This window comes from Mauremys mutica, chromosome 1, assembly GCF_020497125.1.
Source record: "Mauremys mutica isolate MM-2020 ecotype Southern chromosome 1, ASM2049712v1, whole genome shotgun sequence".
NCBI classification, from domain to species: Eukaryota; Metazoa; Chordata; order Testudines; family Geoemydidae; genus Mauremys; species Mauremys mutica.
The window spans coordinates 354569537-354693443 of record NC_059072.1 but is presented as its reverse complement, the minus strand read 5'-3'; the positions used below and the strand labels follow the sequence as shown (position 1 = coordinate 354693443).

Genomic DNA, 123907 nt, shown 5'->3' with positions numbered 1-123907 from the left:
AACCCCAAGTTTGTTGACCCTCCAGGCACACTGCAAGCCCCATCTGTTTTCAATTGCAGACTTATTTGCTGGACGTGATGGTGATCAGAGGAAAGGATGTTTATTGTGGGTGCAGATTTTATTGAGACATTTACTGGATTTTTAGATCAGTCCTTTAGCTAACCTTGGATCAATTTGTTATTTGCTACTTTAGCTAATGTGTTTCAGTTTTGTACTCTCAGAAGTCTGAGTGCATTTGATCAACCTATAAAAATAAACAAAAGGACAGGACATTGGGATGAATTCATCGCAACAAAGGAAAAATGGGTATTATTAATATTGTTCCACCATCTGTGTGTCTGGCAATTTCTAGAGTTGGAGTGCTGATTTAAAGGGCCAGCCAGACAAGCTGGCATCATAACCAGCTCATTCAAGATAAAGTATCAGCCAACATCAAGAAACACGAGGGCAGGCACCTCATCGATAATGGACATCGGCCTGGGAGACTTCAGAAAAACAGCAAGAGTGCGTGGCAGGGGGAAGGATGAGAAGCAAGGGCCATGACTGATGAGAAATATTAATCTTGACCATTAACGTGACTCCACCTGAGATCTGTGAGGATGGGTCTGATCAAGGAGTTAAAAATATGAAACAATTGCTCTTAGCTAAGATCTCAACTCTCAGCCAAAGACAAATAAAACTGCGATGAGGAGACCAGTTGTGCCGCCCTTACTCACAGTGATAGTGTCGTACTAAACAAGTATCAGAGTGGAAGCCATTTTAGTCTGTATCCACAAAAACAATGAGGAGTCCAGTGGCACCTTAAAGACTAACAGATTAATTTTATTTTTTAACCACAAAAGCTTATGCCCAAATAAATCTGTTAGTCTTTAAGGTGCCACCGAACTCCTCATTGTTTTTGTACTAAATGAGTTGTCATATTGAAACAAGTGGGACTCTGCGTAGTGAGGTACTAATCCAGAGACTCCATGATGTCTTCTAGGGACTCTGCAGTTGCTATTGATTTTACATGGAAGCTACTCAGATTCTATGGTGATGGGCAGTAGTGTAAAACCAGTAGTTAGCTAGATAATCAGCTTGAGTGAAGGTTATACAATTAGACCATAGTTAAGGCCAAACTTTCCTTACAGCGGATGCTGGAAACTTCTGGTGGAAAATGAAAGATCAGATTTAAAACCAAACAATTGGCCTGAAGACCAGCTAGGATTTTCACTACTAAGCCCCCTCCTGAATCGCCCCTCTGATATACGGCCTGTATTGCTATAGATCTCCAGAGGTGTGTGGAGGGTCTTCTATATTTTCAAGGAAAACCTAGCTATATAGAGATGCTTAACACTGTGAATCCATTAACTTATCAGTTATATCAAAGATGAATCAAGCTGTTTATGTTTGTATGCGGCACTCATACAGCACACATGCATCTGTTATATAATAAATATTATGTGAAGATACAATCTAGTATTGCAATAACTTTGCTTGATGACCTGTTTTGTTTTCTCTCTGTCTTTTGTAATAATGATCTTATTTAGTTCTATTTGATGTCTGTTTTTATAGAAGCTGTGATGGGGTGTGTGATGTTCCCCAGGTGTTATCTGGACCGGTGATCTGCTAGGTCACTCCAATCCTCAACTCTGGGAGCCAGCCTTACCCTGCTCTGCTGTGAGAACCCCCACTCTGGGATTGTTCATGCACAGCCTCTAGCATGTAAGCTGCTCCCAGCTACCTGAGTGAGCACTTTTGGCCAGCTGCTGCTTGGATCGTGCAACCGAATGACACTAGCCAATATCTCTGGTCCCAGACCCAACCCTAGGAACCTCTGTCTTGCAATTTCCAGTTATGCCCACTGAATGCTGCAAGCTTATATGAGTTCGTCAATTTAACAAAGAAATTGATATGTATCAGGCTTGTCTCTGACACACTTCAGACCAAACGCACTGCTCCAGGTAGAACAAACAAATTTATTAACTACAAAAGAGATTTTTGAGTGATTATAAGTCAAAGCACACCAAGTCAGATTTGGTCAAATCAAATAAAAGCAAAACACATTCTAAGCTGATCTTAACACTTTCAGTGCCCTTACAAACTTAGATGCTTTTCACCACAGGCTGGCTGGTTGCCCTTCAGCCAGGCTCTCCCCTTTGATCAGTGCTTCATTCGCTTGGTGGTGATGTCTGTAGATGGAAGTGGAAGAGAGGAAGAGCATGGCAAAGGTCTCTCTCTTTTATCATGTTCTTTCTTCCCTCTTGGCTTTGCCGCCCCCCTTCAAAGTCAGGTGAGCATTATCCCATCATAGTCCCAAACTGACCGAGGGAAGGGGGGTTGATTCACTTGAGAGTCCAAAAGCACCTTCGTTGCTGCCTAGGCCAGTGTCCTTTGTTCCTGTGAGGCTGGGCTGAGTTTGTCCCATACAGGCAAAAAAAATAAAAATTTAAGTACATCAGAAGCAGGAAGCCTGCTAAACAACCAGTGGGGCCACTGGACAATCGAGATGCTAAAGGAGCACTCAAGGACGATAAGGCCATTGAGGAGAAACTAAATGAATTCTTTGCATTGGTCTTCATAGCTGAGGATGTGAGGGAAATTCCCAAACCTGAGCCATTCTTTTTAGGTGACAAATCTGAGGAACTCTCTCAGATTGAGGTATCCTTAGGGGAGGTTTTGGAACAAATTGATAAACTAAACAGTAATAAATCACCAGGACCGAACTCAAATGTGGAGGAACTCATGAAGGAACTCAAATATGAAATTGCAGAACTAGTAACTGTCATCTGCAACCTATCATTTAAGTCAGCTTCTGTTACCAGATGAATAGAGAATAACTAATGTGAGGCCAATTTTTAAAAAGGGCTCCAGAGGTGATCCTGGCAATTACAGGCCAGTAAGCCTGACTTCAGTACTGGGAAAACTGGTTGAAACTATAGTACAGAACAAAATGGCCAGACACATAGATGAACATAATTTTTGGGTGAAAAGTCAACATGGTTTTTGGTAAAGGGATACTGGGATAGACAATCTGAACTTCCATGATGTTCTTTAAACAGTTGTGTTCATACACTTCTTTTCTTTTCCTGCTGTTTAACTCAAAACCAAAGAGAAACTGAAGCAGGGAGGAATGTCGACAATTAGAACCAATGAGGCCACCATCTTCAGGGGAAGTTCTGAGAGGCAGTTGGGCCCAGGGTTTTGCAGGTATTTATGTGCCTAACGGCCATTACAATCAAGAGGAGGATCTAGGCCTCAGTGTCTGTGCTGGATCAGGGTTTGTGTGTGAGAGACTATTGTACTGTGGGTCTCTAGTAAAGTCTCTGTTCTGTTTAATTCACCCTATCTGAGGTGCCTGGTTCTACAGCTGCCAGAATGGACCCAGCCATGGGGGAGTTAATAGGTCTTCCCTCCACCTTCCCCCTTTCCCAACTGAGAGATACTTTGGAAAAGGCCTCAAAGCTAGGTTGAGGGATCCCTAAAGAGCATGATGGGTGGGGGAAGGATCTACTTAGCCATGTGCTCAAGAAGAAAGATGAGCGAGCAGCCACCCAGAAGCGCCCAGGGAGTGGCCATTTCCACCAGGTAGCAGGAAGTGTGTGTGCCGGGGGTGAGGCGGGAGAGACGTACAGGCCACTTTCTCCTGCTCCACAGACAACAAGGTAAGGAGGGTTGTCCCAGGGCTTGTTGGTGGAGGGGGCTGAAGATATAAGGGTGCCCCTGTAGGGGGCTGAAAAACGTTAGTATGATGATAGCACCAGCTGAGATTGGCCACACTGTTCATACATACAGGGTATGTCTACACTGCAATTAGACATCTGCGGCTGGCATGTGCCAGCTGACTCAGGCTCAGACTAAGGGGTTGTTCGACTGAGGTGTAGATGCTCGGGCTACAGCCCCAGCTCTTGGACCCTCCCACCTGGCTCCAGCCTGAGCCCAAATGTCACTGGTTATAAGAACTGAGCTCCCATTAGGGCACCGGAATAAGCGGCCACCTTTTCAAGTGATCTCAGCACTTTAGGAAGCAGCAGCATCTTGGTGCTGATCCACATGGCTGAGTGGGTTGTGTCGAGGGTCACTTGGGCTCCTCTCACTTTTCACATGACATACCTTAGTCAAACCCACAGGGAAGTGAAACTGCCACTTACAGTACACACCCCCTGCTCCTCCACCCATAACCTTACTCTTACCACAACCACCGTACTCTACGGAGCACGCTCCATGACCTCAACTCTCACCCCCGGATGCAGCCCTTGACTAAATGATTTTTCCCTAGTAGCTGTGGATATTTGTAGTAGCCGTTGAATGTGTTGGGAGAGGGCAGTTTTATAAAGGGTTATGTGCAGGAGTGTGTTTCAGGAGGTGATGGAAAGTGGGCATCCATAGCGGTCAGAGTAAAGGTTAATCCACACTGGTTAACCACCTGCTCATAGGGAAAAGCAGGAGTTTATGCCCCATTTTAGACCAAACCTTAACTGGAGTCGCAACCAGGCACCTCCATAATACTGTATGTCCCATATATGGTTAACAACCCTTGGTCCTTCCTTTATTACCCGCCCGTATTCATGGCAACAGTGACATAAGTGCTGCAGTGTGACCTCACTATGCTGTGATTTGAACTCTGGTTCAGTTGGCCTCAGTGTCAGTTGCTTTTACTTTGACAGAAGGAGAGGCTGGGTTTTGTGCTGGCTAACGCTGATTTCAGATCCAAGATCTAATCTGTTACTGAGTGGAAAAAAGTAAGTGGGCTTTCTTACTCCCCATGGCTGTCCTGCCTCTGACAGAGACCCACTTCGCTTAAATTCTGTTTGAAAAGGGTCACCACATTAAATTTGTTTTTTTGGCCCAGAACCTCAAAGGTATTTAGGCACTTAACTGCCACTGAAATCCATGGAAGTTACGAGCCTAAATACCTTCGAGAATCTGGGCCTTTGTTCCATTTTATGTTTCTCTTGCTCTGGCATGAAAAGTGCCATCCTAACAGAATTCAGGAGGGAATCCAGCTGTCTGATCAAGGGCTACTTGTGCCCTACCTTTCTCTTACACTCAATTCTTTAGTTCAGCTATAAAAATTGTGGCAGATAGGGAATAACTCCAGAGCTGATATGGCTGCAGGTTAAGGTTATATTTCGTTAACCCAGCAGGGATTTCCAGAGATCACTGAGATCCCTAGAAAGACTTGTCCCCTCTGGGAGTCTCTTCTGCTGACCCCTCTCTGGGACCCTGTTCCAGGCCCTTGTCCCTGAAGTGGAGAATGAAAGGAAGTGGGTTCTGTTCCAGGCCTCCATTCATCTGAGGGTGTAGATGAGCTCCATATGCATAGACCCCAGAGGACACAATCAGGGGAGTCTCCCACTAACTTCAATGGGCTTGGATCAGGCCCAAATATAGGCACAATAAAAAGATGGCTGCTGCTGTCCCTGCAGCAGAGCATGGAAAGGAGAGACTCTTTGCTGTGGCATTATTTCCTCCAGGTGCAGAATGGACAGCAGGGGATTTCCACTTCAGTTCCTGGAGATTTAGGGAAGCTGATCCCCATTCTGTGGCCTCACCCTCACAGCTGGCATGAGAGGCAGCAATTGGGCTAGAGACATGGCCCTTAAAATCTGCCTTTGAGTTGATTCTCCATAATTCCCCATCTTGGATGAAGAATAACATTTCCTTCCCCCACTATGGCAGATCATTTTGGTTTTGCGCTGCCCATTCCAATATTTAAAATTTTCCAGGGTTAGGAAGGAATGAGGAGATACATATACATGCTCTTTAATTCTTTTGGGGGTGCAATTCTCCCCTGGGCTGAGGGTCAGCAAAAAGTCCTGTACCTCTTACATCCCACTTAAACTCAGAGCCTTGGAGAGTGCAATGAAATTTTGCAATGAATGTGAAGAGCTATAATTTTTCCTGCTGTCTCCCATGGAGCACAAGCATGTAGATTAAAATTTAAATCTTTGAGAGAGGATTTAAGTAATATTGGAGCACAATGTGATATTTTGAATACAGCTAAGCTTTGTGTTGCCCATTGGACTAAGAAGTATATTATGATATTGCTTGATGACCATCAAGCCGTAATCTTAGCTGTGTGAACTTCTGTCTCCATCTTTCTTCATAGCTCAACTATTGGAGGAAACCAGTGATTGTGAAATTAGTTAAGAGTCCCAACTTCTAAAGCAAGTAAACTTTAGGCTTAAAATGTGTTGGGTTTTATGGGCCAGATCTCCAGCTGGTATAAATGGACGGCTCCGTTGCCTTTAATGAAGTATTCAGATTTACAGCAGCTGTGGATGTGACTCAACAAATGTATTATTGAAATGAAACATGTATGCGATGGACAAATGTTCAATGTGGGGGTTTTTTGGAAGCACCATAACTGAATTTTGGGTTGGCAAATATTGTGATATTTATATATTTGTTTGGATTTTTAGGTGCTTTATAATTCCACTCTTGGTGGCGTCATTGTGTCAGATTAGTTTTCTCGCCTTTTTTCTCTTTACAAACATTGACTAAGTAACCTTCCTCATCCCTGGGAGGTACAGAAAGGTCAGTATCATCCCTTTTTTGTACATGGGGAAACTGAGGCACAGGGCGGGGAAGTGAGTTGCCCAGCTGTTATATCCTTGGGGCAGCCGGTGTAGGAAGCAATCACTTGAGGCCAGAGAGCAGACAGCTAACCAAAACCTCCATTTTATTTACAGATACAGAGAGCTCACTCAGCCGGTTGAAACCGGCTGAGCTATCCCTTAATAGTCTAACTCAGTTGCCATAGTAACAAAACCCATGACAACCAAATACACAACACCAGCATCACACAGTGAGTGAGTGGCAAAGCCAGGATGAGAAATCTATTTCTGGTTTCCAGTCCCATACTCAAACCATTAGACCACACTGCTTATCCTGTGCATGGTTTTCAGTACATTTATTGACTTTATTAAAACAACAAAGTTCCAAACGGAACCCCCAAACCTTCGCTCAAGTCCAGGCCCCTAAGCTGAGGCAGGACCAAGTAGGGTGTGATTCCCTGCTTGAGGAGACATCCCTGCGCTAGCTGTCATCAAGCTAGCGTGTTAAATAGCAGCGTGGCTGCAACAGCACAGGCAGTGGCTTGGGCTAGCCGCCGGAGTACGTACTCATAGGGTCTGGGTGGGGTTGTACTCGGGGTGGCTAGCCCCTCTCACCACTGTCCATGCCATCCTTGCTACAGTGCTATTTTAGCAAGCCAGTGTGAATACGTCTATGCGAGCTGGGAATCACACCCCCAGCTGCAAGTGTAGAGATACACTTGTTTGGAGGATTGGCAGGGGGTACAGGGTCCCAGGCCCAGATTCTCAGAGGTACTTAGGCTCCTAACTGCCATTGATTTCCATGGAAGTTAGGAAACTCCTTACCTTTGAGGATCTGGGCCTCAGTTCTCGGGCTCTGCTGTCTGTGGCTCACATTTTTAGCCAGAGGACGACGCATGCATTGTCACTAGCTTCAGCCTGGAAATTGTTCCACAGACAATAAGATTGACTGAAACGAAACTGGCCACCCTTCCTGACGTGCTGCAGAATGGACGTGCACAGCTTGCCAAGGGATGAGGACGACGACGCAGCTGCTGAGGGCACGTCCACCTTGGGAAGAGAGGAACATTCCAGTGGGAGCCAGCGTGAGCCACAGCTGGCTCGAGAAGATACTCAGGATGGCCCAGGCAGGGTCGTTCCTAAGCAGAGTGGGCCCATCCTGAGGTGTCTAAAGCGAATCTGCCAAAAAGCGAAGAAAGACAAGATGCGATATCTGCGAACTGTCACTACAGGTAAAAGGAAAGGCCCCGTTCGGAGGATGCACTAAGGGGTGGGAATGAAGGGAGGCAAACTCAGTCTCAACCCCCATGTGCTCAAAGATTTGCAGTGATCCGAAAGGCTCTTGGGTTTGTGTTCCACTTAGTGGAAACTGAGGATAAGGCGCAGAAAGTGGGGATGGGGGAAACATGGAAAAGTTGGAGGAGGGGAGAACAAATAGGTGTGGCCGCACAGCTTTGCTAGTGGGTGGACGGCGCTCTTCCATGGCTGAGTCTGCACACGGCTCGAGGGAAGCCCTCTGTTCTACACAGGGAGCAGAGATCACTGCTGGAGCTTGGTAAATAAATAATGAGCTAGCGGTAATCAGTCCCAGTACTAATCATCCCGGAATCTGCCAGAGACTGGAATGACAGGAGACGGGGTTCCTGAATCCAGACCAGCTTGGTAAATGCTGGATCTCCGTGAGGTCCTTCCATCCCCAGTGTGAACACAATACTTACAAGCCCTGGTATAAACACTAGACCCGGGTGACAGTCAGACCCCTTTATTTTTAAGGCTCTTCCAGCACTGGTGGAGGTGATGATGCCCCCAGAGCCTGTATTCCTCTGGGAATCTCTGCCTGCTGGAAGAGAAAGGGCAGTTTCTATTTTTTTTTCCGCTGCTTGGGGCGGCATAAACTCTGGAGCTGGCCCTGACATCAGGGCCCTGATCTTGGAGGGCCCACAGGCATTACTGTAATAAAAATCTTAAATAACAGCTAGCAACTTACATAGTTTTTAAATGAAAGCTTAGATGCTGCAGAACAAAAAGGCATTAGAAAAAAGAAGCCAATATGCCAGGCCACCGCCGCCCATCCCACGCTGAGCCCTGGTTTAGTCCAGTCTAATTTTAAATGTCTTTAGCCAACATTTCTCAAATGGTGGGTCTTGACCCCAGGTGATTACACAGAGCAATCAAGGGAGTCAGGAGGCACTGAAAATTGTATTATAAGCTAAAGCAAAAATAACCTTGTTCCCCCACTCCCTGCACACCCTTACCCTTCAGGGTCACATATTCTTGGCCAACCTCTCAAAACACACATGCAGGTGAATTCTGTAGGGCTATCGTTGTTAGCAACAACACATTTCTAACTCTTATAGTGAGTGTAAAGGCAAAAATCTTTGACTTTGAATAAGAAGTGGCCAACCTGAAAACCACAGACTTAAGCAATGGGGCTTCCACCGCTTCCCTTGGGAGGATGTTATCCTGGCTGTTCCACCCATCACGAGCTCCTAGCTGCTTTCCGATTCTGCTGATGGCACAAAGCAGGATATGTGAACTGAATCCTAATTGCAAGAGCATCAGCCAGTCCTATTCAGCCATATTTGGCTGGCTGATGTTCATGCTATCGGACAAATCTATTGTTTGATTGGCCCTATACAGTACAGTGAGTCCTGGTATTCCTTTGGGTCTGTGCTCATTCATGTCCAATTGGAGAGCACAAGATATTTATTGTGTAATGAATCAATAACATTTATCCAAGAAATAAAGGGAGTAGAGGATGTGACTGGAGTCAGGAGAACTATCTTCTATTCCCAGCTTTGCCAATGACCTGCTGTTTGACTGAGCCAGTCACTTCACCTCGCTGGGCTATGGTTTCTCCAGCCATAAAAATGGCGGTAATAATACCTGCCCACCTTTAAAACCCATTTGGAGATCCTCCACCGAAAAACTCCATAGAAGTGCAAAGGAGTCTCCTTCGGGGTCTCTCTTATTTTGTTTTTTTGTTTTTTTAAGGAATCCCCAATTTGATTCTGATTTTGATCACACCAATCTCTCTTGCTTTGAGAGTCAGTGGCTTATTTTACCAGCATCACAGTTTCCTTCAATTCTCCCCTGATCAAGCAGGATATAGATGTCTAGCCCTACTCAAAACAAACGGTGGGAATCAAACCAATCAAGCCAACAAGCAAAAGATAACCCTACCCAGAGCAGAGATATCTTACCCCAAAAAGGTAGACGTGCCAGTGACGCCAGGCTTTCCACTAGGAACTCGCTATTGCTCATTGATTTTAGCTGGAAGGAGCTCAGATACTACGGTGATGGGCAGCAGTATACAACCCCAAGTCAGACAGACCGTGTCCTTTCTTTGGTTTAAATGAACTGACTTTTGGGCACCAATCAGTCCACGAGTGACACCTCAGAGCACGTTCGTTCCCCTTTAACCAGCAATGGCAGTAATGTCTTTCTTTCTGTCATTCCTTCTTTCTTATTAGTCCCAGATATCTCGCGCATGGAGACTATTTGGGAGGCGGATGAAGGTGGACTTGAGCAGCATGGTTGTGCTATGGAGGGAGCCATGCTCTTGCTGGAATCATGGAGAAACACTGTTGACTACTTCAATAGTAACAAAGAGGTATAAACCTTCTCCATCTAATCTGTAAACTAGTGTCCCCTCACGCTGTCTGTCCCACCTGACCCAGCCTCGGACATCCCAGAAGGTTTAGCACATAGGGTCTGACTTCTCTTCAAACCCTTTGCCTACAGCACTCAACCTTTCTTCTTTCACTTACTCCAGACAATCAAACCTCTGGATGCTTTTCTCCCATTATACATATTAGATGCCTTCTCCAGATACATCCCACAAACTCCGTGGTGATCTCATGCCCCGTTTTTCGGTGGTATCCTTGATTTGCAGGGATTTCCCACCACTCTGTGCTAGCTTCAGTAGATTCTTGCCTGGCTGCTCCCCTGCCTCACACTATCTGTTGGACTCAAGGACCAGACATTTCCACCCAAGGTCTCCCCTGGCGACTGCTCCTCTCTCAGACCTTCACTGACAAAAGAAATGGGTCCAGCTTTGTCGCTTATACACGTGCCAAGGCTGAATCCCTACTCTGGCACGTCACGTGCAGAAGGTGGAGGCCTGCAAGGATTTAAAAAATCAATACTGGACACTCCAGGCTTGTATTACACTCCCAAGGTTATAGCTTCTCTCTGACCTTGGCTTGGTAAACGCTGCCACCACCCAAATGCAAAAAAAACCCTTGGACCCAGGAAGGAGCACTTGGGGAATTCCTCCCTGTGGGTACCCTCAAGCCCTTCATGCCCCCCACTCTCCGGGGAAGAGCTGAGAAAGAAAACAAAAGAAATCAGCTGTGGCCACCAGCTAATTAAACAATACGCACAAACTTCTTAGGACACCAGAAATCCAATCCTGTTCTTAAAAAAGGTAAATTTTATTAAAAACAAAAAGGAAGAAAATGCATCTGGAACTTAGGCTTTTTGCTAGATCTTCAAAGAAAACAATTACAAAAATTAAGCATCAAGATAGCTCTCTTGAGGTTCAGCTTAAAGGTTACAAGCAAAACAAAAGTATCTGGGGTTAGCACAGAGGAGACCCACAAGCCCAAATAAAGAAATAAACCTGATCACGTCTAGTTAAACATTCCCTGCCCAATGATTTTTCTCGGTATGGAAGATGAATTTTCATACCTGGTTCCAGCCTTACACAGCATTGCTGCTCCGTGTCCCATCTCCGAAGAACAGACACAGACAAAGAGAAGTTTTTTCCCCATTTTAACAATTTCTAGCCCTCCCATTGGATCTTTTGATCAGGTGCCCACTCCTTTTCCTTTATCTGGGGAACTCTGTTAACCCTTTACAGGTAAAGCAAGCAGAGAACAGCCGCCAAGAGGGACTTTATAGCTAACTGGCTGGCTGGGTGTTCATAAAAGGGAGCTCCCCCCCACCCTTCATTTATTACACATGGTCACACTACATCTGGCTACTTGTCCTACAGAAAACAGGCCCTGTGTGGAGTCCTCCACACGCAGTCCCACTGCTGTTCTGCTTGTTCTCCTTGATCCAACCCTTCTCTGAACAAGTAGCTCACACAGGCAGGTCCTACACAATCCATCATTCTGCTGGAAGCCATCAGAACCCTTCTTAGGCTGTCAACTCTTGGGAGCTGGGCCTGTGTCTTCCTTTGTTTGAAGACGGAGCCCAGTATATTGTAGGTGCTGCCCGGATACATCATCATCCTCAACTCACCTCGATTCCTGATCCTGCCTATGCAGGAAACAGTGTGATTTTAAGGGAAAGAGACTATTAATTGCTCTGCAACATCGTTAATTCATCTACCAGGTGTTCTGTGTGGAGGAGTTTTGAATGAAGGTAGAATAGTCTACCCAATAATGTTCTCTGTCTAAATCCTTTTCACCCTGATATATATTTTTTCTCATTTTGGTTTAGGATTTCATTATGAAAAAAAGTTTCTTAAGACTCTTGTCTGTTCTCAGCAAGAGCATCGACTGGCATAACATGCCTGACTTTTTTATTCACAAGATTGCATCTGACACTGCGGGAGCCATCGTGGTGAGTAAATAACATACACAGGGTCCGTGTTGTTGGTTGGAAAAGATTGATGAACTGTGGAGAATACTTAGCTGCTAAACCCATGGTAGGGTCCATGGAATCTGGAGAGTTGTAAAGAACTTTGTTGTATACACTGAAGCAATTATTTCAGTGTCTAAAACTGAGGTCAGTGCTGATTGACTGGGATTATTAGTGTGAATGGACAGAGAGAGGATGCTAGTTGGTGGGAAGTAGGAGATGAGTGGACAGAGATGGATGAGGAAATGAGTGAGTGAATTTGTGGCTGGGTAGAAACGGGTGAGATCCCTTTGGACAACAACACTGGCTGAGCAGCTTCATGACCTGGGAGCTCCTCAATCAGAAAGGAAGATCCTGGGTTTCGGCTGGGCTCCTTGTTACTTTTGGAATGTCTGATGTTCCTTTAGCTGGGGATTTATTGGAGACTCCGGAGGAGCCTGTGGCTAATTTAGCCTTTTTTGAGGCCTCCAGAGTTAGCTGTGATGCCAGGGCTTTGTATAACCTCCTCAATGAATGTGTGAGGGAGTAGGACTGACGCTGGGAGAACTTATGTCTCATTTACTATGTTTGCTCCTTTGTGACTTACAGGAGATGATTAAGAAAGAACCCCGGGACTCTCTCTCCAGCACCATACGGCTCCAGGCCATGGCCACCATTACTGACCTGAGGTAACGGGACTTCTCATTTAACTGCCCAGCTTTCACACCTGGCTTCTCACTCCGTGCTTGGTGGGACCAGAGTTGCCAATAGCAGTCCCTTACCTCGTGCCTTTTTCTCTTTAGATGCTGAGGACTCTTTGGGGAGGAGCTGGGGGTCTATTGCATGGCTGACTGATGATTTTCTGCCCAGTAACATTGTAATCCTCTGTATTCCACACGTGTATCAAAGCCAAGAGCCTCTGCAGATGTTTTGAGATGATTTTCTTTCTGAAGGTGTCAGCTGAATCATTTCCTTCACTCTTTTGTGTAGCGTTTCTGAGCCGGATTTACTATTCAGGTCACCTGTCTCTGCCCTCCCGTGCTTTTCCTGTATCCTGTTACTCTTTGCCAGGGTCTTAGTCTTCTACATTGTTCCTGTTCACATGATCTTGTTCTCTTGTATAGTCCAGATGTCTCTTAGTCTCACTCTCCTTCAGCATAACCCTCGGTTCATGTACTCACCACCTGATGCCTCCGTTACGCTTCAGCACCTCAAAGTCCAATCCAGGCTTCTTCCTTTTACCAGCAAAAAGAATGTGGTGAAGGCCATGGGCTCCCACCAGAGAAGGGTCCTGCTGAGAACATTCCTCAAGAGCGTGTTTTCCCTGCCGCTCCTAACGACGTTGCAGGCGCAAGGAGTAATCAGGGCTACAAGCGCCCAGTACACAAAGGTAACTCAAGAATGGCTGCCTGTTACTTACTTTGGGCCCATATGGGTGGTATGTGACTACACTGTCAGCGAAATTTCTCATGGAACGCCATTGTGGAGTATCATTTGGGGACTTTAGCCCTGGTGACGTGGCCCTGGTCATTCGTCCCATGCATACAGCAAGTAGCTGCCACATTCCCAATTATGAAAATGATCCGTCCGTTTTCAATTTACTAGGGAACTACTCGGGATCCCAGTCTGGGTGGTGAAGCTAGAATGAGGCCTGTTGAATGAGGAAAACGTACTTAGTGCTTGGCCCAGAAATGGGGCTGGCTATTGTTTGATCACTGACCAGGTATTTCTGGTGTGTGGCACAACAATCCCCTCCCACAGCTAGGTCCTCTTGCATGAAGGAGCTGAATAAAGTTGGAGTCCTGCTGCACTCGATACAGCCACATTTTCAGCCTGAACTTTATTTTGGTCCCTACTTTTGACCTGCAATTATTTGCAGTTACACCTTAGCTCAGGTGGGCACCTGAATTACCTGATTTCACACGTAAATCCAGTACTTTGGCATCGAAGTGATCAGCTTGACGGGTGAAAAGAACAGTAAGAGCAAAGCTGCGGCTACAAATTGTGGGTGTAAACATGGTGGCAAATCTTTAAACATCTGACCCGTACTGTCAGAGCTGCTAAAGCTTTCAGTGCCTGCACTTTTTAATTCTGAAAAGCCACATATGGCCCTAAAGTTGAGGGGAGAGAAATTACAGACACTGGACCGAATTCACTACCAAAGTCAATAGAATTTAGAACACTTAATTTGCCTCCCATCCTGCATGCTCACATGTGCTCTCTCTAACCAAATCATTGGAGTGAATAGTATCCAAGACCTAGAGGAGTAAAGGGCAAAGATAAGGTGATCTAGTTATTAAAGTGATATTTATTTCTAACGTTAAAAAAATCTCATTTCTTTGCATGATCTTTTCATGCTTTGCTGCATGTTATCTTCCCAAGGGAGGCATTGATGAATTAATTACATCAGGTTTTGGGGACGATTTGGAAGATTAATTATAAGAAAAGGGTAATTTATACTGCAGATGTCTTTCTGTTATCAGTTTCCTTTGGTTTGTAATGGAAATGAGGCAGGGATGTAAGGATGCATCTGGCTTTCTGGGTGATTGTCAAGAGCACAGCTTTGAATCACGTCAGGCCAATATCAGTTGAAACATGAGGCTAGTTTTCTCCAGATTCCTGAAGGATTCACTGCCCAGAACAAATCTAAATATGGTTTCTCTTGCGCTCATGGCACCCACATTATTAAATAAGTGAAGCAGCTAATTATTTAGCAGCTATTGTGTACAAGAAGTATGGGCCAGACCCTTAGCTGGTATGAATCAGTGTAGCTTCACGCCCGCTGATGGAGCTATGTCAATATGCACTCATTGAGGATCTGGCCTTATCTTTATAGACCTTGTCTTAGGACAAGGTCTGAACTATAAATTCTATTCATTTATGACTTGGAAGCCAGAAAGGACCATTAGATCATCTAACCCAGGGGTGGCCAACCTGAGCCTGAGAAGGAGCCAGAATTTACCAATGTACATTGCCGAAGAGCTACAGTAACGCGTCAGCAGCCCCCCATCAACTCCCCCACCCCACTCCCAGCACCTCCCACCCTCTGGCAGCCCCGCTGATCAGCACCTCCCCATCCCTCTCCATACCTCCCAATCAGCTGTTTTGTGGCGTGTGGGAGGCTCTGGGGGGGAGCAGCGATGGCACTGCAGGCTCAGGGGAGGGGGCAGGAAGGGGCAGAGTGGGGGCAGAGCCTGTGGCACAGCCAGGGGTTGAGCAGTGAGCAGCACCCCCGGGCACATTGGAAAGTTGGCGCCTGTAGCTCCAGTCCCGGAGTCGGTGCCTATACAAGGAGCCGCATATTAACTTCTGAAAAGCCGCATGTGGCTCCGGAGCCACAGGTTAGCCACCCCTGATTTAGCCTGATTTCTTGTATAATAACGGCCAAAGAATTTCACCCTGTGATTCTTGCCTCAAGCCCATAAGATAAATTATTTGTATAATCCACAGCTCAGTGGCACTTGAGCAAACGGTTCCCCCTCCTTTCAGGCTCTCTTCATTGGAACATTGCAGGCCCTCAATGAGATGCTCCAGAGTCTGATTGTAGAAATCCAGTTCCGTCTGAGCTAGAGAGGATCTTGCAGGTAAACAGGATCTGGAGATGCTGGTTGGAGGATGGTAAGGTAGGGAAGAGGTACAGGAAAATCTTGTTAAGAGCTTGTGAGGGAAAGGAGAGTTAAGGAAAGAACGGAGTGCCCCATCTCCACAGGGTTCTCCTGGGTGGAACCCTGTGTTCTGCTATTAGGGCATATGTGACAAGGTTCATGCAGCACGGGGGAGTCTTCTATTTCCATCGGTGAGGTCTGACAATCTCCTCCATTGTTACCCTCAGTTTCTCTCCTGTCTCCTGGTGGCCCTTGCATCACAGTGTCCTTTCCAAATGAGGACGTTATTCCCTTTACTGCCCACCATTGCCACTCCCGATGCAATTGCATGGGTCGCTGCCAGGACTCTAGTCCCCCGTGAGGGCTGGCACTTGGCCTCCACAGAACTCCCAGCTCCAGCTGTCCCACAGTGAGAGCCTGCAATGGGAACCAAGACTGCCGCTAACTGCAGAGCATGAGGGCTGGCCCAAAGTCTGCAGTCATGAAAGAATAGAAGTTTTCCTCCAGCTGCTCTTATTTTGCTGAATGAAATGCTGGATTGTGTGGCTTGTCCAGAGGAGACTTCCCTTCCTTACATAGGACCCAATCCTGCATCCATTAAGGGCTCGATCCAATGCTCATTGCAATCAAATGGGGGCCTTCCCGTTGACTTCAATGGGCACTGGATCGGTCCCTAGATCAATGTCAAAACTTTCATTGACTTCAGTGGGTGTGTGACTGGGCCCTTAGAGAGAAATGCCCTTTGCTTTCGTTCGAAGAGAAGAATTCCATGTGTATTTTGAGTCTGCACGAAGCAGGCGCAGCCTGTATCTGTAAGAGTGAGATGATTCAGCCAGAATAAAGATTATCCTTTGGGGATCACTGGTATACACCCTTTCCCCCTGTTATTTTTAACCTCGCTTGTTTTTCCTGCAGCTCATGGAGTCCTGGATGCAGTCCAGGGAAGATTGCCTGCGGGAGAGGGCTGTATGGAGCAGCTTACTGCTCCTAAACTTCGTGGCCACAGAAGTCAAACTGGATGTGAGTAACTCTTGACTTCTAGTGACCTGATTGCAAACTAGTCCTCCAGGGCACTCTCCCACGCCAGAGAAACTTCCTGCTTAGAAGTATGTTGGCGGGCCCCACAATGCAATGCTCCCCAGCAGGCAGGGGAAAAACCGATCTCCTGGCTCCTCCATCATCCTGACTGAGATGGGTTGGTGTCTGATACACTTGGAAAATAAATCCAGTGCCCTGGAGGAATAGGCCACCTCTTTCCAGTGCAGGAAAGACAGCTAACAAGGGCACAGGTATAATGGGTTTTTCTATGGTTGGATTTAATGAATTTCAGAGAGAAAAGAGATTTCAAAATCCTAGAGATTGAAGACATTTCATCCCCAGCTGGTTCCCTGTTTGCCTCCATTCCTCATCCTAGTACCATATGATAATTCCCTCTTGTGGAGCTGCAGGAAGAGGCCTCTCCATTCCAGCTCACCTCAGCCATTACAGATCATTGTGATCCTGATCTTGCTCCCACTGAAGTCTGTGGCAAAACTCCAGTGGACATCTGTGGTGCGGGACCGAGCCCTATAGTCTTCTTCTGGCTCCCAAGCCTCTTCTGAAGAGGGAGAGCTGAGGATCACGCCCCATTATAGACAGGGACGGTGTGGATATAGGTTCCTTGTCTAGGAGACACAGCCTGTTTTACCTGCAGTGGTAATGGATTCCTCCTCTCCTCTTTTGTACAATTAGGAAGCGTCTCCGTTCACCAGGCTCGGACACCTGGTTGCAGTGCTGGGGATCCGCTGTGGGGATCCCGTCAAGGCGGTCAGCTCAAAGGCAGCAGAGGGTGTTCATTACCTCGTCTCTATTGCGTGGCACCAAAAGAGTAAGAGAAGCACTGATGAGCATCTGAACCCCCCTTCTGGGAGCTAAATGCTAGAGGCTTTCTCAGGCAAAGCTCCCGTTCAGGATAGTGCCTGAGTAACGAGTAGAGCATCTGGCTCAATATTTATTCCTTACATTCCTTTGACCAGAGCACTGTTTTTTTGTGGATCTAGCAACAAGCGTCTGACAGCCATCCCTTAATTCTAGCCCGGACTTTCAAAGAAAGGAAAGGGGAGGGGGGAATACAGAGAAAGGCCACACACATTATCGCAAACTGAGACTGGTAGAGCTCATTCTGTCAGTGGGAATGGGAAGGGTCAGTGGGACATGATGATAGGGGATTAAACGCCATCAGACCAGTTAGATCAGTTTGAGATGCCTGTACCCCGAATGCCCCAGAACTGTGATGGCTGTTGGAAATCTGGATCCAAATTTGGGGCTTGATTCATGGCTGTGTTAATCCACTTCTATGCCACTGAAGTGTTTCGGCTAGATTCCAGTCTCCACTGGATAGAGCCACTTTACTCTGTAGGTCAAGGCCCTGATCCAGCACAACATGTACGCACATCTGTAACTTTCTTCAGGCGAAGAGTCCCACGGAAGTCCCTGGGATTATTCATCTGCTTAGAATAATGTACGTGCTTAAATGCTTTTCTGGATCAGAGCCAAGCAAAGGGCTTTGTCCAGTAAAGAGGGCTGGGAACAGAAGCCGGGAAGCAGAACGGAAAGTTAAGAGTGTTATTAACGTGTATTTCAGTTGCACAGTTGGACAGAAAGAACGTGGAATGCACTGAACAGAGGAACAAGGAATTTCTGGCTGCTTGGAGCCCCACTGTGGTTCACAACAGCCCCTCCAGGATCGCAGAGGTAATCACATCCTGGCAGGAATGGCCGTTCTACACTGGTGTCAGTACAATACGGTATCGCAGAGCTCCAAACTACTTCCTGTCCCTGGATCGCCCATCTCTATTGTGAATGGCTTACCTGGGAATTACAGCTCCTGCCCTTACCCGTGGCTAGAAATGACATGCTCAGGAAGAAACAAGATGGGTGAGGTCCAATTTTTTTATTGGATCAACTTCTGTGGGTGAAAGAGACAAACTTTTGAGACATACAGAGCTCTTCTTCAGACAGAGACAGAAGAGCTCTGCGTAGCTCAAAAGCTGGTCTCTCTCACCACCAGAAGTTGGTTCAATAAAAGATATATTACCTCCCCCACCTTGTGTCTCTAATATCCTGGGACTGACACGGCTACAACAGTGAAGACAAGACAACAAATGCTCTCTAGCAAGTAGTTCTCAACCTTTCCAGATTATTGTACCTCTTTCAGGAGATACTGATTTCAGTCCCAGGTGGTGGGGTTCAGTGGTAAGGTGGCCAGGTGCCTGGTTTTCAACCGGAAAATCCGATTGAAAAGGGGATCTGATAGTGTCCGGTCAGATCGACTGACTGGACACCAAAAGTCCAGTTACTGCGGGTTAGGGAGGTGGGGAGGTGCCAGGTCATCACCCGCGCCAGCCCCTGCTCAGCCGAGGTCACCTCCTACCCACATCATGCGGCTGCAGCTCCCAGCAGGCAAGTTGCTCCTGACCTGGGCGGGGAAGAAGGGAAGAGCAGTGAGCAACAGCAGGAGGGGAGAAGAGGCCCAAATGGGGGACACGGCTTCAGGGGGAAGAGGCGGGGCAGAAGAGATCCAGCGCTCCTGCACGAATGTCCAGTTTTTAAATATTACAAAGTGGGCGACCCTAGGCAGTGGGCTTGGCTTGGGCTTCAGCTTCTGCATGCATCTTAGATTTGCGGGGTTCCTGCTTGCCACCCCCTCATGGCGACCCTGCCCTTGTGACCCGCCCTAAACGCATCCCGTGACCCCCCTCTGGGGGTTGCGACCCCCAGATTGAGAAACACAGGTATAGTGTAAAGAGCAATATAAACAAGTCAGTGTCTGTATGAAATTTTAGTTTGTACTGACTTCGCTAGTGCTTTTTCTGTAGCCTGTTGTAAAACTAGGCAAACATCTAGGTGAGTTGATGTACCCCCGGAAGATCTCTGCATACCCCCAGGGGTACATGGATCCTTGGTTGTGAACCACTGCTCTAGCAGATGGGTTCCCAACCTGGGGGCCACAGCCACCCTGCTCTTTCCTTATTGCCAAATGGGACAGGGTCCTGGCAAGTTTGGAAGGGGACTCTGGGACAGGGCCGCCCAGAGGGGGGGGCAAGAGGGGCAATTTGCCCCAGGCCCCAAGCCCCACAGGGGCCCCCACCAGAGTTTTTCGGGGCCCCTGGAGCGGGGTCCCTCACTCGCTCCAGGGGGCCCGGAAAACTCTTGCGGGGCCGGGCACAGGAGCTTCTTCTGCTCCCGGTCTTCGCCAGCGGGGGGTCCTTCCGCTCCGGGGCGGAAGGACCCCCCTCTGGCGAACTACCGCCGAAGATGGAGCGGGACCCGCCGCCAAAGTTCAGCTGGGTCTTCAGCAGTAATTCGGTGGCGGGGGGCCCTTCCATTCCGGGACCCGCCGCCGAAGTGCCCCGAAGACCTGCGGCGGGGGCCCCCCTCCGCCAAATTACCGCCGAAGACCGGGCTGCACTTCGGCGGTGGGTCCGGCTTCGGTGGTAATTCGGCGGCGGGGGGGGGGCCCCACCGCGGGTCTTCGGGGCACTTTGGCTGCGGGTCCCGGAACGGAAGGGTCCCCTGCCACCGAAGACCCCGGGCCCCCGGAATCCTCTGGGCGTCCCTGCTCTGGGAGGGTCCTAGCATAGGAAAGGGAGTGTTTGGGATGTTGGGTGGTTAGAACTTTGGGTTGTTAGAAGCTGTGACAACGAGGTCTGTACTATATAGGCTTGATCCCAAACCCGTTGAAGCCAATGGAAGTCTTTCCACGGGTTTCAGTGGTCTTTGAATCAGGCTGCAAGCCAGGAAGTGTGGTGATGGTGTCGTAATCAGGACTTGGGTGCTGTATTTATGCTGGGAGGTGTTGTAGGAGGGTATCACATACAGTCTCAGTCAAAGACTGAGTACTGTAGCAGTCATTACTAATATTGCTCCAGGGATCCCGCAATTCCTGATCTTTCAATGGTGACCCTTGCACTTTGGATGCCTGACACCACTAAATACATATCCTGACGTGCACGGCAGCACTCTTAGGTTGGCCACTGTAATGGTTTAACTAGGTCTCTTGCCTCACTGTGAGTGATACGGTTTCGCAGCAGAAGCCTCATCAGCCACTGGGGCCCTGTAATAGAAAGAAGTAAAACAGAGTCCCTGAGAAGCTGGAGAGGACCTGCAACCCCCAGACAGGGCTTTCTCTGGGCTCCCAGTAGTTATCAGCCCCCCGTGGAACCAGGAAGAGGCCTTTTGTAAATTACACTTTTTCCTGTATGCTTCAGCTCTTTGGAGTCTATTTTAACCCAAGAGAGAGGACAGATTTCATTCTGACTGTTATGGATGGCCTGACGGATCACTGCAACAATAACTGCCAGCCCACCGCAGAGGGATTGCTGTCTGCCATGTTGAACAGTGGTGGGACGAAGGTGGAGAAGGTATGAGGCACTGCTGCTGAGAGGGACGGAAACTAGAATTCCCAGTGCTGGGAACAGTCATAAATTCAGAGAGTTTAAGGCCAGAAGGAACCATCAGATCTTCTAGTCTGATTCCTGTATATTGGAAAACATAATCCCAACTATACATACAAACGGAGGGGGGTCTAAATCAGCTGTTGCCACTCGAGGGTGGAGTCATCATGGACAGTTCTCTGAAAACAGCCACTCAGTGTGCAACGGCAGTGAAAAAGGCTACCAGAATGTTAGGAAGCATTAGGAAAGGGACCAATAATAAGACAGAAAATATCATATTGCCTCTGTATAAATCCATGGGACACCTACACGTAGAAATTCATGAATGGTGTGGAGAAAGTAAATAGGGAAGTTTTATTTATCCTTTCTCTCTCTCTCTCTCTCTCTCTCTCTCTCTCACACACACACACACACACACACACACACACACACACACACCCCTGGGTTAATACAAACCTAAGGAAATATTTCTTCACACAACACAACTCGTAACTTGTTGCCAGGGGATGTCATGAAGGCCAAAAGTATAACCAGGTTCAAAAAAGAATTAGAGAAGTTCCTGGAGGACAGGTCCATCGATGGCTATTAGCCAAGGTGGTCAGGGATGCAGCCCCATGCACAGGGTGTCCCTAAACCTTCTGATTGAAACTGGGACTGGATCACTCGATAAATTGCCCTGTTCTGTTCATTTCTTCTGAAGCATCTGGCACCGGCAGAAGACAGGATACTGGGCTAGATGGACAATTGGTCTGACCCACTATGGCCATTCTTATGTTACCCCTGTATTCTGCATAGACAGGACTCATCTCCTTTGAGCCATTGATATGTGGCCTTTGCAACAACATACCTTGTAAGGCTCTGAAACAAGCCCTGGCAATAATATAGGAAATTGTGACTTTTAGGCAAACCCTAGAGGCGAACCCTGATTCTCCAGGGATGCTGAGGTTCCCTCTTGCCCCAGCTGCAGGATGGGATGAGAGTCTTGTCCCATCTCATCTGGTTCCCTCTCTCTCAGGCAGCAGACCTTGTGGCTGGGGTTTGCAGCCGGTTGGATTCAGTCCCGCAGCCCAGCTCCAGGACACTGATGATGAAGTTAGTGGGTCTGCTGGCTGGCGAGGCAGAGCATCTGGACCCAGTGATCTCATGCCTTCTGGACCACTCCTTCCCGACAGACAGGTACTAAATGCCTCCACTCTTCAGGCCGCATGTGATCCTTTGAGGCCCTATATGAGAACTTCACCACTGAACACATTGTTCACTCTTACTAAGACAAGGTATAAAGCACTGACTGTTGAGGACTGAATCTCCGCCCTCTACATGGGGCAAATTACCTGCCCTCTCCTCCTGATGGCTCTTCTCTTTTCAGCCACAAACCACAAAGAGCGAAATCCACTTGTCAGAGATTCCTCTCCCCCATTCCCTGAATGTGTCTCCCCATGTGCAAGGCAGGAGCTCTCATTCCCAGTCCCTCTCTCCCGGCACCTGGTACTTGTTAGAGATCTGCCTGTGGGAGGGGTTTTCAAAAGCACAGTCCCCGCCCCCTACGGTCACTGCTCATGGGTCCTGGAGCAGGGGGTGGATTTAAGTATGTGTTCTTGAGTTCACTGTACCTTTGCTACTCTGGCTGGCAAGCACGGAGCTCGTTCCTCTGTTCTCCTTCATCTGAACGTACAGATAGTTATCCTAGGTGGAACGGTTGCTGTCTGAAGCACATTTGTGTTTGGGCAGGAAAAGCTGAGCGACAGTGATTACGCAAAGCTTGGTTTAATGATGGATGGTCCCAAGCGGTGAGTTCCCAAAACAATCCACAATTCAGAACTCCACTGAAACCCTCTCTCGCACAGTTGTTGACTGAGCACTGCGGAGATCTGAGCCACGCTGCTGCATTCCCCCTCCCTTTTGTTAAAAAAGGGAATTTAATGCTGGTGAAAGGTGCCCCGTTGACACCCTTGGACAATGAGGACCACAGCTGCAGCCCAGGACGTGACGATGCAAGCTTCCTCCGCACTGCTCCTAACAATACTCTGAGCTCATAGCTGGAGGGGCTGCCGTCTAGGCAAGAAAGGCTCATTCATGCCAGGCTCAGGCAAGAAAGGCTCCATGTCCCGTTCAATCCCTGAACCTACCAACAACGGCCAAGTGTGGTAGTTGACTATGTAACATGGACAGCGTGCACTGAGCACTGGTCCGAGACCCTTAGTTCATTTCATATAGGACATCTGCTGCCAGAGAGGCTGTATTAGCCATTAGCCATCAGCCTCTCGGTATTAGCCGTCAGCCAGTAACAGGTCATGACCAGTTGAGGCCAGATTCACACTGGCAGCCTGGAGCTGAAATGCTCCATATCCTGTGCCAGTGAGTCTCAATCTGAGGTCCATGGAGTCCTTGTTCATGCTCCACATTGAATTGCACAAGCTCTGGGAACTGGACTGCTGGGCAGGGAGTTGGCTCCACAGGAGGATTTCTCTTACAAAGAGATTACATTGGCGAAGAGATTTAATAGCTTTTCTCCTAAGCCATCCGGTCCCTCACGTTGCCGTATTTCTGAATTTCTAGCAATTTGGCCGAGCTGTGGCAGTTCCTATCTGCTGACCCGGCCCTCGGAGGACAGGTGATGGAGAACCTGGTTGTGAAGCTGCAGAGTCACCACAGCTCTGAGCACCAAGCCTCTCACATGTCTGATGCCGTAAGTCACTGTTCGAACATCCGTAGCGCCATACAATTAAATCTATCCTATGTCTCTGGGTCACAGGGCAGACTCACCACCAACACGCCTCTTCATGCCAGGACATGATGTTGCAGGGCTTATTCCACACTGGTGTCCCCTTGTCCAGCCTCCTGATTCGGCAACACTCCACAGAGTCCATGGTCTGGCCCTCTTGCCACCTCACCTCCTCCAGGATTAACAGAAAAATTCAATATGGGAAAAGCCAACACGTGGTGGCCTCTGTGCCAGGCCCTCAGCCTCCATCTGAGACCCACCATTCTTGGTCTCTTAGTCCTGAGGTCGGTACTTTGCCTCTTGCTGGGGAACCCAGACCTGACCTCTGCTCTGGGTTCCAGCCCAGGGACCCCATGTTAGGCTGCTAAGGTCTGTTCCTTCAATCCCTCACCACTTCCCTGAGCTGCTCCTCCCTTTTTCCTGCTTGTTAGCAACTCCCATGGGTCTGCAGCTTCTGCTTTTCCTGCCCTGGATTTGTGGCTCCTTGTGACTTCTTCCCACCCAACTTCTGAGGAGCTTCCTCAAAGCTGCTCCCAGCTTCTCTGGCAGCAGGTGGGCTGTGTTTCAAACAGTCCTTCTGGTTTCCCTCCATAAGGCAGGAGTCCCCACCTCCTAGCCCTCCTCCTGGAGGTGGCATTTGCTTCAGGCAGTCCTTCCACCTCTCCTTCAGGCAGGACCCCCTTAGTCTTCTCCTTTATGCTCGGTTGTAAGTTAGCCAGCTGTGGGGCCTTAGCCAGATTCTCCTGGTGACCCTTTTTGCCCAGTCAGTCCTCAGGCTCAGAGGGTTCAGCCATAGGTGCTGGAACTGGGGGAACGGGTGTGCTGCAGCACCCCTTGGCTGGAAGCAGTTTCCATCATATACAGGGTTTACAGTTTGGCTCAACGGCTCTCAGCACCCCCACTATACAAAGTGTTCAAGCACCCCTGAGTGCAGCCTTCTCCTGCTGGTGTTGTCTCTTCTAGGAGGGAGGAGGCAGCATGTATGCTGATCCCCTTCCTATAGCTCATCCCAATTCACTGGGAGAGAGGGGAGTCCTGGCCGCCCCACTTTGCAAGGCTCCTGGTCCCAGGTCCTTACAGAAACATAACAGGAGTTCCTCCTGAACAAGACTTATTCCTTGGACCACTTCTTAGTCCAGACATCCAGATATCAGACATCTCAAAATCTTACAGGGCCAGGCCACATGACAAGGGTGGGCTGACCCCTAGCACCGGTACCTTTACGGGGCAGACTATCCACTCCGTTTTGGGGCTACTGCATAATGTCCTGACAACCTCTTGGGGGTGGGTTCCATTCATCACATCCATGTTGGAGCTCAGAGAAACCCCTGTGATGCTGTCTGCCCTGGTGCCAGCTCAGGATAGGGTTGCAGGCTAATTCACTAATATGCTAATAGAAATCAAAGGAGTGTCAAAGGGTGTTGTAGTGTAATCAGGCCAGTTCACTTGTGTGCTTGTTTAGTTCAAAGGAAAAGTTAAAGGAAACAAATGAACTTGATGTGTAAACTTTATGAAAACGAATGAAAGATTCTTGTTTGCTATTACATTACATTGACATCGTGTATATCCCTGTAATTAAATTACCCATCAAACACAATTGGAGCCTTGGAAATGTAAATGAAGAAGACTGCTAACTCCAAAGCAAGGGCTGTTGTGTTTGACAATGGGAATTCACAGACTAAGTCTGAATTTCCTACTCCTCAAAACCCACTTGGGTAAAGACACTGTTCAGATTGGCTTCTGGAAAAGCTATAGAATAGATGTCAAGGAATGATCCTGTATCTCTGACTGTTTGGACTCTTACAGGGAAGATACCAAATGCAAAATGGAGATCCCCAGAAACATCTGGGTTCCTGAACAGACTTTTGGGAAACCAAGAGATTACTACATCTCTGCTATCATTTGGGATTTACACATTTTGACTCACCTGTTAATGTATTTTACCTGCTTTAACCTCTCAATAACTCATTTCTTTTTCCTAGCTAATAAATCTTTAGTTAGTTTACTAGAGAATTGGCTGCCAGTTTTGTTTTTGGTGTGAGATCCAGAGTACCAATTGACCTGGGGTAAGTGACAGGCCCTTTGGGGTTGGGGGTAACCTCATGTGATGTGATTTTTGGTTTTAATAACCTTCAGTCACAAAGTTCAGTTTGTCTGGGTGGCAAGATAGACTGGAATGTCTAAGAGCACTGTCTGTGGTAAGACTGTTCATGGTAAAACTAGTACAGTAATCCAGGAATGCACAATTGTTACTGGCTTTGTGAAATCCAGTTATAGAATATACCACCAGTTTGGGGTGCCTGCCCTGTGTTATGACAGTCTGACCTAAGACTGGCACTCACAGTTGTGAACCACTCCAGAGAGCGTGACAATTGGCGTAGTCAGCACAGGATTCACATGCCACAGGTCAATTGGGCTTAAAGATCATAACCCAAACGCTATTTAAAGTTTAAATTTGATATTGAGAATTTTAAGGGTTAAAGATGAGTTACAATGGGTGAATCACAATCCTATGAGAGTCTTGACTCGAAAGAACTTGAAAAATTATGGAAAGAAAGGGGGCTATCGGTTAAGAAGAAAGCCCCAGAACACAAACCGAGAGTTTTGCTCATGGACTTTGACAAAAAAGCAGGGTCTCAGCCCCCCTATACCCCAGATGCAGAAGAAATGGCCCCTCTGAGGCACTTGGAAGCCAAGAAACAACGCAAGCATGAAATAATGACAGTGGAAGTCCAAATGAGGAAGAAGAAAGATGCCGAGGAAGCTGATGAAAGAGCCACTCTTCTCTTCATTAATTTATTCTCTGCCACTCTTAGTCCCATGAGGCATTACCCCCACCCCCCACTCCAAGCATGCTGTCTCTGCTGCCCCTGCAGGTTAGGAAGCTCTACGAGATCCGAAACTGAAGCTATGTCCCCTGTGTGGCAATGCAGCCTAGTGTCACCAGGCTCCACAAGGCAAAGCCTTCAAACTGCCAGTGCCCGGCTTCCCCCGCCCTGCTGCTCAGGGCAGTTTAACTCGGTTTGTTTCTCCATGAATCAGGGGAGTTTCATAGCACATAAGCAGGAAGTCCTGAGAACTGACGCAGGATTTCCAAGTAAGCTTGTGTCTCTCTTGTGCCCTCTTCAGGCCACATGCGCCCTCTATGAGATGATTTCGGCGAGCAAGTCCAAAGATGCCACAAACCGCCTCTATCCTCAGCTGCTAATGGCGCTTCTTGTCGAAATCCATTTCAGCCTGGGACAGAGCCTGCCAGGGGATAAGGTCTCTGGAAGGGAAAGCAGTCGGCAGAGCATCCACACCAGGTACTGCGCCTACTGTAAAGTCACGGGTCTAATTACATGGACAGTCATAGTTCTCTCTCCAGCTCTCATGTGGCCCCTGAAGGTTTTCCATAACTCTCTCTAATTCTGAGGGAGTTAGCAGGCAGGGCTTAGGGTGCAAGGGTGTCTCTCAGTGGTAAATGACATACCGACCTATGCACTGCAGAGGAAGTAGAAAGACTGTCCCAACAGCTCTGGGGAGAAATTGGTGGGAGCCAATTTGCCAGTGTGTCAAAGGCATGTGGGTCCGACACTAAAGGGATGAAGTTCTCCTGTTCTGTGACATTGACATGCCCTAGTGCTGATGTGCAATTGTCTGTAGGATTTGCTCAGAACTCTTTATCTTTCTTCATATTATTAAATTGTATTACCCTAGTGGCTAGGACCAGTCACGAACCTGCGCCTTCCTAAGCTCTATTTAAACCATTTGTGTGTCTTTCCACACCCTGAGCTTTCCATCAAGTGACTCCGTCGCTCCCGGGCAGACCTACCACGAGGGGGCGCCTGGCACTCAGTCACGCTGGTGTGTTGTTTGAATCTAGCGCTGCAGTGGAGGCTATAAAGATGCTGCTGCTCTGTGTTGGCTGCCGTTTCGAGCTGACTGTTATGGAGAAGGAGCAAGGCTGGATCCTTCTACAAAGCCCCAGAGATCACCTCCATGGGGTGAGCCTGCTGGCCAGGTAATGAACCAGTGTTTTCCATGCAGTCGCTGCTGCTAGCGGGGGCAATTCCAGAATGAAACATTCCTCACTTCTGGGCTGCCATGTGGCCCCAAGCTGACCCCTCACCCCCTTGTTGCAGAATGTGCTTCACCCCTTACTAACAAAGGTATTTCTGCTTTCTGGCACAGAGCCATGTTGCACTGTGCTTGCCCTGAGACCACAAGGATGCTGCTGGACCTAGTGATCCCGCTCCTCGACAGAGGTGATAAGAAGCACAGGCTGACCACGATGGCCTTCTTTGTAGAAGTAAGTTTCATTAGCTGATGGGAGCAATTGGGTCCTGTGTCCTAGATTAGTGAGCAACTCCTTAAATCAAGGCTTTGAGACTCATTATTGCGCTACATAAACGATGAGCTTTATTGATCATGTCCACACTGCCAGGTGTCCAGGCAGCACTGACTAGGCTCCCCCAGTCCTGTCCCAGCATGCTCTGCGCTCAGTGTAAAATCTGAGATGGATCCTTTAGGGGATCATTGGTTGCTCCAAAGTTGTGGTCAGGAGCCTGATGCGAATATCCAAGAAACTAAGGTTCTGTAGAACAGCATCAGCCTGGACTCTCCCGAAAGGGAGCTGGGTCTCCTGTCGGCATCAGCCTTTCTGCAGGTCCATGAAAGGTTCCTCTCTGCGAAGTCACTAAGGAAAAGCAAAGAGGGGCATTGAGAGTGGGTATGGAGGAGAGAGGATCATGATAAAAGCTCCCCCAGATGCAGGATCATTAGCTCTGAATGCAGTGAGCAATCTTTAACCTTCTCTATTGATGGGTTAGTTAGCGGCACATCACCAGGAATGAGGGGGCTCTATAGTCCATCGCTAGGTTGTCTTCCCCATTTCCATGGTTTCTGTCTGGCTAGTTCCTATTGACAATTTTCATGGATTGTCTCCTCATCTAACTCCTTACGGGCTGGGGTTTAATTCTCTCCTCACCAGGAGTCCAATCCTGGGCCCACTGAGATCAATGGCAAAACTTCCACTGACTTCAGTGGGGTCAGGATTTCAACTCAGGAGGTTGATTTCTCAGTCACAGCCTTCACGTTATCTCAGAGCAGCTTGTCCTGCTTCACAGGGTCACCACGAGGGGTTCGGCTGCTCTCAGCAAACCCCCAGATGCACAAGAGTCCGCCATACAAATGGTCACTAAACATTTTGTTGCCCTGGATGTTCTCCTGGAGGGTAGAGCAGCTCTGCTAGCGCCTACGGCTGAGTCTGGTGCTAACGGCCAGTCAAAGCCCCAGGAAGTCAGTGGGAGGACTGGGCGTCACACACAACGTGGGGCTGATGTATAGCAATGCACGGTACATGTAGGTTATGATGCCTCTCCACAGAACCGACACACAAAGTTTTCCGGTAAGTACTCTGCTGCTGATTTGCTCTTTGTTTTTTTCAGCTTCTGCGTTGCAAAGAGGCCGAGAAGCTCCCACATCCAGACACTCTGGACCGTCTCGAGGAGTGGACAAAACACCCCAGCCCAGTTTTCCGTTCACTTGGTCTAAGAGGACTCGGCATCCTGGCAACCCAACCAGGGAAGGTGAGAGCCCAGGCTTGGTTAACTAGAAAACAACGAGGTGACTGTGACCTAGTGAACTGAGTTCTGGGCAGCAGCGAGGCAGGGTTCTGAGCCCATCTCTGCTGCTGACTTGCCGCACAAGTCACTGACCCTCTCAGTGCCTCCATTTCCCCAGCAGTAACAGGGATAATAACGGCCTCTCAAGCTGCAGATCTTTCCTCTGAGAGTATTTTAGATGGGATTTTACTCCTTGGATTTCAGGTGGACATGATCATTCTCCCGCAGGCAAATTACCCCAGCAGCATTCCTGTTCCTTCTTGGCGAGACCATTCCTGGTGCTGTCACAAAGGATTGGTTGGTCTAAAGACCTTAGCCAGCACATCACACCAGTGGGGGCCAGCCCTGTCTCATAGCTCCCTCCAGTGGCAAGACCCAGCATTGCAGCACTGCCTCCGTTTTTCCCTTAGGCTTGAACAGGGACTTCACAAATGCCTCATTCAATAACACCCGTATTCAGGCTGATTTATTAAGACAAAAAGCCTTTGAAGGCCAAAGATAAAACCCTCAGAATCAAACCTGACAATGTCCAATGGACTAAAAATCAGAAACAGGATCTTCTGCCATTACCGCATCTCCTCTCCTGAGCTCACCTTCAACAAAGGTTCCACCCTGTCCTAACTAAACATAGGAAAACTTAACTTTGGCCCCCTTCCTGGGCACCCCATCTGCAAGCTCTTTGCCCCCAGGCTCTGCAGAGTTCTTTGTTCTCTTGGGGGAGGACTGCTTCCTCCCTGGAGGCCCTTTTCCCCCAACAGATTCCCCCTGCCTTCCTTCCCAGGGAACTTAGGAGCCACTCCCCCCTGTTCCTGCTTCCCCTTCCTTCCTGACAGGGGCGGCTGCAGGCCCCAGCATGCCAAGCGTGTGCTTGGGGCGGCATGCCGCGGGGGGCGCTTTGCCAGTCGCCGGGAGGACGGCAGGCGGCTCCGGTGGACCTCCCGCAGACGTACCTGCGGAGGGTCCGCTGGTCCCGCGGCTCCAGTGGACCTTCTGCAGGCACGCTTGTGGATGCTCCACCGAAGCCGCGGGACCAGCGGGAGGTCCACCGGAGCCGTGGGACCAGCGACCGGCAGAGCGCCCCCCACAGCGTGCTGCCGTGCTTGGGGCGGTGAAATGGCTAGAGCTGCCCCTGCTTCCTGACAGCCCAAAAGAATTCTCTCCTCCTCAGCTGCATCTGATTAATGCATGGGGCTGGCTGGCTGGCTCCAAAGTCTCTGGCCATGAGAGAGGCAGATCACTCTCTTAAAGAGTGTTTCTGATCCTGCCCCCAAATGATATTTCAATTCCTTGCACTATCAGTTCCAAGTTTCTCAAACTTTGCAGAGGGTTCAGCTCTCACCTAGGACTCCCCATGGGCCAGGTTTGATTTTTTCCAAAGTTTCACCATTTGGGAGATTGTCTGCATGGAAAAAGAAGGTGGCTAGAAGTTATTGTTTGTTTGTTTGTAAGTGGAAAAACTGGCCTACAGCTCAGAGATGGCTGAAGGGATTTTGCCCAATCTCCCCAGAAAAAAATCACAGACGACTGGGGACAGCATGGAAAATTTCCATCCAAAAAGGGAATGTTTTTAGGAGCGTATCAAAAGGAGCAACTAGAATGGAAACTGTGTACCAACCTTACATAGCATCTGCTATAATAATAATTAATATCACATAGTAAAAGAGAGAAAAGCCCCGAAGCAAATCACAGCTTTGTCCACACTACACTGGAACGCCCTGGGACAGGATTCACTGATTGCCTCGTCAGGCATCCCCATCAATTCTAATGCACCATGCCTCAGACTGTGGAGAAGGAGCTTGTCTCTGACTTGGTGCCACGGAGTAGAATAAATACAGCCCTGGGACTGTGACTTGTACTCACTGGAGGGCTGGGAGATCTGATGAGCCCCCGTGTGTGTGTGTAGGTGGAACAAGTCAAGGCCCTGCTGCCTGCCATCCTTTGGGGCTCGGATGCGATGGATGATGGGAGTATTCTGGAGGTCATCTCAGCTGTTCAGAACCTTCTGCAGAGCCTGGTTGGGAGTGAGCTCACCAGCGTGGCCAGGAAGCTAAGCCTCTATCTCAGTGCCGTAAGTCAGAGGCTCTTGACCTGCTCATCCCCAGCCAGGCAGTGTTGTGACCCTGGAGTCGTAGTGGTGGCATATCTGACCTGATCAGTTCCGAGCCATTGCCTGGGCCTCAGGCATTGGTGACACCTTGGTCTCTTGTGTTCTCTGTGTGTGGCATGCAGTCGTTTGGTCTCCTGAGGACTGATACGCTTTAATCTAACCCAAGCTAATAGGCTCAATGTAGTGGTCATGGGGTGAAATGTAATGTCCTGTGCTTTGCAGTCTAGATGAATGAATGGTCTCTTCTGCCCGTAAATGCTATGAAACTATGAAAGTGTTGAACCCATTAAAGAAACCCTCCAAAGAGCCCTTCACTGTGGATGGAGTCAGCACTTACAGGCGGCCTCCAGGGAAATTTAGGAACCACTATCCTAGCCTGTGTTGTCTTCCCCTCCACCCAAACCTTTCTGCAAATGGGTGCCCTCTTGGTGGGCAGAGCATGGAGTTATTAGTCAGACTGACCCCTGTCTGTGGTTTGCATTGTGCCGAGCTCACCCTGTAAGGAGAGCGTGAAGCTCCCTCGGTGAGATCCCCTCATGGTTGTGTGTCCATCACAGGTGAGACCCCAGGTGCGCTCTGCTGCCATCATGCTCTTTACAGAGTTGCTTACCACAGTGAAGAGGAGGCAGAAGTACCTGCTGCAGGAGGAAGTGACTCGCAGCCTGGTCCCACTGCTCCTTCACTTACAGGATGAGGACCCTGAGGTGGGCAAGGTGAGTCCCACTGCCATGCGCTCCCTGGTGCAGCAGGGCCCTGACTGCTCCAGCTCTCCTACTAGAACTGTCTCCAGAGCCGCCTCCCAAAAGTGCAAAATCTCAGCCAGACCCGCTCACCCAAGCAGCTTCCCTGGCCTTCAATGGACACACCAGTGGAGATGTTTTATGGCTCCCAGCAGCCACTTCCTAAGTCACTCAACTGCAGCCACCATGAAGATCAAATTCCAGGCGCCCCCACTGATAGGAACAAAGAGATACCAAGGGTCAGCAGGATACCATGTGACCCACACATTCCTTTCCCTCACTGATCATTTCAGCTGGCTTTTCACTGCAGAGTGACCACAGATTCCAGCTCTTTTCATGATGCAAACTCTCCTTGTCCCATCTTCTGTTGCAGAGGTGTCAGAAGGCCTTGGCTGGGTGTTTTCAGTTCCTGGGATGGGCTTGTCCTAAGCAGATTAACAGCAAGAAGGCTTGGCACAAGTATCCGCAGGTGGTGGACAAGATCTGCCAGCACTCTGTAAGTGAACAATCGGCTTCTCGTGAATGCTGCTTCTAGGTTTGGGACTGGAAACGTGCTCCCTCTCAGACTCACTGCTCTGATTGCATGTCTAGTACTAGCATTCTGCACTCTGCCTTCCTCTTAGAAACACCCAGCTCCCCCACTCCTTCCAGTGCCTGTCAGATCTGAACAGCCAGACCTGGCCCGTTCAGTACGGAGGTGAAAGCTCAGAACATAAAGAATCAGCTGATGGCAAAAATGCCTTCTGAATCCTGCAGGAAACTGGATTTCCCCATTTTTCACCTTACCCCAGCCCATTGGCCACTTCTGCACCGTATTTCCTATGCTCTGCTCCCTCTCTAATGTCCTCCCCAGTTGAAGCCCATACAGCCGGGGTTTCAGTGTTCTCTAGTGCCTGGCTCCAGCCCTGCTGCGCCAGCGGCTCAGACACCAGCAATGTGTCTGGTGACACTTTGAAATGGCCATTTAATGACTGCCTGGCATGTAGATGGTCGACCCCAGGATACATGGAGATGGGAGCTGCATTCTTCCCACCCCTCCAAACCAAGCAGCTACACAGAGATGAAATCTCTCTTCTCCTCACCCTGCAGCCCCAGCAACAAGAAGCTTCTTTGGTTTCTGTTCCTAGGTGCTGAAGCTCAGGAGCGTATCTGACACCTTGCTCCAATGTCTGGATCACCTCCAAAGCCCTCAGGTTCCAATACGACGGGCAGCAGCCATCTTTATCGGTAACCGCTGCTTTTCTTAAGCAACTTCTATCTGAGAGGTTGTCCTGTGTTCTGCTTGGAGGGCACTAGCAGCAAGAATTAACCCCCTGGGATCCTAGTGTCTAGATTTCCTGCCCTTGAGGCAGTTGGGCTGGGGATTATATCAAAAGGCCTGGAGCAAATTACAACCCTACCCTCCAGCTCCACCGACTGGAATCCCTGCGGGACTGCAGCAATGCCATATCCATTGGCAATCAGGCTCTCTGTATCTTCCAAGACATGTGTCTCTTTGTCTTGGAGCTTGTAGACTTGTCTGATTGTCCCAGGGACCACTTGAAAGCTGTTTCGCCTGTTGGAAAGACTGACCTTTTTTAAAAGGTAGCACCACGGGAGGTGAAAACTCCCGCAAGATTCATTTCCATTGTACGTTCCAGGTTGCACTGTTCAAAGCTCAGAGCCCGCCATGGTCAGGCAAGAGAAGGAGTTGATACTTCAGTGTAAGTAGTTGCCACGTGGGCATGTATCTGTGATAGTCTGTCTGTGTTTGCATGTGGAAGGAGAGCTCACTCTCATTGTGAACCATGCCAGGAAAAAGTGCAACTCCCCCACCACGCTGCTGCACTGAGTTCAGTTTAGACGTGGCCAGAGGTAGCTGTTGAGAGAGCCTGGACATCAGTCGCAGCTTTGTTTTCTCTGATGTCGGGCGTCACTTCCATCTCCAGGTGCCAGAAGGTTTTACAAGGAGGAAGTAAATGCCAGGCAGGGTGAGGGGCCCTGGCATGTGTCAGGGAGATGGTGCTAAGGAGGTGGATGCCCCAGAATGCAGTGGAAGATGGTGCTGCCAAGGGCAGATGTCAGTGAGGACTTAAGGGGGTATCAGTTGGCAACGACACTGATAGCCCTGGTGAGTCCAGAACGTCTGGGAGGAGTTAGTTGCTGTGGAAGATACAGAGGCCCATGGTGCAGGTGCTGGGGCGTGCTAATACGATATGTGTTTTGACCTGAGCTTCCTCTCTCTGTCTTAGCTCTCAGTGGCCTGCAGCAGGATCCGGATTCCTCTGTCCGTGTCAGCGTCTCACGGGCCATTCAGCAAGTCCGGGATCCTGGCAGAAACCAGTCACCTCAGACCCTAGGAGCTAGATTCAGGAACCTGTTCCACTGCTTGACTGGCCAGGAGGAGAGGGAAAATGCTCCTGACAGAGATCTCGTGGGTGGCCCGGACCCTTCCCAAAGCCACCGATGGGACTCAGGAGGGCCTTGAGTTCCCACAGAGAAGTTGGTGACTGGAGGAGGTCGGCTGAGTCACCACCCCAGGCCCAAAGCCAGTGCCTGCATGATCCTGTGATAATTAACTGCATTGTTCCCCATGAGATGTAGGCAGCTGGGGATGAGTTTAAGTGACCCCCGTACTCAGCAGAATGACGGCTGCTGGCTCCCGCTAGACAAAAAGGTGACAAGACTGTTAGTGTAAAACCAAGGGCATTTGCTCTCACATCTCTGTCTTCCTTCCATAAGGGGACGAGTTGCAAGACAGCTGGTTCATTACATCAGCCACGGCATTAATGACCTTTTCCCTTTCTTCTGATTAGGCTCCGATCTCTGATACATTCTTTGTGACCGTGTAGGAAGAGATGGAATCTGTGCATTAGCCCTCATGCTATGGAGCCACGGGAAGGTTTGACAGCAGAAGTAGATGCAGTGTGGACTAATCTACGAGGGACTAACAGGTACATGCCATATGGTATGTTCACTAGCTGATCTGCAAACTTATGCTTTGGTCCCCTCATCCTTCTCCAGGTATTTATGCAGCTCCGTTCCATCTTCTCCTTCTATGCAATCCAGCCAAAATAGGGATAATTCTCCTTCACCGGCCTCTTATCTTACATAAACTGACCTTTCTCTAGACACGTATCCTACATGATAGCTGAGTTCAAAGCTGTCTGTGAAGAGTTACAGAGGGATCTCCCAAAACTGGGCGACTGGGCAACAAAATGGCAGATGAAATCCAATGTTGATAAGTGGAAAGTAACGCAGCTTCCATGTACAACTGAGGGAATTCTGCACCAAAAAATTAAAAATTCTGTAAAATTCTGCATATTGTATTTGTCAAAATAACACAATATAATCACACCATTTTCAATTGTTTGCTGACACATTTTTTTAATAAATTACCAAAATAATTAGGGATGTCGATTAATTGCAGTTAAGTCACGTGATTACCTGAAAAAAATTAATTGCGATTAAAATAATTAATCACGATTAATCGCAGTTTTAATTGCACTGTTAAGCAATAGAATACCAATTGAAATTTATTAAATATTTGGAATGTTTTTCTACATTTTCAAATATATTGCTTTCAATTACAACACAAAATACAAAGTGTACAGTGCTCAGTTTATATTATTTTAATTACAAATATTTGCATTCTAAAAATGATAAACAGAAGAAACAGTATTTTTCAATTCACCTCATACAAGTACTGTAGTGCAATTTCTTTATTGTGAAAGTGCAACTTACAAATGTAGAGGGTTTTTTTGTTACATAACTGCACTCAAAAACAAAACAATGTAAAACTTTAGAGCCTACAAGTCCACTCAGTCCTACTTCTTGTTCAGCCAATCGCTAAGACAAACAAGTTTGTTTATATTTGCAGGAGATAATGCTGCCTGCTTCTTGTTTGCAATGTCACCTGAAAGTGAGAGCAGGCGTTCGCCTGATACTGTTGTAGCCGGCATCACAAGATATTTACATGCCAAATGCCCTAAAGATTCATATGCCCTTTCAAACATTCATGCTTCAACCACCATTCCAGAGGACATGCATCCATGCTGATGACGGGTTCTGCTCGATAACGATCCAAAGCAGTGTGGACCGACGTATGTTCAGTTTCATCATCTGAGTCAGAGGCCACCAGCAGAAGGTTGATTTTCTTTTTTAGTGGTTTGGGTTTTGTAGTTTCCACATCAGAGTGTTGCTCTTTTAAGACTTCTGAAAGCATGCTCCACACCTCGTCCCTCTCAGATTTTGGAAGGCACTTCAGATTCTTAAATCTTGGGTCGAGTGCTGTAGCTATCTTAGGAAATCTCACATTGGTACCTTCTTTGCATTTTGTGAAATCTGCAGTGAAAGTGTTCTTAATACGAACAACATGTGCTGGCTCATCATCCGAGACTGCTATAACATGAAATACATGGCAGAAGGCAGGTAAAACAGAGCAGGGGACATACAGTTTCCCCCCAAGGAGTTCAGTCATAAATTTAATTAACACATAATTTTTTTAACAAGCGTCATTAGCATGGAAGCATGTCCTCTGGAATGATGGCTGAAGCATGAAGGAGCATACAACTGTTTAGCATATCTGGCATGTGACACCAGCTACAAAAGTGCCATGTGAATGCCTTCCTCACTTTCAAGTGACATTGTAAATAAGAAGCAGGTGGCATTATGTCCCGTAAATGTGAACAAACTTGTTTGTCTTAGCGATTGGCTGAACGAGAAGTAGGACTGAGTGGACCTGTAGACTCTAAAGTTTTACATTGTTTTATTTTTGAATGCAGGTGGGTTTTTTTACATAATTCTACATTTGTAAATTCAACTTACATGATAAATTCAACTTTCATAAGTACTACAGAACTTGCAATGGGGGAATTGAAAAATACTGTTTATATTCTTTTTTTACAATGCAAATAGTTGTAATAAAAATAAATATAAACTGAGCACTGTACACTTTGTATTCTGTGTTGTAATTGAAATCAATATATTTGAAAATGTAGAAAACATCCAAAAATATTTAAATAAATGCTATTCTATTATTATTTAACAACGTGATTGATCACACAATTAATCGCGATTAACTTTTTTAATCACTTGACAGCCCTAAAATACTTGAAAATGGCGTGATTATATTGCATTATTTTCACAAATAAAATTATTTAGAATTTTGCAGGATTTAAATTTTTTAATTTTTTTTGGTGCAGAATTTTTAATTGTTGGTGCAAAATTCCCTCAGAGTACCAGGTGAGTCCAGGTGCAGAGGGGATCTGGATGCACAGGGGCTCGTTGGGGGGTTCTGGGTGCAGTGGGAATGAGCCTCTGCAGGGGAGTCCAGGTGAAGGTGGTTAGGGCTCAGCAGGGGTGGAGGGAGGCTGGGTATGGTGGGCTCAACAGGGGTCTGGGTGCTGGGGAGGGGTCTTGGTGGGGTGGGGGTCATGGGGCAGCTGGTTGGGGCCCGGTGGGGTGGGGGTCCGGGAGTGGGGGATTCCCAGTGCAGGGGGTTGGGCTCAGGGGAGAGGTTGTGCAGGGTGATTGCTGGGGGGGTGTGTCTGGGTGTGGGGAGGTCTGGATGTGGGGGCACTTGGGAGAGGAATTCCAGGTGAGCAGGTGAGGCTTGAGGGAGAGGGGTTTGGGGTGCAAGAGGGTCCAGAGGCACAGGGGTTGAGTGGAAAGCAGGACCAGCTCCCCATACAATGACCCCTCCCCCAGGGTCGAGAAGCAATGGCACCAGGAAGTGGGGGAAGGATTCACTATATGGGGAGCTGCTCCTTCTGTCCACACAACCCCCGTGCATCTGGACGACTCCCCACACCCAAACCTCCCCGCTGAGCCTCACCACCTGCACCCAGACACCACCCCCACCAAGCACATCCACAGTCCAGAGCTTCCTAGAGCCGGGGGAGGTTTTGGGTTGATCTGACCCAGATTCAGCTGCTCCATGACAGGGACTCAAGGAGAGGGAGGGGGAACTTTGTCACCATCGTTCTCCTCCCCCATCCCCAGGGGGCATCCCCAGACACCTCCTTCCTCCCTGCAGTGACTTACCTCTCCCTCGGCTACTCCGGGTGCCCAAACAGACACGACCATGCTGCCAGGGAGGGGTGAGTGAGCACTGGAGTAGCTTCTCATTGCTTCCTCACATAAACTATTTTTCTGCGGGGAAGCAAAGAGAATCTGTGGGGGGACATGTTTCTGCATGTGCACAATGGCACAGAATTCCCCCAGGAGTATTCCATAGAAGGAAAGATTAAAAAGACTGGGGCTTTTCAGCTTGTAAAAGAGACAACTAAGGGATGATATGATAGAGGTCTATAAAATCATGACTGGTGTGGAGAAAGTGAATAGGGAAGTGTTATTTACCCTTTGTGTAACAGGGTAAATCAGGGGTTAGCCAATGAAATGAATAGGCAGCAAGTTTAAAACAAACACAAGGCGGTACCTCTTCACACAACGCAAAGTCAACCTGTGGAACTTGTTGCCAGAGGATGTTGTGAAGGTCAAAGGTATAACTGGGTTCAAAAATAACTAGGTACATTCATGGAAGATAGCCACTGATGAACCTATTAGCTAAAATGCTCAGGCACACAACCCTATGCTCTGGGTGTCTGTAACAAGGTGCTGCAGGACCCTCTTGGCTCCTAACCCTGTTGGGCTGATAAAGTCACTCAGAGAATCTGGGTTCAGTAACCACTGGTGCAGTTTATTTACACGTTGTGCTCTCACCACCTTTTCACTATACAAGTAGCCCTTTACCTACAGGCGGGAGGGAGGGGAGAGCTACCTCCCTGCTTCCACTTGCTGCCTTTTCCCTTTCTTCCTGCTCCCCTTCTAGCTTCCTTCCCTGAGGCTTTTATACAGCCCCAGCCTAATTAGGCAGCAGCTGTCTCTGCTTCCCCAATTAGGGGCAGGTGGTCTAACCAGCTCCAATTCACCTCCCTTAATTGGAACTGGAGTGACCGAGGGCTGGCTCAGCAGCTCCTGCTCAGCACCGTCACAGTGTCCCTGGGACTGGATGACAGGGGATGGATCACTTGATAAATTGCCCTGTTCTGTTCATTCCTTCTGAAGCATCTGGCACCGGCCACTGTCAGAAGATGGAATGCTGGGCTAGATGGACCATTGGTTTGATCCAATATGGCTGTTCGTATGATCCAGGCCTCTAGTTCCCTTTGGACAGTTAAATAAAAGCCTTCATCTCTCCACCCATTGACATTATATAATCTCACTTTTCTTTAGACACTTGGGCCAGCACTTTCAAACACGGATGTCAAAAGTTAGGTACCTAAAGCCATACTTCTTCTTCAACACTTCGCTGAACGGTTGGCCATAGCAATTGTTCACCGTTGATCCATTCCTGTGCTTGACGGGCCAAGCGCCCAACATTGGAATAGACTTGAGACACCCACGTAATAGGGGGCTTGCCTTTGGGCTGCCTCCACCCCTTGATTGGTGAAATTTTCTCTCGGATGTTACGAGCCAGTCAAAGAACGGCGTTAGCCGGAACGTCTTGCGGCATACTCGCAACACGTCCGAAAAGCATAAGACGCCATTTGCAGACAATGGCCCCAGTAGTCTGCAGACCGGAGCAACCATAAACATCTGCATTACAAATGAAGTCATTCCACTCTATGCCCAATATACAACATTGGCATTTTGTGTGGAAAGCCTCCAGCTTTGCCCACTCTGAGTGGCGCAGTCTCCATGTTTCGCAACCGTACAGCCGTACGGAGAGGATATAGCTCGACTAGCTCCTGAACTTGGTTGTCGTGCCGAGATGATGTTGATTCATTGTAAACGACCCATGGCAGAGGCTGCACTGCCACACTCAAGCACCTCAATAAATGGCCTGATCTTTCTCAAATGCTGAATACCAAGAACTTCTCACTCAAATCTGCCAAAGCCATGGCTGCTCAGCTCCTCTGAAAATCAATCCACTTGTTTATGAATGTCAGTGCCAGACTTTGGACAGTGACATAGGAAGACATTGGCCTGCGCCTATGCATGGACCCTCATCCTACGATCCAGCCCCTCAACAGATACATCCCAGCTTCTAACTGTGAGCCATTCAGCTACAATGGGGAGGCCTAGATGCTGTAAGTGAATTAACACGTAATGATAGATAGACTGATAGATAGTATAAACTATTATTTCTACCATCTGCCATATGGATTTACTCTGCAGAGCTTGCTGTCCCTGTTACTCATGTGTATTTATGTTCCAGAGCCCCACACCACTGTGCTGGCCATGAGAGAGGGAAGGATTTCAGGCCCAAGGCCCAAGTGGGGCGGGAAGAAGCACAGACTCACCTCCGTTGCCTTCTTTGCTGAGGTAAGTTTTGTTGACTTGTTGAACTGAGATTGCAGAGCGTAGCTCAGTCCCATATTTTCACAACTGGCAGTGCCCCATATGTGTATCTGGGGCATCTTGCCTCCTCCTTTCTTGACCTGTAAGTGGGGTGGCCTGGGGTTTATGTAAAAGGCAGAAATTGTGTTGAAACCATAATCATCCAGATACTTCTGAGAAAATCCCTCTGGAACAGTGGAAATAGCGCAGCATTTGGCCATCAGTCCCTCAGTAGTTTCCCAGATTGTGACTGCGTTCGATTTCCCATGAGACGTCTTGAAAGCTGCTCTCTTTGTTGAGAGGCTGAACCTCTGAAAGTTCGCCCTGGAGAACGTAAGCATTGACGGGAGAGCCGTTGTGTTGATTCCCTAGGTGCCTCTCCAGCACGCCGGCAGACAGACCCAGATCAGGAGGCCTGGCGCTGAATGATGTGGTTTGGGGCAGCCGCTGACTACAATAACCCCTGGTGTGTAGCTAGGCTGTGCGCACTGCACACTGGGTTCCCAACTGCAGGATTTGACTCGTAGCCTTTAAAAAAAAAAGTTTTGAGGTGCAGAAGGCCAAGGAAAAATGTGACACCCTGTCCCAGACCCTGAGCTATTTCTGTGGTACTGGGGTCCCTTTACGAACACAGCAGCCATCTCCATACAGCAGCTAACACACACACACACAAAAAGCTTCCATTATCCTTAAATCCTGTCCCTGTCCCTCTTCCATCCTGCTCTGTCCTTTATTACACAAAGGCCTTGGCTACACGTACGTCAGCGTGTGGGGTGCGTGTAGCTACACAAGAGAGGCTGTGGTAGGGAGGACAGCCAGGCTCAGCTCAGGGAGCTGCCGGTGCCATTCCCCACTGTCTCCCCCCGGCCAGAGCCTTTCCCCACTGGACTCTCACTGCGGCGGGGAAAGGCTCTGGCAGAGGGGAAGGGGCAGGACTCTACCCTACTAAATAGAGCAGCGCAGACACGGGAGGCCTTGCATGGGCATGTAGGGTGCATAGCCATAGGGGTCAAGCGTCCCTTTACTTGCCTAAGCCAGGCCTCACCATCTACACTGCTGTTACACCCGTGCTGGCAGGGTCGGAATAGCCCCAAGCACAGCCCTACCCAAAGCAGCCGCCTCTGTTCCTGGAGTCCTAATTGACTGCGCTTGAACTAAGAGGCTTGGGGACTGCAAAGGAAGGCAGGGTCCCAGTTAACACCCTACCCCGGAAGCAGCCTCTCTGCTGGGACTCCGTCCTGGGAAACAGTTCCCTCTTAGGACTCTGTAGTGTTCCTCCAAAACGCGAGTGCTCTTTGGGGTAAGGCAGACACTAGTCATGTAAGCCACTCACCACAGGGTGGCGCTGATGCTTTGTCTCCCCTACATTTTTCTCCTCCTAGGTCCCTTTGCAGCGGATCAGATTATGTCCGGTCTCTGTGCCCATTGATACAGGCTGGGTAGCAGGAGCCCTTCAGCCCCACGGTGACATGGGCTGTTACGTGTTTGAATGACTAATCCTTCCTCGACCTATTCCAGGCCGGAAGGGCCGAGGTGCTGTTTCCCGAGGAGCTGTTCCAGGACTAGCTAGGTAAGCACAGACACGGGCCGTGCACCACAGCTCTAGGTACACCCCTGTAACCCTAGAGGGGCAGGAAACGTGGTCCTTTCCGGTGGAAACGATGGTCGTTTTAATATGAGTGCAGAGTGTTTAGATGCAAGCTGGATGGACGGAAGCAGAGAGTTTGGAAGATCAATATATAGCTGAAGCTCGTTGTTTTTATTGTGGTTTTTTCCCTCTCTCATAGGAGCCTTTCCAAGCGTCACAGAAGAATGGTCCAGAGTTAATATGGCCTAGAGTTGTTTGTTGCATAATAAAACTGCTGCTGATTTCCAAGTGTGTGCGGCCAACTTTCCTCACTGCGCACTAGGCTGCGTGTAGCCATGTGACTGAGATGTCGGCCTTCTCTTTTCTGGGCACCAGGGCCGGCTCTGGGCACCAGCGCTCCAAGCATGTGCTTGGGGCGGCACTTTGCAAGGGGCAGCACTCTCCCCCCCGCACCCTCCCCCCCTTTTTTTTCTGGCTTGGGACAGCAAAAAGCTGGGAGCCGGCCCTGGCCAGAGCCCTGCTCTTGAGAGCCAGAACATTGTCCCTCTGGAGCCGAGCCCGGGCTGCGGCGGCGAGAGGGGCTCCCGGAGTTTGTGAGGAGCCGGGGAGGGAGGGAAGCGGGGCCCGGGATGCAGGGAGGGAGGAGGGGTCCTGCTGCCGCCACCGCTGCTGCTCTGAGTCTCCTCAGGGCGGCGCGGCGTTTCCCCGCCTGAGTGGGCTGTGCAGGGCGCCGCCGGGCTAGGTGGGGGGTGCGGATCCCGGCTCATGCACTGATGGAGCGAGTGGCTGGGCAGCCCGAGCTGCTAGGGAGCTGCCACCGCCCCCTCCTGCCTCCGGACCCAGCCCACCGCACACCTCCCCCACCTTGCCCCAGGCCCCCACAGCGCCAGGGGCAGGGAGAGGCAGAGCCTGGCTCCGAGCGGGGCAGCGGGGGATACTGCCCCACCGGGGGACCCCCGTGGCTTGGGCATCTGGGGGTCGGTGTCCGTCCTCTCGGCTGTGCCTGCATGGGGCTGGGGAAGCAGCTGTCGGCGCCTGCCCCTCTCAGCTGGGGTGAAAGTAACTCACAGGACTTACCCGTACTGCCGGAGTCCTGAGGGGGGCGTGGCCTCACCCGGGAGAGGCGGGGCCTCTCAAGATTTAAAGGCCCTGGGGCACCAGCTGTGGCTGGGAGGCCCAGGGCCTTTAAATCAACCAGGGGCTCCCAGCTGCAGAGGTGGCTGGGAGCCCCCCAGGGCTCAGGGGCAAATTAAAGGGCCTGGGGCTCCAGCCACCGGGGAAACCCCGAGCTTTGCGGGGCTGGGGCAGGGATTTAAAGGGCCCAGAGCTCCTGCCACCGAGGGGAGCCCCGAGCCCTTTAAATCCCGGCCCCTGCCCAGCCATCAGAGCCGCGGCCGGGATTGAAAGGGGTCTGGGCTGCCCGCAGCCACGGGCAGCCCAGAGCCCTTTCATTCCCTGCCGTGGAAGCCGGTGCGGTCCAGCATGGCGTACTGGCTCTTGCCGGTACGCCGGACCGGACCGGACCGGCTTACTTTCACCTCTGCTCTCAGCCCTTGCACCCCCCATCCCGTTCGCAGCCTCTTAACTGGTACCTCCCCCCATCGCTCCTTCGCTGCACCCCTTCCCCTTGTACTCTCCCTTCACCCGCACCTCTCCCCTTGTACCCTCCCCCAGCCCTGTCCTCCCACACCTCCCCCTTCCCCTGCACCTCTTCTCCCACAACCCTCCTGATGCCCCCTCTCCTCCTCCACCTCCTCCATGAGTACATCACACCCCGCTTCTCTGCCAGTGTGGAGCCCCCAAGCACCCCCACACCTGCTCCTCTGCCTGAACCCTCTTTACTAGATCCCCATCCCTTTCCGGGTACAAGGTTGGAGGGTTAGTTCCTGTGCCTTCCATGTGCATTTGGAGCACTAAAGATGGGACTGTGGGGGGCGCGGGGGGGGGGTGAGATTTATACTAAAGTGAAATAAAAATAGGAGAAACAGTTTGATCCCCATTGCAAGTGTGAACGGGGATTGCTGTGGTGAATGAGGAGGTCACGTTTGGGGGGGCGGGAGCCCAGGGCTGGGGCAGCAGGGGTTGTGGGTGGGGGATGGCACTGGTGGAGAGGGGAGAGCCCAGGGCTGAGGTGGGGGGGCAGCCAACATTTTTTTTGCTTGGGGTGGTAAAAAACCTAGAGCCGGCCCTGCTGGGCACTGCACCTTTAATAGTAGAGGAATCTTCCTGGCTGCAAACATCCCCACTAGGGTTGCCAGGTGTCCGGTTTTCGACCAGAACGTCCAGTCACAAAGGGACCCTGGCAGCTCCAATCGGCACTGCTGACTGGGCTGTCAAAAGTCCGGTTGGTGTGGGGCTGGCAGGCTCCCTACCTGGCGCCGCGCGTCGCCCCACAAGCAGCGACATGTCTCTCAGCTCCTTGATGGAGGGATGGCCACAGCCCCCGCCCCGAGCACCAGCTCTGCAGCTCCCATTGCCTGGGAGCCGTGGCCAATGGGAGTTGCAGCAATGGCACTTGAGGGTGGAGGCAGCGTGCAGAGCCGCCTGACCGCGCCTCCGCCTAGGAGCGAAGGGACATGTCGCCCCTTCCCAGGAGCTGCCTGAGGTAAACACCACCCGGAGCCCGCACTCCAAAACCCCTCCTGCACTCCAACCCCCTGCGCCAGCCCTGAGCCCCCTCCTGTACACAAGCTCCCTCCCAGAGCCTGCACCCCCCCAACACCCCACCCCAGCCATGAGCCTCCCCAAACCCCAAACACCTCATCCCCAGCCCCACCCCAGAGCCTGCACCCCCCAGCTGGCACCCTAACCTCCTCCTGCACCTCAACCCCCTGCCCCAGCCCTGAGCCCCATCCCACACCCAAACTTCTTCCTGAAGCCCACGCCCCACCCTGGTGCCCCACTTAGACCCCCCTCCTGCACTCCAAATGCCTCGTCACCAGCCCACACCCTCAGCTGGAGCCCTCACCCCCCACATCCCAACCTCCTGCCCCAGCCTGATCCCCCACACACACCTTGAACCCCTCATTTCTGGCCTCAGCCCAGAACCTGCACTCCCACTCCAAAGCCCATGTCCCCTCCGACACCCCAACCCCCTGCCTCAGCCCAGACCCCTCCCGCCCTCCGAACCTCTCATCCCCGGTCCCCACCCCAGAGCCCACACCCCCAGCCGGAGCCCTCACCGCCTCCCACACCCCAACCACCTGCGACAGATAGGGTGACAGATAGGGTGACCAGACATCCCGATAAAATCGGGACTGCCCCGATTTTGAGGAGTTTGTCCCACGTCCCGACCAGAGTATGGTTGGGACGCCATTTGTCCCGATATTTTGTTTCCTGGGCTTCGGTGGCAATTCAGCGGAGAGTCCTTCAGTCGCGGACGGTCTTCGGCAGTATTTCAGCAGCAGGTGCTTCTGTCTTTGGCGACAAGGTTTATTACCCGCCGCTGAAATACCGCCAAAGACCGTCCGCGACTGACGGGCTCTCCGCCGAACTCCTGGACGGGTGAGTGTAAAAAAACCAACACACACACACCCCTCCCCCCCGTAGCAGTCCCAATATTTTCCCCTTGATATCTGGTCACCCTACGACAGAGGGTGGGAGGAATGGAGTGAGTGGGGCGGGGCCTTGGAGACAGGGCGGGGCAGGGCCTTGGAGAAGGGGTGGCCATGGACGGGGCCTCGGAGAAGGGTCGGGGCAGGGGTGTTCGGTTTTGTGCGATTAGAAAGTCAGCAGCCCTAACGCTGACTTTTGGGGGTGGGGGGCAAAGCCGGGGGGGCTGCTGTAGTCTGAGCAATGGCTGGAGTTCCAAGTGGTGCCTGTTGGCTCATAGTGGAGCAAGTTCAGCCTTTCCTTTCGAAAACTGAGCTGGGCATTTTGAAGGAGAATCTCAGCTTTCTTCTTCCTTTCTTTCAAGTGAGTCGCTCTAGCTTTTATGGCTGTGGGTAAATGCTTGAAAATGTGAACTCCAAAGGCTCAAAAACCAGAGAGCAAATCATTTATTGATTTATTAACCTCGTGATTTGGGGGGACATGACATGATTTTTGAACACGGGGTGTTGGCCCTACTGCCTCTGGGGCTAATCCTTGGCAGGGGGAAAGGTACTTCCTCCTCGTGGGTTGCCAGTTGGGGTTGGACATATTCCTGAAGGTTTCATAACATGACATAATCGTTAATTAAAGATTAATCTTGAATTCGTGGAGACGTCAAGCCAATCCTGGAGGCCTGGCAACCCTACATGCAGCACAAGCCGCTTTCTCTCAAGAAGAAACACCTACAAGTGAACATTCCCCAGCTCTGCCCCCTCTCTGTTTTCTTGCTCCACTTTATCATTCTGTCTTCATCACAAATCACCCTTTCCCCTGCCCTGTGGGTCATTCTATCTGTTCCTCTTCCCTGCGCGTCTCTCTCCCTCCTCCTTTCTTCCTCGTTCTCTGGTCCCACCTGTTTTCTCCCTCCTTCCCTTATTCTCTACCCCATCTCCTGCTTTGCCCACCCTTGATTCATCTCCTACCTAGAAATTTAGCCAGGAGAGTGGGGGTAACCCCCCAGTTCTGGCAAAAAGTGGTGTGGGATCTTCAGCAACTACCCCTGGTTGGGATCTCAGTTTTACAGCTCCTCCGGCAGGTGGTCCAGCAGCAGAGCGCCCCCTAGCCCCGCTGGCTCAGTATTGACACAAGGGACCTCCCTCCAGCTCCTGCATCCCAAGCAGTGCAGGCTGGAAGGTTCATAGTTGGCCAGTGGGGAAATCAGACCAAATATGAGTGACATTTGATGAGGAGGTAAACAATCATGTGTTAAAAGGTCTTGCAAAAACAAATCCTCAGGTGCCTGCAGATGCTCCTACACCTTGGGATTCTCTGACATCACAGCCTGCTCCTGTTCCTCCTCCTGGTCATTTGTAGATAAAAGCCTGAAACACTGGGAGAGCTTTAATTTTTTCTGCCCCATGCAGAGGTAACAGGATAAATGATCCACACCTCTGCTTACTTCTCTGTGGGAAGAACACACCCGCTCTGCATTGCTCGAGCCACAGGGTGACTCATGGGAACGCAAACGTTCTCACTGACCTCCGGAGAGCCACATCAAACACGGAGCCGTGGCAGGAAACAAACCTACCAGCCTGTAGGTCACGGCAAGTTTGGCTCTGGATGGACTGTATTTCACCTGCAAACTGTTAACAATATAGGCAGCTCCAGAGGGAGTGCCACCATAACACGCCCCGTTCAGCTTTGTGTCGACAAGAGCAACTAAGGACATGGACAATAATAGACCCAGAACTAGATTCTTGACACCACTGGTTTCCTAGGCCTAGGGCATAGGTTTCTGGTCCTATGCCCAGTGCAATTCAAATCATTATTATTATTTATTTGGATTTCAGTAGGACCTAACAGCCCCAGTCCATTGTGCCAGGTGCTGTAATGTGTTTGTTATTTATATTACCATGCAATCTAGGTGCCCTAGTCATGGACTAGGCCCCATTGTGCCAGGTGCTGCACAAACACAGCACAAAAGAGAATCCCTGCCCTGCTCTATTCTGGTTAGGCCTCAACTGGAGTATTGTGTCCAGTTCTGGGCACTACATTTCAAGAAAGATGTGGAGAAATTGGAGAGGGTCCAGAGAAGAGCAACAAGAATGATTAAAGGTCCAGAGAACATGACCTATGAAGGAAGGCTGAAAGAATTGGGTTTGTTTAGTTTGGAAAAGAGAAGACTGAGAGGGGACATGATAGCAGTTTTCAGGTATCTAAAAGGGTGTCATAAGGAGGAGGGAGAAAACTTCTTCACCTTAGCCTCTAAGGATAGAACAAGAAGCAATGGGCTTAAACTGCAGCAAGGGAGGTTTAGGTTGGACATTAGGAAAAAGTTCCTAACTGTCAGGGTGGTTAAACACTGGAATAAATTGCCTAGGGAGGTTGTGGAATCTCCATCTCTGGAGATATTTAAGAGTAGGTTAGATAAATGTCTATCAGGGATGGTCTAGACAGTATTTGGTCCTGCCATGAGGGCAGGGGACTGGACTCGATGACCTCTCGAGGTCCCTTCCAGTCCTAGAATCTATAAGAGCTGACAATCTATCAGTGGGATCAATCTTCACACTGTGCACATTCTCTTCACAAGCGCACAGTCAACCTGTGGAACTCCTTGCCAGAGGATGTTGTGAAGGCCAAAACTGTAACAGGGTTCAATAAAGAACTCGATAAATTCATGGAGGATAGGTCCATCAATGGCTATTAGCCAGGATGGACAGGGATGGTGTCCCTAGCCTCTGTTTGCCAGAAGCTGGGAATGAGTGATAGGGGATGGATCACTTGAGGATTACCTGTTGTGTGCATTCCCTCTGGGACACCTGGCATTGGCCACTGTCAGAAAAAAGGATACTGGGCTAGGTGGACCTTTGGTCTGACCCAGTAATGCCGTTCTTATGGGAGACTCACTTTGTAACCCAAGGCCAGTTCCCCTAACCTCTATGGGCTTCAGTTTGCCATCTGTACCATGCAGCTAATAACCCTTCCCTCCCTCTGAGGGGGGCCATGAGGCTAACAGGTACAGATATTTGTCAAGCGCTCTGAGGACATTGGATCGCTGTCCCCAAAGAAACGCAAAGTCTCCTTAGCTTAGTCATGCAGGAAAGCATTTAGCAATACAGTGGCAAGACAGACACTCCATTATCGCCTATTTCTGAATAGCTCATGGTGCACAAACACGATCATGGGGGAAATCTGGGAAATTAAAAAGAGACCCAATATGCTGACCAGAAAATGAGATGGGTGAAATCGCAAGTAACTAAACCCAGCCTTAGACCTTGTACCACCATAGCCAATACACCCTCCACCAGAGACCTGCTACAGCAAAGCAGGAGAAGAGACAGTAACTGCTACAGACCAGATGCACTAGTGGGAGTGTGTTTATATGAAGCACAGAGGACCAATAGGTTCAATTCAGGCCTGGTGGGTGTTCAGGGGGCTAACACTGAGACTGAATGTAGCTCAGTGAGTCCAGTAGTCTGAGTAAAGGCCAGGCGTGTGGAATAGGCAACTTGGACGCTGATAAGCCAGCCGCTGGCCACCTGATTAGGGTTGCCAGCCATCTGGTTTTCACCCGGCCAGTCCGAGTTCCAGCTTGTGTGTCCAGGTGCCGTTTGACAAGCCCTGATGTCTGGGTGTTTGGGATCTGGAGTGGAAGAGGTGGATCAGGGGGTGCGGTCTGGGGGGGGAGGTTTACCTCACGGTGACACTAACACTTTTGACTGGCTGGCCAGGAAGTACCGCCCCCTCATAACTGAGGACTTCCTGAAACTATCAGAAACACAGATGGCCTGGAGCTGCAATTGCTCTCCCACAGTCCCACCTCTGGGACCCACTTCTGGGATTCACAGCATGGCAGTCAGCACGTCCCAGAGCGCATGTGGGTGTCCAGCACCATGGGGGAGGAATTCCACTCTTGCCCATCATAAATGCCAGCTGCCGCTGGAGGGATTAGGAGCATTTAGATCCCAGGCTGTGATTAGGTCACTGACGTTCCTTTGTACAGACTAACACCTTTCACCTGGGATTCGGGGCAGGACTGCTAAGGGCGCAGCCGCAGAACGTGCCTGGTCCAGTGAAGCTGCATGCAGAAAAGAGAATCTGAGTGGCAAGGAATGGCTTAACTGGGAAGGGTAAGGACGTGCCAGGTGAAGCCTCTGGTATGGCACTCGAGCTGTATATGTTCTGTATGCGGCTCCTCCAATACATTACGTAAAGAAGAACCTCACGGACTAGACACAACCCTGTGCAGGGCAAATCCACTGCCCATGGGAGTATGAGGCCCAAAGCGTGCGGAGTCCCCAGCATGGGCCCACGGCTGTGCCCCACAGGAGGGTGCAGGGTGCCCTCCCCTCTGCTGCTCACCAGCTTTGCCTCTCCACTCCAGTCCTTTCACCACGGTGGCCAGTGTCCACAAGGCTGCTAGCCAGGAGCAGACCCTGCACCCTCCAGCAGGCCTGTTTCAGGACGGCATCAATATGCATTAGGTACCTTTAGTTCGCACCAGCGGGGTCTACACAGGCTGGCTAGAGTGTGACGTGCGAGTGCTGCACAACTCACACCCCCACAGAGCGGGCTGTGGTGCCGTGTAGACAACCCCTTCGGTGCCTAAAGGGGCAGGTAGGCACCTAAATCCAACAATTAGGCACCACTAGCATTCACAAAAGCCCACTCAGCTGCTACCCTGTAGGCACCTAAAGCCCCTAGGCATCTACTTTGCCACTGTTGAAGTCCTTGAGGCGCTTACACTTGGTGGTGGTGGCCCCTGCACAATAGCCCAGGAATCGGAGCTCTCACCCGGATCCAAATCCCCCCACTGCCTGATGTGGGGCAAGGCCTCGAACCCAGGAGAGTGCCCAGGCCCCTGGGCTGTGGGGTCTCTCTCCTGTTGAAGCTGTTCCCAGTGGTGCAGAAGCAGGCTGCGGAGCTTGGCATAGCACTGGGCCAATGCTCGGCTTCGGCGCCCGTCTCCCGCCGGGGAGTTGCTGCTGTGTTGTGCAGCAGATGCTCAGCTGTGACTTGGGAGACGGGGCTGAAGATGCCTCACCCACTGGGCCCTACAGGCTCTAGCATCTGGTGGGCTCCTAGGCTGGTGGAGGGCAAAGGATGCAGATACCCAAGGGACCAGTTAGGATCGGTGATACACACAGTAATTCCTATCTTGGCCTGTAGGGGGGCAGTCCAGTAGAGGGGTACAGGATAACCCTGCTGTGACGTTATGAGTGTAATATAATATTTCATTGGAAGATGACAGGGCCAGAAAGAGTTAATCAACTCACAGACTGAGCTGACCCATGGGTGAACCTTAAGAACTGGTTAGGAAGATCTGTAAATGAATAGAGCTTTGAAATGCAAGCCTGCATTGTTAGAGGTAGAAGGGGAGATGTTTGCTCAGGTCTTGTGATGTAAGCAAACAAGTCTTGTCTATTGCTATAGTTTTAATTCAAAGATCAAAAAAGGAATATTAACATTTATGATGATACTTGAGCGAAATAGTATTATTGTCTATGTATCTCTGGGAAGGTTGTGGTAACCTGTATCTGAACTGTTTAATGGATAAATTACTCTGTGCTAATTGCCAGGATGTTTGGGAGAAGGAGTTAAGTCTATTGTTTTCTCAGGCCAAAAGGCAGCTGGAAATGTATAAAAAGCCTGGGACACGATCCTGCTTCATCCCAGATCTGCTTTGGGTTTCAAGAGGTGGAAACCTTACGTCATAAGGATTGAGATCCCCAGTCACTGACTGAAGCCACCCTGAATATGGACATTGGACTATCACTTCTGGACTATTTCTAAAAGGACTTTTGGCAACTACAAGATCATCTCTGCTGTGTATCGGAACCTCAAGAATTGAACTCAAGTCTGTGTATTAATCTTTTAACCAACACTCTCTCTCTTTTCTTTTTTAATAAATTTTAGCTTAGTTAATAAGAATTGGCTGTAGCGTGTATTTTGGGTAAGATCTAAGTTATACTTGGACCTGGGTGTGTGGCTGATCCTTTGGGATTGGAAGAACCTTTTCTTTTATATGATGAAGTAAGATTTTCAGGAATGCTCTCCCCTGAACGCTCCGCCACCCTTCTCCTCCCCCTCCCCTGCTTCCCGCGAATCAGGTGTTCGCGCAGGAAGCCTGGGAGGGTTCAGAAACAAGTGGCGGCTTTGCAAGGTAAGCTGGGGAGGGGGGGTGAGAGAAGGGCTCCAGGGAGGCGCCACGTGGCCCAGTCCGGCTCTGCTCCGGCCCCAGCCCCGGCCCCGGCCGAGCAGCTCCCTCTGGCCCCGGCCCCGCAGCTTTGGCTCCGGCCCGGCCCGGCCCCGGCCCCGATTCTGGCCGGGCAACATGACTCCGGCCCAGCCCCAGCCCCTACTCTGGCCAGGCGGCGCGGCTCTGGCCCTGGCTGGGCGGTGCAGCTCTGGCCCAGCCCTGGCACGGCTCCGGCAGGGGTAAGCAGCATGGTAAGAGGCCGGGGGGAAGGGGGGAGGTTGGATAAGGCAGGGACCTGGAGACAGGGAGCGGGTGGGGGGGGGGGGGGGTTGGATCGGACAGAGGTTCTGGGTCCGATTTCAAATAAAAATGCATTAAAATGTTAATTATAATTATTATTACAAATCCAAAATCATCCATTACGCTAGCCTGCTTTTTAACTGCCATTACCACCACATCTGATATAGAAAGAAAGAAGAAAACTCTTCAATGAACCCTAACCTGTATTTACAAAACACTCCGAATAAAAAACACTCTGTGCTCTTAAAACATGAGTTTTCTTGCTTTAAGTTTTGAAAATTCAGTCACTAGTTCTTTTAGATGCAGTTTTCCAGCTCTTTCATGCTCTATTGACATTGTGGCAAGTCCAACAAGTCTCTCTTGCACCATTGTCGAACGCAGATGTTTTTATCAATTTTAACTTTGAGACGCTATGTTCCCCACTAGCTATGGAAACTGACAAAGTTAAAAGAATGTGTATTGCTATAAAAATGTTTGGAAAACTGTCTGTGCGTTTATTTTCAGAAATAAACTTCAGGAGTGGAATGTTTTTTAAGTCATCTGGAAAAAGCCTGAAGCTCACTACACAAATCTGTAGCATCAATGTCTTCTGAATTTTCATGAGTCAATGCCAACTCCATTTTTTTATACAAAATTCTCTTATCTGTTTTGCTGTTTTCTTTTGCAAGCTGTGGATATCCTATAGAAAGCCAAATACTGACTCTAGCTGCTGCATGGGTTGAAATCTTTCATCAACCGAGTGAATAGCAGTATCAAGGACTGCAAAGTAGAAATTCACTTTGAACCTTTCTTTTGGGTTCTGATGGGTGTGTCTTGTTCTTCATATGAAAACTGCTGTTTCTTTTGCCGAATCCGAACTGGCTCTGCTTCAAATTCTGTCGGAAAGCCTATTTCTTCAGCAGGCTCAAGAGACTCTACCAGTGTTCTTTTAAACCCTTCATCACTTCTGAATTCCTCCAGAATATTTTTAGTTTTCTGCAGGTTTTGAATAGCAGAATGTACATTCAAGTTCTTTTCCTGAAGCTGCTTACTAGTGAGGTTAATCTCAAAAAGGATATTATACCACAAAATGAGTGAAGTCATAAATTTGAACTTGGAAAGGCCATTTGCAAGAGCTTCTGCATCTGAATGTGCCGTATTTCCAGATGATCCAGTAAAGGTAATATCATCAGAAATTTCAATTAGGGTATCATAGATGTTTCCAAGTTCATAGTGAAGAGGCTTCAAAGCATCAATGCGACTCTCCCATCTTGTCTAAGTGGCTTCCCAGTTAGAGACTTCACATGGCGAGTTGGAATCTCCCAACGGCATGTTCAGCCTGAGAAAAACACATAAACATGTTGCACCAGGTCAAAGAAACTGCTTGCTTCCAAACAGCATCTAGCAGCAACATTGAAAACTAAATTCTGAGAATGTGCACTGCAAGGAACGAAAAAGGCCCTAGGATTGATTTCCATCATTCTCCTTTGCACACCATTGCCTTTACCCTTCGTATTACTCCCATTATCATAGCCTTGGCCACATAAGTTTTCAACAGATGACACTGTTTCAAGCTCTTGTAGAATAGTTTCAATCATAAATGCTCCAGTCATCTCCTTCAGTGGTACAAAACCCCAAAAAATGAACTTTGAGCACTTCAACATTATCTTCATCTGCAGACTTTTCCATATCCACAAAACGAATGATCGTCATTTGTTCAACATGACTCACATCTGGTGTACAGTCCAGTATTATTGAAAAGTATTTTGCAGAATGGGCAGCTTCTACAATTTTCTTTTTAATAGCATTTGCTAGGATTTGAATCAGTTCTTCTGCATATTTTTTCCTAAGTAATGAACCTTTGTTTCATGATCAGTTATTTTACGTAGATGCTCCGTCATGACTGGATCACACACAGCTAGGTATTCAACAAATTTTAAAAAGTTTCCATTACCTGGAGTATATAATTTTTCATTTCTACCATGGCCATGGAATGCTAAATTTTGCCCACCGAGAACTCTCACTGAAAGAAACAATCAGACGCTCTAATATTTGTTGCCAATATTCTTTTTACTTGATCACACACATTTTCTTCATCAAGTTTTTCCTTTTTTCAATCGTAATTCAAGTTCTTTCCAATTTTGAAAACATTCCAAATGTTCTGTACTTCTTTCATGTAAAGAGAGAAGTAAAGACATGTTTTTCCAGTCCTTCAAACCATTTTCAGTTATTGATGTACCAATTGCATGATTTCTAACAACTTGCAGCAAAACAGAGTCCTTCAACACTGAATGTTGTAACCAGTTTAGATGAATTTCTTCCCCATTAATGAGTTCCTCTTGTAATGCTGAGCAGAGAATTTTCTTTTATTTCCATCCTTAGGGAAGGGAAATTCATGAACTTGTTCAGGTTCATGTTGCACAAGAATTTGCCGCACACTGTCATCACATCTGGGCCATGAAGCTGGGTCTCCATACTGTAACTTGTTTGTAACTTCCTCATCCTTTCTTCCTTCTACTTCATTTACTTCAATTTCTGTTATGTGTCTGAAGGTGAATAAATTTTGGAGGATGATCCCTCACACTCACAGATTTTAGGAGACAAGCCAGTCCTCGCTTACAGACAGCCTCCTAACCCGAAGCAAATATGCACCAGCAACCACACACCACACAACAAAAACACTAACCCAGGAACCTATCCTTACAACAAAGCCTGATACCAACTCTGTCCACATATCCATTCAAGGGACACCATCATAGGACCTAATCACATCAGCCACACCATCAGGGGCTCATTCATCTGCACATCTACCAATGTGATATATGCCATCATGGGCCAGCAATGCCCATCTGCCATGTACATTGGCCAAAACAGACAGTCTCTACGCAAAAGAATAAATGGACACAAATCAGACATCAAGAATTATAACATTCAAAAAACAGTCAGAGAACACTTCAACCTCCCTGGTCACTCAATTACAGACCTAAAAGTCGCAATTCTTCAACAACAAAAAAACTTCAAAACTGCAGAACTGGAATTAATTTGCAAACTGGACACTATTAAATTAGGCTTGAATAAAGACTGGGAGTGGATGAGTCATTACACAAACTAAAAACTATTTCCCCATGTTAATTTTTCCGCTACTACTCACCCCTGCAGCGCCTCCTGCTGGTGACTTCTGAGAATTAACTCTTTCAGCTCTGGAGCGCCCTCTGCAGGCTGGTGATCTGCCTGTCCTCTGGCCCCTGTGTCCCTCCCTGAACTCCAGATGCTCTGTTTACCTGGGGTGCTGCCCCCTGGCAGTAGCCCCTTTCAGCCTCAGGGTCTCCCTCTCCCAGGGGAACCCCCACCCACTATCCCCACCTCACCTCAGTGTATGGCTACTGCCAGTCATTGTCTAGCCCCACGCCCTGGGGCAGACTGCAGTATCAGCCACTCATCACTGGCAAGGAGGGTTTGGACCTGCTGCCTTGGCCTGCCCCTGGGCTGCCCTCTGCAACCCCCAGTACCTGTTGGCCTTCTGCTAAGCCACAGCCTGGGGCTTTCCAGGCAGGGGCTCCCCAGCCTTTCCCCAGCCCTGCTTCACTCAGGTACCCTGTCTCCAGCTCCCTGCAGCTAGGCCCTTCTCCCTCTACAGGCAGAGGGAGACTGTTTGGGCTTCTGGCTCACTGCCTCTTATAGGGACCAGCTGGGCCTGATTGGGGCATGGCCCAGCTGTTTCTGCCTTCCCCAATCAGCCCAGGCTTTCCTTCCCAGCCTCAGCCCTCTCCCAGGGCTGGCTTTAACCCCTTCCGGGCAGGAGCAGGGTAACCACCCTGCTACAGACACCATTAACTTCCACCAGAATTTTGATTACTTTATACTTTGAACTCCTGCTTCCAAAACACCCAGTGATCTGAAAGAGAAAACAGCCTAGTGTGGCTCCCTTTGGAGAACTAACAGGATTTTAATGAAGTAATATGGTATGCTTTTGCATTTCTTTTACCCCTTCGACAATATACACTGCACGTTTGGGGGAAAACGCACGTCCCTTCCATAGCTTAACTTTCATAACATTAGCCATGTTAATTTGTACATAAGGTGTAACTGTTTCTTTTGTGCTCACAGAGTTTTTATGTACCCTTATCAAAGTGACAGTTTGATTACACAGAGCCACCTTAAGGCTCTGTCTGGGGCACTGTCATTTTTTTTTATTTTAATTTTAATTTTATTTATTTATTTTTACTACAACTCTTATTTGCTATTTTGGTACTAAAAAACAAATCCAGAATATTTTCCCCATTCTCCTGAGTTTGACTGCCCTGCTGCAGCCACGACTTTGGTCTTTTAAAAAGATATTGAACTTATAAAGCAGTAAGGTACCTTAAGGGTTAAATGCTAAATACCAAATACACTGTGTGTGGCAAAAAAGTGTTTCTCAGTTTTGCAACTTTGAAGGAAGGATTCAAATGGATTTTAGTGATATTATTTAAAAACAAAACCAATTCATCTTAAACCTACAAAACAAGAGTTTTACAACCAGGAGTGTTGATTTAGGTCCTAAACACGCCACATATTTACACAATATATTTATACACACATATTTTTTTTCTTAACATTCCTTACACTGCTTTAATTTTTACACAGCTGTACATAGATTACATTTGTATACATTTGGGGGCAGTTAAGTTCCAATAGAAACCCCTTATGTTCTTTTAGCGAATTTAACTAAATTGTCCATAGTCAAATTATGTAAATCAGATAGTCTCTTTGCCTGGCTTTGGAAAAGGGCCCATTTCTCCTTCAGAATGGCTGCAAAGAATCCAAGAATTCTCCTTCTATAACACTTTTCCTTTTTAACATTTTTACAATGTTCAACTGCTTAATTCCCTCCAGCCTCTGCAGAGTTCACTTCTCACTCTCTTTCCTTAAATCACGTGCTTAGCTCCCAAACTGACACCTTCATCAACTCAGATTTCACCATTCCAAGTAGTGTTCCAGGGATCTGAATTGCCCATGCCTGTACTTACTGCTTCCCTTATTCCTGCCACGATGCCCTCAGGCTTTCCAACCTGTTTTCCCCTTTTTTTTAAATTTGTTGCCTGCCTGCTTCTTTGGGCCCAATTCTGCTTTCCTTGCTGAACCGTCCCTTTTCATGGACACAGGCTTTGTTCCACTACCAATTTAGCAAGGAGGGTGGGCTCCTCAACTAGCCCCCACCCCTCCTGGTCCCTTTCCTGAAACATTTTTTTTTTAAATTGTGAAATCACAACAATACCCCACCCTCCTGTATCCTTCAGAGTGAGGTCTTACAGAAATCTACTCAATTGCCGGCGCTTGTGCTGGGGCTTACAAAACACAAAAAGTCTATACCCACTAAAAACTCTGCCTGACAAAGCAGGAGGGGGGAACGCTAAGCCCCCTACCTTTTGGGCTTGATCCTGCTACGACCGAGGGTATATTCACGTATGCAATTTTTCCCCGACAGACAGGTAGGAGCGAGGACTCTAATCCTCCCCATTATGGCCTGGCACCTCTACGACCGTGGGTGTATATAGCTAGACAGTTTGTATATATCTTATTTGTATAGTTTTCCCCGACAGATGGATCGGAGTGAGGACTCTAATCCTCCCCCTATTGCCAGCACTTCAATGACCGGGGGTGTGCACACCTGAATGATCTATCACTTTATACGGATGGTATAACCTTTTAGCAATATTTAGCAGTACAGTAACTCCTCACTTAAAGTCGTCCCGCTTAACGTTGTTACGTTGCTGATCAATTAGGGAACATGCTCATTTAAAGTTGTGCAATGCTCCACTCTTACGTTGTTTGGCTGCCTGCTTTCTCCACAGCTGGCAGCCTCCCTTCCCCCACCCTGCCAGCGCCTCTCGCCCACCAGCAGACCCTGCGGATCAGCACCTTCCCCCTTCTCCCCCCGCCTCCTGCCCGAGGCAATCAGCTGGCTTGCGGCGTTCTGGAGGCAGGAGGGAGGGGGGAGGAGCGAGGACTCGGTGCACAGGCTCTCCCCCCCCTCCCAAATGCAGCATGCCAGCTGATTGCCCTGGGCAGGAGGGAGGGGGGAGGAGTGAGGACTCGGCGCACAGACTCCCCCTGCCTCCCAAATGCAGCAAGCCAGCTGATTGCCATGGGCAGGAGGGAGGAGCCAGGACTCAGCGTGCCTCCCCTCTCCCTCCTAAATGCAGCAATCAGCTGGTTTGCGGTGTTTAGAAGGGAGGGGGGAGGAGCCAGGACCCAGAGTGTGAAGTAAAGGGGGAGGAGGGGGGGGGAGAAGAGGCAGGTCACGGGTGAGGGCTTGGGGGAACGGGTGGAGTGGGTGGGCTGAAGTTTGAACCCCCTGCCTCTGGTGCTTGCAGAGTAGGGGAAGCTGCCCTGGAACCTAACCCCCCCATTTACATTAATTCTTATGGGGAAATTGGATTTGCTTAACATCGTTTCACTTAAAGTCACATTTTTCAGGAACAGAACCACAGCGTTAAGTGAGAAGTTACTGTATGTTCAACAATCACAGTGCAGGTCTTCCCCCTTTTGCAATTCTCCACCCAAAACTGTTATGCTTAGAAGCAGCCCACGGGATCTTTTTCAGGGGAAACGGCAATACGCCGCATTTATTGAAGATACAACAATTAGCATATGCATTCAATCACACACACACTGCCACACACACACACGCTGTCCCACCAGGCGATGTTATAGTTACCAGTTTAGAGTCCGGATCAATCTGGCGGCCAGCTAGGTTGATCACAGTTAGGGAGGAGCTGGGTTCTGTCGGTCACAACATGATGTTCCGGGGAAGTCTTGGCAGGACGAACTCAAAGTTTCATGGCAAGTGATACATAGTGATTTTCCTTTACTGGGACCACGGAATTTTGCACCATCATGCTGTAATCAATCGTTGTTTGATGAGTGCTTGGTTTCTTAAATTTCCCTTCTTACTTTTTATTTTGTTTTTTTTTATGAAGTTTTTTAGGGAGTTACCCCAGGCTGGTTTTGATCACAACTATTTTGTCCCCATTGGTAGGTGCTTGTCCCATTTTTAGAGTTGTTAATCTGCCCTCCTCTGACATTTCAATCGGGGCGTGTTGCAGACTCATGGCACCCTTGCGTCTGTCTCCGGTTCCTTCCTACAACATCTGGTTCAGCGATAGCCTTCACACACAGCTCTCAACACCCACATTTCTTATTTACACACAAAACAGAATTAATTTACACAGACCATTTTGAACAGGACCATCAAGTTGCAATGCAAAAGAAAACACTCATGGCATTCTTTTACTGATTTAAAAATGCTAAACCTACAACAAAGTGGTGACCTTAAAACATCTGTTACTTCCTTGAAATCAGCCCAGACACAGATTCCAACTGATGCAGCTTTACCAAATGGCCCCTTAGGCCATTCTTTTCTGCTATTCAAAAAGGGTGGCTGGCAGGATATGGTCAAATCATACACCAATACATTTAATACATGCTACATTGTTCTTCTTTATTTTTCATTTTAAATTATACAAAATACAAACATAAAATCCTGCTACTACAACTGTATATCACAGGCCCTCTATTGCTAACAAGTCTCTTTCAGCTACAAATGTAGAAGCCTGTGCTTTTGGAACAGGAGGAACTGAGCTCCATCTCTGCTGTCCCCAGGAAGTTCTGAGTAGCCAACTGTCTGCGCTACGTGGCCAAGGATTTATTCAAATGCACAACCGTTTACCCAATGCAGGGAAGACAGCTTGGCTCACGGTGGCGTACAGACCCTCTTGGCCCTCAGGACAGAGATCAGTGGGAGCTGCGTGGTGCTCAGCCCCTCTCCAGATCAGTCCCACAGAATATTTTCCCTTCTCCCGGATTTGTTCTCTGGCTGCTGCCCTGAGAATGGGAGGCCTCCCTATTCAGAGCCGCATTAGATTCCAGGCTGCACATGCATAGCGAGAGGCTGATAGGATGTGGAGGGACAAATTAAACCATCCGATTGGCTCATCCGCCAATCATTCATTCTCTGTTCTGTTGACAGAGGCATCTCCACACACCGATGCTGGGTCCCAGCACCAACGTTCTGGACTCTAGGTGGAGACAAGAGGTGCCCTCCACTTGTGCTCCCACCCAGTCCCCAAACTGTGTCATGGTCTGCCCGAGCCAGGAGCCCACTCGCTGTTAAGCCGTGTGCACTGTGCATCTGGATCTCCGGTTCCATTTAGCTACAATCTCATATGGCGTCCAACATCACAATAACTGAGAACTTACAGCACTCACATGCATCCCATGCTCCTTTGCATTGGAGCAAAGGATTCTGGGATACACTTAAGACCTTCCATCAGCCTATCCCTGGGCCCTGTGGTGTAAATGGAGATGCTCCTTTGGAGGAGAAGGAGGTTGGCGGGAACTTCGCAACTGGTGCAGAGTGAGCCAGAACGGGCCTGCTGGCGAGCGTCCAGAGCTGTCACATGACTATTCTGTGCCCTCTAAGATCTGGCGCTCTCTGCCTGTGTGCAAGATCACGCCTGCTACTGCTCCTCTGCACTAAATGTGTCCACTAAATGTGGCTGTCCCTTAGCAAGACAGAGCCGTGTGTTGGCCCCTCCGAGAAGAGTCTGACTGGACCAGGGAAAAGGGCTTCTCCTGCTACCGGAGGCAGATGCCAGTAGCTGTGCATGTCCTTGCAACAGTGTCCCTGCCCTGCTCAGATCATAGACACCCTGTTCTTAATGTACACGTGGTAGGGATCGCTCCGCTTGTCCACCTTCCTGGACTTGGTGTACCCCAGAATCAAACTCCCCACGGTGGCGGCAAACAGGATCATCACGAACAAGATGTACATGTAGGAATAGTCGTCCTTGCTGGCTAGCTTGACGTGACTGCCATTTGTCCGCCCCGTGGCCTGGTCTGGTGGGCACAGGATGGCACTGTGAAGCGTTTGGTTCAGGGCCTTCAGCATTGACTGCAGGCTTTGGTACCACGTCTCCGTCAGATTCCCCACCTCCATGTCCTTGCAACTCCCAGGAAACTTTCTGCCAGGATAAAGGGGGAAAAGTGACTTCAGTCAGGCCTCTCCGGGGGTGGGGGCAGGGAGGAGGCACGTACACAGTAAAGACCCACCGCAACGAGTCTCAGAACCCGGGTTAAATACCTGGGATTGCGCAGCAAGGCTACATATAGCAGTGTAGACGTCCAGGCTTGGGCTAGAGCCTGGGCTCTGAAACCTGGCGACAGGGTGGGTCCGACCCGAGTCCGAATGTCTCCCTGCTAGTTTTAGCCCTGCAGCACGAGCCTGAGTCAGTTGACTCGGACTCTGACACTTGCGGTTTATTTCGCAACGGTTGGAGGGAGCTTACAAGTCACACAGCATCACTGCTGCAAGACAGGCCCTGCGGTCACACTGGCTGATAAGCACCAGCGTACAACTTGCGCGTATTGCAGATCCCAGATAACGTAACATTGTGATGTCACCTTCCCCCAAAGGGACCCAAAGTGTAATCCTAATGTATCACCAGCCACAGACACGCAGCGCCACTGAGATGCAGCCACCTCTGGTGCGGAGCACGGCAACCAGACAGCACACAGTGGGGACATTTTGGCCATGTGCATTTTGGAAAACCCCTGTTCTTATGTAGGGAAATCCTGCTCCCTTCCTCTAGGGCTGCTGTGGGCCCTGGCAGCAAGATAGTCACAACGGGTCCATTGTAGGGTGGAGGGGGCAGGATTTGTGGAGTCTGTAGAGAAGCTTTGGCGTAGGCCTTACAGATCAGGGCTGTGCATGGCTCTGACGATGGGTTGAGGTAGGGTGCTACTGGGGCAGGAGAGTCTCAGACCACACGGATCCACCAGCCCTATGCCCTGATGTACAGGGGGCTGGGGCACAGGTGTGTGTGGAGGGGGTAAGTAGAGCCCACTGACAGTAACTGGATCTTTAGGCCTGGTGGGCCAGGAAGCTAGTAGGGTTCAGCACAGCTGGAAGCATTTTCCCCCATCAAAAGTGCTTCACATCCCCGTCTCCCACACTGGGCTACACCAAAGCTCTGGTGATCTCTCACCACGCGGGGGCCTCGGCAGAGGTTCTCCTCGTATTTCTGCTCCCTGCTTTGCACCGCCCCTCTGGTAGCCCCCCTGGGGACTTTCCCTCGGCCAAGAGTGACAAGCTACAGATCGGCCCCTTCCTTCCCCACCCGGGGGTCTAGCTTCAGCCTGCCTTCTGGAGACCCCTGGAGCAGAGTGCAACACAGAGGAGACCACCCGGCAAGGTCTACACCTCCATCCACGGGGCCCTGTCACTGGGTGATCTACATTGCCGACAACACCCCCCCTTCGTTGTGCTCCCAGCTGGGAGGGGCACCAGTGTGTTGGTGGCACCAGGCATGACCCAGTGTTGACAGAGGGGTGGAAAATGACAGTGCCAATGAAGGCTCCCTGTATTAGGCCTCTGCTTGTCTGAACCGCTTCCATGTTTAAACTTTAATTAACCCCACAGGCTAGATGGAAAGAATGGAATGTGTGGCAACTAGTTATCAGTACCAGGAGGCAATTATACAGCCTGCTTGCACCTGGCTAAAGGGAGTGAAACAGAATGACCGGTCAAGAAAAGTTACTAACGAGATAATATGTTTTTTGCCAAGAATGATCTAACCTGTTTAGAGTAATTGCTGCTTCATAATGTATTTGCTGTATGGGAACTAAAAAGGAGGGAGAAGAGGGGGGCGAAGGCGAAAGCTGGGCATTGGGGGTAATAGACATGCTTAGCTAAGATCATGTATAAAGACAGAGAGCTGCTTTTCTGGGGTGTGCTTGATCTGAGGTGTGTTCCTCCAAGCATCCTGCGCTTTGAGATCTCAAATAAACTTTTTTTTTGCTTCTCCACCCTGGTGTGTCTAATTGGAGCGAGGCACTCCGGGCAACGAATCACTGTTTGCTGCCTCAGGCCTTTTGGGCCGGCAACAAGTGGAAGACCCTGGCTAGAGAGACGCGCAATCAGCCCCTGTCCACCGTGTGCTGGGGCAGCCGGAGAGTAGTCATCCCTGGGGGCCTAACCCCATGTCAGGTAAGCCAGGGTAAATTCTTTGTACTTACACAGCGTCTCCCATCCAAAGAGCGAGACAAAGGGGCCATGTGGTGTTGGCATCCGTCCCGCTGTGGAGATGGACAGGTACAGAGATCCCCAAGGTCCCACAAGAAGTCACAGACGTCCACAGATAGGCCCCCTCGGGACAGTCACTCTCAGAGAGGCCAGAGACCGAGTAGGCCTGCAGCGTGGCAGCCCTCTACCTTCGGCCCATTGGTGGGGTGGGGCGGAGGAACTGGTCCCGTCGCTGCCTGTGGACAGACAGAGGATGAGTCTCCAGGGCTGTCGAACAGGCACCTCTCACCGGCACTATCATTCAGTTACACTAAACATTAAAACGGGAGAGCTCTCTGGGGCAGGTACCCACTGGCGCCCCAGTTTAACCCAGGCCATGTGTGGCTCTCTGCCCCCCTCTAGTGGCTAGGCCACAGATTTCTGATGGTGCCACGGCCATTGAGCTAATGGATTTCATGCAAGCGGTGGAGACTGACGCTCTTCGATTCAGAGCTTCACTCCCAGCAGACAACCCGCCCAGGACACTGTCACGCGAGGCACCGTTGTAATGCAACAAACAAACCACCTGATCAAGCCTGGTCTCTCCTTCCTTCATCTGGTCACTGATCAAATGCAGGCGCTAAGCCCTCACTGTCGGTCATTCCTCGGCTCTTGTGACCCCTGAGTGCTGGGACATGGGGGACCAGTGATGCGAGGGAAGGAGAGAGGGCATTGCCATGTACTAATAACCACATCATGATGTTCTGCTGCGGAGCGAGCAGCAGGGGAGCAGTAGGGGGTTGCCAGGGGAGGTGATCCACCCCCGGAAGTTTCACACCATCTGCATAACGAAGAGGCTAGAGAAGCACCTGGCCAAGGGGCTCCTATTCTAGTTTGGTAGCAATATTATTGCTTCCTGCGGGCTGCTGGCTTGCACCGACCCTGGAGGGAGGGAGCGTTTGCCACAGTACCAGGCTAATCCCTGATCTCTTTTGAAAAGCTCCATGTAAAAGGTCACTTCTCCCTGGCCAGCCCCCAGAGATGGGCAGAAGAGACCTTGGTTTAACATCTCATCGGAAGTAAGCCATCTCGAAGGGCTTGTCTACACGGGGAAATTTACTGGCATAATCATACCTCTACAGTTACACTCGTGAGGCATTTAAAATGACTCGTGCTGGTGAAAGGGGTCATCCGGCCCCTTCTGTCGATGGACGCTCGCCGCTCACAGTAAAGGTAGCAGTAGAGTAAGCATCCTTACACCCTCCACCTGTAACCCCAGAACCAACTCAGCCCTGGACCTGCCGTGGCTGGGAGAGGGGCAGCCCAAACCCAGTCCTGGCTCAGACCTGCCTTGGCCGGGGGGGGCACCTATCCCACGGCCCCAGCCCTGGAGCTGCAGCAGGGAGAGGTGCCTCTCCCCACAGCCCAGGTGCTGCAGTGGGAAGAGAGAGCTGGGGGGAGTTCTCTTTCCCCGCCGGAGCCCCGGAGCCCCCTTCTGCACCCAAAACCCCTCATCCCCGGCCCCACCCCAGAGCCCGCACCCCCAGCCACATCCCTCACACCCCTGCACCCCAACCCTCTGCCCCAGGCCGTAGCCTGCTCCTACACTCCGAACCCCTCGGCCCCATCCCCACCAGATGAATTTTGTGATGTGCACCTATATGAAGATGATGGTGTCACACATCGCCTCCATATTGGTGCACATAACAAAATTCATTCTGTACATGGGTGGGGAAAATTAAAGGGAACACTGGCCCTGTGTATAGCACCAATCTGGAGTTTGTGCCTGGCTCTTAACAGACGGCCCTGAGGTTGGTACTCAAGCTCTGAAGACACTGCAGGACAGCTTGACACAGAGGCCACAGGCTCAAGCCCTGCTGCTGCCCACGTGCTCAGGGGTATCACGTTATAAGTGGTGGCCCCTCAGAGGGGGAGGTCTCTTAGCTCAAAGCCAGCGGAAAAGTCATAATTCTCTGTGGTCCAGCCAGGGCCGGCTCCAGACCCCAGCGCGCCAAGCGCGTGCTTGGGGCGGCGTCCCGCGGGAGGGCGGCAGGCGGCTGCGGTGGACCTCCCGCAGGCGTGCCTGCGGACGGTCCGCTGGTCCCGCGGCTTCGGTGGAGCATCCGCAGGCATGCCTGCGGGAGATCCACCGGAGCCGCGGGACCAGCGACCGCCAGAGCGCCCCCCACGGCGTGCCGCCGTGCTTGGGGCAGCGGAAATCCTAGAGCCGCCCCTGGGTCCAGCCACTGAAGGAAGAGAACCACACTAAGCAAGCATGGACTCATGTGCCCCAGCCATACCCTAGAGGAACCACCAATCTCCCCACTAGGGGAAAGAGGACCAAGTTAGCCCCTGACTTCTTGGGGTGATTGTTGTGGCCTAGACCCAGGACCAAGGCCGAGTTTATTTCATAGCTGGCTGAGTAAGGCATCAGATGGTAGCAACCATCAGCCAACTCCCAGCCCAGGCTGGGTTTGAACTGCTGACCTAGAGCTGGGAGGGGTTGCAATTCACGACCAATCCCACATGCTAACGAGTTCCTAGCTACACCTCTCTGAAAGGACAACAAGGCTCTGTATGCCAACAGGGCTGGTCCACCTGAGCTTCCTGCCCGGGCCAGACACTGGCTTCTGCAGCTCTCGCAACAAGGGAAAGGAAAATTGTCTCCATTCTTCAGGGTCCTGCCTGGGGGCAGAGTTGAATACCCGCCCATGTCTCTCATGAATGCAGCAACTGTTCCGTCAGAGGGTAAACTGATATCGTGGGATGTCAATGGCTTAGTCACCTGCTAAGGAGCTGTATCCATACAGCTCTTTGGCACTTGTCAGGCCTACTGTTGCAATCCCCTTTCTAATGCCTCAGTCAAAGTGAGGCCTGGTCTACACCACAGGGGTAGATCACCCTAAGCTGCCTTGCGTCCACGGAGCTGTGGAAGTGTCTTCACTTAAATTCGGCTCCCGTTGACGTAAAGTGCCTCCCTACACCGATTTAGTAATGGCACCTCTCCGAGTGGCGTAGAGTCATGGTCAATATCATTAGGTCGACACAGTGTCAGTGTAGAGCTGCCTAGGAAGGAGTACTGCGGAAAGGGATCTGGGCGTCATAGTGGATCGCAAGCTAAATATGAGTCAACAGTGGGAGGTTGTGGAATCTCCATCGCTGGAGATTTTTAAGAGCAGGTTAGACAAACACCTGTCAGGAATGGTCTAGATAATTAGTCCTGCCATGAGTGCAGGGGATGGACTAGATCAGTGGTTCTCAAACTAAGGCCACTGCTTGTTCAGGGAAAGCCCCTGGCGGGCCGGGCTGGTTTGTTTACCTGCCGTGTCCACAGGTTCGGCCGATCATGGCTACCACTGGCCGCGGTTCACTGCTCCAGGCCAATGGGGGCTGCAGGAAGGGCAGCCAGTACATCCTTCAGCCCACGCTGCTTCCTGCAGCCCCCATTGGCCTGGAGCGGCAAACCATGGCCAGTGGGAGCCGCAATCGGCCGAACCTGTGGACGCGGCAGGTAAACAAACCGGCCCGGTCCGCCAGGAGCTTTCCCTGAACAAGCAGCGGCCTCAGTTTGAGAACCACTGGACTAATTGACCTCTCGAGGTCCCTTCCAGTTCTATGATTCTATGATTCTTCAGGTCTTGAGAAAGTTTACAGGGAGAAGTCGTTAGCTGCCTGTGGGGTACAGGATAAAAAAACCGATCGGATGTCAAGCCCTTCTTTGCATGGAACCATTTCAACTAAATGTTTGCTCGCTTCAGCTCGAAAGCCCTTATTTCAGTGGATCTTGAATCTCCTACTTCATATGAACAGCCATAGTGGGCCAGACCAATGATCTATCTAGCCTAGTGTCTTGCCTCTGACAGTGGCCAGTGCCAGATGCTTCAGAAGGAATGAACAGAACAGGGCAATTATCGAGTGATCCCTTCCCTGTTGTCCAGTTTCAGCTCCTGGCAGTTGGATGTTTAGGGACATCCAGAGCATGGGGTTGCATCCCTGATCATCTTGGCTAATAGCCATTGATGGACCTATCCTCCGGGAAATTCTTTAATTCTTTTTTTAACTCAATTATACTTTTGGCTTTTACAATGTTCCCTGGAGGGAGGGAAAGGGGCTTTCAGAGGACAGATCTACGAGAGAGTTGTGGGCCTCACTTGACATAAGTTCTAAAACACGGGGAAAGCCTTATTTCTTGGGAGACAGGATTAGGGAGGTAAATGAATCAGCAGGCTGGAAACAGAACGTCTGGACTAGTTAAGATAAGGGGGACACCCAGGAAACCATTTATAATGGACAAGATAACGGATAAGCTAAGCCTGCAACATAAGATGGGGTACAGAGTAAATTGCGCATGGACAGTGCACACTATACAGGGACTGGTTTCTGGAACGCGACCATGCCAGTCCCAAAATGTGTGATGCAACATACAGTAATAACGTGTAAATGTATATAAAGGAAGAGATTTGCTATGTAACTTTGGACGTGTGGTACGCCCCATACACACTCCCTACACTTGAGTCTCAACCACTCAGCCTAGCTGGGCCGTATGCCAAATAAAGGAACCTGAGTGACAAGACTGGAGTCAAACTGAGTTCTTGGGGAATCGAGGAGATGAGGTCTCAGGGGAAACCCAACACGGTGGTGCCATGACTCAGATCCGCTTGTCTGGAGCAGGTAACGTATACACCCCTTAGAGTAAGGGTCGTGACCCAGTGTTAAAGGAGATGGCATTGGAAGGGTTTAAAGATAAAGTTAGCACCACACTGGAAAAGTAGGTTAAATCTAAGGGACTCCCCAAAAATATTACAGGGAAACTAGGATTGGGTGAAAAAAGGAACTCCAGAGAGTGGTACTGGAGAGGAGAAAAAGAATGCATGGCAGAGCACAGCAGAGGTCCTCTGAATGCCACTGAAATGTTCAAAAATTCTCAAAAAGGCAGGAGGAAAACAGTGTCTATTACCTATTTGTATAAATCCAAAGTAAAAAGCAGCCGCCCATCCAGGACTATATTTAATGAGTACAGCTTTGCGGCAAAGTGTACGAAGTTACAAAACAAGTGCAAAAACCAAACCATAAGCTTAGAGCCCCTGAAAAAAACGTCACTTTCAAAAATAAATCATTAAAAAAAACCCTTAAAAGTTAAAAAAGGCTTTTGGACAAATAAACCCTGCTGAGTTGAGAGGGAATTAAACAGCTGGGGGTTGTGAAAACGTATAGAAGGACGTTAAGGTGTTAAAGAAGAGAATGCTCGGTTTAATAATGAAACCCAGTTATGGCAGTAAAACCCTGCGCAGTCACGTCCGGCCACACCCTTAGTAATAAAACAAATTATGCAACGGGGAGGTCAAGTGGTGACAACTACGACCACTCTCTGCTCTTCCCCCCGAAACGCCTTTACAGCCATTCTGAAGGAAATGGGCCCTTCCCGATGCATGTGTCTGGCAATAATTAATTGCGCCGGCTGCTGCAGGCAGAGTGACAATCTCATTTGAGTTCCTGGACTATAAGTAATTCAGTCAAAAACTCTACAAAGAAAAGAGGGATTTCGATATGGCTTCACTGCTTCCAGATATACTAGTGAAAATGTAACAAAATCTGACATAACAATGTAATTAAGAGCAGTGCAAAGGGCATTAATCAGCTCAAAGCACAGACTGTAAAGAGGGGAGAAAACACCTAGTCAGCAAAAAAAATGCCGCCCATCACAAAAAAATAAATGTAAGTGTAACGGTGAGGTTACTAATGCCGCAAAGAGCTTCACTCCTTCCACTCTGCCAACAACGCCAGCCTCACAGGTTTCTGCTACCACTGGCTGGAATTATTATTATTATTATTTTATTTCTGCTCCTTCAAAACCTTCCTTAAGACCCACCCGCACTGCAATGCCTGAAAGAAGCATATGCGGGTTAATGGTAGATCCAGGAGGAGAACCCAGACTGTGAGTCAAGCAATCTGGGTTCTCCTCCACTACCACTAACCTGATATGGGACCTTGGGCAAGTAACTTCACCTATCCGTGCCTCTAGGACCATCCCTCGCTAAGTGTTTGTACACAGCCTGGCGCTGTGAGGCTGTTTGGATACTATGGCTAAGTCAGGTGGTAACTGGGTTGTCAGAGTGTGGAATGTAAGGTGAGGTTAGATGTAACTGTGCAGCTCTAAAATGCTGGACTGGAGCCACGGGAACGAGGGGTTGTTATGAGAAACTGAATAACGATTACTACAGAAAATTGAGTGGCTTTCTTGCAAACTCTGATTCTGCAGTGGGAAGAAATACAGGCAATGCGATCTGTCCTACCTGCATGCCCTGTCCTGTTGCCAGCTCAGTGGATTGCTGCCAGGAAGTCCCACCCTCTTTCAGACAGAGGACTGTAATCCCTCAGCCCTTGTCATAATATATTTAAAACCTCCCATAAAATTCCAGGGCTGATCCTTCTAGCCTGGACTATGCTGGCAGAAATCAAGCATGGAATTCCCCAGTGTCCCAGCTCCACTGGCAGGAGCAAGAATGGAAGCCATAGTGTAGACAGGGCTCAGGCATTTTTCTCCCTGTATGATGTTCAACACCGCTCAGAGCAGGGTTAGACAGCAGAGTGGTTAGGAACAGCTGAGCCCTGCCTAGGGAAGCGCTTTCACCATTATTACCATCTATGGATCTACACCACCAGGGAACTGTGGGGTTTATTTTTGCCAACCCAGAGGCAGCCTCTGTTAAACTCTGCCTCAGTGATGACCCCACACCTGTCCTAGAGCTTCACTTCCGCAGGAGTTTGACAGAACCCCCGGAAAGATCCACATCCTCCCCCATTCTCCCAGCGGAAACTCAATTTAGCATCTGTCCTCGGACGGTGATTTCCACTCCCCAAACCCCCAATTTAGGAGAGGCAGGTGGACTCGCCCTCCCACTCCCGGGAGATGCTGCGTGTTGCTGATCCCCTTTGATGAACATATTTTATTGGAGGTCCTCAGCACGCAGGCAAGTGATTCCCATCCCGGCTCACATGGCTGCTTTCTCCCCTCGGTTCCTTTCCTGTTGGTGTCTAGCCATAGTTCCTTTCCACCACCCTCCTCTGAGCAGAGGGGACCAGCCCGTGGCTCTCTTCCAGATTGCTACTGAGGAACTAGACCTGGCAGGGCCTTGCGACATTTGGATTTTTAACACTCCCAAACATCCCAGGGGTTTGAAGGCTGGGCATTTTGTTTAAGCCACTCGCTAATGCATGTGGTGTCCGGCTTTACATGTACGCGAGCATTTAATCATTGAAATACACAGTTCAGTTCAAGGGGTAGCGACCCACATAGGGGGAGGGATCTGCATAATCACCTTCAGTAACCCCACAAGTCAGACTTTGTCCCCCTCTTGTGGCTGATTCACAGAAGGGGTTGAAGAGTCTGTGATTTTCTAATCGAGGGTACATCTAGACTGGCATAAAAGGCATCTCTTTAAAGCAAGTTAGCTGACACATTTTAAAGTCCTGCTGTGGACAGGACAAGCTGTATTTTAAGGTGTGTTAGCTGGAATTGTTAAAATGCCTCTTGTTCGGGCCACAGCACTAGGGTTTGAAAACACGTTGGCTAAATTGCTTTAATCAACACGTTTTGAAAATACACCTTTTATCACAGCCTAGACAAGCCCTAAGGGATTTAATTCTTTATTCAATTGTTAGAGGCTTATGCTTTTGATACTGAAGGTCCCAACTAACTCACCTGATTGGTCCACGCCGGTTCAAGTTACATATGCCCAATATAGTATTTCTAGTCTCCTGTAACAAAACCATAGTCACGTAAGATTTCCCAGTGCCCATGACGCTGCATGCCACAGCTACTTAGAACTTCACTGTGACATGTGAAAGCCCAGATCCTCCTGCTCCCAAAGCACAAGCCCACACTTTTTATTGTTATTTGTATATGATAGTGCCTGGGAGCTCTAGTCATGGATCAGGACATCATTGTGCTAGGTGCTGTACAAACACCGGACAAAACAGTCCCTGCCCCCAAAGAGCTTAAAGGAGAATCTCCATTAGCTATTAGCAGCATAATGTTTATGACCCAGTTGAGTGGTTCTCACTCCATCCAGTAGAGGGCAGTCCTGCACACACTCTAGACAGGACAGTCAAGTAACAACTAATAATTATTAGCCTGCACATCTAGAGTTACCTCTACCCTGAGAAAAGTCTTCAGTGTAAAAAAATACCTCCTCTCGCCCTGCTACTACAAGGGTGGCTAAACAAGGCTTTGCCAAGCTCCCTCCAGAGGACATTCAGAGCCAACAAGGATGACAATTATTTTTGCCCAAATGTTAAAACTTCTGCAAAAAAGTTAAGCGCCTGAAAAGGTGCTTTTGTTAGAATACGCTCCTCGCCCCAGCATCGCTTGTCATCCACACCCACTCTGGCTTTGTATCCCCCAGCTCCAAAGCAAAGGCACTCTGCACAACACACACAGGGCAGAACGTCTCAATGAGGACAACTCTCCCTTCCCCCAACTCACACACGTCAGGTATGTGTCACCCCTGGGAGTCCCCTGAGCAGTTTGGTTCTCCCTGAATCCCCCAGTGCCTCCTGCAGCAAACGGACAGGGGGGCTGGGGCACAGGGATGTGGGGTGGGAGGGACTTGGGGAGAGGGGTGAGGGGGGCAGGTGAGGGACCCTGGGTCAAGGAGTAGGTAGTAGGTGATGTCAGAAGACAGGTGACAAAGGCTCTTTGGGGGAACGTGCAGGGGGGTTGGAGGGTCCCCTGGGATAGGAGCTCCATGGGGAAAGTGCGGGGGGAGGGTCAGGGTCGCCTGGGACCGTGCGGGGAATCGGGGATCCCCTGGGGAAGGAGGGAGAGTCAAGTGTCCCCTGAGACACTAGATGGGGGCTCCCTGGGGAAGGTGAATGGCGGTTTGGGGGTTCCCTGGGGGGTGGGGTCAGGGGTCCCAAGCGAACGGGAAGGGGGAGCCCTGGGAGGCATGGGGGGTCCCCGGGGCAGGGCATGGGGTTCCCTGGGGGGGAATTCGGGGAGTCTCCCGGGAGGGGCGTCGGGGCTCCCTGGGGAAGACCCGGGGAGGGGCTCCTGCGGCACCTCTCGAGCCCCCGGGCCGTGGCGGGGGCAGCGAGCCCTGGCTCCGCGCTGCGCCGTCCCGCTCCCCGCCCGCACTCACCCGCCGCTCGCTCGCTCGCTCCCCGCCGGCTGTGCCTGTGGCTGCAGCACGTGGGGCCGCGCTCGGAGCCGCTGCCCCGGTCCCAGCCCCGCCCCGCCCGCCCAGGCTGGGAGGGGAGCGCAGCGGCCCCCGGCACCGCCCGTCCCGGGGCAGGGCCACCTGCTGCTGCTGCTGCCCCACACTGCCGCCGGGGGGAGCCTCTGCCCCTGCTCGGGGTCCGCGCTCCTCTCCCGATCGCTGTCCCTGCCCCTCCAGTACCTCAGCCCAAGGGGCACCCCGGCCCCACCGGCTCCCTGCCACGTCCCCCTAGGTGAGGGGTCCCGGCTCCCTGCCATTTGCCAGCAGCCCCCGGGTACAGGGTCCCAGCTCCCTGCCACGTCCCCCGGGTCCAGGGTCCCAGCTCCCTGCCACGTCCCCCAGGTACAGGGTCCCGGCTCCCTGCCACGTCCCCCGGGTACAGGGTCTCGGCTCCCTGCCACGTCCCCGGAGTCTGGGTCCCGGCTCCCTGCCACGTCCCCCGGGTCTGGGTCTCGGCTCCCTGCCACGTCCCCTGGGCCTGGGTCCCAGCTCCCTGCCACGTCCCCCGGGTACAGGGTCCCAGCTCCCTGCCACGTCCCCCGGGTACAGGGTCCCAGCTCCCTGCCACGTCCCCCGGGTACAGGGTCTCGGCTCCCTGCCACGTCCCCCGGGTACAGGGTCCCGGCTCCCTGCCACGTCCCCCGGGTACAGGGTCCCAGCTCCCTGCCACGTCCCCCGGGTACAGGGTCCCAGCTCCCTGCCACGTCCCCTGGGCCTGGGTCCCTGTCTCCCTGCCACGTCCCCTGGGCCTGGGTCCCGGCTCCCTGCCACGTCCCCCCCGTACAGGGTCCCAGCTCCCTGCCACGTCCCCTGGGCCTGGGTCCCGGCTCCCTGCCACGTCCCCTGGGCCTGGGTCCCTGTCTCCCTGCCACGTCCCCTGGGCCTGGGTCCCGGCTCCCTGCCACGTCCCCCCCGTACAGGGTCCCAGCTCCCTGCCACGTCCCCTGGGCCTGGGTCCCGGCTCCCTGCATACGTCCCCCGGGTACAGGGTCTCGGCTCCCTGCCACATCCCCCAGGCCTGGCATCCTGGCTCCCTGTCATATGCCCCCAGCCCCACCCCCTGTTTGGCCAGAGTCGTCACTAGGACGGATGCAAAAGTCTTGGTGAAGTCAGGAGGCGCTGAAAGGGCTGATCCAGCATTTCCCTCTTCTGTTCTCTTAGTCTTTCCTGTTCCTCTTCTCCATGCCAGATCACCCCTTGCTGCTGTCTCCAGCTTGGGCAACCTTTGGCCTAGAGGGGTCTGTGACACCAATCGCTCTTGGTTCATGGAATTAAATGAGCCCTTTCTGCACTATGGCAGCTGGCAGCCCTGGGAAGTGTGATCCCCAGAGAGCAGGGGCAATGGCCTGGCAGCCTGCCTCTACTGGTCATGGGCCTGGTTCCACGCTCCATAGATCTCCTTAGCCTCAGTCCATCTGGGTTGAGAGCTGGGTACAGGAACCATGCTGCACTGGTGGTGTTGGCCTGGGAGCACTCCCACGAAGAGGATGAGAGAACACACAACACATGCCAGATGCTCGTCGCCTTGTTTAACGCACTACGGGAAGGCACTCAGCTACGACAGTGGTGAGCGCGGTATCAGAAGCATTAGAGAATAAAATGCGTGTCCCAGCTGATTCTGTTTGATCTTTTGGGTGCCTTTGCTGTGATGAGTAATGAGGGGTGGTTGGCAAGGGTGTGTGGTCCTTAGCAGGAAGAGGTGAGACAGCTCGGCAGTGGCTTCACTCCTTTTAATACAGAAGGACCCAGGTGGTGATCAAGGGCAATTGATTACCTAAGCCAAGGGCTCTCTTTTGAAGGACACTGTATGGTCGTGCAGTATGTGTATACTAGGTAGATTAGCAAGGAGATAGGGGTCATGCTATCTGCTGTGTGTTGAGGGATAGTTCAGTGGTTTGAGCATTGGCCTGCTAAACCCAGGGTTGTGAGTTCAATTCTTGAGGGGGGCACTTAGGGATCTGGGGCAAAAATCAGTACTTGGTCCTGCTAGTGAAGGCAGGGGGCTGGACTCCATGACCTTTCAAGGTCCCTTCCAGCTCTAGGAGATTGGCATATCTCCTCTTATTATATAATAACTATCCATATAGCTCCATTATGGATGATCCCACTGGTGGAGAGGGCTGGCTGCCTACTGGGGTTGGGGTGAGGACCAGACAGAGGTAATATTGTTTGGGTGGGGGACACAGCTAGAAGAACCGACTGGAATTTGATCAGCTCTGCCAACTGATGGTGACTGGCCACTATGTGTGAAAGAGGTTAGCAATTTAGAGGTGTTCTTAGACTTGGGGCTGCTGCTGAGGGCCTAGATAGCTGAAGCCCTCGAGCTGCAGGAGAGCCCCTCACCCCTAGAACACACTTCCCACCCTGCTCTGCCCAGGGCTGCACTGCAAGGCTCATGGGGAATTACATTGGGGACTGGACCTAAGGATGGTTATGGGGGACGGTGGCATTGGATCTAAGCTATTTAATCATAGGGCTGGAAGGGACCTAAAAGAGGTCATCTACTCCAGTCCCCTGCACTCATGGCAGGACTAAGTATTATCTTTTAGACCATCTCTGACAGGTGTTTGTCCAACCCGCTCTTAAAATTCCCTAATGATGGAGATTCCACAACCTCCCTAGGCCATTTATTCCAGTGCTTAACCACGCTGACAGTTAGGAAGTTTTTTCAAATGTCCAATATAAACCGCCCTTGCTGCAATTTAAGCCCATTGCTTCTTGTCCTATCCTCAGAAGTTAAGGAGAACAATTTTTCTCCCTCCTCCTTCGAACAACCTTTTATGTACTTGAAAACTGTTATCATGTCCCCTCTCAGTCCTCTCTTCTCCAGACTAAACAAACCCAATTTTTTCAATCTTCCCTCATAGGTCATGTTTTCTAGACCTTTAATGTAATGTTATTCTTTATTCCTTGAATAAGGAATCTTGTAACCCCTCCCCCAGCTTGGGATGAGCCTTTCCATTAGCTGTGTTTTATAGACCGAAATAAATAGACACAGTCCCCCTCCTTCCCACTACAGGCTTTGTGCACATGGGTATCAGGGTTTTTCCCATGTGCACTTGGAACTTGATCCTGCAGGCTTGCACCCCAGTGATCCAGTATGAGTGATCCCAATGGACTTTGATGCTGTGAGCAAGGACTGCTGCTGCAGGTTGAGGAACGGGGTATCCAGGACGTTGCATAGGAAGTTCTGTGCACGTAAGAGTTGGCATGCATAACCGTCTGGAGTTTGGGAGAGGATGTCTGAGAGCACCATTATTTAATCTCTTACTAGAGAAACCAGCATTTCACAATCCTGGCTTCAGGCAAAGGAAGAGAACAACATGTGGGTCCACTCCCGCTCCCATTGAAATCGAGGTCAAAACTCCCATCAACTTCAGTGGGAGCAGGCTGCACCATGTTATTTGTGCTTTGTGGCATGACTGTAATCCAAAATCAGTCTGATCGCTGTGTACCCTTGCTCATTAATAGACAAAGCCAAGAGATATACCTGAGTTACACTTCAGACAAGGTGTAACCCTTCTGCCAGGTGGAGCCGGCAGCAGCCAGGGCTGGGATCAGTATCTAGGGGTTCCTTTTCAACAAGACAACACAGAACTAGCTCGAGCCCCTACCCAGTAACCTGGGAAGATTACACACACCCCTGGGTGCCTCTGAGAGGCAAAACTTCCCCACTCACAAGCACAGAGCCTGAGTGTAGAAAAGAAACTTTTAATGAAAGGAGGGAAGTCACCCGACATTAATTAGGGGAAATGCCGCAAGCAGGATTCATAAACATAAAACTGGTTTCAGAGTAGCAGCCGTGTTAGTCTGTATCCGCAAAAAGAACAGGAGCACTTGTGGCACCTTAGAGACTAATAAATGTATTTTAGCCTAAGCTTTCGTGGGCTACAGCCCACTTCTTTGGATGCATGGACTGGAACATATATTGAGGAGATCTATATACACATACAGAGAGCATGAAAAGGTGGGAGTTGTCTTACCAACTCTGAGAGGCCAATTAAGTAAGAGAAAAAAGCTTTTGAAGTGATTATCAAGATAGCCCAGTACAGACAGTTTGATAAGAAGTGTGAGAATACTTACAAGGGGAGATAGATAAAACATAAAACTGAGCAGGACACCCACCCCAGCGTGTGTGGGGCAGAGCCTTCCGCCTTGTGTTCTTGAGTTCTACAACCAAAAGTTGATTTTCTGTGCCCCTCTCTGCTCCCTCACCATACCCCACTCACAGTGGTTGTCCTTGGTCAATGAGGACCCAGGGTTCAGAGGTGCAGCTGTGTGAATTGCACCTCGGGGAGGAAGGCACCTTGCTTGCTCTGCCATCTTAGCACTTGCTCTGGCTGGCCACCCTGACTGTTGTGGTTTCTCTCCACTAGCCACCCCACCAGCTGCTTATTTGCCACTCCCACTGGCTGACTGTCAGTTACCTTTTGTTGCTACCTGCCTCTTTGCTGTGACCTCTGCAGGTCAGTCTCTTAATGATTGTCAGCTTTTTTGCAGCCTGGGCCCTGCCTCAAGTGATTTCAGCTCCCATTTAAGCACTTGAAATAACAACGGTTTCTAAATAGAGCCTATTTAGCTCTGTCTTTGAACAGTGGGGAGGAAGAGATTGAATCAGACCAGGGACCCTTTTGGAGAGTCCATACTTCCTGGTTGGGACCCCTGGTATTTGAGACCCTGTCTTAACAAGGTCTTTTCACCTGAGGGTGACCCCCTCATTAGGGCTAGGTTAAGCACAGTTCTGCTCCCCTGTATTCATACAACAGCATTGATAACTACATCTCACTACCCTGGCTTTCAGTACCAAAGTGATTTGTAACCCAACGCCAGCCAAAGTTGATCACTTTGAGCAGCACAGCTCTATCTGCTGGATATCTAGGCAGAGGAGGTGTGTTCATGTAAATACAGTTTGCTACTGAACTCTCTCCCGCTCCCAGCTAGCGGTCAGGGGAGAACTCATTCAGACCCTGCTTACATAGGTAACCCTGGGGATGGGAACATAACCGGTAACACTACAAGCTACCATTGACCTACAGGAGCCATACAGAGTCCTTGAATGCACCTTCGCCCTTAGGTATAAAACTGGTCTGCCATTAAACACCTTTCTCAAAACTTGATTATTATTAAGCATAGGGATGAAGGATGGTCTTCTGGTTACAGCACCAGGCTGGGAATCAGGAGATCTGAATTCTATTCAGCGCCTGCCCATCAGCCTTCTCGGTGCCCTTGTACACAAGTCACTTAGCAGCTTTGTGCCTCAGTTTCCCCACCTGTAAAAGTGGGTAATAACAGCTAGCTGATAGGGGTATTGTGTGGGTAATGTATCCATGATCTTTGAGATCTTTGGATGGCAGCTGATACAGAAGTGTTGTTATGCTTTCCTTAAGGGGGTATCGGTCATCTATGGTACTTCTATGGCCTCCATCACCATAACAACTGAGAGCCTCTTTAACGTATTTATACTCGCCCCTGGGAGGCAGGGCAATGCTATTATGCCCATTGCACAGTGCAAATCTGAGACTCAGGGACTAAGGTCACACAGGAAATCTATGGCGGGGGAGGGACTTGAGAAAGGATGTCACCATTGATGTCCTGGCTAAGTTCCAGTTTGTGTAGTTAATGGTCATTTGTCTCCTTATATTTTCCCTGATGTTTCATATTCATCCAGAATTCTTCTCTGTTTCCTGTTCTAAAATGTTAGGTAGTGTTGCCCTGTGCTGTGAAACAACCGCCATGTTACACCCCAGAACTGGCTGCGTTTCAGTGGTGGTGGAACAGATAGCTGCTGTACATGCTGTCTGGAAAGCTCTTTGTAATCTTTGAGCAAATGGGAACAATTATTCATAAACATTCCTCCCCTGATGTCTGTTGGTCAAACAACGACAGGTCAAAATTGCATTGGTGCTTTAAGTAAGCTGAGGCCACAGACTCATTTCACTTGTGACCTCCGCCAAAGTTGAAACGACTGGGCCATCTATTTAAAAACTAGTGTGAGAACAGAAAAACATGTGAGCAAAGAATTAAACCAAGGTGAAGGAATCTATTGAACTATGTGGTCTCCTAATGATTTTGTTCTAAGCAAGCTGTCTTTCCCCCCCTACGTCATTTTGGGATTGTGGAGGAGGAAAATTTGGGAACCTGTTTTGAATAGAAACAAAGATGAAAGCCTCCATGTCAGGACAGGGGGAGCTGGCAGTTGGCAGGGGTGGTTGGAGGACGTCAGGCCTGATAGCCCAAATGAGTAATGCATCATCTGTCTTGTGCATGGACTTGTAAGGCAAGTACTCGTGGGTTAATATCAGCTGACCTATTAAAATCCCTGATGCCCCAGCTAACTTCTGCCTAATAACAATCCAGTGGCCACTCAGGATATGTGGCCGTAGATTTGTTACACTGGCAGGATTGAGTGTAGGTAAAACCCAGACTTGGCACACAAGTTTTTCCTAAAAAGAGGAGTGTGCAATGGACTAGCTAGTATGTATAGGTATCACTGTCTTCTATGGAATGGAATTGCTCAACGCTTTGTCATAGGCCCTATAGTGATAACATTAATGGAGATTCTCCTTTAGTTCAAGTAGTAAGGGCCTGTGCTTTTTGAGTAGGAGGATCTGAGCTCTATTACAGTTGTCACGGAGGTATCCCAGTGCTCCTGGTACCCAGCACAGTGACATAGGCAGACGTGGATTTGCTACCGTAGAATAGAATACTTTCCCTGGGGGGATCGCTGTCATCACCCCCTGCCCCAGCAATAAAACATATTGCATGTGCTCCCTGTCCCTGTTGGGAACCATTGTCCTCTGCTGCAGCTAGTGGCCATGATCCGAAGTAAGGAGAAGGTCAGCTCTGTCCAGCAACCAGACAGCAGGACTCTCAGCCCCCGTGCTCCTCTGGCGAGAGCTAACAAGTTGGCACTGGATCCATCGTGAACTGAACTCTGCACTCACGCTCATGATTGATTAGCTTGTGCTGGGCCCTGCTTTGTTCTTTAGCCTGGGGATGTTTGACACTGGGCTGCAATAGCCAATGGAATGGAGCCAGCACAGAGATTAGAGCGGGTAATAATTGCCTACATAGTAACAGAGCCAGCCCAGAAAGGCTTCAAATCAGGGAAGGTGCCGCCTTTGGCCTCCGACCTGTGCTTTCTGCTCAGCGAGCTGCGGAACCTCCAGAGGCCTCCTTGGTTTGTCCCAGATTGGAGATGAGGCTCTGCCTCTATTTGGAGTGATGGTACCTGGGGGCCATCCTCTCCTGCCAGCTGTGTGGGGCCATCTATCCCTGCCCCTTGCCCTCAGGAGTAGCAGGGGTTGCAAAGGGGTCCCCTTTCCCCCATTCCCAGAGAGGCAGGGACACCTTCCCCCCAGCCCAGTACCTAGCTTAGCAGATGGGGTGTATCAGCTTTGGTGGGTGGGCTGGGCAGGGGCAGCTCCAGGCCCCAGCATGCCTGCGGGAGGTCCACCGGAGCCGCGGGACCGGCGACCGGCAGAGCGCTCCCTGCAGCATGCCGCCGTGCTTGGGGCGGCGAAATGTCTAGAGCCGCCCCTGGGGCTGGGCCTGCCGCCCTGTTCAGCTACACACAGGGTATGTCCACCAGCAGACAAACCTCTGCGGGTGCGAGTTTCAGAGCCCAGCTCAATGGACTCAGGCTCACACTGCAGGGACACAAATAGCAGTGTAGTCCCTCGAGCCTGGGCTGGAGCCTAGGCTGGGGAACCTGGCGACGGAGGAGGGGCTCAGAGCCCAATCCTGAATGTCTACATGGCTGCCTTTAGCCCCGCAGCACGAGCCCCCTGAGTCAGAGTCAGTTGACCCGGGCTCTGAGAATCACTGTCACGGGTCTTTTTCGGCAGTGTGGACATACCCCGGAGTCCTCTGTTGTGAGTGGGAGGGAGTGGCAGGGTCTTCACCTCTCACTTCCGGATGTGTTAACAGCCAGTCCAAAGGCTGGAAGCTGACAGGAGACAAATGCAGACTAGAAATAGTGTGCACACTTTTTAACAGGGAGGGTCATTAATTAATCCCTGGAGCAGCAGACCTAGGGAGATGGGGGTTCCCCATCACTTGGAATCTTTACATAGGGAGTGGATGTGTTTCGAATAGACATGCTGGCCTGTGTTATGCAGGAGATCAAACTAGATGGTCCCTTCTGGCTTTATCCGCTTTGAATCTCTGAACACCCCACTGTGATACGTGGGGCAATTCATTTCTCCGAGCTGTTGGTTCAGGCAGGCTGCAGGCTCAGGCAGATGTCACTGCACTGGCTACAGTCAGGTCATGTTTTCAAGTTTGCATTTGAAACCATGTGCTAGACTTGAACACAATCGTTCTTAACGCCTTGTCTGCACACAAATCTTGCACAGGTTTAACTAAAATCGGTTTTAAAATTACACTGCAGCAAACCCCTATGTGGACACATTTAAATCGGTTTACAGCTGATTTACCTCGATCTAGCTTAAGTCAATTCCTTAGCAAATTAAGGTAAATTGATGTAAATCATTTATAAACTGATTGGAATGTACCACACAGAGATTTGCACCAGTTAAAATAAATCCATTACAAAACAATGACACAGCTCCCCAGGGGTTAAATGTGCTCATCTGCCTTTATTTTCCTTACCTTGACTGTGTCCTGGCGCTGCTTGTGCAAGGACTATCTCAAGCCTAGCAATCAGCAACTCTGAACCAAACGCACAGCTGGCAAAGCGGCCATAGGCTGCAGGCTGCAGAATGTAGAAGAGCCTGGTGTGTTAGGCAGAAAGTGTGATTTAGCTGCCTCTTAGCTGATATGGAGGGAATCAAAATAGGCAGAGCTGGTTTGCTAGCTGAAATGGTGGCACTTCCAAAGGTTACTTAGTCTTTTGTGATTTACCCATTTAACCACTGAGTCTTACTTGCAGGCTGGATGATTTAATGATCATTTAAAAGGGGTGACCTTTCTCTAGAATTATTAATAGACTGTTTCTAAATTGCACCTAATTCAGGAAGAGAGGGAGGCATTTCATGGCTCACCGTGAAATACTGTCTTCCCTTATTTCTTCTAATGAAGTCCAGGGTTTTCCATGGTGCTGCTCACAACTCACATAGTTCTTTTGGTGGAATGGGCAGAACGTCAGGAGATGTGAGTTCCAGGCCCGGCTCTGCCGTCGTTTTACCGCGTGACCTATGGCACGACTTCTCAGTGCCTCCATTTACACACGTGTAAAATGGGTGTAAGGACCAATGGGGGATTATTTCCATTGCTTTATCCTGTAGATTTGTGACTCAAGCAGTACGGCTTCCACCACTTCCTTTGAGAGACTCAGTCTACAGTCAAGAGAAGTATGGGCTAGCGGTCTAAGCATAGGACCGAGAGCCAGAAACACCTGCCACTAGGTGATGCTTTCAGAAGAGCCCAAGGTTAAGGCTGTGTTGTTTCACATTAAAGAAGCCATGGCACTTCCGGTATGAGAAGCAGTTTGTCCTGGTATAACTGGCCAAAACTACATCCTTGTTTCACTTCCCCACCCTATAGTACTGTTGTACAATATGCTGCATGCCCGTTATTCAGTGAAGAATTGCACACATCCTGTTGTTTTTGTCACCCTGTTTTTCCCAGCAATAACACTGAACCCCATTTTTGCCTCGTGCACCTGACAGTACTGTACCTTGTTTGTTAGACTGTGAGCTTTTTGGGGCAGGGACTCTCCTTTTCTCTGTTTGTACAGTGCCTGTACTATAGGACCCAGCCTGGATCGTGGCCTCTAAGCACTAAATAACACCTGCTGATCCTTCACCCCAGAGGTGGCTGCATTCAGGCTGCCAGCTGCATTGCAAAGCCTTTGGGATCGATCAGGGTGAAAGATTTTCTGTAAACTTCAGTTGTTGATTGTTACCCGGGGTTCTTTCAACCCAAAGCTCTTGGTAACTTTTACTCTGTGCAAGGTGGTGTCAGGAAATAAATCAGGGGAGACACGGCCGTCCGACCGATAGCTGGCTGGCACAAACAGGACAACACAAGAGTGCTTTCACTTAAAGCTAAACTTTACTTAGTTTCAAGCACTTACACACGTCCGCAACAGGTCAGTAAAACACCTCCAACCCTCAATAGTTACTGAAACTGAGTGTGGCTCTCAAGTGGCACAACGGCAGCCCGTCTGCCGGTAGGGACTGCAAGATGTATCCAGAGGGAGAGTCCAGAAGAGTCCAACTGCCTCAAACTTTCCCCCTTATTTATACATTAGTAATAGAATGACATGTCCCTTAAAGAAAACTTGTTAAGCAAGTAGTTCCAACAGTCAAGCAAGGGGCTTCCTTGATTATTGATTAACCAGGTGTGGGTTTGCAGCCTTGAGGGCACATCCTGCTCTTCTCAGATGCATGTATCAGCAACTTCAATACAATTCTTATCAGGAAGGACACGGGGTCAAGCTGCCCTTTCTGTGGCCCTCCAAAACCCCCTCCCCTCCTGCCTTGGTCAAGCTGAGACTGCTGAATGGCCAATTTACTGCCTGCTGACTTGGCTGCTTTTAGCAATGAGCCATAGTGGTTTCAGGCACTTTACTGGTTTGTTGACATCTCTCCGTACAATTGTGTCTTTCTGCAAGTCATGCCAAAAAAAAAGCATTTTGAAATTCCAAGCAAAATATAGAATAAAACATGGATTTTAAATGTGATTGCTCAGCACAATTTAGCATCTTCTCTCTGTGACAGGACATACCCCTGTGTCTACACCCTATGCACTATCATCATAATCTTTGTTCAAAGTATGCCCTGTAAGGTATCATTTGAAAACTCAGAATTTGCTGGTCAGTATTGTCCTGGTCCAATATGTGTGGGGACTTTGTATGTGAAGTTGTAAGATTCCCCTGTGTGATGTTATTAACACATGTTCCAAACCCCACAGTCCTGCCGAGGCTGAAGTCAGGTCTGAAACTCCACAACATGAAGAAAAAGGAAGCAAAACTTAACAGTGACATCTACTTCCTGAGCAAATGCATTAAAGGAAACATCATCCCCCGAGGTCTCACCATCTATAATGCGCTGACCAGCTAACCAGTCTGTTACACCTCGCATTTTGCTGTGATGCTGGGAGTTCCTTTCCCAGACCTGAAGAAGAGCTCTGTGTAGGGTGAACAGATGTCCCGATTTTATAGGGACAGTCACGATATTTGGAGCTTTGTCTTATATAGGCACCTATTACCCGCCCACCCACGTCCTGATTTTTCACACTTGCTTTCTGGTCACCCTAGCTCTCTGTGGCTCAAAAGCTTGTCTCCCTCACAAACATAAGTTAGTCCAATAAAAGATATTACGCACCCGCTGTGTCTCTCTAAACAAAGGAAGGAATGTGTACGCCTTAATTTGCATTTTAGCAGTAAATAGAGTTGTCAAGCAAAGAGAGAAAACAAAGGAAGTTCAAACAGGTGAAAAAACAGCAGGGAACATCCTTCCACATAGACTCTTTTTCTCCTGGGGCTCAGCTGGAAATGTGTTTCAAGAGGGGGATTGAAACTACAAAAAGGAGGGACAAAACCATCCCCCAATCTCTCCCTGCTCACCTCATTCTCTGCACCTGAGAAGACAAGAGGAAACAGCCTTTGGACTCTGGGGGAGGGGTCCTGGTCTATAGTAACCTTGCTGGAAATGTGGTGAGAAAGTTTCCTTCGAAACTGTTAGTTTCTTAAATAGATACTGGTAAGCATTTTATCTTTATTTTTCTTGTAACCATCTCTGACTTGTCTGCCTTATTACTTGTACTCAAAATCTCTCTCTTTGTAGGTAATAAACCTCTTTTACCTAATCCAGTGTGTTTAATTTGGAGTGTCTGGATACTCTATTTAAAATAATAAAGTGGCATATTATTCCCTTACAGGAATAAGGGACTTAATATATTTGTACTGTCCAGGAGAGAGCTGGGCAGTACAGGACATACATTTCTGGGGGGCGATCCAGGACTGGGGGCGTGGGGGGGTGCAGTATAACCGAGGGTGGTGAGAGAGGGTGTAGCTGGCAGGCAGCAGTTACACACAGACACTCAGGGTGTGACCTGCATGCTGGAAGGCTGTTTGTGAGCAGCCCAGGTGGGAGCTACCATAGCAATGCATTGTAAGGCAGCCAAGGTTGCAGGGCAGCAGTGACACAGCCTCCCACTAGTCTGGATTGTACCCCTGGAATGTAACACCCTCACTCTGTTATCTACTGTACTGACCTGGATGAGAGGCACGGGCACTGACCTCGGAGCCAGGAGACTTTCGTTCTGTTGTGGCTCTGGCACTGATCCACTGGGTGACTTTGGGCAAGTCAGTTCAGCTCTGCATGCCTCAGTTTCCCCTCCTGTCCTTTACCTATTTACATTTGTTGTCAGATGCTACCGGTGTGGTGCTCTGCTCTGTTCAGTGTTGATATCACTCGGCTGCGTGCGTGTGTTCCCTCTGCGTGCTGTCCCAGCTCTTTGAAGATAGCTGACACAGCAGACCCAAAGAGAACCCCCAATGACCACAGAGTCTAGTAAGGTACGAAGGCACATCGGCCAGGTTTATTGCCGTATGGACACAATTATAGTTCCCCCTATATCGTTACTCTACAGGGCATACTACGAGAAAGTGCCTCTTGGCAATGGACTCGGCTCAGTCAGTGGCGGGACTTTCCACTGCCCCCTCAGCCGGACAAAGACACCGCCCCAGGGATGCATTCTTATACACAGGTACAAACAAGTTACACATCACTCCTGACGTATTGAGGTGCAACCCCTCTACGTAGCAAGGTACAACCCCTCTACGTAGTAAGGTGCCGCCTCTCACCTTGTACATGTTGGTTCGAACAAAACAACTCTATCCATCATATTACCCTTTTGCCCCTGTCATTGGGATGGGTCAGTCTGTTCCTTGTTATCTGTGTGGAATGTTCAGTATTGGTGTGTCCTGGTACTGTGTTTATGCTTCAATACACTATGTGGATATATGTTTATGCAACATCAGCCCTTTTCTTGCCAACTGTGAGCAGGGGCCTGCCTCTAGCTCACAGCTTAACTTTGCTTTATATTAGCAAAGTCTTGACCATTACTTTAGTTCAGGCCTCAGGCCTCATACCGGGCCTTTGATACCAAAGTGTCTGTCTCAGGGCCTCTACCTACTCCATTCCCACTACAACATTGTAAGGTCTTTGGGGCAGAGACTGGCTCTCACTGTGCAACAGGGTCCCAGTCACGGTTGGGACCCAGGGGTGAGAAAGCAGAGCCGCTGTTGGGATTGCTGTGCCACTTGGGGTTTTTTTCCCCTCTCTACTGAGTGGCCAGCAGGGTGCCAAAAATGTTTGCTGCCCTGGCCAGCAGAACAGCTAGGACTGCCCTTGTCGGGACTGGTAGATGCTATTGTAATATCTGTAATAATAAAGTTGAACAGGGGCATGTTCTCATGCTGCCTTTCCAAACAAACCACGAGAAGCAATGCAGCAAAGGTGCATATTTTATATGGAGGCACCGGATTGTTCACCCTGGGCTAGATCCTTAGTTGGTGCAAATCAGCATGGCTCTGCTGAAGTCAGTGGAGCTGTGGGATTTACACCTGTTGAGAAGCTGCTGAAATCTGAATATGAACACACAGCTGATGTCGAAGGGCCAAGCTTTTCCTTCCCTGTAACAACAGGGTGGCCACTAGAACGCGGATTGTCCTGGGTAAGGAAGATGCAGTGGGTTGGCAAACAACCAATCTCGCGTCTTTACAGTCACAGATTCCAGATCTCAAAATCTTGGGGTTTGGGTCTCAGGGTTTGGTTTGATTTTATGGGGAGAGTGTGGGGTGGGGTTTGCTAGCTGGGAACAATATGCTCTTGGGTTTTAAAAGAAAAAGGCCACCCCCCAGCCACTGGTTATGGAGCGACGCTGCAGTATTTGAGTGCATTCTCTGAACAACCAAGTTCAGAGATCATGGTTCTTGCTATGAAGGATATTGAATGCCCCAGAACTTTGTTAATCGGAGATCAGGTTGCCCTGTGGTATCTCATGTCCTTCCAAAATGTGGAGTGGCTAAACGTAAACTTCTGAAAGCCAGGAAATAGGAAGTTAAGCTGCATTCCACCTCCACAATGCAACCTTAACTCAGTCCTCTTTGAGCAATGCCCCAGCACTCCAATAACATGCATACTGGAGTCTCCTCTTCCAGACGCTATAGAATACTTGGGCATTCAGCACCATGGGCACTGTAGGACAAAGTCTAACACCTTCTCTTCACTAAGGCAGAGCTCGGGCTTAGGTCAGGTGTCACACACAGGAGCTACCTACACTCAACCCCAAGCCTACTCCACACAAACACCCCAGCCTTGCTAAATGCCACCACCCTGTGACGTGGTCATATAAACCCTGCATGGAAGGGGTTCAGGAGCTGAGTTGGGCTGGAGTGGTCCCGCCCCGCCATAATGGCAAATCATGCCAGGACTGGAGGAGGAGTTAAAAGGAGGGAACTCTGCTAGGATGGGAGTAAGATTGTGGAGCTTCTCCAGTCCTGGAGAGAATACTGACAGCCTGCAGCCCCCTGCCCTGGCAGAAGGTGGGTGCAGAACGCCTGAGCGGAAGGGAGAAAAGGACTGAGATGTGCACAGGAACCCCAGTGGACTCTGAAGTGGGCACTGGCATTCAAACGGCCCCCTCTGAAGTAAGAGAGGCCCATAGACTGGAGGGAGCTGCTTGCAGGTTTTTCTTTACCTTTCTTTTGCTTAACCCCGCTTGCTGACTGTGGGCTGTTCTGTGATTTCAGCTGAGAGCCTGAGAGGGGATGAGAAAGTTGAGAGGCCTCAGCTGGAGAATTAAGCACCGGCCTGATAGAAAGACACCCGGCAACACCTGCAGGGATGAGAGATTCATTGGACTCATGTGCACGCTTCCCATGTAGCCCAAAGGGGGCGCTCTACCACAAACGATTCATGACACACCTCTTCACCCTTGCCCTGGGGATTCCTTCTGAAGCATTGCCTTCACCTGCCCCTCACTGAGTCCCGGAGACCACAGTCATGTCTGCCACCAGGCTGCTGACAATCCCCATGGCAAGAAGACACCCTGGTAAGATCTCTACATACACAACCTACAGAACGAGGCATACTTAATCTCTCAAGGTACACAGGCACCTCTGTCACAGTCACATCTGTGCCCAGCTGCTCCAAGTAATCCCTCCACTATTCAGCAGAGCTACTCTTCACACAGCCAACATAGCCGGAGTGCATGCAAACAGATGCTAGAATTCAAATCTGTAGAACACCACAAACCACGGCATGTTCTCTTAGGCCTTCCTCATATCTACATGTAGTAGAATCATAGATTTTATATCAGGGATCTTCTGTATATCACAGGCCAAAGAATTTCACCCAGGTGCTCCCAGATTGAGCCTAATAACTTATTATGGTTAAAACATCTTCCAGAAAGGCATCTGGTCTTGATTTGAAGACATCAAGAGAAAAGAATCCACCACTTCCTTTGGTAGTTTAAGTTTTGAATCCCTCTTACTGAACCATTCCCAGTGGTTATTGCCAGCTCCAGAGGGGAAGAGTTAAGGTTACATTGCAAGGGTGGCCTATACCTTGACTTTGTATTTCTTGGTTTTCAGACATTTTTAAGTTTAGTCACTCTCCACATTTTGGAAGGGCACAAGGCACCACCAGGCAACCTGAGCTCTGCACAAACAAAGTTTGAGGGCATTTTCTATTGGTGCAGCTGGGGTTGAATGGCTACAGAATGTCCCCTTGAGTCGCCCAGTTACTATGATAACAGAGTGCCTGGAAACCCTCTTGCTGCACATGTACATTTGACTCCATTTGGTTCACACTGACCAGAAGTGACAAACTTTTCCCTTAATAGCTTTTTCACTATGGCTTCTCCAAGGGAACTGTGGGGGGCCATGCAGTAGTTGAAGTACACCCTGAATGACTGAGATCAATGTGGGAAGGATCAAAGCCATAGCTAGTGCCCCAGGTGTGTGCAAAACACAAAACTAAATTTTTAAGAATGAGATGATTCTATAAAATGCTGTTTTCTTGTGGGGACTGCACCTCAAGAACCTCTTGCTCAAATGACCCCAACTTTGGATCACTAACCTGAGCCAGTGCCCCGATGAGGTGTGGCAAATTTCAAGACAGTCCACTGCAGCATGTGGCTTAGAGAGTACTTAGAATAGTCCACCTTTAAAGAGATAGCAACACTCAACCTTAACAGCAACACAGTTGGTACTCTGCTATCATATGGTTAGGGATGGGGAGGATTGGAATGAAGGTGTGAATCACAGAATCATAGAACACTAGGGTTGGAAGAGACCTCAGGAGGTATCTAGTCCAACTCCCTGCTCAAAGCAGGATCAACACCAACTAAATCATCCCAGCCACGTCTTTGTCAAGCCGGGCCTTAAAAACCTCTAAGGATGGAGGTTCCACCATGTCCCTAGGTAACCCATTCCAGTGCTTCACCACCCGCCTAGTGAAATAGTGATTCCTAATATCCAACCTAACCCTCCCCCACTGCAACTTGAGACCATTGTTCCTTGTTCTGTCATCTGACATCACTGAGAACAGCCTTGCTCCATCCTCTTTGGAACCCCCCTTCAGGTAGTTGAAGGCTGCTATCAAATCCCCCCTCACTCTTCTCTTCTGCACACTAAACAAGCCCAGTTCCCTTAGCCTCTCCTCATAAGTCATGTGCCCCATCCTCCTGGTCATTTTCATTGCCCTCCGCTGGACTCTCTCCAATTTGTCCACATCCTTTCTGTAGTGAGGGCCCCAAAACTGGACACAATATTCCAGGTGTGGCCTCACCAGTGTCAAATAGAGGGAATAATCACTTCCCTCGATCTGCTGGCAATGCTCCTATTAATGTAGCCCAATATGCCCATTAGCCTTCTTGGCAACAAGGGCACACTGTTGACTCCTAGCCAGCTTCTCATCCACTGTAATCCCCAGGTCCTTTTCTGCAGAACTGCCGTTTAGCCAATCGGTCCCCAGACTGTAGCAATCCATGGGATTCTTCCGTTCTAAGTGCAGGACTCTGCACTTGTCTTTGTTGAACCTTAACAGATTTCTTTTGTCCCAACCTCCAATTTGTCTAGGTCACTCTGGACCCTATCCCAACCCTCCAGCGTATCTACCTCCACCCAGATTAGTGTCATCCACAAACTTGCTGAGGGTGCAATCCATCCCATCATCCAGATCATTAATGAAGATGTTGAACAAAACCAGCCCCAGAACTGACCCCTGGGGCACTCTGCTTGATACCGTCTGCCAACTAGACATTGAGCCGTTGATCACCATCCATTGAGCCTGACAATCTAGCCAGTTTTCTAGCTACCTTATAGTCCATTCATCCAGCCCCTACTTCTTTAACTTGCTGGGAAGAATACTGTGGGAGACCATATCAAAAGCTCTGCTAAAGTCAAGGTATATCACGTCCATTGGGGTGGTTAGTTTTATTCTGTCCTCTCGACAGTAAGTCAGGAGTACTGGTGGAAAATAGCCCCCACTTGTGTACTTTGTGGTCCTCCACCTCACAAAGGGGAATTCACCTCATGCCAGTTATATAGTCTTGAAAGTCTCAAAATCCTTTAAGACTCCCAATGCCCCCATAAGCTCTAGGCATTGTCATTGCCATGATCCAGAAGCAGAGGGCCAAAGGGTAACTGACTTAGCAAAGGCCATGGAGCGTATCACTCCTCCCTTTGCACTGACGAGTAGGTTAAAAAACCATGAAAACCTGGAGAAAACAAAGGCCGAGAGAATCAGAGCCACCTGAGATGCCCAAATTCCATTAAAGTCAACGGGAGCTGAGCATCCCCCAGGCAGTTTTGAAAATCTCAGCCCCCTCCCCCTCAAAGTTGCACATTTTAAGTGGTTATCGCCTGGGATGGGATCAAAGCTTGAAGAGGGTTTTAATGCTGGGGCTCCAGTCACTTCAGAAATGAATTCAGCCTCCACTTAGAGAGAGAATTTTCTCCTCTGAATTCATTCCGGCGGTAACATCCTCTTTGTTTAAATCTCTCCCTTCCAATAAATCAAAATGTTGGTAGTTGGTTACCAAAGGCATGAACCCAGAGAGACTGAATTCCTCAACTGAATCACACCTAACAATGGGATTGGAAAACAGATTAACGAGAAAGCTTTTAACTTGTTTTCAAACCAAATATTGACCTTGGACCGTGTCAGTTCAAACCATTTTCTGCTCACTATGTTTTTCTGCCACTCTGCCATTTTGCCTTTTACTTAACTTTCCCACCATTTAACCCTGCTAGTGGAATTTTTTTAATCACCTTTTCCAGATTTTTATCTGCCTTTGGCACCATTTTTCAGCCCGTTCTGACAACATAATATGGATCCTTTGCTTTTCAAAGAAACCATAGGAGTTTCTCTGGATGTACAATAAAAACAAGCTATTATGCATTGAACACATTCTCAAGGGCTTGGCTGATGGCCTAAAGGTAAATACACAACGCATTACGCAAACCTGCAATCCTAGACTTTGTGTCACTAGACAAGCCAAATAACACCTGCTTCTTTACTTGTTTTATTATATTTAATCTTATTTTATTACCGTTTTATCTATTTTTACAAGCAGGTGAAGTGAAGAGGCTTTAAAAATACGTGGCATTTTTCTTCTAAAGTTCCCCATGTGCTGAACGGATGCATGCTGTCTCCTGCATTTCTGAATAAGCCCTTCAACATTGTTATTATAATTAATTACTTGTATTACTGTAGGAACCCTCGTAATAGACCAGGACAGCATTATGCTGGGTGCTATACAAACACAGAACTAGAAGATGGCCCCTGCCCCTAGGAACTTAGAGTCTAGGGATATAGCTACACTTAAAACGCTGTTGCAGCTGCACTGCTTCAGTGTAGACACTACCTACACCGACAGGAGGGGTTCTCCATCAGCATAATCTACCTCCACTTAGCACAGTCTACATCAGGGGTTAGGTTGGCATAGCTATGTCTCTTGGGGTGTGGATGTAGCTGTACCGATGTAAGTTTCTTGTGTAGATCAGGACTATGTGTAGGATAAGAGACAAAGATGGATAAAGATGGGGGAGTACAGGGTAACAATGAGACACCACTGGTCAGCATGACAGGCAGTGGTCTCAGCATATCAGCAGCCTAACTCTTGACAAGTGTTTAATAGACATAATGGAAAAGGAGAATCTGAAGAAAGGCTGTAGGGTAGGACAGTAAGTTAGTTTTGCAGATGTTTAGAGGGCGAACCTCTCAAGTTTAAGGGCACGATGGGAGAAAGCACAAAGGTGCTTGTTTAAAAACGTAACAAGTGGGCAATTGTGACAGTCTGTACCCTTACGTTTTACCAGCCTATGATAAACTTTGTACAAAGTATGCCTTGTGAGGTATCATTTGAAAGCTCATAATCTGCTGAACATTATTGTCCTGATAAATGTGTGTGGAAGGTACTGGGTGGGCAGTACAAGAAGCACATTTCTGGGGACAAATTTGGGACTGGGAATTTTCTGGTGTCACTCTGAAATATAATTCAGGAGTGGCTGGCTAAGAGCAATCATATAACTCAGCTAGAATAATTTACATGCTAGAGGCTGGCTGTGAGAAGGCCAGGAGTGGTTGTTCTCACAGCAAAGCAGTGTAAAGCAGTGTAAAAGGCACCCCAGGTTGTAGAATTGAGGGGACACAGCTGTCCATCAGTCCAGATTGTACCCTGGGGAACGTCACCGCCATGAATATCATAAGCTGAATGAAGGTAGGAGTTGACATCTCTGGTGAATGAGAGATGTTAGGAAGGGTGAAGATAGGCCTTGAAAGTGAAGATAAGTAGCTTATGTTTGATAGACAAGGGGGAGCTAGTTGAGGGTCACCGGGCACTTCCTTAAGAGTCTTCTACAGACAATCCCAAAGAAAACTATAGCAGCCTTAACCTGCATGCACTAGATTCACACTAAAAATACATATGCTGATGTTAAAGATGACTGCAAAGGAGGTGGGAGGGGGGCCATGCTTTTTTTTTTTAATGCAGTTGGCAGGGCGGGAGGGGGGGGACTGCTTTTTTCTTGTTACTTTAGGAATATCAGATCATGTCTTGCACATGCCCTTGCAGGGCCATAAGAACTGGGATGTCAGCTCTTGCAGCCACTAATCGATTTACATGGGTGTTGAAAAGACCTTTCCTTCCAGCTGTGTGTCAGGTTGAGTTAAACAGTCTGAATAACAATCACTCCCCCTCTTTGTTAACCAGGTTTCATTTGTATGGCAGCCGGTATCTATCTAGCCACTTAGGTGTCCCTTATCACTGTAGTACATGAGTGTAGAGCCCTGCAAATCTGCCATGGATTGGATGCGGATACAAATTTTGTATCCGTGCAGAGCTCTACCTGAGCGCCTCACAGTCATCAATACATTTTATCCTCACAACAGCCCTGTGAGGTAGGAAAGTATTATCCTCAGATAATAATGCACAAATGGGGAATGTTTCAGAGTAGCAGCCGTGTTAGTCTGTATCCGCAAAAAGAACAGGAGTACTTGTGGCACCTTACAGACTAACAAATTTATTTCAGCATGAGCTTTCGTGAGCTACAGCCCACTTCTTCGGATGCATAGAATGGAACACACAGACAGGAGATATTTATACATACAGAGAACGTGAAAAGGTGGAAGTAGCCATACCAACTGTAAGAGGCCAATCAATTGAGATGAGCTATCATCAGCAGGAGAAAAAAAAACTTTTGAAGTTATAATCGAGATGACCCATAGAAGGTGTGAGGAGAACTTAACATAAGGAAATAGATTCAATTAGTGTAATGACCCAACCATTCCCAGTCTCTGTTTAAGCCTGAGTTAATTGTATCTAATTTGCATATTAATTTGAGTTCAGCAGTCTCTCTTTGGAGTCTGTTTTTGAAGTTTTTTTGTTGCAAAATTGCCACCTTCAAGTCTGTCACTGAGTTGTTAGAGAGGTTGAAGTGTTCTCCCACTGGTTTTTGAATGTTATGATTCCTGATGTCAGATCTGTGTCCATTTATTCTTTTGCGTAGAGACTGTCCGGTTTGGCCAATGTACATTGCAGAGGGGCATTGCTGGCACATGATGGCATATATCACATTGGTAGATGTGCAGGTGAATGAGCCCCTGATGGCGTGGCTGATGTGATTAGGTCCTATGATGGTGTCACTTGAATAGATATGTGGACAGAGCTCGCATCGGGCTTTGTTGCAAGGATAGGTTCCTGGGTTAGTGTTTATGTTGTATGGTGTGCAGTTGCTGGTGAGTATTTGCTTCAGGTTGGGAGGCTGTTTGTAAGCGAAGACTGGCCTGTCTCCCAAGGTCTGTGAGAGTGAGGAATCATCTTTAAGGATAGGTTGTAGATCTTTGATGATGCACTGGAGAGGTTTTAGTTGGGGGCTGTAGGTGATGGCTAGTGGCGTTCTGTTATTTTCTTTGTTGGGCCTGTCCTGTAGTAGGTGGCTTCTGGGTACTCTTCTAGCTCTGTCAATCTGTTTTTTCACTTCAGCAGGTGGGTATTGTAGTTTTAAGAATGCTTGATCGAGATCTTGTAGGTGTTTATCTCTGTCTGAGGGATTGGAGCAAATACGGTTGTATCTTAGAGCTTGGCTATAGACAATGGATCGTGTAGTGTGTCCTGGATGGAAGCTGGAGGCATGTAGGTAAGTATAGCGGTCAGTGGGTTTCCAGTATAGGGTGGTGTTTATGTGACCATCACTTATTAGCACGGTAGTGTCTAGGGAATGGACCGCTTGTGTGGATTGGTCTAGGCTGAGGTTGATGGTGGGATGGAAATTGTTAAAATCACGGTGGAATTCCTCGAGGGCTTCTTTTCCATGAGTCCAGATGATGATGTCATCAATGTAGCGCAAGTAGTGTAGGAGCTTTAGGGAACAGGAGCTAAGGAAGCGTTGTTCTAAGTTAGCCATAAAGATGTTGGCATACTGTGGGGCCATGCGGGTACCCATAGCAGTGCCGCTTACTTGAAGGTATATATTGTCCCCAAATGTGAAATAGTTGTGAGTGAGGACAAAGTCACAAAGTTCAGGCACCAGATTAGCCATGATATTATCGGGGATACTATTCCTGATGGCTTGTAGTCCATCTTTGTGTGGAATGTTGGGGGAATGGAGAGACCAAGGGGGGATATTTTCAAAGGCCTGAATCAGAGTTATGTACCCAACTCCCAGTGACTTTCGATGGGCACTGGGTGCCTAACTATGCTCTGTGCCTTTAGAAATCTCTCCCAAATAAGCACAAAGAAAATCTGTAGCTGAGCCAAACCCACATCTCCTGAGTCGCAGTCCTGTGCCCTGTCCACTAGACAACCCTTCCTCTTGTTTCATGATTTTGATAATCTTGTCACTTTCCCAGCTGTCCTGGTCCTGCAAGGGTGAATTACATGGGCAGAGCGCTGTGACTGTATGGAGACCCAGTAAAGTCATGGGAGCTCTGCACTGGGATTCATCATTGTAAGAAGAGGACCCAGGTACTGTAAATGCCAGAAGATTATTCACTAAAAGAAATAGTTTAAATCGGATTGTTAATAAATATCTGGTTCAATTCCATTACACACTCCTAGTATCATTCTTCTTGGGGAACAAGATGACCCAGGGAACTATAGACCAGTCAGTCTAACTTCAATACCCGGAAAGATACTCGAACCATCAATATTAAATGGCCAATTTGTAAGCACCTAAATGATCATAGGGTTCTAAAGAATAGCTAGCATGGATTTTTCAAGAACCATGCCAACCAACCTAATTTCCTTCTTTTGACAGGGTTACAAACCTAGCGGATAGGAGGGAAGCAGTAGACGTGATCTATGGTTATTTTACTAAGGCTTCTGACACAGTCCCATGTGACATTCTCATAAGCAAACTAGGGAAATGTGGTCTAGATGAAATAATATAACATGGGTGCACAGCTGATTGAAAGGCTGAACTCAGAGAAAAAACAATGAGGAGTCCTTGTGGCACCTCAGGGACTAACAAATTTATTTGGGCATAAGCTTGCATGGTATAGAGCCCACTTCATCAGATGCATGAAGTGAAAAATACAGGAGCAGGTATAAATACATGAAAGGATGGGGGTTGCTTTACCAAGTGTGAGGTCAGCCTAATGAGATAAATCAATTAACAGCAGGATACCAAGGGAGGAAAAATAACTTTTGAAGTGGTAAGAGATCCCCATTCTTTCAGGTATTTATACCTGCTCCTGTATTTTTCACTTCATGCATCTGATGAAGTGAGCTCTAGCCCACGAAAGTTTATGCCCAAATAAATGTGTTAGTCTCTAAGGTGCCACAAGGAGACTAGTTGTTTTTGCTGATACAGACTAACATGGCTACCACTCTGACACCTGAACTCAGAGAGTAGTTCTCAAGGGTTCACTGTGAAACCAGGAGACCATATCTAGTGGGATCCCACAGAGGTCACTCCTGGGTCCAGTATTTTCATTACTGACTTGAATAATGGAGTGGAAAGCATGCTTATAAAATCTGAGAATGACACCAAGCTGAGAGAGACGGAAGCACTTTGGAAGACAGGATTAGAATTCAAAGTGACCCTGACAAATTAAAGAATTAGTCTCACCAGTCAGACCAATCATCTTAATTTTGTTACCTGGAAAGATAATGGAGCAAATAATCAAAAAATCAATCTGTAAGCACCTAGAAGATAAGGTGATAAGTAACAGTCAACATAGATTAGTCAAAGACCAAATCATGTTAAACCAACTTAATATCCTTCTTTGACAGGATAACAAGCCTTGTAATATATCTTGACTTTAGCCTGAGGCTTTTGATACCATCTCACATGACCTGTTCATATACAAACTAGGGAAATATAGCTTAGATGAACCTACTATAAGGTGGGTGCATAAATGGCTGGAAAAGCATACTCAAAGAGCCATTATCAATGGTTCATAGTCAAGCTGGAAGGGGATATTAAGTGGAGTCCCACAGGAATCTGTCCAGGGTCCAATTTACTCAATATCTCCATAAATGATTTGTATAATGGCATGAAGAATACACTTATAAGTCTGCAGATGATACCAAGCTGGGAGGGGTTGCAAGCACTTTAGAAGACAGGATTAGAATTCAAAATGATTTTGACAAACTGGTAAAATGGTCTGAAATAAATGCGATGAAATTCAGTAAGGATAAATGCAAAGTACTACACTTAGGAAGGACTAATCAATTGCACAAATACATAGTGGGAAATAACTGCCTAGGCATGAGTACTGCAGAAAAGGATCTGGCTGTTAGCATGAGTCACACAGTCCTTCCTGTTTTAATTTCAAATTTACTTCTCCGGGGAAGCTCAGCTCAAACACAGCATCGAGTTCATCAATTAAATTCCTGGGCTTTATCTCATTTATGCTCTGACCCCTTTACACTGCTCTGGCAGTATATTGGGGACTTTAAGTGGGAGTAAATTACACCTGCACCCACTTTAAAGCATTGTAACACCACCAGAATGGTGTAAAGGGGGTTAGTGTAAAGGTAAATTAAATCCCTTTTGGTTTTTTTGCCCTGTTTTGTATGTCATTTGATCATTAAGACAAAGAAATCAAGGAGGCCAAGATCAGTGTCAGAATGCAATGTATACTGAAAGACACATGTATACTTAAAGACACAGCAGCTCATTTTCACAAAAGCAAGAAATATGTTTCAAATGCCAGGAGTACAGTTTGTTACACGTATTTAATTGCTGAAAGAAAGATGGAACAAGCAAGTTGGATTTCTAGTAACACCATGAAAGCACCAAAGAATATTCACATTTCCACAGGTAAGTGAGGCACTGGGAGCCCTTTATCCCACAGATTCCTCATGGGAAGTTAGGGTGCACTGGAACACTTCTTCAAAAGCGTCCAGAAAAGGCTCAGTGATTTCATCAACTGTGACATGTCTCTGGAGTTCTTCGCTCAGGGACGTGACACCCGTCCCTTCGAGTCCACAAGGAACAATGTGATCAAACCACGTGAGGTCTGTGCAGCAGTTCAGCGCCAGACCATGAGAGGTTATATGCATTCCACAATGGACACCTGAAAAGCAAAACATACATGTGGCTTAGTTCAGTGCTATGTACCACACACTACCCCTCCCCCAAAGTCATCTTAAATGTCAGATTCCAAGGTCAGAAAGGACCATCGTGATCATCTAGCCTGACCTGTATAACAGGAGTTATAGAACTTCCCCCAAATAACCTCCAGATCAGATCTTTCAGAAAAACATCCAATCCTGATTTAAAAATTACCAGTGATGGACAATCCACTACAGACCTTGGCAAGTTGTTCCAATGGTTAAATGTCCCCTTCACACTAAGAATCCTATCCACCTTACCACATGGTGATGAAGCAACAGTGCTGTGGTGCTTATCAGCAGCAAGGGCGCTGAGACCACACCAATCACGTTCACCAATATGGTCTCAATGTTTCCCTGTACTCCCCCACCATCTATCATCTCATCTTACACTTCAGCTGTAAATTCTTTGAGGGCAGAGACCTGCCTGTCTGTACTGTATTTGTGACTGGGGTTCCCAGACCCCATTATAATACAAATAGTAAAGAACAATAAGTAAGGTAGCCCAGGGTTCATTGTTATTGCAGAGACATGCATGCATGGTGTGCAGTCCCTCATGAGGAAGCGAAATTCTTGTAAATATCTGCTTGTTAATGGGGCAAATCCTGCCTATTAGCAGGATTGGCTCTGGTAGCGAACGAGGACAAAGGACAGCATGATGTGCATGTTCACAGTCATACATAATAGATCCCTGATTTTCCTGCTTTGCACTGCACAACAGGAGAGCTGGGACTCTACACTACTGTGACCATTGTTTTTAGAGAATCACAGACTTTTCAGTAGCAAAAAATGTCCAGGAATTAAGGCCCATGTCCTTAAAGATTTACACATGTGCACAATTTTAATCAGAGAAGTAATCCAATGAGATTACACACAAGTAACGGTACAGATGTGCATAAATCTTTCCAGGTCTGAGGCATAAAAATGTAGTTCCTAGTGATTTACAAGTAACCCCTAAAATTATCAGAATTGAAATTAGCGTGCTTAGGGAGCGGGGGGAGAGCAGCGGAGGAATCACTATTATTTCAGTACATGGACTGCCTTTAGCCACACTCCATGTATAATCAGTTCACTCTACCTGCTATTTTCCATGGATCTTTCACACAGCAGCACATGAAAGGAGAAGCAGTTTAATAAAGGCTACACTACAGCCTTGTCTCTGCTAGAAAAGGATCTGCCAATATAACTATACCAGCAAACCATCTTAGAGGAGGTGCCGTTTATACCAGGAAGAGTGCACTTGCTGGTATAACTTATACCAGTTCCCTAAATGAAATAAACTATATCAGCAAAAGCATAGTTTTGCTTGTATAACTGCAACTTCACTTGTGCTTTTGCCACCACCACAAGGTCAGTTATGGGGTGTGATTTTTCCACGCTTGATGACATAGCTAGATTGGCAAACACTGGGTAGACCAGGCCTACGCTAGGAGCTATACTGTCAAAAACCTCTAGCGTGGACATATTTATATTGGTATAAAAGTGCTTATTGGATTTCCCTGACCGGGATCAACGATACCAGTATAAACACAGTTATAACTGTGTCTACACTACCGCATATCTACGTTAGTAAAAATCACACCCCAAACCAACACAGCAATGCCAGTATGACTCATTAGAGCAGACCAGGTGAGGAAGAAAAGCATGGCCCTGATCCTGCACTGAAAACCACATAGGTGGATCCCTGCATCCGTACTGAACTCCACTAGTGTCTGTGGGGTTACTGCAGCATCAGGGCTTGTGATCATAAAATCACAAACACTGGTGGGGCACTTGGGCAGGTGCAAAACCTAAAACTACTCTTACCTCACTCAAGGCCGCTCAGCCCCATCTCAGGCCCATCTCCTGCCAACTTCCCAGGAGCTCCCCAAATCTCCACTTGTCCCCTGATCGTCTACCTCTCTGCTGCCCCCAATGACCTCCTCACCCCTCCTGCCTTCTCCTCAGGGACCCCCTGAGCTCCCACATCCCCCAACTGCTACCCCCATTTCCCCTGCACCCCTCTTCCTGCCTCATCCCCAAGGACCCTGAGCCCCCACATAACCCAACTCCCTCACCCCCACTCCTCTTCCTACCTCCTCCCCAGGGACCCCAAGCCCCCCACATCCCCCAACCCTCTCCTGCCCCCCATTTCACCCCCACCCCTCTTCCTGCCTCATCCCCAGGGACCCTGAGCCCCCCCCCCCATACCACTCTCCTGCCCCCCCCATTTCGCCCCCTCTTCCCGCCTCCTCCCCAGGGACCCCTCACTCCCCACCGCGCTGTGCCCCCCATGCTCCCCACACTCACCCACGGCGCAGAGCTTGCGGCCCCGCAGCCACACGCCGGTGTAGGGCGGCGGCAGGGCGCGCGCGGCGGGCAGGCCCAGGCGGCGGCAGAGGCCCAGCGCCGCGGCCTCCAGCGCCCCCACGTAGGCGCGCAGCGAGAGGCCGAGGCGCCGCAGGTCCAGCACCGGGTAGGCCAGCAGCTGGCCCGGGCCGTGGAAGGTGAGCAGCCCGCCGCGCGCCGCCCGCCGGAACTCGGCGCCCAGCGCCCGCAGCCGCCGCTCCTCGCCCGCCGGGTCCGGGCCGCCCCGCAGCCCGCGCGTGTACACGGGCCCCGCCGGCTCGGAGAGCAGCAGCCAGCCCGCCGCGCCCGGCCCCGGCTCCAGCCCCGCCGCCCGCTGCCGCCCCACGCAGCGCTCCTGCGCCGCCAGCGACTCGGCGTAGGGCAGCCGGCCCAGCCGCAGCAGCCGCACCGCCGGCCGGGCCCGCATCGCCCCGCCGCTGCCCGCCGGCTGGGGGCGACTCGAGGCGGGGCTGGGATGGGGTAGGGGGCAGCGGTGGCACTGGGGTGAAGGCGGGGGCAGGCAGGGTGGGGCAGGGGTCAGAGGCGGGAGGCAGGGTGGGGTAGGGGTCAGAAGCGGGGGGGAAGGCAGGGTGGGGTAGGGGTCAGAGGTGGGGTAGGTGAGGTGAGGTGGGGAAGGGCTTTGAGGCGAGGGGAGGAAGGCAGGGTGAGGTAGGGCTCTGAGGCAAGGGGGGAAGGCAGGGTAGGGTGGGGTAGGAGTCAGGCAGGGGTCAGGGGAAGGTAGGGTGAGATAGACCCAGATATAACTTTGGCAAGTGACCCTCATTCCACGCTGCAGAGGAAGGTAAAAAAAAAAAACCCAAGGTCACTGCGAGACTGATCTGTGGAAAAATTCCTTCCCTATCCCACCTATGGCAATCAGTCCCTGAGCATGTGAGCAAGAATAGCACCTGAGAGAGCCTGCTTGGTGCTGCCCACCTCAGAGCTCTGGCCCTCCTTATCGAGTGTCCATTTCTAGCCCAGGCCATCTCGGATGCTTCAGAGGAAGGAGACAAAAACAAATAAACAAAATAAAAAACCCCAAAAACAGAATACATTGGGTGGGTTGAAAAGTAATCCCTTTTTGATCCCTACAGGTGGCTGGCTGAAACCCTGATGAAGGAAACATAAACTGGAAGTGAGCCCCAGGGCTGCTGGGCCCTGCCCCTTACCATCAGAAGCAACCCTGTCATACAATTGAACTCATAAATTTGTCCAGCTCTCTCTTAAAACTCATGAAGTTCTTTGCCTCCACAACAACTACTGGGAGCGAACTGCCCTGGAGATTCTTATACAGTGCACAGCCCCTGTTCTGTGCTCCATTGCAGATTAGAACAGTACAGAGAATGGCCAGCAAATCCTAAGAGCAACCGCAGCAGGCAAAACTTGTGGGTGCATGACACACGTGTCAAGTTATCACCGTGCTAGCAGCACAGACTGCTGTTGGCACACTGCAGGGCCTGTGACTTGTGCAATTATATGCCCCGTGAAATGTAGGTTTCATTTCAGGCAGAAGTAAGGAAAGGAGCTTCCCAACCTGAGAAAGGGATATTCCCCACATGGCATTTAGTATAATTAGTTAATATGTTTTTTTAGAAGGCAGCAAAATATATTGTTTGAGTTTTTTCTTAAACAAAAATAAAACTGCAAGCAGCTCATCTCACAGCAACAACTCTACAGCAACACTCCAGTGTTCCCCTTACCCAGCATTCACAAGCAGGGTCCAGGAACATACCAACCTGTGATGAGTAACCCTACCATAATAAAACCAGAGCAAAACTCCCCAGCTCTCATGAGCAGCCGTATAATAAACCCATTTGTACAAAACGGACCTAAAGAATTTGAGTAACAAAACCAAGTCTAGAATTATGTTGTAGTTAAACTTACATGATTATTGTGACTCATAGAATCATAGAATGTTAGGGTTGGAAGGGACCTCAGGAGGCCATTTAGTCCTCAAAGCAGGACCAACACCAACTAAATCATCCCAGCCTCCTTTGTCAAGCCGGGCCTTAGAAACCTCTAAGGATGGAGATTCTACCACCTCCCTAGGTAACCCATTCCAGTGCTTCACCACTCTCCTAGTGAAATAGTCCTTGTTCTGTCATCTGCCACCACTGAGAACAATTGAGCTCCATCCTCTTTGTAATCCCCCTTCAGGTAGTTGAAGGCTATCAAATCACTCTTCTCTTCTGCACACTAAACAAGCCCAGTTCCCTCAGCCTCTCCTCATAAGTCATGTGCCCCATCCTCCTGGTCATTTTCATTGCCCTCCGCTGGACTCTCTCCAATTTGTCCACATCCTTTCTGTAGTGAGGGCCCCAAAACTGGACACAATACTCCAGATGTGTCCTCACCAGTGCCAAATAGAGGAGAATATTCACTTCCCTTGATCTGCTGGCAATGTTACTATTAATATAGCCCAATAGGCCATTAGCCTTCTTGGCAACAAGGGCACAGTGCTGACTCATATCCAGCTTCTCATCCACTGTAATCCCCAGGTCCTTTTCTGCAGACTTGCTGCTTAGACAGTTGGTCCCCAGCCTGTAGCAGTGCATGGGATTCTTCCATACTAAGTGCAGGACTCTGCACTTGGCCTTGCTGAACCTCATCAGATTTCTTTTGTCCCAACCTCCAATTTGTCTAGGTCACTCTGGACCCTATCCTCCAGCATATCTATCTCTCCCCCAGTTTAGTGTCATCTACGAACTTCCTGAGGGGGCAATCCATCCCAACATCCAGATCATTAATAAAGATGTTGAACAAAACCAGCCCCAGGTCTGACCCCTGGGGCACTCTGCTTGATACCGGCTGCCAACATGGAGCCGTTGATCATTACCCATTGAGCCCGACGATCTAGCCAGCTTTCTATCCACCTTATAGTCCATTCATCCAATTCATACTTTTTTAACTTGCTGGCAAGAACACTGTGGGAGACGGTATTAGAAGCTTTGCTAAAGTCATGATATATCATGTCCACCACTTTCCCCATATCCTCAGAGCCAGTTATCTCATCATAGAAGGCAATCAGGTTGGTCAGGCATGACTTGCCTTTGGTGAATCCATGTTGACTGTTCCTGATCACCTTCCTCTCTTCCAAGTGCTTCAAAATGGTTTCCTTGAGGACCTGCTTCATGATTTTTCCAGTGACTGAGGTGAGGCTAACTGGCCTGTAGTTCCCTGGTTTCTCCTTCTTCTCTTTTTAAAAGAGGGATACTATATTTGCTTTTTTCCAGTAAGAGTAAATAAGAGTTTTAATTATAGTTTGTTTTAAAAATCAGGACTAAGATCTTGAGTGGGTTGAAATTAACCATGTCGGGCCTTTAGAGAATAATCAGATGATCCAGTCTTAGGTTTTAAGTACTATTCTATAAAATATTCAAATTTCACCGAACTGCTAAATGAGTCAATCATTAAAAACAAAATAAAAAGGACCCAGTGAGCTCTTGTAAAGCTGTTGTTTCAAGTTATCAATTAGATTAATCATATAAAAGTTACAATTCATGCATTTAGTGTTTATAGAGCTATCAACTGCATTAGTAAACTATTTATCACAAATCTTATTTTCTGGATATCTACTCTTTGTCATTCTAAACAAATTAGCTCTCACCTCAGCCAACAGCCTTTTTGCAAGTACTACAGTGTGGTTACTGTTGTCCTGGAGAAATTGCAAGAAAGGCAGAAGTGAATGATAAGAGGCACTTTCTTCTGTTTACCTACTCGTTTGTCGAAAAGGAGTAAAGGTAACAAAGGTCTATAAGATTAGTGTAGCCTGGGAAAAAGCACCATCAAATAAACACGGTTGTACTGTGCCAGGTCACACTCGACCACAGTTAGCCGGTTTCCTTAAACAACTGCACTGGCTTGCCTCCATTCAGTTCAGGATCCAGTTTAGTTCAGTACTGCTCTCTTTATCGCCAGTTCCTGATCTCACTAATTGACTTCAGTGGAGTTATTCTGGATTTACACTACTGCAACTGAGGTTATAGCGCTTCACTGTAGATGCTATCTCCGTAAATGGGAAAAACCCTTCCCATCAGTGTAGGTAATCCACCTCCCCCAGAGGCGGTAGATAGATCAACAGAAGAATTCTTCCATCGACGTAGCACTGTCTACACAGTGTCTTAGGTCAGCTTAACAACGCTGCTCAAGGTTGTGGATTTTTCACACCCCAGACCAATGTAGTTAAACTAAACTAAATTTCTAGTTTAGACCAGGCCTGAAATCAGAATCTGGCTTGCTGTGTCTGCCCTTAGCAGAAGAGATTTGCATATTGTGCCAAGATTGTGTGTGTGTGTGTGTGTGTGTCCGTATGTGTATCAAGTTATTTCCTTTTTTGTGATTAATCATCAAATTTTTGCTGGACATCAAAGCCGAATGCTCTTCCTTTTTGGCTTGCTATGGTGGTGCATGCGTAAGATCAGGAAAATGGTATGTAATAGGTCTGGGATCCTTTGTAAATAAGAAGCCAAGAATTAGCTTGGTCGTATACTTACACTATTTACTGTCAATATCCGGCTTTTGAAGCCGAGAGGATATGGAGAATTTGCATGGAACACAGCAATAGATGGCTTAATGTTTCTCCAGATAGAAGGGCATAATAATTTTTGTAAAGAGTGCATACAATGTTGCATTTTTCCAGAACATGACTCACCATTCAGGATAACTGCACCTGTATTTCTCCCCCTCCCCTGAGGTCCAGCAAGGGCACTCACTCTCGGCTTCCCCAGCTGTTGCCTGCGTCTCCTCCCATCTGAGCAGGGTATGGCTCTGCTGCACAGTCCTCTGCCTTCACTGCAGAGACTAAATCGACTTGCTTGTTTTCTCTTCAGATACAGACCACAGAGAGTTGTTGCAGATATAAGGTAAAAAGCACAACAGTGAAAACATTAAAAATGAGAACAGAATCTATATACATGCTAACATGCATTCTGGCAGGCCCTATCCTTCCAACCCTACACTGAGGATTGGGGCCTTCTGTGGAACAAAGGTCATATCTGATTGCTGGATCAGGAAGAAGGCCCTGAGTCCATTTAAACCCAGGTCATTTATCCAAAAGACTTCTCCTTCTCTTGGTCCCTGGAGAATCCAGTTTGAACTAAGATAGGCATATCTCTGCAGGGGGTGGGTTCAAAGGGTTGGTAAGGAGGAAGTTCATTAGCATCCCCCTCCTACTAGAGAAGATACATACAATGCCACAATAACACATACACAATTACATTTTGAATACAATGTACAAAGGTATTTACCCTAATCCAGTAAAGTGTATCTTAATTCCAGAAAGTTTGTTCAGGATATTACAGGATCTTGTCAGTATGCCACAACAGAAGCACACAATGTTATTACCGTAGCGCCTTCATCTGAGTGGCAAAAAGCACTTTACAAACAATCATGCCTCTTGAAATCGCTATAATTATTTTTTTATTAAAGTAGCGGAGTCCCATTGTGCTAGGCACTTTACAGGAAGTAGAAGTCCTTGCCCTGAGGAGCTCGCAATCAAATTCAAGACATGGATCCACAGAGTATATAACAGAGTAGGAAGGTATAACAAGTAGCAAGGAGCAGGAGAAGGAGGACAAGGGTCACAGCAATGAGAACAACCATTAATATAGGCCAGCTTTGTAAAGCAGGTATTATCCTCATTTTATACAGCTACTAAATGAGACACATCCAAAGGGTGAAATCCTGGCTCCATTGAGATCAATGACAGACCTTTCACTGACTTAAATGGGGCCAGAATTTCCCCAAAAGAGGCTGAGAGACTTATTCTTAAATCACAAGTTATCAGCTGAGCCACAAATCAGATCCAGCAGCCATGTTCTCAGCTGCACAGATTTATACCAGCTGAGGGTGTGGCACCAGGGGTCCTCATCCTCGTTCCCATACTCTAACCAGTAGACGACACTCTCTGTTTTACAGCGTAGTTTTGATCTCTGCTTTGTGAATTATAATCCAGAATCCAAATCTCCTTTTAAGAACATCACCTTTGAGAAGTGTTGTGACTTCTTGACGCCCTGCACTCAAAGGGCCTGGCAGAGATTCCAATTGCTTCATCTGTCTCTTTATTGCTGTTTTTATTGTTTGTATTGCAGTAGCCCCAGACCTGGACTGGGCCCCATTGTGCTAGGTGCTGTACAAACACAGAACAGAAAAAGGATCCCTGCCTGAACGAGTTACAGTTGATGTTTATTTCCCCAACCAGAGCGTCTTCATCTTTTTTTCCTAGCATGTTGGTAGCATGAAAGGTTTTGTATTAATAACCTTGGACTGTGAGATTCCTTTAACACACCTTGCAACTCTGACCGTGTCCAGCTTCTCTCATGATTTCATACACTGTGGTGCACTTCCTGTCTCCAAACTCAGGAACTAGTTACAGTGTGATGGCCTGTGAAGTCTCAGCCGAATGGCGCTTCTCTGTGAAGGACCCCATCTCCATTCATGGAGATACTGAAGATGGTGACAGCTAGTTCCAAACATTGCTTTGAAAAATCATATTTTTCTCTATAGATTTATGCCCAGCTCCACAAAGGTTAAATACCTTTGTGGATTAGTGCTTAGCAAATATTTAACTACCTACGGCAATTAGAAATAACCATCCGGACTGAAAGCATAAACCACCTTAAGTATCCTGGTGAGTTGTGATTAGAGCCAAAAACATTCTGGCTTCCCTTGTACAGCATATTCATTGACCCAAAAATACATTCCTGAGGCTGTGACGGAAGCAAAGAAACACAAGGATATCCACATTTAAGGCTGACCTCCAGTCCACACCCTCAGCAGGGTGTATTAAGGAAGTAGTTAAGGAAATTCCCTGCTGTGGCTGGGGATTGGAGGTCAGCCTGTGGAGTGAATTTCCTTATTTTTCTTTCCTGCCATCACCACCACAGCAGACTTTTGATTCAATTAGGGCCCAATCCAGCAAGCTGCTGAGCTGCCTTAAATCACATTAAAGTCAATGGGCTCTGAGGACATTCAGCATCTCACAGGATCAGGCTTTTTGTGAATTTCATTCCGTGTGGGCATAAGGTTCACTGCCTTGGAGACTGAAGTCATCTCTTTATAGATGGATAAACTTCAAAGAACAAGCCACCCCATCCCCTGCCCACAACCCTTCGATGTGCCTCGACAATGACCAAGAGTCACCTGCTGTGGAGTCAGAGGGGAATTCACTTTCCATATCCAAAAGCCGTCCAGGGTACTGATTAATGCTAACTGCGGTGGTGTTTTTGTGCTAGGTGCACCTGTCTGCATGGAACTAGAGTGAGACCTACCAAACTAATTTCCCATATGCCACACTGCAGACCAGAGTGAGGTTCAGATCCAATACCTGCAGGTGAAAGGCTCTGTATCCCATTACCAGTTCCCTGAGCCTCCCCTTCCCACACACATTTGCACTGATGACATGTAGCATATTTTTTAAAAATGACTTTTCCCAATGTAATTAATGAGGTCTATTCCAATCTTTGGGCTGGGGGTTTGTTATTATTACTTAATATTTTTATATAGCACCATAAGTGGGGATAGTGCGTTACAAAGAGAATAAATATAACCCCCATATTTCTTTGCACTTACTATCTCAGATCCTGATGCTTCCAAAGTAATACACATTGGAAAACATAATCCAACTATATGTACAACATGCTGGGGTCTAAATTAGCTGTTACCATTCAAGAAAGAGCTCTTGGAGTCACTGTGGATAGTTCTCTGAAAACATCCCACTCAATGTGCAGCGGCAGTGAAAAAAGTGAACAGAATGTTAGGAACCATTAGGAAAGGGACAGATAATAAGACAGAAAATATTATAATGTGACTGTATAAATCCCTGGTAGGCCCACACCTTGAATACTGCATGCGGTTCTGGTTGCCACTTCCCAAAAATGATATATTAGAATTGGAAAAGGTACAGAGAAGGAAAACAAAAATGATTAGGGGTATGGAACAGTTTCCACATGAGGAGACTGGGACTGTTCATCTTAGAACAGAGACGACTCGGGGATATGACAGAGGTCTATAAAATCATGAATGTTGTGAAGAAAGTGAATAGGGAAGTGTTATTTACCCCTTCACATAACACATGAACTAGGGGTCACCCAATGAAATTAATAGGCAACAGGTTTAAAACAGACAAAAGGAAGTACTTCTTCACAGTCAACTGTGGAACTTGTTGCCAGGAGATGTTGGGAATTAGATACGTTCCTGGAGGACAGGTCCATCAATGGCTGTTAGCCAAGATGGTCAGGGACACAACCACATGCTCTGGGTGTCCCTAAACCTCTGACTGCCAGAGTCTGGGACTGCATGACAGGAAGTGGATCACTCAATAAATTGCCCTGTTTTGTTCACTCCTTCTGAAGCATCTGGCGCCATCCATTGTCAGAAGACAGGATGCTGGGCTAGATGAACCATAGGTCTGACCCAGTATGGCCATTCCTATGTTTCCCCCCATTGACTGTAATGCAGTCCAGTTGCAAGATCAGGTCTCAAAAGTGCAAGCATCTTCTCATGCCCTGCAAATGCTCTGCACTGTGGAGGCTGTTAAGTCCGGAGCTGGTGGCCTCCCTCTAAGGACAGACCCCTGTGTAAGTATTTCAGTTGTTCCCCTTCACTCAGAGCTCAGGAAGTGGAATTCAGATAGGGAGCAGTTCAAAGTAGGCAGGTGTTCACTCACCTCTGCTTTAGATGCAGAATGTCTGGTCTGACTACAGTGTATCCGCGCTAGCAGCCAGATATCATTGTGGGCCTGGGCCAAAGCCCACTGAAGTCACGGATGCATCGAGTTTAAGGCCACAAGGGACCGTTGTCAATGAGAGTCTCAATGGACCATCAATCAGGCCTTACTTTACCCTCTAGTGGTGGTAACCTTTCTCTGTCACAGCAAGTAACCGGTCTCTTGGCCACCTGACTCGACTATCTCAATATAATCAGACTTCTCCGAGCCAAGCTGCAAGCTGTCCTCAGATTATAAATCTCCAGTGTACTTTTCCCATGACCGCAGTCTCAAGAGAGACAAGCACAGAAGGCTTTGAGGCAAGTTATTCAGCTAAGTGCTTACGTAATTCTAACACCCGGAATTAAGACTTACCCGCAACTAAGGAGGGTTCCTTACAGACTCCTCTTTTGTCGGCAACTGCCCCAAAGTTTTGGTGACTTTTTTCTCTGCCTTTCGCATCCCAGGGGAGTTGGCAGTTTGATCTGAAGCTTAGACTCTGTGCAGTTGGGAATAAAACTGTGGAAAGAGCACATGTCCCATACTAATAATACTTAGGATTTTCACCAGCAGCTCTCAAAGTGCTTTACGAAGGAGGTGTGTGTCATTAACCCCATTTTCAGATGGAGAAACTGAGGCAAGGGGAGGGAAGTGCCTTGTCCAAAGTCACCCAGCAGCCCATGAGTAGAACCAGGAATAGAACTCTGCTCTCTTGTCTAGTGCTCCATCCACTAGGCCACACTGCTTTACTGATCATGATGCAGAGGCTCACATCTTACATTTTTATTAGGGTGTCAGTAGGATTATTGGCACAAGTAAGGTTTGCAAGGCTGGGTGCTACCGGCACAGTCATGTAAATGTGCATGTAAGTAACTTTACTTACATGAGTAGTGTCATGATAATCAGTGAGATCACTTCCACGAGTAAAGCGACGCATGTGTGCATGGGCAGGACCCATGTAGCTGTTATTTACATATCTATTTTCAATCCATTATTATTCTTTCTTATTATTTTATTTATCATTTGTATTACAGTAGGTCCAAGGAGCCCCAGTCATGGATCGGGACTCCGTTGCGCTAAGTGGTGTATAAACGCACAATACAAAGACAGTCCCTGCCCCAAGGAGCTGAAAATTTAAGTATAAGACAAACCACCAGATGGATACAGACAGGTGGGAGAGAACAAGGAAACAAGGGGACAATATTGATCGGCACGATAGGCAGTGGTATCTAATCCATATTACTCATCTAAGTATTTGTCTGAAGTGTCTGTCACTGCATTGTGTAAGGCCTCGATCCTATACTGAGATCCATGTGAGAGCACCCAGCCCTTGCAAACCTTACTCGTGCCAATCCTACTGACACCCTAATAAAAAAGTAAGATGTGAGCCTCTGCATCATGATCAGTAGAGCAGTGTGGCCTAGTGGATGGAGCACTAGACAAGAAAGCAGAGTTTTATTCCTGGCTCTGCCTATGGGCTGCTGGGTGACTTTGGACAAGGCACTTCCCTCCCCTTGCCTCAGTTTCCCCATCTGAAAATGGGGATAATGACACACACCTCTTGTGCCTCCATGGAGTCAGTCCCATTTAGGGTGACCAGACAGCAAGTGTGAAAAATCGGGATGGAGGTGGGGGGTAATAGGAGCCTATATAAGAAAAATCCCCAAATATCAGGACTGTCCCTATAAAATCGGGACATCTGGTCACCCTAGTCCCATTGACAAGTGTAGCCCAATGCAGGACTGGAGCCCAAGCAGTGGCATGCACCAAGCTGGTTACTGTGTGCACAGAGGGTGAAATGTCCCCAGCCCTATCCTTGAAGTAGGTTGACGTGGTACATAAGCTTTGTGCTGGCCCGCTGTGTGAGGGTGAATGTCCCCCCCTTAGCAGTTCATGTGCACAGCTGCCTGTTGTTAGACATGAAGCTGTATGCTTGAGTGTGTGAATCTGAAAACTGTAAAGTCCATGTCATTGATCCCAGCACTCCTCTTTCATGAGGATTTCCACTGGCGCATCACTGTTATGGATGTGGACTGGGCCAGTGACCCAAACATGACTGACATGCAGACTGTTATCCATGCGGCAGCAAAGCAAGCAATGGGGTCCTGTTGGAGGCACTGCTGTAAATTTCTTAGTTTAAGGATGATCACACAGTCTGGCGATCCTCACTCCATGGACTGTATCACTTCTAATCGTCCTGTCAAAGCACAAGCCAGGATAGATTAGAGCTGTGAAAATGTTGGACCTAGTCCTGCAATGTGCTGGGAACTGCTGGGCTGTGAGTCCGGGAACCGGGGATTTAGTTTTGGGTCTGCCACTGACTCATTGTATGACTTTAGCAAGTTATTTAACTTTTTGTGCTGCAGTTTCCCCATCTGTGAAGTGGGGATAATTCTACCTGCCTTCTTTTGTAAAGTGCTTTGGATCCTTGGATGAAAAGTGACTTAGAAACAGGAGCGGCCCCAGGGTTTCTGGCGCCCTAGGCAGAATTCGGGGGGCGGCATTTTGTGCGCTCCCCCCGGGGCGCGTGGGAGCTTCCGGTTCCACTCCCATCGTGCCACTGAAGAAGGACCCTCCACTGAAATGCCGCAGGCGACAGCGGCAGTCATTGAGCTGCTCAATTGCCCGCCGCTGTTTTCCGCGGCACGTCGGCAGAAGGTCCTTCTTTGGCAGCGCGATGGGAGCGGAACTGGAAGCTCCCGTGTGCCCCATGGGGAGCGCACAAAATGCCGCCCCCGAATCCTGGCGCCCTAGGCGACCACCTAGGGTCGCCTAATGGAAGCGCCGGCCCTGAGTAGAAATGCTAATTGTGGGGTGCTCAGTACTTTGTAAGATCAGGTCCTTGTCCTAAATCCACTTCAGGAATCCCCCCTCCCATTTTTTTTTAACCCCACTAGAGACTTGATTCTTCTTTCATTTACACTGGTGCAAATCAGAAGTAACTTCCCTGGAGCTACCCCAATGCAAAACTGGTATAATCGAGCCCTGTTCCTGCATCTACTTCTTTGCTGATCATTTTATAAAAGAAGTGTTCAGCAAAATGACTCTAAACAAGTTCATTCCTGTCTTGAAAATCATTTGCAAACCCAAGAAAAACACTGCACAATGCGTTAGGTGTAGAAGCAGCTTTGCACCTACCAGGCATGTTTCCCAAGGTCAGGAAATCATCCACGAGGCCCAGAACAGGACATTTAAAGGAGGAAAAAACAAAAAATGAAAAGAGGCCTTAAAAAAAACCATGAGCAACACGTTAAGATCCGAGGATTCCTTCCGTAAACCAAGCTCCCGCATCAAGCCAAGAGCAACATTTCTTGATGCAAGAATAACTCCAATATGGTAAAAAAAAAAAGCAATAGAAAGAGAAAGGCAGGGTAGGAAGAGGATGTATACAATTTTACTACCAGCAAAACAAGCATGATGCCAGCTGAGTAATGCAATTGTTGTGACCACCAGGAAGAAGAATCGTTCTCCAGCATGCCGTGGGGTCATGTGCGTCATGTGAGTTTATTTTTAAGTCCGGCCAAACTTCTGTAATTTCCTTCCCAGCCTCGCTAAGTAAAAAAATGACGCATTCATGCTAGAGATCCGCATCCTCTTTGAGTTCTCATGGAGTGACATTCACCCCTGTGCAGAGGGCATCACATCTGAATCTGGCCTGGTCGCAGGTCAGGCTTCCTTTATGAGGCCTCTCCTGACATTTTTAGTCCTTTTAAGCTCCGCTTGTTTTAGAGTTATGCAAAATAATCAGTGAAGCGTGGGGGCAACTTGCCAAGGACAATGACTATCTCCTCCTTTTCGAAGGAGCGGGGTGGGAGAACTAACAGCATCTTGGTTGATCTTTCCGTCGTTCTATCTTATTTTTTTCCCCCACATGCTACTAGCCTGTAAATGATACTCATTTACATTTGAATGGATTCTAATTTTCCATGGGACATGACTGCTTGAGGGTCTGCTTAACAATGGTCTCTGTCCAATATTTATTGTTGAAGACGTGCTATGTTGTGTTAGTTTCATGATGTGGTTTATTCTGGGGGAGCTGCTTGCAGACAGTAGGAGAGTTTGCTCTCTGCCTTAATCTGTTCGGGGCAGAGTTGGTTCCTGGGATGTGGGCGCTGGTGCTTTGGCTGAGTTTCCCAAAAGAAGGGATGGCCTGACTGTGTAGGCTGCCTCTGTTCAAGGACTGGGGTATATCATGTAAACAGACAAGTTGCTCTAAGACTACGCCCAGGATCTGCATCACTGATTTCTTCTCCAATGGGAAGCAGACCTCTAAAGTCCGACATCTGCTGTCACTTGGCAGAGGGGCAACTTTATTATTAGAATTTCAAAGGAATTACTATCTTCTTCCAAAGGAGCATCGAGTCTGGGGGTTGAGAGCCTAACTCCCTTACGTCACGGATTCACAGGGTTCGGTCTAGTTCCCAGCCTGCTTGGAAGTGACTCCTTAGTGCGCCAGACTCCAAGAGTCCAGTCCCACTAGGGCAGGCCCGCAGGCTCCATGACTCCGAACCTGGGCCTTTTGATGCCAGTTATCCCTGTTTCTCTGGGTCCCTGCAACGAATCCAACCTGAGTCAGACTCCTGCTGGAGGCTCTCAGTAACCATTTGCAGTGAGACTATGCAGTCTTTTCAAGACACGGTAACAATTTACTAGTCACTTGGCCAGCAGAAGCTGCAAGGCTTTCGGTTAACACAGGGTACGTCCAGACTACCCGCCCTATCGGCGGGTAGCGATCGATTTATCGGGGATCGATATATCGCGTCTCAACTCCCCGTCGACTCTGGAACTCCACCGGAGTGAGCGGCGGTAGCGGAGTCGATGGGGGAGCCGCGGACGTCGATCCCGCGCCGTGAGGATGGGAGGTAAGTCAGAATAAGATACTTCGACTTCAGCTACGGTGTTCCAGTAGCTGAAGTTGCGTATCTTACATCAGTGTAAGACCAGGCTACAGAAAGCAAAGGTTAATACAGGTTCAGACTGGCCAGAGCCATGGCTGTCTTGAGCCATGAGACAGAAGAAACCGCCTTTGTTTCCTTTCTGTCTCTGCCCCTTTTGGACAGACAAGGTGGGGGAGATAATATCTTTTATAGACCAACTTCCACTGGTGAGAGAGACAAGCTCTCGAGCGCCACAGAGTTCTTCTTCAGGTCTGGGAAAGGTCCTCGGAGTGTCACAGATTGTTTAGCATAAGTAGCTACCACGTATTCTAAGGGACCATTCCAGGAGAGGTGGCCCATTAACACCCCTGCAGTCACAGGACAAGGACACAGGAAATTGTTCTAATAAGCCATAAATCCATTGTCCTTATTAAGACCATGATTTTAAGTGTCTAGCAGACTTATGAATTTAAGCTCCCAGGCTTGTCTTGTTGTTGTGCAGGTTTTCTTTGAGGACGAGGACTGAGAGGTCAGCTATGGAGTGATCATTCTGTGAAAAGCGTTCTGTCCTTTTTGTCCGCCAGTCCCAGTGAGAGCCCTGTGTCTCTGAGCTCTTAACACAGTCCACCTCTTAACACAACCACCTGACACCACTTGTCTGTTCTCCTGCCACAGAGAGGCAAAGTTTGGGCACCACTGCTGTAGCGTCTTCCATTCCAATGTGCTGCTTCCATTCCAGCCCTCCTTGCATATGTCTGCACTACAATTAGACACCCGCGCCTGGCCCATGCCAGCTGACTCGGGCTTGTGGGGCTTGGGCTAAGGGGCTGTTTAACTGCAGTGTAGACAGTTTGGGCTCGGGCTGCAGCCTGAACTCTGGGATGCCCCCACCTCACAGGGTCCTAGATCCCAGGCTCCAACCTGAGCCTGAATCGCTACATCATGGTTAAACAGCCCATTAGCCTGAGCCCCATGAGCCTGATTCATCTGGCACAGGTCAGCTGTGGGTCTTTAATTTCAGTGTAGACATGCCCCAATGTGCCTCAAATACCTCCTAGCCTGATTTCCTATGTCCTAGAGAGAAAATGAATTCCCCCCTTCCCCCAAGTGGGTAACCATGCCACAGTGATAGGTGCAGTCATACCGATAGCTCATAAAAACATTATAGAAAATTCCCACATTCATCTTACCTGAGGCCCCTTTGAAATCCCAGCCCTACACAGGACTAGCTAACCATATTTATATAACACCTTTCTACCTGGAAGATCTCAGAGGAGAGGCAAGCCACCTACTACTGGAATGCAGCCACTTCTGTGGAGGAACAAAGCGGTCATTTAACAGCCTGCGAGTTTCAAGTTAAGCAGGACAACGATTAACTCCCCTGCTATTACAAAAAGGGGCGGCAGCGTTTTAACAACCACAGGTATAACTAGCCCGCGGGCAGCACGGTATTATATACTGCCACCTGCTGCTAGAGAGAGGTATTACATTAGAGCCTGATATTTTGGTGGGGAGATGCCCAGAACGGAATGCAATGCAATATTCCAGCTCTGATCACACTGTAATTCGACAGAGGGGGCCTGTTTCCTCCCCAGTTGGGACACAATGTCTGTGTGGCCCAAAATTGCACTGGTCTTTGTTGCTGTCATATCACATTACAAACTCAAGTCTAATTCTCTAACCTCGATCACCACTCCAGTGGGTCTCCGTCAGAGTTACTGTTTCTTGTTGCCATTGGCAGGGGCGGCTCTAGGATTTTCGCCGCCCCAAGCAGCGCGGCACGTCGCAGGGGGCGCACTGCCGGTCGCCGGTCCCGCAGCTCCGGGGGACCTCTTGCAGACGTGCCTGCGGAGGGTGCGCTGGTCCCGCGGCTCGGGTGGACCTCCCGCAGGCATGACTGTGGAAGGTCTGCCGGAGCTGCCTGCCACCCTGCCGGCAAAATGCCGCCCCACGCGCGCGCTTGGCGCGCTGGGGTCTAGAGCCGGCCCTGGCCATTGGCCATGTGTGATTGGCTTCTTTCCCCCCAGAGCTATTAGCTTTCTCTTTCCCAAGTTGGATCTCAGTAGGAGCTAAATTCTGGCAGCTTGTAATGCCTGTCCACACAAGGTGTTAGCAAAAGTAAGAGCCCCTGCTTGGACTACCCAGACCTAGGCTCTAGGTGCGCCGGAGAGAGTACATATCATTTGCCCACTACTCCCTTCTCCAGCCAGAGCAGGGAGTAGCTGGAGCCTTGCTCCTGTCCCCCTGCACACACAATGGAGCTGATGGGGAGGAAGTTGGAATTTGCTGCTGATACAGTATAAGCCAGCGGCAAACTGCTGTTCCCCCAGAACAAGGAGGAAACAGGGAGCGAATTGTGCTTCCCCGAGGCATGACTCCTTCCCTGCAATGCTCCTGGGAAAGCATAGCTCTAGCTGCCCCGATTCTGCTTTCCCAAGGATTTCCTTCCCTTTATCACTAGTTATTTGTATGAGATTTTCATAAATTCCTACTTGTTGGAACATCTTTTCTTTATTTTTCTCGTTGGAGCCAGATTTTAGAATGGAGTTCAGGATCTTTGACTTAGTGTTGATTCCACCGTCTACTAGCTTTGCTCCTTGTGTGTGATTCCAACAGGACTCCTTGTGGAGTAAGGCACTGCCCCCATTTGGTGCTTTGCCTCTTCCAGCTCTTGTTTAAATGCTTGTCTCCCCAGGGAAATTAACTAGAATAACAATTGTGAAACAAGCCATTTGTACCTTTTTATAAGCTATTCATTAATTATTATAATGCAGTTATAATGATATCATAATTGCAAGTAGAATCATAAAAATGTAGGACTGGAAGGGACCTCGATAGGTCATCTAATCCAGTCCCCTGCACTCAGACAGGACTAAATATTACCCGGACCCTCCCTGACAGATGTTTGTCTAACCTGCTGTTCAAAATCGCCAATGATGGAGATTCCACGACCTCCCTAGGCAATTTAGTCCAGTGCTTAACCATCCTGACCATTAGGATTTTTTCCTAATGTCCAACCTAAACCTCCGTTGCTGCAATTTCAGCCCATTGCTTCTTGTCCTGTCCTCAGAGGATAATGAGAACAAAGGTTGCTTTATAACAACCTTTTACGTACTTGAAAACTGTTATAATGTCCCACCCCCTCAGTTATCTCTTTCCCAGACTAAACAAACCCAATCTTTTTTCAATCTTCCCTCATAGATCATGTATCAGAGGGGTAGCCGTGTTAGTCTGGTTCTGTAAAAGCAGCAAAGAATCCTGTGGCACCTTAGTCTGTTAGTCTATAAGGTGCCACAGGATTCTTTGCTGCTCATAGATCATGTTTTCTAGACCTTTAATAATTTTTGTTGCTCTTCTCTGGACTTTCTCCATATTGTCCCCATCTTTCCTGACATGTGGTGCCCAGAACTGGACACTGTACTCCAGCTGAGGCCTTATCAGTGCTGAGTAGAGCGGAAGAATTACTTCTTGTGTCTTGCTTACAACACTTCTGCTAATACATCCCAGAATGTAACCCCCAGATCCTCTTCTGCTGCAGTCCTTCCTAGGCAGTCATTTCCCATTTGTATTTGTGCAAATATTATTCCTCCCTAAGTGGAGTACTTTGCATTTGTCCATATTGAATTTCATCCTATTTCCTTCAGACCATTTCTCCAGTTTGTCAAGTTTATTTGGAATTCTAACCCTATCCTCTAATGCACTTGCGACCCCTTCCAGTGTGGCATCATCCACAGACTTCATAAGTGTATCTCTATGCCATTATACAAATCATTTATGAAGACATTGAATAGAATTATTGAAGTAATATAAATGATACTTATATATGGTAATAATGATATTTATAATTAGCATATACTTAATCCTCCCTCAGAGCGAAGGGGTGGACTAGATGACCTCTTGAGGTCCCTTCCAGCCCTAGCCATTTTTAATCTGGAACAGAGTGATTTTTATACTGGAATAGAGGGTCTGTGTGGGGAGTTATTGCCAAATAGCTCATTCCACAATAGTTATTCTGTTCAGTTTCCCCATGAAGACAAGCCCTAAGGCCATGTTCAAAATGTACCAGACATCTGTTCTGTTTCTGTCTGTGGCAAACAAGGAGGCACATCAATTTCTGCGGTGTAAGTGAAAGTGACTGATGGTAACTCCTCCAGCTTGTTTGTGGCTCATTTTGTGCATTCGGGAGGAAGTGTTATACCAATATAATAAAAACCAGCAGGATCTTATTAAGAGGGATAAGGCAAAGATGCCACATTTATTGTAAATACCATAACAAAACAAAAGACAATGTTTTCCTACTTATTTCTATTACTACTTATTCCTTATACACACACACACACACACTGCTTTTCTGTTGAGCAAGGTGGATGCCTAACTCACTCCCGCAAGAGGCAGTGTAGGTGCCTAAGCTCCCCTCCTACAGGAGATGGCTTCCCGTTCCTGTATCGCAAGGTGTGTGTCTCTGCTTGTGAGCTGCAAATGGGAACCCATCCCCTGGAGTCAGGCGACTTCAATGTCTATTGGCTGGCTTCGGTGATCCCCCGCTGAGCATGCTGGCTTTTTGTGGATTACACTCTAAGGTGCCTATCACTCCACGTTGGTTGTGTAGGAGCCGAGGTGCCTAACTCAGGCTTTGTGGATCACAGGGTGTTCTGGTGATTTTTCTAGGTGCCTAAAAGTTAGGGGCTGTGATGCTAAGCATTGCACTGTCTAAGGGCTTTTCTACATGAACATTTAGTTGGCAGGAAGCTGGCGTCTGAGTCTACCCTGCACTAGCCTGCTGCCAACTAATGGCCCATGTGGACTATGCTGATGCACATTAACAGTTTGTTAATGTGCTTTGATCTAGTCCTCTTGGAAACAAGACTGTTAACTTGCATCAGCAAGGTCTATGTGGACAGTTCAGCCTGGTCTACACTAGGATATTAGGTCAGTTATTATAACTGTGTTGCTCAGGGGTGTGAAAAGCTGACCTAACCCCCTGTGTAGACAGCACTAGGTTGACAGGAGAATTTTCCTGTTAAACTAGATACTGCTTCTTGGGGAGGTGGATTACCTACACCCATTGGAGAAACTCTCCCGTCACTGATGCGCTGCAGCATTTTAAGTGTAGACAAGCCCTTAGTCTATGGCAGGCTAATGCAGCATCGACTCATGCCTCAGCTTGCTGCAAGCTAAATGTTCCTGTAGTGAAGGCCTAAATCCCTAAGCCAGGCCTTCGTGCCTCAGTCTCCTCATCCATAAAATAGGAAGAATATTCATGCGTTGCTCAGGGCTTTTGTGTCAAGTGGTTAGCTAACGTTTGTAAAGTGTTCTCCCATCCTTAGAGTATCACAGCAAAACCTGCACAAGAGACCACCCTGCTGGGCAACTGAAGAGAACGCCCCCCCCCGCCGCCCGCCCGCCCGCCCCCAACTATTCCCAAATGTATACTCAGCATTTACCAGGAAACAACTCTGTTATACCACCAACTGTTGTCAGTCCCTTGAGTGGTCTCTTAAGACTGGTTTTACTGTATCCACGTGAGCTCATCGCTTTTCTTCTCCCTGGATGTGGCTTACCTCTGAGAAAGATTTTTAACAGTTGGAGTTCTCATTCAGAGAAAATCCTGGGGATTATTGTGGGAGCCTGTCAGGGGATACGCTCACTGCCAGGGTGCCTCCTCCAGGCTGCTCTGGGGATTAGCTCCATCCAGGAACAATGCCCCCTTCTGTCACTCACTCGTTCGCCCTGGTGCTTCTCACTGCGACTCCGGGTGCTCTCTCTTCATGGCTTGGTCCTCTGGCCATGTCACTATAGTCCTCCCCTTCCAGGGTAGCAAAATCCTGTCAGAGTCAGACAACAGTCCCAGGCAGCCTTCTGCTCCACTGCCCACTTCCCCAGTGGCTGGTGGGGAACCCGGGCCCACCCTCTACTCCACGTTCCAGTCCGGGGATCCTAGGTCTGCTTTCTCCTAGACCCTCTTGTTCTTTCCCCAGACTCCTTCCTCGTCTTCTGGCTCCCCCTGGGTTTACCAGCCCAAACTCCCTGACTACTTAACTCCATAGCCCCCAACATACCTCCCTGCTCCCAGGGAGTGACTGCAGACTACCCCCCAGCAGTCCCTTTCTGCTGCTGACTTCCTGCCTCTATACCAGCCCCACCCATTCCTTCTCCGCTGGTCTTCAATCAGCCTTTCAATCTCTGGCTCTCCCCCAGGTGCAGCCTATCAGGGTAATTAACCTAATTTAACCTGCTCTGCCCTCTGTGGGGTGAACACCTCATCACAGAGCCATATAGGAAATGTGATTTTTTCCATCGTCAGTCACATCAGGTCTAGATAGGCATCTCATTTCAAACAATTCTGGGAAAGTACTGTCACTATGTGGAGATGTGTAATCTAGTAGTTAGCACAGAGGCCTAGGAGCTAGGACTTCTGGGTTCTGTTCCTGGTTCTGCTATTGACGTTCTTCTGTGAGCTTTGGCAAGTCATTTAACCTCACTTTGCCGCAATTTCCTTATATGAAAAGTGGGGACAAAAGCACTGACTGCACAAGGATGTTGTCGTACATAAGTAGTACGGGGTTCAAAATAGAATTAGATAGTTCCTGGAGGAGAGGTCCATCAATGGCTATTAGCCAAGATGGTCAGGAACACGACCCCATGCTCTTGGTGTCCCTAGCCTTCGATTGCCAGAAGCTGGGAGTGGACGACGGGATGGATCACTTGCTTATTGCCTGTTCTGTTCATTCCCTCTGAAGCACCTGGCATTGGCCACTGTCGGAAGACAGGATATTGGGCTAGATAGACCATTGGTCTGACCCTGTATGGCCGTTCTTATGTTTATGGTCTTAATTGATATTTGTGAAGTTGCCTTTGTGACATTATTGATATAATCTGGGAACATACAGAACATGATTGCAACAGAGGTCCTGTAGGGGCACCAAATCTTATGTAAAGGGGGTCATATAAAGTGTCTAAGACCAGGTTATGGGTTGCTGGTTATGATTATGCTGTCTGTATGCATGTGTCATTTTGTAGTTGAACTTATGAATATTGGCTCTATACTGTCTGTACTTCAGACTTATGCTGTGCTTCTGAGAAACATCCCAGACAAGTTGGTGTTAGCTCTGCCTAGCCTGCTTGATGGCCCATTAAGGACCATCAGCTATTCAACTGACCCATTGAGAGAAGGCAGATATGCCTTGTAACTCAGCAAAGTATGCAGGGACTTGCCCATGTGACTCCAGACTCCATTTTGCTATAATTTTCCACAGTAAGAACAAAGAGGTTCTTACACCTGGAAAAAATATAAAAGGCTGATGCCTCATCTCCATCTTGTCTTCAATCCTGCTTCTTACCTCTGGAGGGACTTGCTACAAACTGAAGCTCTGAACAAAGGACTGATGACCCACCCCAGCAGGGGATATACTCCAGAGACTTGATTTGAGCCTGCAGTTTACTCCATCACTGCTACAAGCCTGAACTAAGAACTTTGCCATTACTGTATGTAATTGATTCCATTTAACCAATTCTAACTCTCATCTATATCTTTTTCCTTTTATGAATAAACCTTTAGATTCTAAAGGACTGGCAACAGCATGATTTGTGGGTATATCTGATTTGTATATTGACCTGGGTCTGGGGCTTGATTCTTTGGCATTGAGAGAACCTTTTTCTTTTATTGGGGTGTTGGTTTTCATAACCATTCATCCCCAGGACAAGTGGCACTGGTGGTGATACTGGGAAACTGGAGTGTCTAAGGGAATTGCTTCTGACTTGTGGTTAGCCAGTGGGGTGATACCAAAGTCCTCTTTGTCTGGCTGGTTTGGTTTGCCTTAGAGGTGGAAAAACCCCAGCCTTGGGCTGTAATTGCCCTGTTTTAAGCGATTTGTCCTGAATTTGCACTCTCAGTTGGGTCCCGCCAGAACCGCATAGTCACAGCCTTATACGGTGGTGTGACGTTTCCCTGGTGTTATCTGGACCGATGATCTGCTAGGTCACACCAATCCTTGACACTGGGAACCAGCCTTACCCTGCTCTGCTGTGAGAACCCCAACTCCTGGGCTGTTCACACACAGCCTCTGGCATGTAAACTGCTTAGATTGTGCAACCGAATGACACTAGCCAATATCTCTGGTCCCAGACACAACCCTAGGAACCTCTGTCTTGCAGTGTCCAGTTATGCCCGCTGGACGCTGCAAGCTTATATGAGTTTGTCAATTTAACAAAGAAATTGATATGTACCAGGCTTGTTATCCCAAGGGGAGTCTCTGACATGCTTCAAACCAAACGCACTGCTTCAGGTAGAATAGACAAACAGATTTATTAACTACAAAAGAGAGATTTTAAGTGATTATAAGTCAAAGCACAAGTCAGATTTGGTCAAATGAAATAAAAGCAAAACGCATTCTAAACTGATCTTACAAATTGATCTTTAAATGCCCTTACAAACTTAGATGCGTCTCACCAGAGGCTGGCTAGTTGCCCTTCAGCCAGGCTCACCGCTTTGATCAGCGCTTCAGTCGCTTGGTGGTGGTGTGTGTAGATGTAAATGGAAGAGAGGGGAGCATGGCAAACGTCCCTCCCTTTTATCATGTTCTTTCTTCCCTCTTGGCTTTGCTCCCCCCCCTTCAGAGTCAGGTCAGCATTACCTCATCGCAGTCCCAAACTGTCCAACAGCTCCTCTGTTGCTGCCTAGGCCAGTGTCCTTTGTTCCTGTGAGGCTGGGCTGGGTTTGTCCCACACATGCCCTGATGAGGTGTGAACTGCCCCTCTGCTCTTGGAGAGGTTTGCCTGGGCCTCTGCTCCTGGAGAGTTTTTGCCATAAGGACACAGTTTCAGCCTCATAACTATATACGTGAAATTACAACCTATAACATTACAATAACAATAATGCTCAGTGCAGCATGAACCTTCCAAAGACACCCGACATGACAAACTTTGCATTGGATACCACACAATCCTATTGTAAGGATGAACATGGGGGTTCAGGGGGTTCCTCTGACGTATAGAGTGTCACAAGTGGAGACAACCAAAATGTGTGTTCCCCATGGAGTGCTTTGGAGACCAGAGCTGCCAACTCCTCAATCCAGTGCTAAATTTACTGTGGGACAGATGATGAAATGTAACAAATCCTCCTCCCCCTACTCCCTCCCTCGCCATCAGTGTTAACTTCTGCTCTTGCTTCATCCTGCATGGTGATTGATTCTGCGCTATAAGACTCTGGCCCCGGGCATGTGACATTTTTATGCAAGAGTAGAATGTAGGCATGGTGATAGGATAGGGGAGTGGTATTTTTTGCACGCAACCTCACAATGTGATCTCCTCAGCCCATCTCTAATAGATCCTGTATTGTCTCTTTAAGGACCAGACCTGCCATTGAAGTCAATGCCCAAACTCCCCTCCATTTCAGTGGAAACGGAAGCGGGTCAATGAAACTATGCTGATTTACACCAGCATGTAAAAGATTTCCCCCCACAGGTCCAGTCTTGCACTTTTTACTCCCACGAATAACCCCACTGAAATTAATGCACCCATCACACCAGGCCCAGTGGGACTACGGGTTAGCACCTCAGGCCCTAAAATAGCAAGTAGATTTATCAGGGGAGGGTTTGTATTTTTGTGTCAGTTGCAAGGAATCGCTTAAATGCCAGTTTTTTATTCCAGGTCTGGGTGTCGGCACTGGAAACCGGGGCTGTGCCAATTACCGGGGTTATTGCCGGGCCGCCTGCTTTCCCCAGGAGATTTCTCTGGGCCCCAAGGACTGTGCTGAAGGGTTTGTGTACGTCCCCATTGATACAGCTCTCGCCTTTGTACTCTTCCTATTCCAGCCCTTCCACAGAAATGGAGAGCTCAAAATGCTGAGGGTAGGCCAGGGCCCCCACAAACACTGGCAACGCGCTGAGTGCCTGAGGCTATAGCTGATCATGATCAAATGCAGCAGATTGCTGCTAACCTCAGTTTTAACCGGGAGGTGCAGCCTGGGGAGACTGTAGGTCCCAGTCTGTATGTCAGGGTTGCCACCTTTCTAATGGTTGGTAACTTGGCCCCTGAAGCCCCGCCCCCTGCTCCACTTCTTCCCCCAATGCTCTGTTCCTGCTCCACATCTTCTCTCGAGGCCCCACCCCTCTCCACCTCTTCCCAGAGGCCACGCCCCTTCTCTGCCTCTTCCAATAAGGCCCCTCCCCCATTGCTCGCTCCTTTCCCGCCGGCACTCACTGGATCGTCTCCACCTCCCTCTTCCCCCAAGCGGGGCTCCCTCTGCTCCGGGGCTGGGTCGGGAGCTGCTGCAGCCTGACAAGGTGCCTGCCTGCAGGTAGGAGGTGGCCCCGGCTGAGCAGGGGCTGGCATGGGTTAATGACCGAGCGCCTCCTTCCACCCACAGTAACCGGACTTTTGGTGTCAGTACATCTGACCGGACTCTGCCAGGTCCCTTTTTTGACCACACTTTCCGGTGAAAAACTGGGCAT

The 123907-nt window shown here is 48.8% G+C and overlaps 3 protein-coding genes across 15 annotated transcripts; 1 reads left to right on the top strand and 2 right to left on the bottom strand.

Moving 5' to 3' along the window:
- The first annotated feature begins 3181 nt into the window (after positions 1-3181).
- On the top strand, positions 3182-51489 carry LOC123373583 (maestro heat-like repeat-containing protein family member 7). 12 transcript variants are annotated; one of them, XM_045022614.1, is made up of 29 exons: positions 3182-3644; positions 4647-4721; positions 6405-6519; positions 7476-7771; positions 10013-10152; positions 11991-12113; positions 12720-12799; positions 13356-13500; positions 16631-16735; positions 17447-17582; positions 18339-18448; positions 20965-21117; positions 22166-22326; positions 23707-23836; positions 27002-27177; positions 27738-27875; positions 28046-28163; positions 29302-29442; positions 31382-31546; positions 32143-32298; positions 32699-32821; positions 33453-33552; positions 33966-34028; positions 34557-34981; positions 35121-35272; positions 39541-40397; positions 40526-40632; positions 42030-42217; positions 51443-51489. In XM_045022614.1, exons 4-24 carry the CDS (start codon positions 7528-7530, stop codon positions 34790-34792), a joined length of 2943 nt encoding a protein of 980 aa, XP_044878549.1. In that variant the 5' UTR covers positions 3182-3644; positions 4647-4721; positions 6405-6519; positions 7476-7527; the 3' UTR covers positions 34793-34981; positions 35121-35272; positions 39541-40397; positions 40526-40632; positions 42030-42217; positions 51443-51489. The 12 variants fall into 12 exon arrangements, with proteins under 12 accessions (XP_044878549.1, XP_044878538.1, XP_044878567.1 ...); XM_045022603.1 differs by lacking the exon at positions 51443-51489 and adding an exon at positions 42435-42521; XM_045022632.1 differs by lacking the exon at positions 51443-51489 and having other exon boundaries at positions 35121-35258; positions 42030-42380.
- An 8007-nt stretch (positions 51490-59496) lies between these two features.
- KCNE3 (potassium voltage-gated channel subfamily E regulatory subunit 3) lies at positions 59497-72492 on the bottom strand. Of its 2 annotated transcripts, XM_045022541.1 has the most exons (4): positions 72429-72457; positions 70991-71046; positions 63303-63545; positions 59497-61249 (listed from the first exon to the last, which is right to left on the bottom strand). In XM_045022541.1, exons 3-4 carry the CDS (start codon positions 63314-63316, stop codon positions 60922-60924), a joined length of 342 nt encoding a protein of 113 aa, XP_044878476.1. In that variant the 5' UTR covers positions 63317-63545; positions 70991-71046; positions 72429-72457; the 3' UTR covers positions 59497-60921. The 2 variants fall into 2 exon arrangements, with proteins under 2 accessions (XP_044878476.1, XP_044878484.1); XM_045022549.1 differs by lacking the exon at positions 70991-71046 and having other exon boundaries at positions 72429-72492.
- A 24658-nt stretch (positions 72493-97150) lies between these two features.
- Positions 97151-100302, bottom strand: LIPT2 (lipoyl(octanoyl) transferase 2). Its single transcript, XM_045022524.1, has 2 exons — positions 99837-100302; positions 97151-97510 (listed from the first exon to the last, which is right to left on the bottom strand). Exons 1-2 carry the CDS (start codon positions 100300-100302, stop codon positions 97278-97280), a joined length of 699 nt encoding a protein of 232 aa, XP_044878459.1. The 3' UTR covers positions 97151-97277.
- Positions 100303-123907: the final 23605 nt, after the last annotated feature.

Bases quoted from the DNA above. Each gene is read 5' to 3' on its own strand.
- LOC123373583 (XM_045022614.1), top strand. From the start codon at position 7,528: ATGGACGTGCACAGCTTGCCAAGGGATGAGGACGACGACGCAGCTGCT. The intron at 10,153-11,990 runs GTATAAACCTTC...ATTTTGGTTTAG, and splicing joins ACTTCAATAGTAACAAAGAG to GATTTCATTATGAAAAAAAG. The intron at 12,114-12,719 runs GTGAGTAAATAA...TGTGACTTACAG, and splicing joins ACACTGCGGGAGCCATCGTG to GAGATGATTAAGAAAGAACC.
- LIPT2 (XM_045022524.1), bottom strand. From the start codon at position 100,302: ATGCGGGCCCGGCCGGCGGTGCGGCTGCTGCGGCTGGGCCGGCTGCCC. The intron at 97,511-99,836 runs GTGAGTGTGGGG...TTTGCTTTTCAG, and splicing joins CCGCAAGCTCTGCGCCGTGG to GTGTCCATTGTGGAATGCAT.